The sequence below is a fragment of the Symsagittifera roscoffensis genome, chromosome 3, assembly GCF_963678635.1.
Source record: "Symsagittifera roscoffensis chromosome 3, txSymRosc1.1, whole genome shotgun sequence".
Lineage (NCBI taxonomy): Eukaryota > Metazoa > Xenacoelomorpha > Acoela > Convolutidae > Symsagittifera > Symsagittifera roscoffensis.
This window is the reverse complement of record NC_087064.1, coordinates 81140416-81284594: the sequence shown is the minus strand read 5'-3', so window position 1 is coordinate 81284594 and position 144179 is coordinate 81140416. Positions and strand designations below refer to the sequence as shown.

Below are 144179 nucleotides of genomic sequence, written 5' to 3'. Positions count from 1 at the left end.
TCCTGGTTGAAGACGTACTCGATGGACCAGAGTTATATTAGTCCTTGGATAGTCAGGTTAGATGGCTACCACATCATAGTTGAAATCTTTATAATAAGATATAACAAAACCTCTATAAAAATGTTTTCAACGGAGTCTCCAGGAAGGAGAAGAATAGAAGACGCTGCCCGAGTACCTTTCTTGGGTACCCTGCCAGAAAAAGAGTGGGAAGTTCACCACAGAGATCATGAGAACAAAACAGGCTGTGGTACGGACAGAGTTGCTTTCATGGAGGAAGTCTGGTCAGTAGTTCAGTACTACGGGACTCAGTCCATGTTGAAAACAGATATCAACAGACCGTTGATGTGAGAAATCACTGACAAATTGGACGAAGGTGAAGGGAGAGTGAGCGAATTGTTAATTGATTCGGCCACTGATGAAAGTAAAGCTAACTCTCCGATAAAAGCGACGCAACAAGAAAGCAACGAAGAAGTTATATACCTGTCCAGAACTCAAAAAAAAAACGATGCGATCAAAAATGGCGATTGACAAAATCAACGACATGAAGATGAAATTGGGCAACAAAGTGACGTTAGGAAAAACTGGGAAAACAAGAGTGGATTCCGAGCTTTCAGCAAAGGCTGTTAACTCAGCTAAACGAAAACGAATAGAAAATGTCATAGATATGGGGCAAGGCGATGACAGATTGGCTGGCACGTCCAGAACAAGGATCGACTTAACGATGGTGTAACCCATCCTCATGGCAGGATTGAGATCATCCAGCTATAAGACCAAGAGAAGTGACCCACTCTTAGAAGAGCTACGTTAGAAATGGAAATACTCAGTCAATGTGGTGGGAAGTTGTTGGAATTAATTGGGTGCCGAAATCCAAACTTTAAAACTTGAATTTTAAAAAAACGAAAAGCTACAAATTAAGATAAATTTTACCGAATTTTTTTAGTTGGGGCAATAAAAATTGTTGTTCGTACAACATACAATAGTGAATCGACAAGTTTTAAAATCCGTTTTTTCTAAGTTTGAACATTTTTTGAGTTATCATAAAAGAAGTTTTGCTTCATAACTTTGGAACTGGACCGATTCAGTTCATCTTGGTACCGTTAGAACAAAAAAAAGTAGGCTTAATTATAAGCTAATTGTTCTTCGAAGAAAGTAGGCATGGAAAGTTTTATAGATTGTTTTTAGCAAACCTAACGGTTTTTGAAGGTAGATCCTTCGTGTTTTCTAAAAAAAAATTGGAAAGCTCTTATAACCCTACCAGAAGCTAGTAACGGTCTGTCTAATAAAGCATTTTTACATTGTTCTCGACGACAAAGAAGGGCTAAGAAACCTAGAAAACGACAGTCAAGTCGGAAATAGGCTTGCTATATAACCCCTAACAGTTAAGGGAAATTGTTAAATAAGCAACTTAGCTATAATCCGGAGGGGTCTCGAGCCAGAACAAACCCTTCTTAGTTAGTTGGTTTTGCATCATAAGTTGTGAGACCCTATCCGAAAGGGTCTACGGTAAAAAAAAATAACAACTCGGAGAGGTCTATATTTTGCCAATCCGGAGGAGGCACAATTCGGAGCGGTCCTGTTTTTGTCAATCCGGAGGGGTCCCACTTCGGAGGGGTCTATATTTTGCCAATCCAGAGGGCTCCCAATTCGGAGGGTTCCTGTTTTTGCCAGGAAGATATAAGATATAAGGAAATAAGCAGACCAAGAAAGACAAGAAACCAGTGACTGCACTGGTAACTTGCCCTTAAATAAAAACTGAAAATAGCATAGTAAAGCCAAAACAATGAAAGCCCGGAGATTTGTGACTGTAGGTCTAACCGAAAACTGAATTGGACACTGATTTATTTGGATTAAAATCCAAATTATTTTTTTTGGAAGAGTGATTGCTTTGAGAGTTTTATTAGGTCTAGCTCGGGCAGTCCGAAGGCAGATAGGTAACATAGAGCTCGGTGGGTGCAATAGTCGCCCACTGTAGAGAAAAACTGCCTTTAAGTTTTGTCTGTTTTTGTGCAGCACTAAACAGGGAAAGTTGTTTCTTTAGAAACCAGTTCATCTAATAAAATGCGACGCACCAATTGCACTACACATACCTTTTTTGAAAGAAAAAATTTTTTAATCCTGAATAATTGTTTTCGATTGAATAGTGACTACACTATCTCCTAAATATTTTGACATCATCAGTCTATGCTAGGTTTTCATCCAATAACCAACAATCAATTCCTGTGCATAAATTTTTTTACTTGCTGTATTGTGATAACTTAATAAGTCCGACATCTCGACTGATTCTACAGTAAAAAAAATAACAACTCGGAGAGGTCTATAATTTGCCAATCCGGAGGGGCCACAATTCGGAGGGGTACTGTTTTTGTCAATCCGGAGGGTCCCACTTCGGAGGGGTCTATACGTTGCCAATCCGGAGGGCTCCCAATTCGGAGGGGTCCTGTTTTTGCCAGGAAGATATAAGATATAAGGAAATAAGCAGACCAAGAAAGACAGGATATAAGATATAAGGAAATAAGCAGACCAATCAAGTGGGACATTCTCGTAATGAGATGTCGGACAATGAGAACTGTCCGACATCTCGACTGAGAATCCAGCAGCAGCAGGTTCACCTACTGATAAAACCATAATGCGTGGGGTGACAGAGAAAGCGGCAACGTCATCCTCGTTTTCGGAAAAAGTCAAGAACATCTTGAAAAACTTCTTTCCATTTACTATGGGAGTGGCAACAGGTGATGAAGTAGACAACCAAGAAAAGGAAAAATAAAAGATAGAAATCGATGACTTTAAGTCTCAAGTGAGCCTGAACAGTTCAACCCATAAAAACGAGGCATCTAAAAACATGGAGAATGGCTATTCGGATCGGTTTAGTGCTGTCAGAACCATAAACAAGACTTTTGATGGTAAACAACAGTCAAGAGAGTTCATGACAATGATCAACTCGGATGTGCAATTCGAACCGACTAGGGTCATCGGGTCAGGGGCAACACCAGTGGAACTAGAGTGTCGGATAATGAAGAGACATCGAGACAGAGAGGTAAAACTCGAGTTTCGACCAGCACTAAATTGCCTGGAGCCCATAGGGTGACGCCACCACTAGTGACTCCATTGGTGGACAACGGGGTATCAATGGAAGAGGCCTTGACTATGGCATGGGTGAGCAGAGTGAACAGATTTCAATAATAATGAGTGAACTAGAAAGAACAGTTCATGTTGAGAGAGAAAGCCAGCGGGAAGAAATTAACCGCAACAGACAGGAAGTCAGTAAGAGCGAAAAACGTTTAAAAGAAAGGACGGATGAGCGCTTGACCAGGAACTTGTCGCGAATGACGAGGGAGGCTGAGGAAAGAGAGAAACGATTGAGAGATGACCTTGAACATCTACGAAGTCAGCAAGAGCAGACTCTTGGGACTCTCGATACAAGGATAGACACAATGATGAAAAGACGCACTCAGGCAAGCGTGGACAGGCTGGATGGTCTCCTGGGAAACAGGAGCGGATCTAGGAAAAAAGAACACACTCGAGGGAGGCTAGCAGAGAGCCGAATGTGAACTTCAACGAGTATCGAAACAGAGGAAAGACCTATGGTTCCACAAGAGGAAGGAATAACTCATCCAGCAATGCCTCCGGGAATAATAGGCTGAGGGGTCCAACGGATATCAGAGGAGGTTCTATTGGCAGCAGACCGATCCCGAACGAACGATCTATGCGAGACGCAAATTCCACCAGGAGTAGTGATTCCACAAACTGGAATCACTCGAATCAAGGAAGATCTCGGCCCAACGATTCGGACAGAAGGAAAATTCCAGAGCCTCAAACAACAGATATTGACAATCAAATGGGACATTCTCGTAATGCAACGTCAATGGCTACGGCGTTTGAACCCCTGAACAGGTCCTTGGAACTTTTCCTCACGAGGATGTCCAGGACCAGTGAGCGCAGCGAGAAGTCTAGAAGGGAACTTAAGAAACCAAGACGTTATAAGGATGAATCTGACAGCTGTATAGATACTTAGATAGAAGTTAATAAGCTGCACTTCGGGTAGAAGACTTGACAGAGGGACAAAAATGCCGTGCGCTCACCAGCAACTTGGAAGGGACATTCTGTATTGAATGATGGCCCAAAAGCAATCCCAGCTGGACGCAGCCGAGTAAATCTTCGAAGACCTGTTGAATAGCTTTGGCTAAGGAGTGCAAGGACACCAAGCGATGATGCGCTTCGGGAAACAAAGGCAACGTGAAGATGAAACCATAGACTAGTTTTTAGATGAATTAGAAAAGCTTAGGAGCCGTAGTCAACCAGAGAATTCAAAAAGCAGAATGAACTTGGCAGTGGACTCAAATCGCATAAATGGCCTGAATAACGATGAACTTAGGACAATGTTAGCAATGCACTATACACTTATTTCAACCAATGCACCTTTTCCGGAGGAACTGCGACTGAAATCCGAGGAATATCTGTTGCTGAAGCCTCCTATGAGAACAGGTTACTTTAAAACAAGTATGGCATTTTTAAAAAAGGACCTGCAAACCAGGGTAACAACTGGTGCAAACCTAGGGACGACATGGACAAGAGACGCTCTTGTGCAAACTGCAGTTCGACGGACCATCATGTATCAGCATGCCCAAACAACAAGCAGGGCATGAAGGCAATCAGTTTTAGCCTCGAAGATGACGATGCAGAAGCACGGAGGAAAGAAAAACCGCAAGAGCTGGCTTCAAAGTAAATGCAAGCCGTGCTAGAAAAAACGAGTGAACCAGAGCCTGAAACCGCAGCAAACGACTTTATGATCAAATATAAAGCAGCTGCAAGAGATGCCCTGAATAGAGTCCAACATGAAGTGTCAACGAGTGAGATAGAACAAAAAGTCAAACTCGAAGTCGAAAACGAGAAAATACAAGAGTAGCTCAACGCTTCTGAAGAATCTGAGGTAGAAAAAACGAAGGCACCGAGCAGTTTGAGCCTGAAGCTGAACGCAATCTCCGGACAGATATTCGGGATGGTGCCACAAGGAAGCAAGATTCAGCCAATAATCTCAGTGGCGGGAATCCAGGTAATCAGAAATCTAAGTGAACCTTTGGAGTTTACCCTGATGCATCTGGATATTTTTGCGGATTATTTGAGACAAGCAGAGCCACGCACTGAATCGAGAGCTGTGCGAGCTTTGCTAACAAGGGGTGGCACTCGAATAAGGAAATTTCACGGGCGTCACGTAAGTCTACAGACCATACCAAGTGATGTTAAACGTGGATGGGGCTAGTGTTTATACCAACACCTACGTCACAACAGACAATGACCAAAAAGGACAAATATATTTGGGTCAGGATGAAATGAAAATCCGTAGAATTGGTCATGAGCCATGATGGAACAAAATTCGGTATACATTGGATACGAAACGGATGTGACTGCACATCTGCTAGAAGCCGATGGAAACAAGATTGGAGATACAGGACTTCTAGACATAGGAGCAGGTATCAGTGTAATGCAGATAACGACATGGGAAGAATGGTCCTCACCAGGGAGGACCTGATGCCGACGAACTTAATAATGCCAGCCGCTAACCACAGAGCGATCCACGAGGCTGTGAGAACTCCGATAACAGTCCTCCACATGTGAGGACGCAACCTCTGGAAAAGTTTCCTGGTAGTGGAGAACCTGGATGATTCGGATCAGTTCATTTTGGCGGGCAACTTTGCCAGGAATTTCGACGTGATGATCGACCTTTATAATGGACTGATAAGGAATAGGAACACAGACAAAAAGTATGTTCAGCTACCAGTAAGTTTACAGCCCAGGCAGGCAGTAGTAGCGATTTTCTGGATGAGAAACTTAAACTCATTGAGTGATAGTGAGCAGGCTTGCTTGATACCCGAGCCAAAAAGTCAAAGTTCAGTGGTTTTAGGCCGGATCTTTTCCGTCACTCGAAATGGGCTGTGTGTGAGTGTATTGTTGTATACACTGGACACAACGGTTTCAATCCAGCGTGGACGGAAACTTCGCTACGCTTTACCAATGAGGCCGGACTATAAATATACGCCAAACCTAAGCATGCGCCGAGTAGAAGATTGTCCAACTTATGCAAATAAAGATCTAGTTTTTAAAAAATTAATGAATCGAAATCTTTAAGCGAACAATTTTCAATGAGATCCGAAACGGATGACGGCTTGTCGAGCTGCTCGAATTTTCCAGAAAAGCCCTAGTTATTTGATTTAGAGTCTGAAAAACCAGTTTTGCCAGAGATAGATCGATTAAGAGGTAAGATAGGTGAAGGAGAGTTTGAGTTGCTAAGGGCAGTTTTAAATCGGAACGCAGAATTTTTTTCAAAACATATAGAGGATATTGGTTGTTGTAATTTCTTCGAGCATGAAATTGAGCCAGAAGAAGGCGCCGTTCCTCACAGGGAGGGCGCAAGGCACCTGACACCTCATAAATGCTGCTCGAAAACGATACGATAGAACCCTCAAAGTCACCTTGAGCTTGTCGAGTTGTCATGGCTAAAAAGAAAGGGGGATAGCTAAGGTTCTGTAGCAACTTTTGCTACTTGAACTCGTTGACCTTAAAGGACGCCTACCCAATATGACGTATAGACTAGAGCCTCTCGAAACTTGGTGATATCAAGTTTTTCACTACACTGGACCTAAGTTCTGCCTTCTGGCAGGTTCTTCTGCGAAAGAAGGACAGAAAAAAAGACTGGATTTGCATGTAAATTGGGCTTGTACCAGTGGAAGACAATGCCTTTCGGCTTGTGCAATGCCACGGGAACCTTTCGAAGACTGATGGCTCAGGCTTCCACCAGCATAACGAACAAGTACGGGAATCTCGTGATGTGCTACGTGGATGACGTAGTGATAGCGACACCCACTTTGACAGATCACATTGACACACTCAATAAGGTCTTAGACTGCATGAAGACAGCTGGCTTGAAATGCAAACCGTCGAAAAGTGAGATCCTTAGAGACTCAACGAAGTACCTGAGAAGAATGGTAGACAGTCATGGCGTGAAGCCGGATCCGGATGCGGTGAAGGCCGTGTTCAAATGGAAGGCCCCAGGATAGACACGCAGCTTATGAGCTTCCTAACATTACCGAGATTTCAAAAAAAGATACGCAACTGATGCGCAACAAAGGGAAGAAGTTCGAATGGAATGAAAGAGCCCAGGAAGCTTTCGAGAAGATAAAGCGGACACTTTGCGAAGCGCCAGTGCTAGGCATGCCCACAAAGAAAGGCATGTACGTTCTCGACACTGATGCTTCAGTGATAGCCATTTCAGGAACACTGCATCAGGAGCAAGAATGGAATGGGACAACAGTTCTTCGTCCCATTGAATATGGCAGTAAGATGTTGAGCAATACTGAAATGAAATACGGTGCACCAAAAGCAGAAATTTTTTTATTTCGGTAATCACGTTCTTGGAGAAGTACCGCGCATACTTGAAGAGCGCTCCTTTTAAGTTGCGTGTGGATAACACAGTCCTATCCTGGTTGAAGAAGTACTCAATGGACCAGAGTTATATTGGTCCTTGGATAGTCAGGTTGGATGGCTACCACATGATATTTTAAACCTTTATAAAGAGACACGCCAAAACTTTTATCAAGCGACTTTTAACGGAGTGTCCGCGTAGGAGAAGAATTGAAGGCGCAGCCAGAGTACCTTTATTAGGTATCTTGCCACAAAAGAGTAGTAAAATCACCACAGAGATCATGAGAACAGTCAGGCTGTAGTATGGTCAGAGTTGCTTTTATGGAGGAAGTCTGGACAGTAGTGCAGTGCTAAGGGACCCAGTCCAGGTTGAAAACAGATCGCAACAGACCTCTGATGCGGGAAATTCTTGACAAATTGGGCGAATGTGAAGGAAGAATGAGCGATTCGTTATTTGATTTGGCCACCGATGAAAGTGAAGCAGACTCCCCAATCAAGGCGCCGCAACAAGAAAGCAACGAGGAAGTTGTATACCTGCTCGGAACTCGAAAATGAACGATGCGATTAGTGACGTTAAGAAAAACTGGGAGGACAAAAGTTGATTCCGAACTTTCAGCAAAGGCTATTAACTCAACTGAACGAAAGCGATTCGAAATTGTCATGGATATCAGGCAAGGCGATGGCAGATTGCCTGGCACGTCCAGAACAATGCCCAATGTAACGATAGTACCACCCATCCTCGTGGCGGGATTGAGATCATCCAGCTATAAGACCGAGAGAAGTGACCGCAATCTTACTGGAGCTACCTTAGAAATGGAAATACTCAGTCAATGTGGTGAAAGTACCCTTCTCATATTTGTTTTGTGCTGACGATGGAAGAGTCGAAACAAGAGAAAGTGCCCTTGATGACGAGTGTATGAGACCTTATGATCTGTGAACGAGCGGCAGTAGCGTGTGCGAAACGGAGAGACGCTCTCTGTTTCGTCCGGTTCAAGTTGGAACAAGCTTCGGTACTAGCGGTGAAAACTTGTGCAAAATTTCTGAGAGAAGGCAGTGATCTAGTGAATACCTTGCTCCTACAAGCGCTGTTGGACATTCATCAAAGCAAGCCAATGCGGGTAATTATAAAAAAACATGTAGAACTAGAACACCTTAAAAAGATCGATGAAAAACGGATTCTCAAAAAGGAGCTTAAGCTCACCAAAAAAACGATGGGGACACTCCCGATGTCCAGTGAATACTGTGTACCGATCAGAAAGAAGTCATACCACTATATGTCGGGAATTGTTGGAATGGCTTATAATCCTTTCATCGATGATGACATTGGTGATTGTTACTTCGATTACGAACAAGCTGTGATGCTGAGATTCTGGTCGTCAAGAATATAAACAATAAGAAGCATTGCCAGTCAGCAAGTCAAATTGGGGCTGTGTATTGGAAGAAAAGGCGAATGCACCTTCCATACCAAAATCTGAGATGAGTTACTGAGAACGAGCCTGATGGTGGTGTGGGAGTTAAAGAAACCATCATGGTGCCAGAGTCCAATTGCTGATTAAATTTTACGAGCGACAGTGGATGTGCAAAGAAAATTAAATAGAAATTGCAATTTTCGCGATCCTCAACATCATTCACAATTTAATGGCAGTAAGATGTTGAGCAATACTGAATTGAAATATGATGAACCAAAAGCAGAAATGTTTTCGGTAATCACGTTCTTTGAGAAGTACCGCGCATACTTTAAGAGCGCTCCTTTTAAATTGCGTGTGGATAACCGAGTCCTATCCTGGTTGAAGAAGTACTCGATGGACCAGAGTAATATTGGTCCTTGGATAGTCAGGTTGGATGGATGGCTACCACATGATATTTTAAACCTTTATAAAGAGACCCGCCAAAACTTTCATCAACAGACTTTTAACGGAGTGTCCGCGTAGGAGAAGAATTGAAGGCGCAGCCCGAGTACCTTTCTTAGGTATCCTGCCAGAAAAAGAGTATTAAGTTCACCACAGAGATCATGAGAACAGATTAGGCTGTAGTATGGACAGAGTTGCTACTATTGAGGAAGTCTGGACAGTAGTGCAGTGCTAAGGGATCCAGTCCAGGTTGAAAACAGATCGCAACAGACCTCTGATGCGGGAAATTCTTGACAAATTGGACGAATATGAAGAGAGAATGAGCGATTCGTTATTTGATTCGGCCACTGTTGAAAGTGAAGCAGACTCTCCAATCAAGGTGACGCAACAAGAAAGCAACGAGGAAGTTGTATATCTGCTCGGAACTCGAAAAGGAACGGTGCAATTAGTGACGTTAAGAAAAACTGGGAGGAAAAAAGTGGATTCCGAAGTTTCAGCAAAGGCTGTTAACTCAACTGAACAAAAGCGAATCGAAATTGTCATGGATATGGGGCAAGACGATGATAGATTGCCTGGCACGTCCAGAACAATGACCAATGTAAAGATAGTACCACCCATCCTCGTGGCGGGATTGAGATCAGCCAGCTATAAGACCAAAAGGAGTGACCGCACTCTTACTGGAGCTACCTTAGAAATGGAAATACTCAGTCAATGTGGTGAAAGTGCCCTTCGGGATTTCAGACCATCATGCATGAATAAAGGAAAGGGTGGCGTCATAGGACAGCTGACCCCATTGGAATACAACCGATTGACAGTATCGGACACCTACCGATTGAGGAACCCGCCGGTGGATACATGGAAATGATGGAGTACAGGAATTCAGCTAGAGGACACCTGATCGCTCTAGAAAATAAATGTGCCATGGAATGTTAACTGGAAGAAAAGATACAGGGCACGACGATGAAGCAACAGGCTACTCCGAAGATACATGCTCTAATAGCGATACCGTACGTCAGAACTGAGCTGCAACCCAGATTTGTTTTGTGCTGACAATGGAAGAATCGAAACCAGAGAAAGTGCCCTTGATGACGAGTGTATCAGATCTTATGATCTGTGAAGGAGCGGCAGTAGCGTGTGCGAAACGGAGAGACGCTCTCTGTTTCGTCCAGCTCAAGTTGGAACAAACTTCGGTACCAGCGCTGAATACTTGTGGAAAAATTCTGAGAGAAGGCAGTGATCTAGCGAATACCTTGCTCTTACAAGCGCTGTTGGACATTCATCAAAGCAAGCCAATGCGGGCAATTATAAAAGCAGTGCCAGTCAACAAGTCAAATTGGGACTTGTATTGGAAAAAAAAGGCAAATGCACCTTCCATACCAAAATCTGAGATGAGTTACTGGGAACGAGCCTGATGGTGATTTGGGAGTTAAAGAAACCATCATGGTACTAGAGTCCAAATGCTGATTCAATTTTACGAGCGACGGAGGATGTGCAAAGAGAATTAAATAAAGATTGCAATTTTCGCGACCTCAACATCATCTACAATTTGATGACTGGCAACAGCCTCTAAGAGCAACCGAGAGAACGATGTGGAGTTGCCTGGCTGGGGACCAGAAGACTGGGTGAAACATGGTAGCTGTCTGGCGATAATCTGTGGACTAGAATGTCATATGTGCGGAGTTGCACAGACGATGGCGCCGATGTGCAAAAGCCGATACCCAGTACACTGCGTAGCAGTGTATGTAAAGATTAGTAGGACGATCGTAGATCAAGCCTCCACCCTGCCAAAATGTGTAAGATTCGCAAGAATGTCGGAGAAACCTTACGAGTTTTTCTGTAAGATGTTTGCCTCAGTTCCAGGAAAAACCAAGAATGAGTTAGAACCGATATTAGGAATGAAGCTCATGGGATATGCTAGTGGGAACTTCAGTGATTTTGGAACACACAAGCAGAGAGGATCATCATAGACGGGTTACGATGCAGTAGACGAGAATGATTAAGTCCACCGTGTGAGGATGGAAGTGGAACTGCTACTGGAAGCGTCGGGGAAACGAGATTGGAGAAGCATCATGTTGACACATGATGAGTTAACATGCCATTTTTTGCTATAAACAAGGTGGTATTCTGGGCGAAGTAATCTGGTTGTGATCTGGGATCTGAAGGGCCGCTCTCCATGGGTTTACCAGACTCGTCACAGCCCATAACAAGAGTTATAGTCGGAGTTATGATGGCGATTCGATGGCTGGAAGCTCATGTTAAGGAGAACAATCGACAAGAAGAACCGACCAAAAAAAACAGTTAGAGGAACTTGATAGTCTAAAAGATTTAGATTTTTTTGAGACAATGTGCAAAATCTTAAATTTTCCGATGGAAGTGAAGAAAATATGGGCCAAAAGACGACTGATGCCAGGGTTCAGAGCCAACATGACTGCATGATTGTACAAGTATGCGAAGCGCCAGTGCTAAGCATGCCCACAGAGAAAAGCATGTACGTTCTCGACACTGATGCTTCAGTGATAGCCATTTCAGGAATACTGAATCAGAAGCAAGAATGGAATGGGACAACAGTTCTCCGTCCCATTGATTATGGCAGTAAAGTGATGAGCAATACTGAAATGAAATACGGTGCACCAAAAGCAGAAATTTTTTCGGTAATCACGTTCTTGGAGAAGTACCGCGCATACTTCGAGAGCGCTCCTTTTAAGTTGCTAAAACTTTTATCAAGAGACTTTTAACGGAGTGTCCGCGTAGGAGAAGAATTGAAGGCGCAGCTCGAGTACTTTTCTTGGGTATCCTGCCAGAAAAAGAGTAATAAGTTCACCACAGAGATCATGAGAACATATCAGGCTGTGTTTATGGACAGAGTTGCCTTCATTGAGGAAGTCTGGACAGTAGTGCAGTGCTAAGGGACCCAGTCCAGGTTGAAAACAGATCTCAACAGACCTCTGATGCGGGAAATTTTTGACAAGTTGGACGAAAGTGAAGGGAGAATGAGCGATTCGTTAATTGATTCGGCCACTGATGAAAAGGAAGCAGACTCTCCAATCAAGGCGTTGCAACAAGAAAGCAACGAGGAAGTTGTATACCTACTCGGAACTCGAAATTAGTGACGTTAAGAAAAACTGAGAGGACAAAAGTGGATTCCGAACTTTCAGCAAAGGCTATTAACTCAACTGAACAAAAGCGAATCGAAATTGTCATGGATATGGGGCAACGCGATGACAGATTGCCTGCACGTCCAGAACAATGACCAATGTAACAACGGTGCCACCCATCCTCGTTGAGCGATTGAGATCAGCCAGCTATAAGACCAAAAGGAGTGACCGCACTCTTACTGGAGCTACCTTAGAAATGAAAATACTCAGTCAATGTGGTGAAAGTACCCTTCGGGACTTCAGACAATCATGCATGAATAAAGGAAAGGGTGGCGTCATAGGACAGCTGACCCTAGTGGAATAAAACCGATTGACAGTATCGGCCACCTACCGATTGACGAACCCGCCGGTGGATTCATTGAAATGATGGAGTACAGGAATTCAGCTAGAGGACACCTGATCGCTCTAGAAAACAAAGGTGCCATGGAATGTTAGTTGGAAGACAAGATACAGGGCACGACGATGAAGCAACAGGCGTATGGAAGGAACGTTGGTCTCCTCAGAAATGCACGCGGAAACGGTGGATTAAACTTTGAATTTGCCGTGGAGAGCAGTAGTACTACGTCACTTTGAGGAAAAAATGCGATTTACTCCGAAGATACATGCTCTAATAGCAATACCGTACGTCAGAACTGAGCTGCAACCCAGATTTGTTTTGTGCTGACGATGGAAGAATCGAAACAAGAGAAAGTGCCCTTGATGACGAGTGTATGACACCTTATGATCTGTGAACGAGCGGCAGTAGCGTGTGCGAAACGGAGAGACGCTCTCTGTTTCGTCCAGTTCAAGCTGGAACAAGCTTCGGTACTAGCGGTGAAAACTTGTGCAAAAATTCTGAGAGAAGGCAGTGATCTAGCGAATACCTTGCTCTTGCAAGCGCTGTTGGACATTCATCAAAGCAAGCCAATGCGGGTAATTATGAAAAAACATGTAGAACTAGAACACCTGAAAAAGATCGATGAAAAAAGGATTCTCAAAAAGGACCTTATGCTCACCTAAATGAAGTCGAAGTGCCGAAGTCCAGTGAATACTGTGTACCGATCAGAAAGAAGTCATACCACTATATGTCGGGAATTGTTGGAATGGCTTATAATCCTTTCATCGATGATGACATTGGTGATTGTTACTTCGATTACGAACAAGCTGTGATGCTGAGATTCTGGTCGTCAAGAATATAAATAATAAGAAGCATTGCCAGTCAGCAAGTCAAATTGGGGCTGTGTATTGGAAGAAAAGGCGAATGCACCTTCCATACCAAAATCTGAGATGAGTTACTGGGAACGAGCCTGATGGTGATTTGGGAGTTAAAGAAACCATCATGGTACTAGAGTCCAAATGCTGATTCAATTTTACGAGCGACGGAGGATGTGCAAAGAGAATTAAATAAAGATTGCAATTTTCGCGACCTCAACATCATCTACAATTTGATGACTGGCAACAGCCTCTAAGAGCAACCGAGAGAACGATGTGGAGTTGCCTGGCTGGGGACCAGAAGACTGGGTGAAACATGGTAGCTGTCTGGCGATAGTCTGTGGACTAGAATGTCATATGTGCGGAGTTGCACAGACGATGGCGCCGATGTGCAAAAGCCGATACCCAGTACACTGCGTAGCAGTGTATGTAAAGATTAGTAGGACGATCGTAGATCAAGCCTCCACCCTGCCAAAATGTGTAAGATTCGCAAGAATGTCGGAGAAACCTTACGAGTTTTTCTGTAAGATGTTTGCCTCAGTTCCAGGAAAAACCAAGAATGAGTTAGAACCGATATTAGGAATGAAGCTCATGGGATATGCTAGTGGGAACTTCAGTGATTTTGGAACACACAAGCAGAGAGGATCATCATAGACGGGTTACGATGCAGTAGACGAGAATGATTAAGTCCACCGTGTGAGGATGGAAGTGGAACTGCTACTGGAAGCGTCGGGGAAACGAGATTGGAGAAGCATCATGTTGACACATGATGAGTTAACATGCCATTGTTTGCTATAAACAAGGTGGTATTCTGGGCGAAGTAATCTGGTTGTGATCTGGGATCTGGAGGGCCGCTCTCCATGGGTTTACCAGACTCGTCACAGCCCATAACAAGAGTTATAGTCGGAGTAATGATGGCGATTCGATGGCTGGAAGCTCATGTTAAGGAGAACAATCGACAAGAAGAACCGACCAAAAAAAACAGTTAGAGGAACTTGATAGTCTAAAAGATTTAGATTTTTTTGAGACAATGTGCAAAATCTTAAATTTTCCGATGGAAGTGAAAAAAATATGGGCCAAAAGACGACTGATGCCAGGGTTCAGAGCCAACATGACTGCATGATTGTACAAGTATGCGAAGCGCCAGTGCTAAGCATGCCCACAGAGAAAAGCATGTACGTTCTCGACACTGATGCTTCAGTGATAGCCATTTCAGGAATACTGAATCAGAAGCAAGAATGGAATGGGACAACAGTTCTCCGTCCCATTGATTATGGCAGTAAAGTGATGAGCAATACTGAAATGAAATACGGTGCACCAAAAGCAGAAATTTTTTCGGTAATCACGTTCTTGGAGAAGTACCGCGCATACTTCGAGAGCGCTCCTTTTAAGTTGCTAAAACTTTTATCAAGAGACTTTTAACGGAGTGTCCGCGTAGGAGAAGAATTGAAGGCGCAGCTCGAGTACTTTTCTTGGGTATCCTGCCAGAAAAAGAGTAGTAAGTTCACCACAGAGATCATGAGAACATATCAGGCTGTGTTTATGGACAGAGTTGCCTTCATTGAGGAAGTCTGGACAGTAGTGCAGTGCTAAGGGACCCAGTCCAGGTTGAAAACAGATCTCAACAGACCTCTGATGCGGGAAATTTTTGACAAGTTGGACGAAAGTGAAGGGAGAATGAGCGATTCGTTAATTGATTCGGCCACTGATGAAAAGGAAGCAGACTCTCCAATCAAGGCGTTGCAACAAGAAAGCAACGAGGAAGTTGTATACCTACTCGGAACTCGAAATTAGTGACGTTAAGAAAAACTGAGAGGACAAAAGTGGATTCCGAACTTTCAGCAAAGGCTATTAACTAAACTGAACAAAAGCGAATCGAAATTGTCATGGATATGGGGCAACGCGATGACAGATTGCCTGCACGTCCAGAACAATGACCAATGTAACAACGGTGCCACCCATCCTCGTTGAGGGATTGAGATCAGCCAGCTATAAGACCAAAAGGAGTGACCGCACTCTTACTGGAGCTACCTTAGAAATGAAAATACTCAGTCAATGTGGTGAAAGTACCCTTCGGGACTTCAGACAATCATGCATGAATAAAGGAAAGGGTGGCGTCATAGGACAGCTGACCCTAGTGGAATAAAACCGATTGACAGTATCGGCCACCTACCGATTGACGAACCCGCCGGTGGATTCATTGAAATGATGGAGTACAGGAATTCAGCTAGAGGACACCTGATCGCTCTAGAAAACAAAGGTGCCATGGAATGTTAGTTGGAAGACAAGATACAGGGCACGACGATGAAGCAACAGGCGTATGGAAGGAACGTTGGTCTCCTCAGAAATGCACGCGGAAACGGTGGATTAAACTTTGAATTTGCCGTGGAGAGCAGTAGTACTACGTCACTTTGAGGAAAAAATGCGATTTACTCCGAAGATACATGCTCTAATAGCAATACCGTACGTCAGAACTGAGCTGCAACCCAGATTTGTTTTGTGCTGACGATGGAAGAATCGAAACAAGAGAAAGTGCCCTTGATGACGAGTGTATGACACCTTATGATCTGTGAACGAGCGGCAGTAGCGTGTGCGAAACGGAGAGACGCTCTCTGTTTCGTCCAGTTCAAGCTGGAACAAGCTTCGGTACTAGCGGTGAAAACTTGTGCAAAAATTCTGAGAGAAGGCAGTGATCTAGCGAATACCTTGCTCTTGCAAGCGCTGTTGGACATTCATCAAAGCAAGCCAATGCGGGTAATTATGAAAAAAACATGTAGAACTAGAACACCTGAAAAAGATCGATGAAAAAAGGATTCTCAAAAAGGACCTTATGCTCACCTAAAAAAACGATGGGGACACTGCCGAAGTCCAGTGAATACTGTGTACCGATCAGAAAGAAGTCATACCACTATATGTCGGGAATTGTTGGAATGGCTTATAATCCTTTCATCGATGATGACATTGGTGATTGTTACTTCGATTACGAACAAGCTGTGATGCTGAGATTCTGGTCGTCAAGAATATAAATAATAAGAAGCATTGCCAGTCAGCAAGTCAAATTGGGGCTGTGTATTGGAAGAAAAGGCGAATGCACCTTCCATGCCAAAATCTGAGATGAGTTATTGGGAACGAGCCTGATGGTGATTTGGGAGTTAAAGAAACCATCATGGTACTAGAGTCCAAATGCCGATTCAATTTTACGAGCGACGGAGGATGTGCAAAGAGAATTAAATAAAGATTGCAATTTTCGCGACCTCAACATCATCTACAATTTGATGACTGGCAACAGCCTCTAAGAGCAACCGAGAGAACGATGTGGAGTTGCCTGGCTGGGACCAGAAGACTGGGTGAAACATGGTAGCTGTCTGGCGATAGTCTGTGGACTAGAATGTCATATATGCGGAGTTGCACAGACGATGGCGCCGATGTGCAAAAGCCGATACCCAGTACACTGCGTAGCAGTGTATGTAAAGATTAGTAGGACGATCGTAGATCAAGCCTCCACCCTGCCAAAATGTGTAAGATTCGCAAGAATGTCGGAGAAACCTTACGAGTTTCTCTGTAAGATGTTTGCCTCAGTTCCAGGAAAAACCAAGAATGAGTTAGAACCGATATTAGGAATGAAGCTCATGGGATATGCTAGTGGGAACTTCAGTGATTTTGGAACACACAAGCAGAGAGGATCATCATAGACGGGTTACGATGCAGTAGACGAGAATGATTAAGTCCACCGTGTGAGGATGGAAGTGGAACTGCTACTGGAAGCGTCGGGGAAACGAGATTGGAGAAGCATCATGTTGACACATGATGAGTTAACATGCCATTGTTTGCTATAAACAAGGTGGTATTCTGGGCGAAGTAATCTGGTTGTGATCTGGGATCTGGAGGGCCGCTCTCCATGGGTTTACCAGACTCGTCACAGCCCATAACAAGAGTTATAGTCGGAGTTATGATGGCGATTCGATGGCTGGAAGCTCATGTTAAGGAGAACAATCGACAAGAAGAACCGACCAAAAAAAACAGTTAGAGGAACTTGATAGTCTAAAAGATTTAGATTTTTTTGAGACAATGTGCAAAATCTTAAATTTTCCGATGGAAGTGAAGAAAATATGGGCCAAAAGACGACTGATGCCAGGGTTCAGAGCCAACATGACTGCATGATTGTACAAGTATGCGAAGCGCCAGTGCTAAGCATGCCCACAGAGAAAAGCATGTACGTTCTCGACACTGATGCTTCAGTGATAGCCGTTTCAGGAATACTGAATCAGAAGCAAGAATGGAATGGGACAACAGTTCTCCGTCCCATTGATTATGGCAGTAAAGTGAGGAGCAAAACTGAAATGAAATACGGTGCACCAAAAGCAGAAAATTTTTCGGTAATCACGTTCTTGGAGAAGTACCGCGCATACTTCGAGAGCGCTCCTTTTAAGTTGCTAAAACTTTTATCAAGAGACTTTTAACGGAGTGTCCGCGTAGGAGAAGAATTGAAGGCGCAGCTCGAGTACTTTTCTTGGGTATCCTGCCAGAAAAAGAGTAGTAAGTTCACCACAGAGATCATGAGAACAGATCAGGCTGTGTTTATGGACAGAGTTGCCTTCATTGAGGAAGTCTGGACAGTAGTGCAGTGCTAAGGGACCCAGTCCAGGTTGAAAACAGATCTCAACAGACCTCTGATGCGGGAAATTCTTGACCAGTTGGACGAATGTGAAGGGAGAATTTGCTATTCGTTAATTGATTCGGCCACTGATGAAAGTGAAGCAGACTCTCCAATCAAGGCGTTGCAACAAGAAAGCAACGAGGAAGTTGTATACCTGCTTGGAACTTAAAAAGGAACGATGCTATTAGTGACGTTAAGAAAAACTGGGAGGACAAAAGTGGAATCCGAACTTTCAGCAAAAGTTGGCAAAAAAGTTAGCAAAAAGGCTGTTATCTCAACTGAAGGAAAGCGAATCGAGATTGTCATGGATGTGGAGAAAGGCGATGACAGATTGTCTGGCACGTCCAGAACAATGACCAATGTAACGATGGTACCACCCATCCTCGTGGCGGGATTGAGACCAAAAGGAGTGACCGCAATCTTACTGGAGCTACCTTAGAAATGGAAATACTCAGTCAATGTGGTGAAAGTACCCTTAGGGATATCAGACCATCATGCATGAATAAAGGGAAGGGTGGCGTCATAGGACAGCTGACCCCAGTGGAATAAAACCGATTGACAGTATCGGACACCTACCGATTGACGAACCCGCCGGTGGATACATGGAAATGATGGAGTACAGGAATTCAGCTAGAGGACACCTGATCGCTCTAGAAAATAAAGGTGCCATGGAATGTGAGCTGGAAGAAAAGATACAGGCCACGACGATGAAGCAACAGGCGTGTGGAAGGAACGTTGGTCTCCTCAGAAATGCACGCGGAAACGGTGGATCAAATTTTGAATTTGCCATGGAGAGCAGTAGTACTACGTCACTTTGAGGAAGAAATGAGATTTACTCCGAATATACATGCTCTAATAGCAGTACCGTACGTCAGAACTGAGCTTCAACTCCGATTTGTTTTGTGCTGACGATGGAAGAGTCGAAACAAGAGAAAGTGCCCTTGATGACGAGTGAATGAGACCTTATGATCTGTGAAGGAACGGCAGTAGCGTGTGCGAAACGGAGAGACGCTCTCTGTTTCGTCCAGTTCAAGTTGGAACAAACTTTGGTACCAGCGCTGAATACTTGTGGAAAAATTCTGAGAGAAGGCAGTGATCTAGCGAATACCTTGCTCTTACAAGCGCTGTTGGACATTCATCAAAGCAAGCCAATGCGGGCAATTATAAAAGCAGTGCCAGTCAACAAGTCAAATTGGGACTTGTATTGGAAAAAAAAGGCAAATGCACCTTCCATACCAAAATCTGAGATGAGTTACTGGGAACGAGCCTGATGGTGATTTGGGAGTTAAAGAAACCATCATGGTACTAGAGTCCAAATGCTGATTCAATTTTACGAGCGACGGAGGATGTGCAAAGAGAATTAAATAAAGATTGCAATTTTCGCGACCTCAACATCATCTACAATTTGATGACTGGCAACAGCCTCTAAGAGCAACCGAGAGAACGATGTGGAGTTGCCTGGCTGGGGACCAGAAGACTGGGTGAAACATGGTAGCTGTCTGGCGATAGTCTGTGGACTAGAATGTCATATGTGCGGAGTTGCACAGACGATGGCGCCGATGTGCAAAAGCCGATACCCAGTACACTGCGTAGCAGTGTATGTAAAGATTAGTAGGACGATCGTAGATCAAGCCTCCACCCTGCCAAAATGTGTAAGATTCGCAAGAATGTCGGAGAAACCTTACGAGTTTCTCTGTAAGATGTTTGCCTCAGTTCCAGGAAAAATCAAGAATGAGTTAGAACCGATATTAGGAATGAAGCTCATGGGATATGCTAGTGGGAACTTCAGTGATTTTGGAAGACACAAGCAGAGAGGATCATCATAGACGCGTTAGGATGCAGTAGACGAGAATGATTATGTCCACCGTGTGAGGATGGAAGTGGAACCGCTTTTGGAAGCGTCGGGGAAACGAGATTGGAGAAGCATCATGTTGACACATGATGAATTAACATGCCATTGTTTGCTATAAACAAGGTGGTATCCTGGGCGAAGTAATCTAATGGTGATCTGCGACTCTGGAGGACCGCTCTCCATGGGTTTACCAGACTCGTCACAGCCCATAACAAGAGTTATAGTCAGAGTTATGATGGCAATTCGATGGCTGGAAGCTCATGTTAAGGAGAACAATCGACAAGAAGAACCGACCAAAAAAAACAGTTAGAGGAAATTGATTGTCTAAAAGAGTTAGATTTTTTTGAGACAATGTGCAAAATCTTAAATTTTCCGATGGAAGTGAAGAAAATATGGGCCAAATGATCGAATGGACATAGGGTCAGAAGCTTTCGATCGAGCTTTTGTGACACATCAGAAAGCAGTAGCATCGCAGTGAAGAGAACGTCGAACCGAAAACGAATGATTGTGACGGGAGAGAAAGAGAAGTAAGTTGGAGGAAGGTCTGGAGAGAAATGTGACGTTGTGCTTCCGCAACAGCTTCTGCAGAAATCGGGAAACTAATGTAAACCCTCTACCTTGTTACAAACAAAAGGTAGAAGAGCAGAGGTGTCGGAGGGCTTTCTCCAAAAGCGTCAGAATGGCCACCGATGTCTTGCAAGACACTGGAAGCGAGAGTGCGGAGTCAATGTCACAGGAGGAAGAGAGAGAGAGGGTGAGCCGAATGACAAGATGCAAAAAGGAGAAAGATTAGAAGAATCTAGAAGTTTCACAACTTCTAAACGACAAAAACCAAAAAAAAAGAACGAACGAACAGTAACAAAGAAGGGGAAATTAAAACTCAGAATTGTTTTTTTTTGCGAGAAAAACTCAAATAAGAAACCAAGCAACTAGATATGAAATTGAAACTGAATGAAAGAAAAACTTTTAGTTTTTTTTTTAGTTTAAAATTTGTTGCTTTTATAAAATTCCATTTGTGTTTTTAGAGACACTTACTTTTTTTTCAGAGAGGCTTGAGTGAAAAGTATATAAAAAAACTCCAGCATGCTTGATTGTTTTTATTCAACTAAAATGACTGTTCACTTTGTGGTTACATGAAAGACTTGAGTTATCTCTTGAAGAGGGAGATTACTTTATTGTTCCTTCTAGCCAACTAGTTTCCTAATTTTGGTTTTCAGGACCAATAAAAACTAAATTTTCGAAGCAAGGAAGCATAGTAGGATAATTTTTGTTTATTGGTTGGCAGGACTGTCCTACGTCCCAACACTTTTTAAACCTAGGAGAAGAAGTTTTAAATCGAGATGATTGCACTAACGTCAGAAAAGATAGTTTATCATAAGTCATATCCTTAGAGAGCAGATTAATGAAAAATGTTCGAAAGCTATAGCGATGTAGTTTAATGCCATTTGTAGCATGTAGTGAGTCGATATGATGCGGACAAAAATTCTTTTTACTGCATTTTGTAAATTCATTTCGATAACACTATACCATTTTGATAAAATTCCCGAAGTTCAATGAGGACATTGACCAGGCTGTCCGAAGAGTAAGTGACATTCGACCAGAATGGCGTCCAAAATGCATGGCAGATTCAAAATTTTATCTGGAGGAGTTTAGAGGGAGAATTGGCTGTTTCAAAGACTTAACGGTCTTAAATGACAGAATTACCAAATTGTGAGAGGTCGGTTTTAACTGACATGTGAATTTTTTAAAATTCGTTTGTAAAGCACGTGACCATTTTTATTTTGGCAAACACAAAAAATGCGCGAAAATCAGAGGAACAATTTTGCTAGTCGGAATAAGAACGACAATTTTCGGGAAAAAAACTAACAGCAGATATAGAGATTTTCTGTCGAAGTAGAAGAGATTTCTGAATTGTAACGAATGTGCAGCTACAAAAAAAGGGTAGTTCCCGAAAGTTTGGAGGAATATTGGGAGGATTTTGCTACCCTTCCTAGTCAACAACAGGACAGCTCTTTGATCGGGTTCAAGAATCTCGAAGTGTCTCGGTAAAGGACTGAACACTGAAATTTAACAACTTTTAGCTTCCGGAAATGTCCTGAATTGAATAAAAAACATCAATATCGTTTTCAGTTAATGAGAAGCTAAGACTTGAGGGAAACGGTTGATCCATCTCCGATGGATATGATGATTTTTCTCTGCTGAACAAAAGAAAAAATTAATATAATGACAAGTAGTAGCACTGTTTTTAGGAATGATCTCGTGGTCTGGGGATACTGAGAGCCAGCCATGAACTCACTGTTCCTGCATGTAACTAAGTTAGTTAGCGCGATCTGGCCAAAAACTTGAACTAGTAACGAGTTTGTCGACCCGATGTTAATGGACCACACATTGAACTGGCTGTGGTAGAGACAGTTAAAAGCATGTGAAGCTGTGTTTAGAGGCTAGCCAGTCATTTTAGGACCTATCTTTATTTTTGTCGGTATGTACTTCCCGGCGAATGTTACAAATGTTGTATTCTTGAGAAGTTTTTTTTTGCGTTGTTCATCAATCCTCATGGCTAAATGTCCCGCTGTCTGACCGACATAGGTGCAGTTACCTCCACTACATGTAAGCTTATACGCCACTTTGAATCTCAGTTCATGTGCAAAGGAAATTTTAAGGGAGGGCAAGCATGTTTCGAACTTTCTTGTACTAAAAATATTTGTTCCCCGGACATTTGGCGCATATTTTCAGCTAAAAGTTGGGATCGATTCCTCGATATTGCACTGTCAAAAGGAGGGTGAGACTAGAAACAGTCTTCCAGTCATTATCATTTCTCTGCTTTGATGCCGTAACATAACTTTCGCCCGGAAGTACATACCAACGGAAAATAAAGCCAGGTTCTAAAACGTCTGGCTAGCGTTTAAACGCAGCTTCATATGCTTTCAACCATTTCTACTAAGTACAGTTCAATTTCTGGTGCATTAACATTGGGTCAATAAAATCATTACTATTTAAGGCTATCGGCCAAACCGCGCCAATTAACTTAGTTGTATGCAGAACTAAAAAGCTCATGGCTGGGCTTCAGTATCTCCAGACGAGAAGATCACTCTTAAAAACAGGGTTACGACTTAATTATCATATTACTTTTGTTTTTGATCAGTAGATAAAAATCATCATATCCATCGGCACATTACTATGAGGCCCCTGATAACGAGATCGTTCTTGGACGTCTGTCAGAACGTAAGGGAGACAATGCCACAAAATCGGAAAGGCAAAAGAATTATTGAACTGAAGTCTTGTAAAAAAATTTTTTTTTATAAAACCTGAGACAGACAATGGCTTGTGAATGCTTTGAGTTTTTAAGAGTTCCCCTCATCATTCAAGATTAAGTCCTGTTTTTCAAAAAATAGCGCTTTTGAGATTTTGAGAGGCAACTATGGGCCTAAGGAGTTTGGAATGCTAAGTTTCAGGAAGGAACGCAGAAGTTTCGTTGAAGTAAAGAGGCTACTGTAAGTTTTTGAGCATTGAATAGAACAAGAGGAAGGAGCGGTTTCCCATAAAAAGGGAATTAGACAAATGAAGCCTAATAAACTAGAGCCATGCCAAGCCCAGATTAGTTACTTGAGTACAGAATGAAGCCCTAAAAATCGCCTTGGGCCTGGTGGGTTATTAATAGAAAAAGAAAGGAAGGCAGCTGAGGTTTTGCTGTGATTTTCGGTACCTAAAAAATAGGACAAAAAGGATGCTTGTCCAATACCACAAAAAGATGATAGTTTATTGAAAATAAGAGATGCAGGCTTTTTACCACCTTAGATCTTGATTCTGCTTTTTGGCCAGTGCAATTACAAAAGCAGGACAGGGTTAAGACGGATTTGCGGGAATCTCATAATGTGTTACTTGAACGACTTGGTGATAGCAACAACGAGTTTATGAGATCATTTTGACAGGCTTGATGAAGTCTTCTAATGCATGGCGAGAGCAGGCTTGAAACGAAAACTCTCGAAGTGCAAGATTTTTAGAGCGTACAAAGTACCTGAGCAGGATGGTGGGCAAGCATGACGTGAGACCAGATCCAGATGCTCTCGAGGAAAGTTTCTAGCACTGTAACGCAGTTAATAAGCTTCACTGGATTCGCAAAGTACTAATACAAATAGCTCAGTCGAGGAAACTAGTTTCAATATTAGAATTGGTTTTCAATTTCTCAAACATTTTTCGAAACTGATTTCGGCATATTAGCGTATTTGGGACCGGTGTTAGATAACATAGCGCACGTTTTCCTCTGTTTAATCTCATTTTGATTTTTTTTCCAATTTCGTTGTTATCAAGATCTCGGAGTGTTATCTTATAGTCGCACGCTAGATTTTTATCATTTAAACACCGAACCTTTTTTTTGCATTCAAGCTTTTTCTACCGGCGTCTGTAGTTTTTTAGCAAACAGAGAGGAGTGTGACCTAAGAATGGATTTTTAGTAGAAAAACAATAATTTGGTTCACTGTTACCACAATACTAATCAGGTCTTTGAGAACATGGGATGCAAGATTTTGTCCCAATCGGGTTTTGAGTGCTTAGCTAATAATTTTTTATAGTTATCAGTGGTCAAAATAGGCGCTACTTTGTCATTACTAGCACCAGGTTTAATTTTTTCTCTCCTTTTTATAATCAAACTTGCTGCTCATTAGTTTTATCGTCTACTCAAGGTTTTTTGGGGCGGTCTTCAACATTTAGGAAGAGTTATAGGCTGTGAAACAGCATTTGATTACACAGCATTTGAACAGCATTCGATTTTACAGAGCTCATTATTGATCGTTTTTTGAGAAAAATTTTTTTTATAAATCGTTTTTCGAAAAAAAACAACAGACGACAGAAAAACCAGCCTTTCATGAATGTTTTTCGAAACGTAGATAACGTCACATTTGAGTAATTGCAAATTTGAGATGGCTGTGTCTACTCAATTATCTAGCTCTAAGTCATTATCAAATGCTGCATTTTTAGCTATTTAAAGAAATTCAAACCATGAAGGGCAAAACGTTTTAATAAATTAAGTTATTTGGCGTTCATACAAGTGAACATTGAAACTAATAGATCATAGAGAATCTTTGAAAAAAAAATTCTCCACAATTGTTTCGATAACAGTTCAGCAATAACACGGAAAAAGCACACATGGCCTACTCCGGATGATTGACTAACCCCAAAGAGGTACCCTCAAAGCCACTTTGTTTTTCAAATCGAGGTGAACTTACCCTCTAAATCAACCTAAGCCCCCTGCGAAAGCAGATGGAGGTTTAAATACCCTCCAATTGGGTACATCTTATTGCGAATGTTTCTACTCTGATTATCAATCATAAGGTGGTTTCGATTGAAATTTTTCAATTTTGCGCTGATAGGAAGTTGAGCATAGTTGACAAGAGTTATAGTCGGAGTTATGATGGCGATTTGATGGCTGGAAGCTCATGATAAGAAGAACAATCGACAAGAAGCACCGACCAAAGAACAGTTAGAGGAACTTGATTGTCTAAAAGACTTAGATCTTTTTGAGACAATGTGCAAAATCTTAAATATTCCGATGGAAGTGAAAAAAATATGGGCCAAAAGACGACTGATGCCAGGGTTCGGAGCCAACATGACTGCATGATTGTACGAGTATGCCAAAAACATACATATAACGAAGCAAAGCATAGTGTACAGTTCGTATCAGGTATACAAAGGGTCAGAAGCTTTCGAACGAGCTTTTGTGACACATCAGGAAGCAGTGACTACCACAGTGAAGAGAACGTCGAACCGAAAACGAATGATTGATTGTGACGGGAGAGAAAAAGAAGTAAGTTGAAGGAAGGTCTGGAGAGAAATGTGACGTTGTGCCTCTGCAACAGCTTCTGGAGAAATCGGGAAATTAATGCAGACCCTCTACCTTGTTACAAACAAAGGGTAGAAGTGCAGAGGTGTCGGAGGACTGCCTTCAAAAAATTAGAAGAATCTAGAAGTTTTACAACTTCTAAACGACGAAAAATAAAAAAAAAATGAACAATCAGTAACAAAGAAGGGGAAATTAAAACTCAGAATTGTTTTTTTTTGCGAGAAAGACTCAAATGAGAAACCAAGCAAATAGATATGAAATTGAAACTGAATGAAAGAAAAACTTTTTTGTCAATTTTGACTTTAAAATTTGTTGCTTTTATAAAATTGCATTGTGATTTTAATTTGTGTCTTTAGAGACATATAAATTTTTTTCAAAGAGGCTTGTGTGAAAAGTACATTAAAACATTCCAGCATGCTTGATTGTTTTATTCGACTAAAATGACTGTTCACTTTGTGGTTACATGAAAAACATGAGTTATCTCTTGAAGAGGGAGATTACTTTATTGTTCCTTCTTGCCAACTAATTCCTAATTTTAAAATTCAGGACCAATAACAACTAAATTTCCGAAGCGAGGAAGCATAGTAGGATAATTTTAGTTTGTTGGTTTGCAGGACTGTCCTGCGTCCCAACACTTTTTAAACATAGGAGAATAAGTTTGAAATCGAGATGGTTGCACCAAAAGTCAGAAAAGATAGTTTATCATAAGTCATATCCTTAGAGTGCAGATTATTGAAAAATGTTCAAAGGCTATAGCGATGTAGTATGATGCCATTTATAGCATGTAGTGAGTTGATTTGATGTTCTTGCATTTTGTAAATTTTGTTCGATGACACTGTACCATTTTGATGAAATTCTCGAAGTTCAATGAGGACATTGACCAGGCTGTCCGATTAGTATGTGACATTCGACCAGAATGGCGTCCAAAATGCATGGCAGGATCGAAATTTTATCTGGAGGATTTTAGAGAGATAATTGGCTGTTTCAGAGACGTAACGGTCTTATATGACTGAATTAACAAATTGGGAGTGGTCGGTTTTAACTGACATGTGAAATTTTAAAAATTCGTTTGTAAAGACACGTTACCATTTTTATTTTGGCGAACACAAAAAATGCGCGAAAATCAGTAGAATGATTTTCGCTAGTCGGAATAAGTACGACAATTTTCGGGAAGAAAACTAACAGCAGATTTAGATTTACTATAGAAGTAGGAGAGCGTTCTTAATTGTAACGAATGTGCAGCTACAAACGTTACAGAGTAATTCCTGAAAGTTTGGAGGGATAATGGGAGGATTTTGCTACCCTTTCTGGTCAGCAACAGGACAGCTCTTTGATCGGATTCAAGAATCCCGAAGTGTCTCGGTAAAGGACTGAATACTGAAATTTAACACTTTTTAGCTTCCGAAAAAGTCCTGAATTGATTTCAAAATTATCAATTTCATTTTCAGTTATTGAGGAGCTAGGACTTGAGGGAAACGATTGATCCATCTCAGATGTATATGATGATTTTTCTCTGCTGAAAAAAAAAAGTTTTAATATGATGATAAGTAGTAGCCCTAATTTTAGGAATGAACTCGTGGTCTGGGGATACTGAGAGCCAGCCATGAACTCACTATTCCTAAATGTAACTAAGTTAGTTTGCGCGATCTGGCCGATAACCTGAACTAGTAACGAGTTTGTCGACCCGATGTTAATGAACCACACATTGAACTGGCTGTGGTAGAGACGATTAAAAGCATGTGATGCTGTGTTTAGACGCTAGCCAGTCATTTTTGGACCTAGCTTTATTTTTTCTCGGTATGTACTTCCGGGCGAATGTTACAAATGTTATATTATTGAGGAGTTTTTTTTTGCGGTATTCATCAATCCTCCTGGCTAATTGTCCCGCTGTCTGACCGACAGAGGTGCAATTACCTCCACTACATGTAAGATTATACACCACTTTGAATCTCAGTTCATGTGCAACGGAAATTTTAAGGGAGGACAAGCATGTTTCGAACTTTCTTGTTGTAAATTTATTTGTTACCCGGACATTTGCCGCACCTTTTCAGCTAAAAGTTGGGATCGATTACTCGATATTGCATTGTCAAAAGGAGGGTGAGACTAGAAACAGTCTTCCAATCATTATCATTTCTCTGCTTTGATGCCGTAATATAGCATTCGCCCGGAAGTACATACCAACGGGAAAAAAAGCTAGATTATTAAACACAGCTTCATATTCTTTTAACCATCTCTACCAATGTCAGTTCAATTTCTGGTGCATTAACATTTGGTCAACAAAATCATTACAATTTAAGGCTATCGGCCAAACCGCGCAATTAACTTAGTTGTATGCAGAACTAAAAAGCTCATAGCTGGGTCTCAGTATCTTCAGACGACAAGATCACTCCTAAAAACAGGGTTACGACCTAAATATCATATTACCATTGTTTTTGTTCAATAGATAAAAATCATCACAGCTATCGGAACAACACTATGAGGCCCCTGATAACGAGATCGTTCTTGGACTTCCGTCAGAACGTAAGGGAGACAATGCCACCAAATCGGATAGGCAAAAGAATTATTGAACTGAAGTCTTGTAAAAAAAATTTTTTATAAAACCTGAGACAGATGATGGCTTGTGAAATGCTTTGAGTTTTTAAGAATTCCCCTCATCATTCAAGATAGAATCTATAAATCCTGTTTTTCAAAAAAGGGCGCTTTTGAGAGGCAAGCTATGGGCCTATGGAAATTGGAATGCTAAGGGAAGCTTCAGGAAGGAACGCCGAAGTTCATTGAAATAAAGGGGCTATATGCTACTGCAATTTTTTTGAGCATTGAATAGAACAAGAGGAAGGAGCGGTTTCCCATAAAGAGGGAACTAGGCGAATGAAGCCTAATAAACTAGAGCTATGCCAAGCCCAGATTAGTTACTTGAGTACAGAATGAAGCCTTCAAAATCGCCTTGGGCCTGGTGGGTTATCAAGAGAAAAGGAAAGGATGGCAGCTGAGGTTCTGCTGTGATTTTCGGTACCTAAAAAATAAGACAAAAAGGATGCTTGTCCAATACCACAAAAATATGATAGTTTATTGAAAATTAGAGATGCAGGCTTTTTACCACCTTAGATCTTGATTCTGCTTTTTGGCCAGTGCAATTACAAAAGCAGGACAGGGTTAAGGCGGATTTGCGGGGATCTCATAATATGTTACTTGAACGACTTGGTGATAGCAACAACGAGTTTATGAGATCACTTTGACAGGCTTGATGAAGTCTTCTAATGCATGGCGAGAGCAGGCTTGAAACGAAAACTCTCGAAGTGCAAGATTTTTAGAGCATACAAAGTAGCTGAGCAGGATGGTGGGCAAGCATGACGTGAGATCAGATCCAGATGCTCTCGAGGAAAGTTTCTAGCACTGTAACGCAGTTAATAAGCTTTACTGGATTCGCAAAGTACTACAGAGAATTTGTGAAATTAAACGCAGTTTATACAAAGCCTGTCCCATGCAACAACTGATGCGTAACAAAAGTAGGAAACATGAATGGAACAAAAAATCTAAGGCTTCAACCAAAATCATTTAAAAAAACAGAATTATGCGAGGCATCAATTCTGTGCACACCTACGGAAAAAAGCGTGTAATTCCTTCACACTGATGCGTCGTCGTCGCCATCTCAGGAATATTGCATCATGAAGAACAATCGATGGAGAGTAAGGGGAGATGAAAAGAAGTGAAAGATCCTGAGATTTCGAGATTTTCTTTGCAGTCTTAAGAATCAACAGAATTCAAAGAAAAGGCACAGATAGACGATCAGAAGATATGCTTGACAGACAGTGGTTACATCCAAGTCCTGGTGATGATTGATCAGTTTCGTACGTATGAAGCAGCTGTTTTGTGCAAATCAGCCAAATGAAATTGTGATCACCTAAAAACAGCTGGATTGCCCGACATTGATGTCCGATGACATTCCAGTTAGACAAGGGGACGACAATTGTCAGCCAGTTGAGTAAAGAGCCGAAGAGACGTTCGCAGGAAGCACAAGCTAAACCAACGGCATACCGCACACAGACAAAGTGCTCAGTCGAGGACATTAGTTTCAATATTTAAGTTGACTTTCATTTTCTCAAACATTTTTCGAAATTGATTTCGGCATATTAGCGCATTTGGGACCGGTGTTAGAAAACATAGCGCACGTTTTCCTCTGTTTAACCTCGTTTTGATGTTTTTTCCAATTTCGTTGTTATCAAGATCTCGGAGTGTTATCTTATAGTCGCATGCTAGATTTTTATCATCTAAACACCAAACCTTTTTTTTGCATTCAAGCTTTTTCTACCGGCATCTGTAGTTTTTTAGGAAACAGAGAGGAGTGTGACCTCAGAATGGAATTTTAGTAGAAAAACAATAATTTGGTTCACTGTAAGCACAATACTAATCAGGTCTTTGAGAACTTGGAATGGAAGATTTTGTCCCAATCGGGTTTCGAGTGCTGAGGTATCACTTTTTTTATATAGTTATCAGTGGTCAAAAACGGCGCTACCTTGTCATTACTAGCACCAGGTTTAATTATTTCTCTCCTTTTTAAAATCAAACTCGCTGCTGATTAGTTTTATCGTCTACTCAAGGTTTTTTGGGGCGGTCTTCAACATTAGGGAAGAGTATTAGGCTGTGAAACAGCATTCGATTACACAGCATTCGAACAGCATTCGATTTTACCTAGCTCATTATTGATCGTTTTTTGAGAAAGTTTTTTTTATATCGTTTTTCGAAAATAATGACAGACGACAGAAAAAAAATGACAGACGACAGAAAAATTCATGAAAATTTTTTGAAACGTAGATAACGTCACATTTGAGTACTTGCAAATTTGAGATGATGAGTCTACTCAATTATCTAGCTCTAAGTCATTATCAAATGCTGCATTTTTAGCTATTTAAAGAAATTCAAACCATGTAAGGCAAAACGTTTTAATAAATTAAAACATTTGGCGTTCTTACTTGTGAACATTGAAACCACAATTGTTTTGATAACAGTTCAACAATAACAGGGAAAAAGCACACATGGCCTACTCCGGATGATTGACTAACCCCAAAGAGGTACCCTCAAAGCACTTTGTTTTTTTTTAAATCGAGGTGAACTTACCCTCCAAATCAACCTAAGCCCCCTGCGAAAGCAGACGGAGGTTTAAATACCCTCCAATTGGGTACGACTTTTTGCGAAAGATTCTACTCAGATTATCAATCATAAGGTGGTTTCGATTGAAATTTTTCAATTTTGCGCTGATAATACCACAGGTAACCATAATAGGAAGTTGAGCCAGGATAAAAAAAATTGCCACAATCACCAATTTGAAGAAGTTTTAAAGTAGTGTTCACGAATAGTGGCGTCATCACAGGGAGCGTAGTCACCGATGGGAGTGTTGAGAAAGAATGTTCCGAAATTTCTAGTTTTTGATTTCTCTCTGTTGCCAACAGCTTTCAAGTCATTTCAATAAGCTCGCCTACTCTGGTTCAAAGATTGAAAACCTAAGGTTGATTAGATATTTTTCTTAACTTTATCGTTTTTCAGTTTTCGAACGAATGACTCAATCTACGGATGTTTGCGAGGTTTCGCCGTTTTCCCGCACAAATTTATTTTTGTTTAACTAATAAGCCAACCAGCACATTAATTTGAGAAATATCGTTATCAAAATGGCTCCGTCTAATTTTTTCGCCCTAAGCTTGTCGGTCAAAAGGTGCTCGGTCAGATCAAAAATTTATTTTCACAATGCATGTGGCGTCCTCAAGCTCGAAGTCGGTATTTTGCTTAAGGTATTTTGCCTACTGTATTTTGCCTACTGCTGAGGCTAAAAAAATAGAAAAAGTTAAAAGGGAATTAAAACAAACAACCAGGCAAAGTTTAACAAAAAATTTCCACAAATAATAAAAAATGTGCGGGCAAAAATAAAGATTTTTTGCATGATGGTTTTGTTTGGAAAGAAAAAGCACAATGAGCATCCAACCTGACAAAGTTTTTGGAAAATTTTTACTGCTCATATATGTTTTCGTTGAGCAAGTTCTTGCGACCAGAATTGCCTATAGGAGAGCCTAAGATAACAATTTCATCCTTTGAATTGATTTTTATTATTTACACATTTTTAGAAACAAACTTTAGTCTTTGCTTACTTGGGAACGGCGTTAGAAAGAAAGTGCGTAATTTTTTCAATTTAGTCTCAAGCCAAAGTATTGTTCTAATTTCAGTGTGTTTTCTAGATCTCAAGTGTTATCTTATAGTAGTCAGATAGGTTTCCAGCATCTGAAAACCAAACGTTTAGTTTGAATTCAAGCTTTTTACTGGCGTCGGTATAGTTGCAGCTTGTTGGGTTCCGTTCTGTAACACAATGAAAGAGTTTCGGTAAAAAAACACTCGACTCACTGTAAGTGCAATAAGTTTGTTTGTACAGTTCTGAAAAATTCGGAAACAATTCGGACAGTTCTGGACAAATCTGGACAGTTTCCAACATGGTTTCGCTTTTTAAGCGATTTAAATGAGATCGAAAACTCCAACTTCAAGAAAATTTAGCACATCAGTTTGTCATTTGCTTCTATCATTTTCCAAATTTTTGTACAGCATTTTCAGCTCTTGGTTTACTAATAGACTCTGGTTGAGAATTAGCCAAAAATTTTAGTTGCTCGGAGTTGGCCTTGTCTCCCAAGCATTTAGACGCATTACGTCTGTCTGTGTTGCCGATGGTAATTGGTCGCAATCCTCGAGAGGAAAAAATATTCTCCAAAGAAAAAATGTCTTAAAGCTTTGGTTATATTACCTATCCAAATTGGATTTCGGAGCTTAGATTGTTGTTACAAGAAATTGAGCAGCGCCTTCCCGTTTGATTTTTAATCAAGTCATCAGAAACTTGGGAAAAGAATTTGTATCAATCGGCCTCCGATTCAAATGGAGAAAAACAAAATTTTTTTGTATACTTTAATTTGAAAGAATTTTGGTCATCATAAGCTCCAAGCCCATTTCTGTTCTTTACTTTTATCAAGCTTGCTGCTTAACCATTATATATTCTACTCGAAATCTTTCGGAGAGGTCTTCTTCAATTGGGAAAAAGTATGAGCAAAAAATAAAATTCACTTTTTTGTAATGGATCTCATAGCTGGTCTTCTGCTTCAATAATTTTTTAAAAACTTTTTAACAAGGTTTCAAAAAAATGAAAAATGTCGGAAAAAACTAACCATTAACGAATATGGAAGATTTCTCTCTAATATGTAAAAATTTTCGAAAGCATTAGGTTTTTCAAGTAATATTTTTACACAATTAGTTTGCTACCAGTTACAACAAAAACCGCATTTAATTCAACATAAAAGTCCTTACTCTTTTAAAGCACTCTTTGTCTGTGTTTTCCTTGTTGAACTTTCTCATCTTGAAGGCCCAGAAAAAGAGTCTGAGCAAGTCCCCAAGCCCTCCGCAAGACTCCTCAGGTACGGTCAGAGAGATTTTGCTAGACCAGTCTTAAAATTCTTTTGAAAAGCGCTCAACAAACAGCACACTTATCAAACATATCACAAAAGTTTAACTTAGCAGTTAACTTCAAGTACAAAACAAAATTTATGAGTTGAAAAAAAAACAAAAAATAGACTTTCCGAAAGTGGCAAATACGATAAACAAAGACAAAACACAGCTAAAAAACAAAAAAACTACATATTTCTTTTAAAGTCAAAAAAAATTTTTGAAAAAGTTTCCACCAGATTTCCTCCAAATCAATTCCTCCAATTCGACCAAGTTTTTAAGCCCGTAGTTCTAGCTTTGCTGATTTCCGGACGGAATTCTGATGTGGCAGAAAACTACGACAGACAAGCTCCAGATTTGATTAGAGGACACCATGTCAGTTTCCATTGTAATTTGCTTTTGTTAGTCAGTTTTTCCAATTAAACATTAGTCGAGTTTTTTTAATCAAGTTTTTCAATAAAACTTTTTGGGAGATCAAGTGGGTGTCGTAAAGTTAAATAGTTACTATTAAAAACCTTTTTTAAAAACAATCATGTAATCCATTTTATGTTTTAGGCCTGAGTTCTTCCACTTTTGTTTAAAATGTGATTTAGTTTGGCCAATCGATCGATCCTACCAAAAATTTTTAAAAGTTATTTATTTCCGAAAGGAAAAAAACTTCGGAGTGAACTAAACCGTACTTTGATCGATTTCACTGAGAAGACCGCGGAGGAAAAAGCAAAAAACTTGAGAAAGTTTTCAAGTAGAATTCTTTTGAATGCGAATTTTTCATGTGAAAACTTCATGATTATTGTGACCCAAGTCTCAAAAACATTTTTTGAGTTTTTGGTAACTTGATTGAATCTTAAAGACGTTTCAAATCAATCATCAGTAGTTAAGGCTTGTAGGTAGTTGCAGCAGAGTGTTCCTCCGACCACAATCTGTCTCGTGGAATAGTCGTTAAATGCCCGCCCTCTCAGGCCCGTCAGCAGTGTCCCTAATGAACCTGAAGCACTTAAGTCGATTAATTTCCTGCTGGGATACCAGCATTCTGTGAGCTTACTGTTAGTTGTAACAGAAAACCATTTCGACAAAAAACGTCAAGCGCTATCACCGCGCACGCCAATACTTGAGCCAAAAGGCTGCGTGGAGATGAACCATCTCTGAACAAGCGCGACATATGGTGCACCCACTCAGCAAGAGAGCAAATCCAGATATTTGCTTCAAATTATCGAGGAAAGTAGTCCGCGTAGGTTTTATCCCCTAGCACGAGTTATAAGCCAGAACTACAGCAAAACTCAATCACTCCGAGTATTTTTCCATTTCCAATGCAATTGAAAAAAAGCTGGAGCTAAAAACTTTTTGAAAAAAGTTCAGCCATACAAACATCGTTTGCCGAGGCGCTGATGCAATTGCACGCGGGCTTAAAATTAATGTACAAAAACATTTTTGGCGAGGGTTCGAGGCAATTTCGGCCCAAAATGTTTTATTATTTGACTACAATAATGAGTTCATAAATGTAAAAAGATCAAAATTGACCATGTCTGACTTCAAAACAACAAACGTTTTGGCTAGAAATTTCTATTTTTGCTGTCAATCAATGGAGAAAAAATTACATTAGTTTGGAAAGTAAATGACATCTGTACGAAATGGTTTTGAAATTTGTTCTCAAGTTTCCAACCATTGCGAAAGTAGTATTATCGTTAAAAGCTTTTTTAACCGCAAAATTTAAACTTTGTTAATTTACAATTAGATCAGTTTTTCTTCAGAATCGATTTGATCTGCTCTGCCCTGCGCCAACCAGACCAAAGCAGATGTAGATAAAATTTCCATTACTAATAAAAATTATGGATATCTTTTTTGGATATCTTTTTTGCGTGCATTCAATTTGGAATCAATTCAATCTTCCAGTATCAGAAAAAAATGCAGAATAATTTTAGTATCGACGCAATAGTTATGTGGCAGTAGAGAGCTTGTCCCTTCCTCCAAATTTAAGTTTTGCAAATTTCACGAAAACATGGTGCAAAAGGAAACAATTTCAGTTTCAATTTTTAGAGAAACTAATAGAATAATTGTGCTTGGTGTGGTTTTTAGATCAAACAAAATTTTACCTAGCAGTGTTTAAAGTCTTTTTAGAATAAAAGAAACTGGGACTTGAGCCAAAAATTAAAGGATATTTCACTTGTGGCCGTTTTTGTTTTAAAATGGATTTTTGAGGATTGCCAGTTAGATATCATTGAATCGCTCGATAAAAAGCAAGCTTGTTTCTTAAAATATTGACATAAACACACAATTTAGCCAACAAAATGTTAGAAAAGATTCAAGGAACTTGAGAAAAAATACTGGCATTTTTTGAAAACACTTCAGTTTTTTGAATTTCTAAGAAATAAATAGAATCTCTCAACGCTCTCTGAATTCTCAATTATAATGTAAGATTGGCAGTTTTTTCATTAAAATAACCAATTTGAGAAAACTGGATCAAAAGATAAAATTTTTAATTCGCTTTGAAAACTGATAAACAACTTCCATTTTTGAAATTAGAAGTCAATCAGTTTTCGTGACTTTTACTTTTTTGCTGTTCGATAGTGAAGTTTGCCTTTTTTTCAACAAAAAATGGTCTGAACTTAAAAACAAATCAAATATTGAACGGCGAAAAAGTAAACTTAAGTCTGATCAATTTTCAATACTTTTATTGAAAAACAAAACGAAGAAAAAATCATCGCGACCTATAGAAGAGTCTGAACTACGTTCATCGACTCTTAACAATAACCATTTTGATTATTTTGAAAGGAATTACAAATTTCCATCAGCGCCAAACCATGGTGGCTCGTGTTTATGGCTTTTAACTAAAAGCAAAAGACTGTTCTACTCGATCCTCACATCTTTAAAAACGACTGAAGAGGTTCCTCAGACCATAATCTTTACCGTGGAACAGTCATTGGATACCTGCGCTCTCATGCCCGTCAGCAGTTAAGCCCTAAAGAACTTGAAGCACTTAAGTCGAATTAAATCCTAATGGGACTGCATTATGTGAGCTTAACGAATGCAACAGTAAACCACTTCGATAACAACCGCAAGCGCTTTCACCACGCACACCAAAAATTGCGCCAAAAGACTGCATGAAGATGAAACATTTCTGAACAAGCGCCTCATATGGCACACCCACTGAGCAAGAAATCGAAACCAGAGATCTTGTTCAAATTGCCGAAAAACTTACCCTCCTGGGTAATATCCCCTGCACGTGTTATAAGCCTTAACAAGGGCAAACCCGCAATCGTTCCGATATTGATTCCGCTTCAAAAGCAATTGAAAAAAAAACTGGAGCTAAAAAAGCTAACAAATTCAGCCAAACAAACGCGTTGGCCGAAACGCTAATGCAACTGCGCATACAAAATAATCTTTGGCGCGGGTTCGAGGCCCAAAATGTTTTACTGTTTGAGTATAATATTAAGTTCATAAGATGTAAAACCAATCAAAATCGACCTTTTCTGACCTCAAAAAGACAGATTTTTAGCTAAAATTTTTTGTGTTTGCTGTCACACAAAAAATTTTAGCTAAAAATCTGTCTTTTTGAGGTCAGAAAAGGTCGATTTTGATTGGTTTTACATCTTATGAACTTAATATTATACTCAAACAGTAAAACATTTTGGGCCGAAGGGGCCTCGAACCCGCGCTAAAGATTATTTTGTATGCAGAAAAAATTACCTTAGTTTGGAATGTAACTTATTTCTGTATGAAACGGTATTCAATTTTGTTCTCATGTTTCCAAGAACTCCGCAAGACATATTATCGTTTATAGCTAATATTTACCGCTAAATTTACGATTAATGAAGTTACGATTAGATCACTTTTTCATTCCGACTCGATCCGATCTACTCTGCCCAACGCCAATCATTCCCGAGCAGGTGTAGGTATCATTTCCAATACTTAGAAAAATGTTTTATTTGGATATCTATTTTGCCTGCATTCAGTTTGAAATTTATTAGGGGCAGACTAATATCAGTATCCGTGCGATAGTTATATAAAAATATGGCAATAGAGAGAGTGTCTTTTACTCCAAACTTAAGCTTTTGCAAACTTGAAAACTCAATATTCACCGAAACATTCGGAAACGGGGCGAGTGGAAACAATTTTAGTTTCCTTTTACAAAGAAAAGGATAGAATATTTGTGCCCGGCGTGGTTTTCATTTCAAACATACTGTTAACACAGAGACGAAGCTGCACTTTGCAAACACAACCGAGTAAAAAGCAAAAAATAGCATTAAACAGGCAAAACAGTGAAATGGCAAACAAAGCAAATTGAAGATTAAATAATCACTTTGAAAAATTTTTTGTTGAGATTAGGACTACCACGTTCCTATATCTGCTGCACGACCGCTTGTAATTTTACTAATACTAGCCACCAATAAAGCAGCTACAGTTTCTATCAAATTTTCAATATCATGCAGAAGAAAATAGATAAAAAGAAATAAAACTGTTTGGATGTTCCGGATTTGAATATCTGACCTGCTGACTAGGAGTCTAATGTCCTCACTTCTGCGCCACGGGCACTGGGAAGTAAACAAGTGATCCAGCTAATGCTGGAACTACATGTTTTATTTTTAATCAAATATTGTACTGATACGTAAATGCATAATTCTCTGCTTAAGTAGGGGATTATTCGCTTATCCAAAGGAGGAAGCTACTACTCGCTATTTCAATTGAAGTCTTTATCTCAGATTTGGCTGTTTAGTTTTCCAGAAAACAAATTGAAAATTATCCAACAATTGATCAAAAAATCGAAAATTTGACTTTTCCTAACTCACTACTAAAGCATGGGAACAGCCTCTGCTTTCTGAACTCTGATTTTTTAGATTGAACTCTAAATATCAGATTTAGCAAGTCGTTTTCAAGAAAAGAGACATTTTAAAAAAATTAAAAATCTTAAAAAGAATTTTTCCGAAGTCCATATCAGCTTTTCTACAAAAAACGAGTAAACAGATTATGCAGTGAATATCTAAGTACTATGTTGATTTTAATAATCTACCAACCTCAGAATCAGCAGGTTTGTTTATCGAAAAAAAAATATAATTTTCCAAAGAACGGGCAAAACTTGAGCATTTTCTAAGGCGATATAATTTTTTTCAAAACGCTTTGCATAGCCGCATGCGCAAGTGAAACTTGCATTGCTGACTTTTTATCGTTTAAAAGCTTTATCTCAGATTTGACAGGGTAATTTTCCATTCCAGAAAGCTCAAAAAAGTTTCATATTTTAATGGGCTTGTTTGAGGCCTTAACTTTTTTCTACCTATTTTAAAAATGGGCTTGTTTGAGGCCTTAACTTTTTTCTACCTATTTTAGGTAAAACGTAAAGTAAAATGAAACGAGATTAGCAAAATATGCAGAAAAAAAGGAGCAGCCGGTTTTTCTATTTGCACCGGTTTTTTTTTGAAAATCAGTACAGTAGTTTTTGAAAAAAAAACTTAAATTTCTGCGACAAAAAAAAACGAAAAACAAATCTCATGCGTTTTAAGAATACAAGTTCTTTTTCAAACTTGACCTAACACTAGCCAAAAATAAAGCAGCAACATATGCCATTGAATCGCTGGTGCTTAAATAAGATTAAATTGAAATATATCAAACGTGCCAACAAATGGGCACTTTTATTTGCGACTTCGGTTCGGAAAAAAATCTTCTTAACAATACACTACACTTCGCTTGCGTAACTAGCAGTTACTGAAAATTTTTATGGTGAAAGAAACTGGTACTTGAACCTATGAATAGAAAGATATTTCAATGAGGTTTTAAGGATCGCCAATTACAGATAATTGAATTGCTTGAATAAAGCAAGCTTTGTGATCAAAATATTGACATAAAAAATACAAATTAGCCAACTGACAGTTCAATGAACTTAAGAAAACAAAAACAATACTAGGGTTGTTTGAAAGTATAATTCAAAGCTCATTGAAATTCTCACTCATAATTCATGACTGACATTTTTGTTTTTTGATAAAATTAACCCAATTTGAGAAAACTGGATCAATAGGTTAATGGTTATTTCGCTTCAAAATCTAATAATTGACTTTCATTTTTGAAATTATTAGTTAATCACAATTTTCGTGACCTCTAAAATTTCGCTGTTCGATAGTCGAGTTTATCTTCCTTTTCCAAAAAATGAACTGGACTTGAAAATAAATCAAGCGTTAAACCACGAAAAAGTAAACTTGAACCTCAACAAAATGAAAGACCGTCTTGTAAAGAAAAACAAAAAAAATCTGGCGACCTATAGAAAAGTCTGAACTACATTCATCGACTTAAAATTAAATTTTTGTTTTTCAAATTGCACACCAGCAATTTTTTTTTAAAATTATATACCAACTTTGAGTCTTATGTTATGCGGCCCAAAATTACCAAAACGCTGAATGCGCTAATATGTTTTGCAATTAAGCTTCAAATTTCCTTTGCATGGGTTAAATTCATCCAATCAGAATCAAGCATTATGTGCCATTTTTTTTAAAACAGCAAAACAATGAATTTTGGGCAGTTTAACAGAAAAGAACCCCATTTTTTTAAAAATGTTATCACTTTCTTCAGAAACTAAATGAGATATAGGGCATTCAAAACTGATCTTCGCCAGTTTTGTTAAATTTGTACTATTTCATGCTGTATGCAAATCTCTGTCAGTAACTTGTTTCTCGTTTTTCAAATTTTGCCGAGAAAACCTGCAGCAAGCACAAATTTCCTTTACTAGGCTGGAAAGTGGGAACACTTAATATTTCAACATTTTCTTAGTAAAAACATGTTCGAAAAGACATCTAGCTGAAATAAATTGTACAAAAAGGCTCAAATCAGATGCAAATCAAAAGCATTCAATCTGTTTCATCTTTCTATGAAAAATTACTACTTGAAATTTGCAGTGCTCATATGAAGTGACGAGGGTATAGCTGAGAACATACATTAAAAACTTGAATTTTTAAAGCTAAGCTGACAGAAAAATACAAAAATCGAATCAAATTTATTTCTCCAACTTAAACTTATCTACATTCTGATTTGTGTTCACAATTCTCTGTTTTTGTTTGCAAAATCAGATTTTATCTACGCTCTAAGATTTTGTTTGCAATTGAGAAACAACCCATTTTTTTTTCGCATTCAAATTTTCGGAGATGGACACTGGAAAAATTATGTAAAAACAAAGTTTCAGCAAGTTTAAATATTTTCATTTTGGGCAAAGAGAAAATAAGCTCTGCTTCAACTTGTAGCACCGAAGCACGCTAAGAGTTTATCGGAGAGTTCGTGATTCATTCCAGCGTCGTTTCTGTCAGGGGTTCAGAGAAACAAAACACATGCACAGGGGTCAGCGATAGCACCAAATTGGATGAAGATTGCGAATACCCTTACACGTCATTTAACCTTTCCGCAGGAGGTCAGAGGTCAAAAATTATTTGAAACTGACACCTGGAGTAATCTGATTGGTTGGATGCCGTGATTTGGCCTAATATCACGTTCTTGTTAAGAGAGAACTTAACCATTGTATCGTTGATTCTCTCATGACATAAGCGACAATTAACAGAGTCAAGGACGTCAAAAACATTGCTGCTCTTTGTCTGAAACAAACGCAACTTGACTCCATTATAAGGCAATAACATAGCCACCAGACGGCAAGAAAAATAAAAACGACTGAATATTTTTGAATATATGGCCTTAAACCTGAGAAAACTGGATCAATACTTAATTCTTCATTTCGCTCTTTTTTGCTTAATGGAGAGCATAGCTTGCTTACGTTTTAGCAGGAAAGTAACTTGAAAATTAATCAAAGTGAGCGCTACAGTGGAATTTCAAATAAATCATTCACTTACAAATTGCAATTTTTCAACTTGAAATCCATAGATCGTGAAGAAGGAGGAAATCAATGAATAAGAACAACTTACGGCGTGGATATGGAGTCGGATAGTATTTTGAGGATGTTTCCGAACACGAACACGAACGAGATGAGGAAGACGAGGAGACTCTGCAGGATGCGGTTGGCCAGAGTGACCACGTCGGCGTCCTTCAAGTCCTCGATGAAGTTGCCGCCTCTGCTTCCCCCGCCACTGTAGTGACTCTTTTCTATGTCCACCAGCTGCAGCAAAAGAACTTGAGGTGTAATTAGCAAATGGCCAAATTGACAGAATCACAAGAAATTATAACTACTGAGAACAATTTAATCATGTTGGATCCGAGAACACAACAACTGAATGATAATGAAGATGAACAAAATCTTAGTTATAACAAAAATTCATATAAACTCTACCAAAGTCAATGAAAACAAAATAAACAGAAAAAAATACTGACTTGTTTTATGAAAAAATCTCAATTTTTAAAACTCCAAGAAAAAAATAGATGGCCTTAAAACTCTTATTTCTAGAAAAATTTATGATTGAAACTTTTTGGATACAACGACCCGATTTGAAAAAAAACTGGATCAATAGGAGCAAAAAGTAATTTTGAGCCTGAACAAATTTTAAGACTTTTCCTGAAAAAAAAATAATCGCGAACTATATAAGAGTATGAACTACGTTCATAGACTCTTAATAGAGAAAAAAGGAATCATTTACTATAATTTTACAGAGTAATATAATTGAGGGCAAATAAAACAAGACTGCTCGTATCAGGGCGAAGCCCTGAAAGTTCCGACTGCCTTTTAAGGTCTATGGAGCATTAATAAGATGAAACATTTCAAAGTAATAAAAAAAATTTAAAAAATTTTTTGAAAAGAATTGAGATTTTATGTAAAAACATCCCCCCACACGTCATATTAAGTACAAATTGATAGATTTTGCGCCTATTAACAAATCAATTATGGCATATAAGCTTCCTTGAACCAATTTGGAACGATTTCTAAGACGGATTAAATATCGCTTACGCGTTAATAGCGCGAAATTTATCGCGCGTTAATTGTCCCAAATTGGCCAAAATGGCAATCTTTAAACCCTCATAACTTTACGAAAAATGATCACAGGTGAAATATCTTTTCAAATTTGAGCTCAAGACAACAATAACTTTCGAATGATATAAAAAAATTCCGTCAAAAATGGCTAGTTAAAAAGTCGAAATTTGTCTGAAGAAAAAAAAAAACCCACCCCGAGCACAAATATTCCGTTACTTTCGTATCGAAAGTCGGAACAACAAGAGAAGAGTGAACGGAACTGACCCTGGCCTCGACGGCAGTGAGTCTGTCGTTGTATGCCTGTTCTATTTCGATGATGCCGTGTGCACTCCTCTGGTCTATGGTGCGAATGTCCTCCGAGAGGGCTGCTATCTGCTGTTCCACCATCTCATTTCTCTCTCGCAGGTCGTAGTCCAGTTCCTACAGCACCGAATGAGAAAAAAAATCAGACGAAATTAATTCAAAAACACTGTATCAAAAAAATTTCAAAATTCATAATATATCAAGTTTCGTTGAAATTATTAGCCATGCTGACTAGGACCAAGATCTAAAGACATATTTCACTCGGCTCATTAGTAAACACTTTGGTCTGTGCTCAATTTTAAGTTAAAAACGAATTCCGCGATGCATTCAATACTTTGATCGGTTTTTGTACCGTAAACCCTGTACGCCAAGACACAACTTTTGCACTTTCTAGTCGAGTGTCGCTTCAACGACATCCATTCATAATTACATTGAATAATTCATTAAAATAAGTGTGTTAAAGGGTGGACAGCCAGTGTAGAAGCCTACCGAGAACTTCTGGCTGAGGACAGTGTTGATGTTGGCCTCCACGTCTCCACTCCTCTGGCTGAACATCTCCTGCAAGTCCTGCACTCGCCTCACATAGTCACTCTTGAAGCTCTCCAGGTCCTAACACAACACAACACCACAATCATCCAACAGCCGACCACATTAGAACATAGCCCACAGACAGTTGGAAACAATTCACGAACGCAAGGAAATAGAAAAATACTGACTGTTTTTTGAAAAAATTTCAACTTTCGAATTTAAGTTGAAGTTTTATCTGGCCTTAAAACTCTTACTAAATAATTTTTACTGACAATTTTTTAATAAAAGTAAGCCAATTTGAGAAAACTGGATCAATAGATTTTACTCCGCTTGGTAATCTGAAAATTAAGATCCAATTTCGAAACTATAAATCGATCATGTTTATAAGTCTATTCGTCGACTTAAAACTATACGTTGATTCGTTACCTTAACACTTTTGCTGTTCAATAGTTAAGCTTGCTTTTTTTCAAGAAAGAAAATGAACTGAAACTGAAAAGAAACCGCGAAAAAATAATAACTGAGCGTAAGTTGTTCACGCTCATTTATGATTTTTTTTCGCGGTTTCTTTTCAAGTTCAGTTCATTATTTTTCTTGAAAATAAAGCAAATTAAGACTTTTTCTGAAAAAAAATTACCAAGACTTATAAAAGAGTATTCACTACGTCCATGACTCTTAAGAACGGGTCGCCCGTATATTTGGTAACAAATCTTTTTCTTCGAGAAAAATTTTCAGCACATTGGAATTTTTAAATTTGCTGATACTAACTTCGTTTGCATTTAAGTTACGTTTTCTGGATACTCGTTGCTTGAGGGCAAGAAAACACATAAACGCTTCTAGGTCTTAATTTCGAAATAAAAAGCAGTTCACACAATGATCTGGGCAGTTCATATTCTATACATTCCCTAGTAAATTAATTGTCAGTGTAAGAAAATTGTTTCGTTTTCCTTTTCCTCGTCTAGCTGAAGTATCACAACTATGGTATCACATATTTGTATCGCTCTATTTCGAACCTGTAGCCACTTCTGTCTGAGCTGCGTGGCGTTGTTCTGCATCTCTTCCTGCAGCAGTTTGATGTCGTAGTCCGAGGCATAGTTGCCCTCCGTCGGGTGCTCCATGTCTTCACGACTCGCATTCATCTGTTTGTTCACGTGGTCTGAAATCATCAACAACCTCTACTCACACTTGCTCTTTAGTTAGAAGAAGGCCGCGTGGATTAGTCAAAACATTATCATTACTTGTGCTCATGTCACGTACGCCCCCATAGCATAAGTACACACAAACATTCGGCTCTTTTCCAGTCCCCCCACCCCTTTGATATTTTCTGAAATTCAATATATGAAAGTCTATTTAAAAGGACTTTTCATGTTAAGAACTGTGTTAAAACGTATGAACGTGAACAACGGGGGGGGGGGTGGTAAACAGGAAAAGAGCCAAACATTCAAACATGAAGACCTTAATCATTGTCCATAAGAATCATTTTTCTCATAATTTTATAGACATCATTTTACTAATATCTTCTGTGCCACAGACAAATCAAACTCCTGAAAAATCCGCAATTTTTTCAATTTTGGACACTTTTTGCAAGGTATTGATACAACGCTAAGCACACTTCCTTTAAATCTGTATTTATTGACGCCGAAGACTGCGAAGAAAAACTTTCTGATCGTTCAGAATTTTCTTTGTACCGTGAAAGGTCGATTTCCTGTGGGGGGGGGGGGGGGATTCTTTTGACTTCAATCGTTCAGTTTATCGCTCTATTGGCCCTAGCATAAATTATCCGGGCTCTTTTCCAGTTCCCCCCCCCTTTCAAATTCAATATTGAAAAGCTTATTTAACGTTGTTGTAATGCAATGAAATTTGGCGTGGTGAACAAATCGACAACTGTGAACAGATTTGTTCTTCATACTTTACAGCGTAACATTACACATTTAGCCGTAATAACACGTAAAACAAACATAAAACTCGGTATTTTGAAAGGGGGGAACTGGAAAAGAGCCATTATCCCATTCTCAGATAACTTAGAGACTCGATATGCTTGATTTCAAGCACAATAAAAAAGTTGGATATTTTTGCAGTTCGTGGCATTGGATATTTGCCGTTTTTACAGCGGTTTGCCTTCAAAGTGCGGCTGAATATAAATATTGGGATGTCGCAGTGAGTTGATATGTTTTCTAGAATTGACAATCAAAATGGGGGGGGGGGGGAAGGGGTTGAGGGGGAGGTGAAATAGACAAAAGTCGGCCAAAGAGACTAACCTAAGTTTCCGTGTTGATCATGCGATCCCGTGCTTCTCGTGTCGTCTGAAATAAACAGCAGTAGTAAGCATTTATTGAGCCAAATAAGCGAAGCATAAATAAACAAACAATCAATCAGTGATCAAAATTAGCAAAATGATGAAATTTAACCTCTTTTATCCGACATTTCAGATGCGAATTTTGCTCTTTTCATTGAATATTTCTTTGTTACTACGAAAATCAAACTGAACTTGGTTTGAGTGAAAAAAAAGAGGGAATATGAAATTAAAAGGAGCCAAAAGTATTTAATCTAATTTTGATTTGAAAGCTTGTCTGAATTACACACATGCTTATACCATATCCATTTAAATTTTAATGAAATGCTTGAAAAATGCTCTGAAGTGAAACTAAAACCAGGAAACGGATGTTTTTTTTCTTTAGAGTGAAACCATTTGGCTAAGTTGCAAAATAACGGAGATGAATTGAAGCTGCACAAAGTTAGGGACATTGGTGAAAAGAGAAAAAGTATTTGCAGTTCATTATAAATTGAATGAGCGAAGTCTAAATCAGAGTACGCTAAAAGCGAGAAGGCAGGAAGAGCAAATTCCTCCTCAAACACTACAAAAAGGAAACCAAATTATGCAGAGAGGGGAATCAAATTTTAAAATCCGGTGAATTTGAGCAACCATAATCTTTTTGCCCTGTATTGCCGTCTAATTTTTTATTTAACAATGAGCAAAAAAGTTAAAAAGCCTATTATGCAACCATTAATTTTGAATACATCCGCGCAGCGCGCGTAAAATAATAATAAACCGAGTCGAAAAACCGTTGAAAAAGAACCTAAATCAATTCTGTTTTCCTTTTAGATATCCTATGTTTCTTCCTTTTTCTCGGCTGCCTTTAGCCCAAATCCAACTAATTTTTGGTTGCATAATTCAAAACCTTCTTTAATTTTATCAGATAAAACAGGTAGTTGGACGAAAAATTAGTCCAATTAATTAATTCAGGTACCTTGATGAAGACCATGTCTGGATCTATCATTGCCGGTTGTTCCGAATAGAGCCCCAGGGTACATGGGCGATCTCGAGTCCACTCGGTGACCCCCAGAAGCCGGGTCTACCAAGGCCGGGTGAGACAGGGAATTCGCTCTTTTCCTCCTAAACCGTTTCATTATTACCAGTCAGGTTCAGATAATAAATAACCAGCCAAATCACACATGTAAGCAGACGACATCATCTAGTTTAAAGTCGAAAAGATGTGATTTATAGCATAGATCTGCAGATAGGTCTGCAAACCAACGTCAAAAGTCAAAATGACGCAATAAATGTCATTTTTAAAAATAATTAAACTGAGAACGATGGATGAATTTGACAGCTTCAAAGGACATAAAAACAAAATGGAATTTCGATTCCTTAAGCAATTAAACGTATTTAGTACGGTACGGGAACACAAGATGGAATTTGCGGGGAATAGGATTAATACCTCTCAAAAGCCAACACTAAAAAAGCTACCAACAATTTGATTCCTTGATCTGAAAGTGCTCAGCTATCGATTTTTTCTTCCTCTACCCATCCCTCATTTGCATTTAGATTAGGGCAAATGGGCCTGGCTTCTGAATTCATGTAAATTAGATCAAAATAAGGGCAAATTGATGACAGCTGGTTTGGAGCAAAGAGAAGAAGCTATGGGTCATTACAGGCTGCTCAAGGTCAAAACAACCGATGAGAAATATGATTTCGTTCAAGGCAGAGAAATAAATTAAGGAACATTTCGTGAAAGCAAAGTCTGACATTCTCCACTCTTATCTCTTAGTATTTCAAGATTAAAAGAAGACCGCTCGTATCAAGGCGAAACCCTGAATCTGTCGACTGCGGCAGTTATTTTAAACGATGCAAGTTGAAAAATGGACCTTTTCAAAATTACTTCATTTTGCTGTAAAATCTTCCCCCACACGCAATGTCAAGGACAAAGTCATGTACACCTCATCTAGTAACAAATTATTTGGAACAAGTAAATTGCCTCAATCAGGGCAATAATTCAATTTGGAATGATTTATTTCGCCGCACACTCTAACAGTAAACTGTTTACAAGGATAGCCGGTTACTTAACAAGTGGAATATAATTTTCCGACCATTGTCTTAAAAATAACAGAAATTTTTTTTCAAATTGGAATCGTTTTTTTTCGGCGTGGTATGATGAAATGCGCTGAAGGAAAAACTAGAGATTAGGCATATTCGACAGCCATAGTAAAATTAGCCAATTGAAAAACAATTATTTTAGAAAACTGATTAGGAAAACGAGTTTTTTTGAATTTTTTATACCAAAATGCCGCGAAAATACTCAAAAAAAATCAACGTTACTTGAGTAAACCTAAGTTTCTACGTTTTAAAACAGGATAATGTGAGCTTATAATGCAATTAAATAAGGCATTGTAAACCTGCTCGCTCGCTATAGTCGCTCGAATTTAGACGAAAAACCATATTTTCAAACCAATTTTTCTCGACAAGAAAGATTTTCAAAAAAACTAAATGTCTTTCCAATCACGGCTGTAAGGGCTTTAATATGATAAATGACTCAAATCTCTCCGATGATTTTTTTTGTTTAGCTGATTTTGCGTGGAACAAAAAACTAAAACAGACCTGAACACAAAGTTCCTCGCCATTTTTCAAACGGTCGGAACAAAAACACGCATTAATTACATTGAATTAGCAATTTTCAAACCCCCGATAGCTCTACAAAAAGGGTCCGAAATAATATGAATTTTTGATTTTGAGCTCAAAGCATCAATATGTGTCTCTTTTCCAGTGCCCCTATGATGTTTTTTTTCTGAAAAACAAATTGTTTTCGAACACAGAGGCGAAGCGAGCTTCGCACCACTTGCGATACAAAACGAACATAAAAAAAGTCGAAAAAAAACTAGGTGAACAAAAAATTTTCGTATGTTTCGATGAAAAATAATAGGGGCCAGCTAAACACTAGGGGCCAGCTAAAGCTTTGACACTTTTTAATGATGCGGTATGAAATGGGTAATTTAACAAAAAAAATTAAATAGTTTATCTACTAAATTAACTGAGAAGATTCAAAAACTTCACTTTCGATATCCGTAAGCTTTTCCTGCTAAAACTTCGCCGAGTTCACTTCAGCAGAGAATATTTCCAAAACCATATTCACCACTTAACCTGAAAACTGGCAGAGTAGTTTTGGTGAAAAGGCAGATGTTTCCAAAAAACAGCCAACATTTCAAAAGTTTTTTAAAAGCAATTACTTATTCTGAAAGAAAACTAGTGCAGCTATTTAGAAAGGTATGCTTTCTATAACCTGTTAATTCAATTCAACCCTTGATGTCACAAATCTGACTTCAAGGACCACAAATCTGACTCCACGAAGACAAAAAAATGTGACTTTTCCGAGAATCAATACCTTTTTTGTAAACACTTCTGAGCGTAGCTGTTTACGCAGAAAAGATTCACATTGCTTGTAATTTTGATTGAACCTAGAAACACAGATTTATGAGAATAGTTCTTAAGAAAAGTCAATTAATTTTTAAAAAAAAGGTATAAAAAAAAACAAAAAATGATTTTTTTTTTCGAGAATCTTAGCTTTTTACAACAAAGAAATTGGGCATGGCCAATTATGAAAAAAGATTCTAGCACCCTGTAATTTCGACTGCATCCAAAAACTCAGAATTGGAAGGGCAGTTCTTGAAAAAAATCAAGTACTAAAAACGATTAAAAAAATGACTTTTCCGAGGGCCATAAGTTGTGTTGTCAAAAAAATTTGGGCGTAGTCGCATTTGCAAAGGAGCTTCCCACAACCCATTTTATAGATTGCACCCAAAATCTAAGACATGGGTGGATTGTTTAAAAAAACAGTCAAAAATGAATTTTCCGAGGATGATAACTTTTTGTGTAAGAAGTTTGTGAGTAGCCGCTAATGCAGGGAGCTTCCCACTACCTGTTATATCAATAATCTCAGATTTAGGAGGGTACATTTTGAGAAAACAGATTTTTCGAAGGCTTTGGACAGAGGGCTAAAGTAAAAAAGACTAGGGGAGCATGCAGGCACAAAAGGAACAAGGAGATCTTTCCATTGATATCGCTTTTTTGAACATCGGTAGAAAGAGTTGAGAACAAAATTATTTTTTTGCAGGAAAAAACTTCCAAAACGTCAAAAAAGATTAAATATAAAACCCAATAAAAACAGCAAAATATATGAAGTGAAGACTAGAATAATTGAAAAATGCATAAGTAACTCAAAACACTAAAAACAATTACATTGAAAGTTGCATGCATAAAAATAAATTCTACGATGTGTCAACTAAGCTGACAAAACATAAGCAGACAATCTATAAGCCGACATTTTTTGGAAAGGAACATTTCTGGTTTGAAAAAAGAAACAGTTCCTGGTCAAATTCGAACCCACGACCTCTGCCGTCCCAGTCGTATTCTCCACCTCCATGCTAACTGTCGGAGTCGTTTAGAAGTTTGAATTCATTATGAACCATGATACAAGTGGTTCTGTTAAAAAGTTGTTAACCCGAAAACAAAGTCTATATTCCAGTTTGATAACACTTGCTAATAGCAAACGTAAATAACATTTGATGTTCTTATCGGTGATAAAACGTGTAAGCGTGAGTAAGTGAACAGATTGTTGCAATAGTTCGTACAAGCATTTTTCCGTATAAACAATTTTTGTAACTTTACGAGAGGGGTGAGAAACTGGAAAATCTTAAGCGGCGAAAAATCCGGCTCAGAAATCATTCTAACTTGAGTTGATGAAGGCTAATGGGTCCTATCGAAACATTTCTAGATGCAAAATCAAATGCTACTATTATACTTTACTTTCAAACCTCATAGTTTAAGAAAAATGAGCAAAGGTAAAACATCATTTCAATTTTGAGCTCAGAGCATCAATTTTTCTTAGATTGCATCGATATTATCGAAAAATCTATTTAAAGTCTTAAATTTGCATAGAGAAAAACCACCCGAGCACAACTAATCTGTCTTTTTCTTTGAATTTTGGAACACTTATTTGATAGCAGGACCACTTGCGTCAAGATATGGTCAAAATTTACTTCATAGTAATTGATACAAACAAACCAACTTACAATTTGGGCATGTGTTTCTGCACTAGGAGGTTGTCGGGGTCCAAACTGACCAACTTGTCTGCATATCCCTCCAATACCAGGGTCAACTCCTTCACCTTGTCCTCGTACTTGGTAAGAATGACAGAGGCCGATCCAGGGTCCCGTCTATACACTGTTACCTTCAGCTCCAGATCTATTACAGATAAACGAACAAGTCATTTCTTTTGTTGCGACTATTTCGCGATATTGGAGGTAACAATGGGTTAGGTTTTCCGCAATTTCAATCTTAAAGTTCGATCGTAGAAGGTATAAGCTTGTTCAGTAGCGGATTTAGGGGCATAGCAACCATCAAAAAGACTTGAAACACAAGAAAATGTGGCAGCTAAACTAAAGACGACAACACAGATAGGCCGACTGTAATTAGACAAACCAAAGGACGACACTTTTTGAATTTGAAAAATTTCGATTCGCAAAAAAGGAGGAGGAGAGATCCTGCCTAGATTCGAACCTACGACTTTGCCGTCCTAGGCATAGTCGTTATTGCTAGGACAAATCCTTCCCTCTCCCACCCTCGGGAATTCGACCTCCTGACCACGCAAAGAATATCCCCTATAGAACTATATTATGACATCCTTTCTTGCTGACTAACCCCAAAACTTTTCTGAAGGCGCCAATATATACTAATTTAAAGGAACAGCGTCAAAACCTTTCAAAAAGTAGCTAAAAACGTGTTTATTGCCTGTTTTTTGTGGAGCAGAAAAAATGGCAAATAGGATGGTTTCTATTGTGATTTAGGAGAGCTTGGAAAATCAATTTGGACCTAAAAAAAGGTCGACAAAATTTTCGGATGTTTTTCAGAATAAATTACCGCAGAATAGCTGATAAATACTTGATCACCCCGATTTGATTTCATCTTCTGAAAAACCATAGAAAGAACAACAAAGGTCATACAAGAGATTCTGGGATGATTGATGTCTTTGATAACCCAACCAAAGCAAAAGCTGTTTTGACTGGTTGCGGGCAAAAAAACCAATCAAATTTAATCGGCATCTTGAAAAAAAACCACGGTTTCTGCTATTGTGGCAGCAATTTGTAACTTGGTTTAGTTAGAACTCAAGCCGACCTTCTTTCTTCTTCTGGACCTGGTTGACCTCTTTGAGTGTCTTCAGGAACAGTTTCTCAATCGCGGACACCTGCTTGTCCTTCTCCGACACCACTGACCCCCCTGCTGACTTTGTCACATTGAGAGCCCTGTGAGAGGAGGATGAGGTGTCGCCTCTTGCACTCGAGGCAAGGCCGCTCTCATAGACGCCTACACTTGAAGTAATCTAAAAAGAAAAAAAGCTATGACAGCATAAAAATTACCTCATGGCAGCTTAACGGTTTTCGACTTTTTGTTTTTTTTTGTGTTTTCGAGAGGTTTTACAAGTTTATTTAGAGGCACGCATTTCAGGAATGGACGCGTCTCTATCCAGGGGCTGATCATGTAATTCTGACAACTGGTACTAGAGGGTTCGGATTTTCATTTTTAAAAAAAGAAAACCCATATATTTTTACGGGCTCCAAAAAAGTCAAACGAGAACCTAATTGTTCCGACCGTTGAAAATGGGAGACACCTTGTAATCGGATGTGGTTTGGTTTTTTCTTTACCATGCAAAAGCAGAAACCACAAATAATCATCGGAATGGGTCAGGTAATATATCAGATAAAAGCCTTTTCAGTTGTAGTTCAATTTTAGTTCAATTTCGGTTTTAGTTCAGTTTTAGTTCAGTTTTAGTTCAGTTTTAGTTCAATTTCGAGCGTCTAAACCGATCGAGTAACATTGGTTCAATGAAAATTTAACTTTTATTTAGACTTTTAAGCGAAGAAGGATTTTTGTTTTCATTTTTGAAAACAAAAATTTGTAATTAGAGAACTATAAAACGCCTAAAAGTTTGATGCATAATTTACATCACTAAAAACGACATTAATGTGAAGAATAAAAGATCAAACTTCATGTAATTTTTTAATGAATGTGGTCATAATAATCTGTGTTACTTGTATAGCAACCGGCTATCCTTGTTATTCCGATTATTTGAAAAATGCTGAGAACTTTGTATACGAGTGTGTTTTATTTTTTTATTCGAGTGCTTTCTTTTTTATTGTTTTCCACAGAATCAGGTGCCACAAAAAATCAACGGTATGGGTCAAGTTCTATATCGTATTCAAGCCCTTTCAGTCGTGATTCGAACGACACAAAAGTGTTTGTCAAATTTTTTGAAAATTCGCCAACCCCCCCCCCCCCTCCCTCGAGAAAATCCTCGATCCGCCCCTGAATTGGTCTATTCGACTGTGACTGTATTCTATGAATATGACATTTTGTTTCGTTCAGATCGTTTAATACACCACACAGAAAAAAAACGACACTAATTTGAAAAACAATGTTGCATTTTTGTTAAGACTATGGTCGGAGATTCTGTGAATTTGCCATAAACAACTTCACAGTAACCGGTTATCCTTGTTTATAATATAGATTTTTATGCTTCGGGTCGCCAGAAGGCGAATTCCTGGAGGGTGATGGAAGGAGGGGGAGGGAAGGATTAAATCGCTATAATCTTCAACGTATATACCTCAGATCACGTATAAAGTTGTTTCAAGAAACAAAGCGTAAATAGCTGATTCAAGAACAAATGTCATCAAAACCACAGAAAACAAGAAACATTCAAAAATACTTGACACACACAAGATCCATTAAAAGTCCAAAATGCCTCACTTGTTGAATTGAATCTGATTCACTGGCAAACCATAGACTTGAACTCAAAATGGAACCACGTCGCTGCTTCTTGAGTAAACTCCAGTGCCTTTTGATCGAATTTGCCATACCAACTAATAAATTTTATCAAGTGATCCAAATTTACCGAGGTTCCACTCATCAATTTAACACTTCCTTAAATTTTGTGATAAATTCCGTTTTCCTCAACAACTTCACGGAATACTCACAAAATGATGAAGCTTCGCTGCTATGTTGTAAAACTTGTTGTAAAACTTAGAAATAGACTAGAAATACTTGAAACAATTGTTCAAGGTTACGAAGAAAGAAACAAACCGCAACTGAATTCCATCATCAAACAAATGTGGCTAGGCGGTTGTTCATAATTATAAGAAAATATGCTTCATTCAAAATATCTCGAAAGGAGAAACATGGGTATGAACGAACTATTTTACCAAGAATGAACAATTGTACTAGAAAATTAAACTAAAACAAAACATTAAATGCTATCTTTGTCAAAGGATGCCTGAACAAAAACATAACAAATTTCAAATTTGAGTGCAAGGAATGGAAATCAAATTGCCAGGCAACGTTAACATACAGGTGCCCTTCAACGTACAGATATATGACTAATCACCCAATCACAGCATTTACTTACTTTCTAAAAAAGAAAGAACAAAACTTAAGCTTCATTGTATTTACACAAGGATAGTTTCAAAACGATTCCACCTGAAACATCGAAAACATACTTGAGTAGCAACGGTAACCCCCCTGGGGGTGGGGTGGGGGTGGGGACATTTTGGAACTGAATTTTTTTAAAAATTGATATTCAATTGAACTAAGAGAAGTCTTCCGTTTGTCCATTGACAGTTAAATCAATCTTACCAATGGGGTATCTGATAGAGCCAATGATGTTCTCCTCCCTGCGATAGACGTTCCCCCTCCCTCCCCATTAGCAGCCCCACTCTTCGCATTTGTTGCATTCGGTCTTCTCTTCCCCCTTTCACTACTCAATTCATCACCACTGCCTATCGTTATTTGAGGTGTGTGAGATGACGTAATAACTGGGGTAGTCTGTTGTGGTTGGTTTTGGTCATTGTATCCCAGAGAACTGCTTGATAAAGAAGGACGCAGATTCCTGTTTGAAATAAAAAAAAATCACTTTATATTAGGAAATTGAATTATCGAAACACGAATCATAAAAATTCGACTATGTGCAGTTAATGTTCTAATGTGAAAGTTATCGTGAAAATTGGGGTCACACAAAAACTGCTCAAGAGAAAAGTGCAAATAGCTTTTATCAATCAGTTAAAAGTTTATCAATTGATGAGACGGCTGATTTTATTAGTGTGATCAGTTATTGCGAGGAAACCTCTATTATAATTTTAATATCTGGATTCGATCAGTTGCATCTCTGATTCGATCAATCGATCAGATTTTCGAAATTTTAGCCAAGTATAGAAGTAAACATTTTGCTTAAAGTCAGGGGTAAACTATTTGCTTAAAGCCAATAGAGATACTGATATACTACTAAAACCTCAATAACTTCCACTGCTTGTTTATACGAAAACTAAACTTTACTTTTCGGTAAAATTTTAATCTCAAACTTCAACTAACAAAATCAATTTAAACCTAACTCATTTTTGAATATGTACACTAACCACTCAGCCACGGACGCTTAATAACTCACAAACACAAGCCACAAATAAAACGGAGAACAGATTCTATGAAATTTCCAATGCTACAGATCGTGATTATAGCAAAAGTGTCACCAATTAAGTGAACACTTTCAATGAACAATTTTCGAGTTAGGTTGGAAAAAAGCAGCTTCGTACTAATACACTACGCTCGCAATCTTGCTAGTGTAAATAACAGGTTAATAGATGAGGAAAATAAGGTTTTGTAATTGAAGTTGCGTGTGCTGGAAATTTGGCAAAATAAATATACTTTTATATTTTTTGAAACTCTTCTTTTTTTAATTAAGATTTATTTTAGATTCCTTTACTGACAATCAGAAAATTATGACTTTGCTCGGATACAACCAGTGTTGTTCACTTTGCTCTGACTGAACAATAGGTCTTCGTGATATACAAAAAGAGGTAAAGTTGCACTTCGCAAAGGCAAAAAAAAACAGCAGTTTTTATTTTTGGAACTGACGACTAGAAAACTAGAATAGTCGGCATCAAAATCATGGGTAACGATTTTGATTGAGCGTTGGATTATTTGCAAATACTGTTACAAGGATAGCCAGTGGCTGTGCAAGTAGCACAACCTTCCGACCATATAAACAAACCACAAAAAAAAAAAGTTTTTTTTTTCAAACTAGCGTCGTTTAATCAAGTGTAATAAAAGAAAGCGTAGAACGTTATTGAAGAAGATATCAGCTACAACTGTTCTATTCGAAAAATTCAACAAACAAATTTTATGGTTATTTGCATAATATTTTTTAAAAAATTTTTGAATTGCTAAGGAAGCCTTAAATGACACTTTCAAAACTAGTTTTCCCGTAGTAAATTTCTCACTACTTTAATGAAAAATTGTGGTCTATTTTCGAGCAAGTAAAGCGAACGAGGACGTAACATACTCGCTCATAACTAGACTCAAAAATTTCAAACTATAGCTATTTCAAACTATAGCTCAAAACTATAATTCAAACATTTCAAACTGGTTTTTATCAATACTGGGACATCTTTCTGAAAAATATGGTCGCGTGATATACGACTGCCGTTAAACACACGACTGTCTGAAAATTAATATAGTTTGATACACATTTCAAACTATAGATCAAAATTATTTAAAATCAAGCCGGTTTTATCAATACTGGGACAAACTTATGAAAGTTAATGTCATATGATATATCACTCGAACAACTCCGATGACTATGCGTTTTTCCTGATTTCGCGGGAAATTTATTCTTTTGTAAAAAAACTGAAGAACGCCGGTAGACAAAGTTTCTCTTTGCTCTCAGTGCTCGGAATAAAGAATGTTTTTGCGTCATCTTATTTCCGGCTAATTTTGTCTTCGTGCGAGCTAAAACATACTGACAAAAAATTTACGATCTTTGCCTGGAACTATGGTTCCGATGATTCCAAAAAGGCACTTGATAAAACGAACCAACAAAGCGCCCAAATCATTTTCAAAAATTGGACAATCAAGAACTATTTCCGAGAAAAGTTCTTCTTCTATAAACATAGTCATAGACAAGTGGAAAAGAGACAATAAAATTTCAACGTTCGAGTTGCTAAGTAAAAAAATGTGGCCTATACGCTCTTCGAATTTCAAGTCTAATTTATGATTGACATTTTTTTTGATAAAACTAACTCAGTTCGAGAAAACTTAATAAGTAAAGTTTAACTTAACGAGATCAATAAGTAAAGTTTTGATTCCACTGGGAAATCTAAAACGTAAGATCCACTTTCGAAGCTAGAAGTCGCTCACTTTTTCGCCCTATTTCCAAATTCGTATTTGGAGAGCGCAATTTGCTGAACTAATAGCAAATGAATTTGCATATATTTGTCAGTTTTTCCATAAATGCATGAACAATTATGAATGCACATCAGTAGCTATATGAGCATATAAGAGCATTTTAGGACTTTTTCCTTAAAAAAACAAACAAAAAAATCACCAAGACGTAGTATATAAGAGTCTTTACTACGTTCAGTTACCCTTAAAAACTAAAACCCACCCAAATACAAAATACAGAATCGACGGAACAATAAAAGTGAACAAAGAACTTGAACACAAAATGAGGACACAGACCTAGGTCGGAAAAAGTGAAACCGTAATATAACTAAAGCGTTTGCTTGTGACTAGTTAGAAAAACTACATTTTTGAAGGTTTATTTTGATCAATTTACAGAGTTCGAATGATTTTTAAGTCTTTTATCAGAATACCACCACCGTCTTTCTAAATTTCTAGTAATCGAATCTAGTAAGTCTGACATTCATCTATGGTACCTGATTTTGTGAGAAAAAAAATACACGTAAATCCAAAGTGTTTTCTGTCAAAATTGAAGGTTGGAACTAAGCTTGGAAATCTAGTGAGTAGTTATAATGTAAGCTACAGTGACAGTCACACCTAGTAAAATAAAACACCTGGTTTAAATCTAAGCAATCTTGAGATAGCTTTAACATTGAGTTTATATCTATTTCAGAACTTATTCAGATGATTTGCATTAGTATGCTTTCCACACACAGTAAGAAAGATGAGTGAAAATTAAAGATGATTGCAAATTGACACGCACCTATTGGCAGCACTGAGAGGGGATCTGAAATCATTATCCAGAACTGAGAAACTCAAAAATCTAACGAACTGAGAGATTTTTTTTACCTGTACGGTTCAATCAGCCTATCATTATAAATTGAAAATAAGGATAGCTGTTTCAGTGCAAACTCCACTAAATGTTGTGACCACATTTAATTTGAAAAAAATTTAAATTTTTTTTTTCGAATTTTTGAGAAACTCTTTCTGGTGTTTGAGACATGTTTCTTTGAATCAGAATCACGACTGAAAGGGCTCCCTTTGGGGAGGATCAAGCTTAGGTGAAACTCGTTGAAGCAGTACGCGAAATTCATCAAAACGTTCGATGGCAAAAAATTTAACATCTGGGTACATTGTAGACTCAACAGTGACAATCCTTGATAAAAATAGTTGTCTAAGTTTTCTGTCAGTTTATCAAAATTTAATCTATACATAAAAAAGTATAGAGCAGTTCAATGCTTGTCACGGCAAGCTACAAAACAAGCTTCATTAATGAAACTAAGCGCTATATCTAATTACCATCATAATATGTGGAAACGCAACGGTAGATTTGCTACTGATTTTCCGCTAAACTACTGCTTTCAGACAACTTATAGCGATCAACATTCCATTATCCAAAAACAATCTATCGACTAGATAAAGAACCAGTATATGAGCTATTCAGCTCACCACGTTCGTTGTTCGCCTGGTTAAGATTTACATAACCAAATTTTTGGTTTTTTTTCTGGGCTGAGAAATTTTGCGTTGCTCAGAGGCAACGAGAACGGATTTTAATGGCCCTCCGATTTGTCGACTGTGCGTTGGAGTCATTTCACCAACACGCTCATTAAAATGAAAAATCCCACAGCTCTGCTGCGCTTAGCCTGACTACTGTACTTACAGAAATGCCTTTTTGATCTGCTTGGGCAGCTTCTTCGATTTGGCCACAGCCTTCCCACCCGCCTGCATTATACGCCGCCTGTCCCCCCTTCCCGCAGCGGTTGAACTGCGCTGCAGGGACCCACTTCGCCCATAGTCAGAGTGACTCTCAAGCCACTCCGAATCCTCTTCTGATTCGCCCACTGATGCATCTGAAAAACGCTAACTTTGAGCTGCCTTCGAGCTGGGAAATTAAGAAACGAAATTCTATCCATTTAATCAAAATCTTAAATTTTGAAGTGATTACCGTAAATAAAGGTTTCAATTATTGAAAAAAGTTTCCTTAACGATAAAACATGTTTTTTTTCTTTTTCAAACCTTTAATTGTAGTCAACTCTCAGTCGGAACCATAAGTGACAAAGATCATCCCAAAGTCATCACAGATCTTGAATTTGGCTGTTTTACTAGACAGCGAAATTGATAGAAAAAGGCTCCAGTAATTGTTGCGTGATTAAAATTTCATGTGATGACTTTGACTGTGCGTCGCTAACTCTAACATTAATGCTTATACGTTATACCCATATCTCTCTTTTACTTAACTCATTTAAAAATCAACAGACAGTATCTTCAACTATCCGATAAAGAGTCAATTCCAGGGGTAATGACTATATTCTCCCACCTGACTGTTCGTCGGAGTCCTCCCCCTCCGAGATCCCATCATCGTCTTCGCCCTCCTTATCGTTTCCACTCCACAAATCCCCCACAATCTCATTTCCTCCTTTGTCCCCTCCCCCTGCCCCTGCACCTGAACCCCCGTCCACCTTCTTCCGCCTCTTTTGGTCTCCCTTTTTGGCGGGTGGGGGTTGGGTGCTGTTGGTTCTAGTGAGTGAGTTGGTCTTGGATGAATTGGCACTCGATTTGTCTCCACCTCCGGAGTTGGAAAAGAGTTGTTTGATTTTTCCTGAAAACAGAGAAGATTCTAAGCACAACTATTTTTTTTACGATACTTACGCGGTAAATTCTTTTTGATCTTTCAAATTGAACTTTGACTTTGGTAAGCTACAAACAGTTTTAGCCCCATTCATGCTCATACTTTCAACAGGCAACAAAAGGCTCTGAAAACATGAAATTCCAAAAAAAAAGTTCGAATCTTTACGTATTTGATATTTTCGAAGCAGTGGATATTTATCATCGAAAAGAAGTGAAACAAAGCTTTTGTTTAAGCTTTTACCATTCAGCTTTTGTGCTGCAGTTCTCAAACGCTGTGCGAGTCCATATTTGTAATGCTTGCTCTTTTACAAATGGCAAGCTGCTTGTCTCAAATTGAGCGCCAGGGAAATTACAAGCTGACTTCTATCTTGCTTGACAGAGATTGCATGTTTGACCACTGGGTCAACTTATATTTCATTGAGCAAGTTTTAATTTATCAGCTTAGAGATGTCAAATTCAGTCAACTTAAATAGCAGATCAAATATTAAGCATCAAATGTTGCGATTCAGATGATGCTCAAATAAGGTATAAATGAAGATGATAAACACACATCAATAGGGTCAAGAAAATGAAATGAACTATTCTTGGTCATTTGATTTATTTAAATGTTAGATGCCCTGTAAATGGAATCAAACCCTAGAAAGATTTGTACTTTGTTGGTTCATTATTTCTGCAGGGACACAATGAAAAACTACAATAGTATCTGAGAGGGACCGTATTCTGTATATATTATGATAACCAGGGGCGGATTTAGGATTTTCTCGAGGGGGGGGGGGGCGGATTTTCAAAAAAATTTCGAAAATTTAGTCGGTTTTTTTTAGGTCGATCAAATGGTTTTCAGAGCTCTTCCAAATCAGTAAAAACACCCTGTTTTGGCCAAACTGTTTGCGCCGCAGGCAAAATTTTGAAAAAACAGGCCAAAAAAAGCGTTTTAAGGCTTTTTTTGAAAATTTAGACCAAAAATCGCGTGTTTTGACGCGCGCTCCCCTTCAAAATTAGTATTAATTGGCGCCGAAGGGTCCGTCAGCCAAAAATGGATATCTCTAAATAGTACATAGGGAACCCTTTGGGTCGGCAGGTGGTCGAATCCCTGAGGGGGGGGGGGCGGACACACCCCCCTAAATGCGCCCCTGATGATAACTCTTCACGTTGGACAACGGTATTAAACGATTGAGCGAAACTTAGCGAAAAGGCGTCGTCGGATTTCAGCTATTCATACACCGCACACAAACAGGGCTGACACTGAGAAATAGACGAAAAATATTAGCACGCTCAAATACATTGAAGATCATCGACTTAGCCAAGTAAAAACACACTCGTGAGTTTACCTCCAAATGTCTTTTTATACAACATCTCTGGCGTTCTGCTGGTGGGTATAAGATTGCCGAAGCTTCCTGCCTTTCTACCGTCAACGAAATCACCATGAGTCACTTTGTGTCCTGAGAGACTTAGGCTGTTTGAACTGGTGTTGCTCCTCAGCCCCTTTGTCGGGGGTTCCAGTTCCTGTTTTGTGGAATGAGAGGCAGGATGAGAGTGTGATGGAAAAAGTACACTTGGGGGAGGGACGCAGCCGGAATTATCGACACTCTTGTCGCTTTTGATTTTAGAGGGACGAGAATTCATCAAAGTATTTTGATAAAGGACTTGGAACTAATTTGGAGTAAGGACAATTTCATCGCTCTCAATTTTAGAGATGATCACAGTTTAAAATGAAAGAGATGACGTATTTATTAAGCTTATATTGAATCGCAGTAATTTGGACAATAAATTGGAAACGATTTTTTGTGCAAGCATTTTTGCTGATATTATATACTCGTCGTCGCTGCAAACAGCAATAACTTCTAATACACTTGCAATATCCGACAAGTCAAGAGATTTAGACGTTTGCTTTTTGACAAATGGCAAAGTGAAACTAGTTGGAATTGCACCGCTGGTTCAAATCACAATCCAATGATGGAAAGCGTCCAGTTATGGAAACATACCAAAAAAATCTGTTATAAATAAACAAGCAGTCACAAAAATCTTGACATATATAAATGAAGGACGGAATTCATAAATGAGGGAAATCAATGAGCCAATATCCAAAAAATCCAGACAAAAAGATAATTTGAAAAAAAAAACGTAATTTTTATAGAGCTTAAGCCAATTTTTGTGCACCTAGAGACGCCATAAAAGGAAATTAAAGGTTATAAAAACAATGAAAAGTAGGAGTAGAACAAAATATGACCAGCTTCAGGGGAGTTAAGAAGTTGATATTATGAACACTTGGTCTTTTTTATTATTTGACCAGCGAACTCAGTCTGCAAAATGAATTTTTAAGTGCAAGTTATGAAACAAGTGAAGCTCAATTATAATTGACTATCGATAGAATCTGATATGAAAATCAACTACAATTTGAAATCAATAATGCGTCGTCCGTCACTCAAGTATTATTAATCCTGAAACATGATCGCCAAATTTTGGAACTTTTTTTATAAACTCAGTGCAAAAATTTTGGGAATGTTGTTTCAGTTTCTGGTTAATATACTGAAAAACACAGACTGGCTAAATGTAACCAACTTCTAAGACCGACAGTTCAGATAACTCAAATAAAATAAACAGCATAGGCCAACTTCATGGGTAAATTAACATGAACAGTTTTACTGAAAATAAGTTATGGAGTTTTGCCTTCGCAGTCTCATTGAAATGCGGACAAAATTGATTCGTCCTATCTGAATCGTTCTAGAAGAAGCGTGAATGAATTCTGGTATAAGATCAGGTTTTCCCAATATTTACAGTCTGTAAATTCCAAGAATTTATCCTAAGGACTTAAAGAAAAGAGAAGCCCGAAGTAAAATATTTCACCAAAATAGTGAATGCAATATAGCGGCGGATTATAAGCCAAGGTGCACTTACTTATAGCCTAATTTGTAGGAACAGAACACAGAAAAAAGGGGATAAAATCAGCAATAAATACTTCAAATACTGGCGCGTTCGTAATCAATCAATAGCAAGCTGGGGATTTATTTATGATTTTTAAAACTGTGTAGTATCAGCATGGCATAAACACTAAACCCTTTTACTGTATCAAAATCACGTGACTTCTCAGAGGAACAAAAAAATGATGCACCAAGGTATTTCATATGATATGGAAAATCAGATTACCAATAGGAAATATTGAGTTAAAAATCATCGGAGTTTGAATATCAAATAACAGTTAACCAGGTGAAAAAGTATGAGTTTTTACTTCAACATAAAAACCGGCGCTGGGCTAATATATCTGTTTGAAAATAAGGGCAAGGATTGTGAGTTGTTTTCAATCCCACAAGGCGTGCATCGTATTTATTCATTGGTCTAACCTCCTTGCTTCTATTACTATGTACATAGACCCTCCGTTACGTGGCTTTAACGATATTATACGTCACGCACTTCTGCGCACAGTAACAATTCCTTTTACTGCTCAAAGGAATTTGATGGCAATTTGTGACATTTTTAAGGGAATTTTCTATGCCCGTGAATTTACGTAACTAACTACACGTACATAAAATAGGAGAGCAGATTTCAACCAAACAAGATCGCAGTAAAATATGTTGGTTATATTTCTCATCAGCCAAATTAACTTTTCGCCGGATGCTTTTTTTACCTTAAATATTGGTAATTAATAACTAGCTAGTTCAACGATATAGTCAATATCATAATTTGAAACAGAATACCGCCAATTTTCTAAATAATTTTGTATCGACTTTCTAAATTCTCTTATTTTGACCAGCCAGGTAGTTACTTATAGTAACTGTAGAAAAAGTACCAAAAATTTTGGTCTGTTAAATTGGCTGTCTACAAGGTTCCGGAAATTTCCAACACTCAAATCGCCCTTCTTTCCATTGACTTGTGGAAATAATTGGCAAACTCATAGTGAAGATTAGGCCCTAAAGCCAAACTCAATTTGCCCGAAATCCCCTTCTCGCGTTCTCTTATCTACTTTGGGCCCGAGCCTTGGTCAAAATCAATTACTGGAGCAGGAAGAGAATTTGATTAAAGGGATTAATTTATTCCCAATGCTTGATGTAGAGAATATGTGCTTTTAATCAGAGGAACACGATCTGTCATGGTCATGTAAGATAGAAAACAATGCTTTCAGTCATTCATGGGTAGCCGACTGCATGTTTGAGACAATGGAAGAGTGCCCGTTTTTTAAAAAATAATGATAAAATTTCAAAAAAAAATGCATAAGAAATTTTTTTTGGAGTTTATTTTTTAAAAATTCATCCCTTCATCAGCTATGTTAACAGCAAAGTGGATCGGAAGTAGTAAAGTTTTAAATGGACCAAAAATATCAAATAGCAGCAGGCTCTAAAAAGTAATTATAACTGTATTTACTTTTCTCTTAAATATCGAAAACATTTTTAAAAAAGACGGCACAAGTCGACTCGATTCTAGTTGCAAAACGATTGACAAGCCTATTTTCGACAAAAAAAAAAACGTTTTCAAAATGATTTCAAATGACAATGAGGTCAATTTTTGGTGCAACGTACCTTTGCTTTTACTGCCAATTCTAAAAACAGTTCAAAGCAACACGATTATACCAACTTCCAGATTCGATCCGATCAAATATATACTTTCAATAAGTAAAAACGTACTCCGTCAACCCCATTTTGGTAAACTCCAAAGTTGTGGGAGGTGACACTTCCTTCTTGGCAGAGGAAACTTTCCTGGGACTGGTGAAATTAGTGAAAAGAATAGAGGGAACGTCATCTGAAGACATCTTGAGCAATTCCCAGGGGCGAAAGCAACATTCACTATAAAACTTCTTCCACGGCTTAGTAAGTCGAGCGGATATGAACTCTAACCAAACTTCTAACAATAGCTTCTGCTGATTCAAAAAGTTTACAGATCTTAAAACTCTGTTTTACGAATTGAATTCAGTAATGATATTGAGGGGTTTACCGATCAAACCAGGGAAGCTTTGTATAATTGTTATTCCTAACAAATAATGGCTTATTTTTCAGATCGTTTTATAAACCAGACGAAATTTTGCATAACGAATAGGATTACTGTTTTGTATGAAATTGCCCATCAAATTGAGTTACTCGCCACAATACACGCAGTTTGACGAATCAGTTAAGCGAAAGGGTCAAAACAGTGATCAAGGTGATAAAGTTTGTTTGATCACAGAGCACAGAGAATAGCTATTTGAACTTAGGCTTCAAATTACATTTCAACTCTTATTAAGAAAATTGAAATGCAGATATTTTGTTTTAAAAAGAATTAATATAAAATAAGAAAATAATTGTCACAATAAGAGATTACTCAAATTTCAGACTCTTTGAAGCAATACTCAACATCAAAAACTAACCAAATTAGCAGATAATTTCAAAAATTTGGGTCGAATACTAGAAATAGCCTCAAACGGACAACAAATTGAGTTATCAGTCCGATCACGCAATTAAACTTGAGAAGTACTCGAGTTTTAGGTCAAAGTGCGCAAAATTATAAAAATCTAATTTCAACCCAATTTTGACACTTGGACCCAATTCAAGTTCAGATCCAATGGGTAAAATAAATAACCCTCCACTTAAGTGTTTTGTATATAGAAGAAAAACAGAATGAAGTTTGATACAATAGGCGAGAAGGTTGGAGAAAGGAATCTCGTCGATCAACTTGGTCAAATTAGTATCTTTGGCAAAATATTTGGACCAGTCAAGATAAACTGACATTAATGATCAATACAGACGATATGCTACTGTACATGGTAGCAAATCCTAGACGTCAATAGTCCATTTATAGCTCAAGAAGAACAAATCTAGAATTAGGACAGCATCAAAAATCATTTCATGCAAACGAATAGTTAAACTTGAAGAAACTTGAGGATGTTTGCGTTTGCAAAAGTTGCACAAAACCGTTTTGTGGGTAAAACCAACATGGCGCCTCAAATTTTCCCAAAATCAAATAGACCTAACTTTCTTTACAGTTATCAAAATTATTGTCTGACTACCTTCTTCAAAGACCAGGGAAGTCTGCAGACTATACATTATACAAAACCAAAAAAAATTTTCTGGTTTTTCATATTCGTGTCGTTTTTTTAGTGCAGCGTGATTAGAGGAACTAGATGAAAGCTTAGATGATTATTTAAAATTAGGCATAATCGACTAGCTCAGTATGCCAAGACCACGTTTCACGTAATCAAATAAAAACCAAAAAATCCAGCAAAGACTTAATTGTTTCTTTGAACTCCTTTTGGAATTCAAACGAAACATATTAAAGACGGTTGATGATACTCATCATGAGCCCGGTGTAAGTTGAAACGAAATCAGTCCCTGACCCATGTTTTTGCAGCACTCCAATTTACCGAATAAAGGTTCTAAATATAAGCTCCACATGGAACACCATTAGGCTTGCATAAATTAAATTGCAACAACATATGAAGAGATAAACAGAAAGCCGTAAAAATAAACTTGAAAAATGCCGAAAAATTAGGTATAAGAAAAAGAACAAAATAGCCTTCATCAAACATACCCAAGGCAGTAACGGAATGAGAAAATAAACATAAGAAAAAAAACTGACGAAGCGGTAACAACGTCGAAAACACCTCAGCGGAAACCCTTTAAACCGGAAACAAAAACAAGTTAAAAAAGACACGCACGCCTAAAAAAACTTTTTTCATTCATCAAATGACGCAATTTAAGACCACCAGACCAATAAAAATAGGTCGAAACCTATTGAAACGATAGACGCAAACAAAAACAAAAACTTCGATCATAGGTTTGGACCATATTCATTGAAAAACCGAACACATTTTTTTAGTTGTTTTCTTTAAATTAGGAATACGTGGAGTGATTTTGGAACTATACAACCGCGTAGAAACTTAGTGAATAGGACATAGTCGACAACATTTGTCTTACAAAAAAGATGACAAACAAAAATTAAAAAAAAAAAGAAACACCCGAATACAAAGTTTCTCCTCATTTTCAAGGGTCCGAGCAAAAACTGGAATTTTACAAAAACGAAACGTTTGAAGTACAAACAACATTTAAAAATATATATCGACAGAGAGGCGAAGCTACGCTTCGCAAACACTAGCTAGAACACGACAAAATCAGCTTTATAAAGTGAAATAAGAAAAGATAGAAGCCTCGAATGGGTAAAACTTTGCTACGTATGGGCTTCGAACCTGCGACCTCAAGAATTTGAGCCTAACGCCCTCCCATTGCGTCCGCGAATGCTTAAAATTTGGCAAACACTAGTCATAAATAATGCAGCTACATATGCTAACAAAATGCCAATGCGAAAGTGGCGCCAAAAACAAATAGACACAATTTTGCGAGTAGTAGTTTGGAATATAAAAAATTGAAGGCATCCACACTTATTACGCATGTAATAAAAATTGGAAAAGAACAAACTATATTATGAACAAATTATAAATTTCCAAAAATTGCGAGATATATTGAGTTAGAAAACTTCTGAAATCGAGTTCTTATTATTGTTGTGTTGTTTGAATATTTTTTTTCACCTCATGTGATGAATTTAAATGTATCAACTATGTTAACTTATTACTATTCAAATGTCAAAGCACACGCCATCAAGAAGCCGTAAAAATGCGCCAAAAGTGGCACCAATATTTCCTACTTATGTTAGAAAAAAAAGTCGTATTATAACACTAACGCTCAGTTAAGTTCGCTAAGGGAAACAGGACAAATTTCGCTAAGGCTAAGTTCACTAAGGCTAACTTCGCTAAGGCTAACATAGTTCGCTAAGGCTAAGTTCGCTAAGGCTAACAGGTTCAAAATATCTCTGCTGCATTCTTTCAACACAGAGGCGAAGCTGCGCTTCCCTAACACTTGCAAGAACGCGACCAAAAAGCAGCTCTATCAAGTGAAATATAAAAAAGTAAAAAATAAGCCTCTAAATAGCAAAAACTCAGCTACGTGTAGGATTCGAAGCTGGGACCTACAGCAATTAAGAGATTTTGAGTCTTATGCACTAGCCACGCAAGCTTAACAACCTACAAACACTAGTCACGAATAAAACAGCTACATATGCTAATAACTACATCAAATACAAATAGACTCACAATTGCATGTAATAATTTGGAATATAACAAACTGAATGCATCTAAACTAACTTTGCATGTAACAAATCGCACGGCATAAAGCCACATTATGTATAAATTAAGCATTTCATAAAATTGCTAGATATATTCAGTTAGAAATATTCTAAAATTGAGTTTTCATTATTGTTATGTAGTTTGAAACAAATCACTTTTTTCGGTTCATTTGACGAATTAAAAATGCATCAAAAATGTTAATGTATCAGTATTCGAAGGTCAAAGTACATGCTATCAAAAAGCTGTGACGGTGTCCCAAAAGTAGCACCGATAATTACGACTCAGAAGGTTCTTACTAATACACTCGCATCGCAAGCGTAAACAAAAGAATTTAGAAAATGAGTACTGCGAAGTTATTTATGTGAAAAAGCCTAGTACCCGATTGCAAAATCCCTGCCTATCGAGATTTATTTAATTCAATAAATTTAATGAGACTTAAAAAGAAAACTAATCAGCAACAATCATTATCTAAAAACACCAGGTCAGTCATTCGAAGAAATTGAAACAAAAACAAAAAGCATGCCATAGTTTCCTACACATTGTATAATGAAACAAAAAACTTTGGGCACTATTGCTAATTATTTTAAAATGCACCTTACGGACAAATTTTAAAATCAGACCATGTGAAAAGTTTCTTACCTGAATTAACCGAGTAAAAAATCACCACGCTTAAGCTAAATAGTAAATTTAAGCAGTAAAACTATCATGTAAAATGCTGAATTTGATTGAATAAAAAACATTAAAAATGAAAAAAAAAATTATAGAAATAAAGCCAACATCGCACCAGAAAAAAAACATTAGGGTGCATAGGAAAAGGCAGACTGAGTGCCTTCTGATATCTAACCATCATATACTTTAATGAAAAATACGAGATAGCTAGGTACTTAAGCTGAAAACTGACCGATTTAAAAATTCTAATGTATCATCAAAATGAGTAATCCCATTATAATGGTTCATAGTGCAAACAAAACTAACTAAAAAAATGTATCTAAAAAATTATTTATATAAAATTGCAATTGACAGTGCATAATAAAACTTAATCGAAATTTTCATTTAATTTCCGAAAAATTGTGATCTCCGAAAAATTGTGAACTTAGTTTTTTTCAATTAAGAAAGCCACAATGGTTGAGTTAACCGGATGAGTTTCAAAGAATTATCTTGTAGAAACAAAACATCCAGAGTTATTCGACACCATGCTCAATATGGGGGGCTAGGAAATTAGACGACCGTAAAGAAACGGAATTTACGAACAACTAGTATTTACTCAGCCAAAAGCAAAAGTTAATTTAAGTCTGAAAACAAAATTCACGCAATTTGCACGCAAGTTATTGTCTAAATTCCGTTATTTTCTGATCGTCTAATTTCCTGTCGTCTAAGTTCCTAAACCCCCTCAATATCAATCTTTATTGATGGAACTCGAGCACCAAATATGAAAATTTCAATACGATAAACTTGATTCCTCCGAAAGTTGAAATATATGCAGTCAAAAGAAAAAAACAAGCTAAATTGCACCCTATTTACTTCTTACTTTCCAATGAGCTGGAGTAGACAAATTTCCATTTTTTCTCATGTATTTCCGATATTATCAATAGTTTTCACAAAGATAAAATAATAAATTTCGAAGTAAATTTCAGATACAAGCAAATCAAAGCTGGTTACAAACACCTCATAACGAAAAGTATTGATCCGCATTCTAAAAGAAAACAATTTAGAAAATACAATTTGTAAAATAGCCAACAGTGGTTGGAAAATTGTACAAGAACAAACGAAAAAAAAATTATTCAAAATTTTAAGAACATAATATTTTGATTTTTTTTGATAAAATTAACTCAATTGAAGAACACTGGATCGATGTCAGAAAAAAATTTATTCCGCTATGAAGTCTAAAAATTAAAATCCACTATCGATTTAGAAATCGTTTACGTTTTTTCGCGCCATATCCGAATTCATAATTGGAGTGCTATTTACCTAAATATAAAATTAAGAAACAGTTTATTTTGAATTGAACTCAAAAAGTGTATATAAAGTAAACTTAATGCATAGGTATATTCCTAAAGTCATTAATTTGTACGAATAAATTTCTGTAATTATTAGAGCATTTTAAGACTTTTTCCAGAAAAAAAATCATCAAAACCTATATAAGAAAACATCACTTCGTTGTTTTACACTTAAACACAGGTCAGTAACTCTATGTTGGTGTTGTTGTTGTTGTAGCTACATCGATCTCTGCTTCGAGCTTCTGATTGAATTAGAGAGATTGATTATATTTGATAGAGATAGAGAGAGAAATTTCGTTCCTGTCTGGCCATGTTGGTTTGGTCTCGTTAACTATGTTGGTCTGATTGAAATATATGTCTTAATATATTACCTTTCATTTTTGCAGGCATCGGAGTCGGTACTGAAAATCTTCTCAACCCATTGATATTTACGTGTGGAATATCATATGGTGAAAGGCTCTCAGACCGGAACTTTTCAAAAGTAATTCCCCCGCTTCCAGTTTGATTAGTCATTTCCAGGTGGGACTCCCATGAGTTATTTTCTGAATCATTGCGACCTTCGCGGTCCGAATCGGCGTCAGGCGACGTAATTTTAATGTCGCAAACTGGAAACGTGTTATTCGGCTGCAGTCGACTCATCTTCGAGTTGCAAGAAAACTTTCAATAAAACAACGTTTTAAATTATTAAGGAGCAAATCAAATTCTCCGCCGATGATTCAGATGGTATAACTTAACGCTTAAAGCTGAAGTGTAATATTGCAATTGTTGAATTTTAAACACTGAATGCGATGGATTTGGCTTATTTTTTTGGTAAGTTTAAGGCGAATTCCTGTTTTAAAATAGATGTAAAAGCACGCACTGAGTGTTAAATTACTTTTTTAATACTCAATACTCGGCTTCAAAAACAGCGCAGACAATAAAAACTGGGAACATTGAACAAAAAAAATCCACTGAATAGGGGGAAAATAATGATGGAATTATACTTCCAGCTCTACAAAGCCAGAAAACGATTTGACAGCTAGCGTCAAATGTGCTGAATTATTTTAAGATTTGACAGGATTCTTTAAGCAATTGAATCAAAGATGAAAGTAAAATCAATAATTTAGTCTCATTATTAGAAAATAATGGCAAAACAAAACCCAACAAGGCAGGCGAGAAAAACATCAGGGCTTTCAAACTGATGAAGTGTGAACAAAAGGAATAAAATTAAGATACAGCCCGGTGTGAACAAACCAAAATCGAGGGGTGGTAAACATTTCAAGGTACTGTTCATGCTGTTAAACAGGAAATTAGCAAGCTCAAGGTAGTAGGTATTCTTACCTATTTGAAAATAAATTTGTCGGAAACATACAAAGCACTAAAAACAAGTGAAAACTAGTACGTTTTGCGTCAAAATAGTGTTATTTTTTAGTAGCAGGAAACAAAGATGGACGTGATTGAATAAAATGTCCCGATTTGATTCAGCTAATATTTAAATTTTCTATTGTCACAGATTGAAAAGTTTATACAGAAGCTCCGGGGGAAACATAATTAAGCACGATGCCATTAGCGATTTATAAGTATCGATGACGCATGCCATATAGTCGACGCTGTTTTAAGACCTTTGTTTTTAATACCCACACGTTAACTACCTACAATCTTTCTAAATAAAACATTCGCGTCGCAATGGGACGGAACCAGTTTTTTGCCAGGGAAGGGGGTGCAAAACAATACGGAATAATTTCCAAAATTTTCAATGTTTTGGAGGTTGTCCCCGCCAAACTGTGCTGACCTGGATCACTTAAAAGACAAAAATGTCCTGATGTAAAAAAAATCTACACTGCATGTCACTTCATAGAAAACGTGCTGTAAATTTTGAGAAATTCGTTGATGGTTTTGATTAAAAAAACAAATTGGTTTCTAATAGCTTTAATAGGAAGCAACTAGAATGAATAATCGTCCAAATGTTTAAAATTGCAAGATGTGAAAACATAAGTTGGCGTATTTTCTAATTCAATTTGCTTGATTGATTTCATAACAAAAAATTGAAAGAAAAATAATAATACCATCAAAATAAACAGTAGCAAGGCTGAAAACATGAGCCTCAGTGCCTTTCAATAGAGCCGAAAGTACTCAAAATAAGTATTCGATTGAAACGTTTACATTAAGAAGAACAGCATCAAGTAGCAAAAATTGAGGTTGACAGCAAGAACTTAGAAATTACATTATATGTATTTTTCGAAATATTATGGTAATTTTCGCAAAAACCACGAACGATGAGACTCAGAAGTACAATGAGTTTTTCAGGTATTTTAAAAGAAAAAATTACAAGCCCTATGAAATAACATATGTAGAAGGAAATTTTGTAATGCACCAAAACAAATCAGGTAATCGTATAGAAATAAATAACCCAAGCATTTGCAGTTTCAAAAATAAAATAGGTCGATTTTGAGACAAAAACCCTTCAAGCTATGAAAGATAACTTCGAAAACCTGGCATCAAATTTTGAGGCTAATTGAACCGGGTTGAAGAAATTCAATAGCCAAGCAAATAAAGAAATATCCATGCAAATTCTGGTACATTTTTGGGGAAAAGTGGTAATTGAATCCTCCACTTTCTTTCGTAGATAAACAGTTTCGAGCGGACTAATTGGTATTGAGTGCGGGCTCTTATTTCCAATTTCCTCCTATGACGCAAGCAAATTAGACTTGAAATATTTTCAGTGATAAAAAATTATCCCACAATTTTTAGATGAATCCATTCTCAATAAATCGACGCTAGCCAACAATTAAGATGTTCATTCTATAAAAAACTAGAGTGAGCATTATACTCTTTGCATGAACATAATCTGCAAACCAAATCAAATTTCAAGAAACGAATTGACTCCAAGAAAAAAATCGCTCAAAGCTGATGAAGTGAAAACTTTTCAAATTTATAGCTCTGTAATAAGTTGTATAAACGAAGTGCATGTAATAGTTGTCATTTACTTCATGTTAAAAAGCTATTGAGCAAGCAGATAGAGCTCAAAATATGAACCAACAGATAGAAGCAACAAACACAGTACAAAATAGCTTCTCAGCAGCGCCTCCAACTAAATGCATAAATTTCATACAAAAGTCAATATCGGAATAATCTTTCTTTAGCATACTATAGAAATGCATAAAATATCAACGAAAAAGTTAGTTCACACTTAAAATTTCGAAAAGTAGTCAAAATTATTCAAACAGACTTAAATTTCAGAGGCAAAGGGCAGCTTGGTACAACTTGAGATGCAGACAGACGCATAGGCAGAAATACAGCTCTCGAATCCAGGGGGTGGCAGGGGGTGGTTGAATAACCACAGCAATAAAAAACAGCAAACAATTGAATGAAAGTGTCGATGCAATGCAAGTAAAAGGAAGTAGCGTTGTCATGAAAAAAAGGCTGGCCTTGTTCAATAATTTCCTCCTAGGAAGATAACATTGTTCAATTCCATCTGCCTTTCATTAATTTCAAATTACTACTGATGACATCAAACTAAAAAAGCTTTATTAAGGTATATCACTTTGTACATCGTTTATCCACACGATCTGATTTTGCGTGCAAAAACACCTGAATCAAACATTACTTCTTTTGTATTGAAACGAAAACATTATGAGACAAAAAGGTCAAAGCATCTTAAAAGAGTAAAACGAATTCAGCCCAAACGATTATCTTCATCTAACTGTTCACGGCGCATTTTTGGGCTATGCGCTTCATCTTGATGACATAACTCTTTTCAAATTCCTCAGATATTGTTTTCTGGTAATGGAGGCATCGAGCGTTGTCTTGGAGGCATAGAGCGTTGTCTCGGAGGCATAGAGCGTTTCCGATAACTTGAGTTGCACAAAAGCGGGAAAAAATCGTTCGGCAGTTTCACGTTATCATCTGCCTAAAGCGTTCAGACTGAATAACACACCATCATGTTTAATTGTGCTCTCAAGACTGCTAGAAATATGGGCTGATGAATTTCTCGGCATCAATGGTTTTATATGTGTCATATGACTTCATTCCATATCATGAGTTGACTTGATCAACTAGAGCTACAATCTCGACGTTACATTTGAAACAAGTGCGAACTAAACCTGTTGTGGACAGTAAACGGCCACTCAAAACCCAACCAACGGATTGACGGAGGCAGCTTGCCAAAACACACAATTTTTAACAAAAAAACATGCGAAAAGTCAAAAAACGGCCTGTGAAAAAAAAGACTGAGTGTAAAACAAATTATCAAAAATATTGACCATCGCCTTTCTGGGAGTTCAGCAAAGCTCAAGAAAATTGAAATGGCAAAACAACCCGAAAAAAGAAGATACTGTATTTGTTATCTCTAATTGAAACTACTACTGATAGCTTAAGACAAACATTTCCAATCAAAAATAATAAGAACGAAATGACTTCATTCCAGAAACGGCATAAATCGCATCATTAGTCGATAGAAATGTATGGAAAACTTTTGCAAATTGGCACACTCAGCCGCATTTTGCGATACACAATAAATCACATACATACCAAAAAACAGCCAGACGAGGTTCATTTTTCTATATTTTTTGTTGGTTTTAGTTATATATACCATTTGGATCGGAGCAAAAACATTGCTTTTTGGGGTGCTCGAACCTGCGCCGAACCGGTCTGCTCAATTATTAGACCACCCCCCAACAGGTCGTTATGTCGTTCAAATTACTCGCTTCTAGATTCTCGCTTACCTGCGTGGCAACATCCTCCGCCCTCAACAAAATCAGGACGGGCGCGAGTTTTGTCACCGGGCAGGTAAAATCACCATTCAAAAATTTTAGTGAGGCGTTAAGCGTTCTAATGCAGGCTAAATGATGAGAACCTCGGGAGTTAGTGGGCTCTACTGTCCACACGAAATGGCCTGTCTTAAGTTCACGCTCAGGAGAAGACTTGGCTCGCTTATTCCGACATGGCACATACTCTTGCCGACATGGCAACGTCTTGTCGAGTACTTCTAGCGATTTTTTAGGGATTTCAAGCATGGAATGGAACGCACGCGGGTAGGTCCTTGCCAGACGCTCCCTTGAGCCACCATGATGTGGCGCACTAGGTGGATTGTATTTCCACTTCATACCTTTGGGTACTAAGCGGCTGGGAGCCTGCTGATTCAAAATTTCAATGAACGCCAGCAATTCCTTGTCGGTGGCCACGAAATTTATGCCAATATCCGACCGGATGACAGATGGAAATCCTGGGCGGGCATTTAACCTCTCAATGCCCATCACGCACGTACTGCCATCCATAGAACGCACGGTTTCGCTTTGAACCACTCGTCCGCCATGCAAGTAAAGAGAAAGCCCCACCACTTCTCTGAGCTCCTACAGACAGATACGTGAAATGAGCCAAAATAAAAGACTCCGCAGCAACAAAAGGCAAGCTTTCGATACATTAGACGTTCTAGAGGGAGTTCCTACATCATGGAGTTGACATTAAGCTTTGTGCATTTCGACAGTTTCAAGATGGCGAATCGAGATTGAACAACAACGCGCATATAAATCAACGATTGATGATGTACCTGTGTACCGTGTACTTGTGTCTGCGGGATTATCACCAATTGCTACGTAGTGCCACTCATCAAGGGTTGTTGATTCTAAGATCTTGTCAACTCTGTTGACTACGAAGACCGGTTTCTTATCATCGGCGTGGAGCCACTGTAAAACAATTGCACTGTAAGACCACGTGAATGTATGGAATATTTGAATACTCAATGTTTCTTGAAGGTCTCCTCTAAGACGAGTAGCCAAAAATGCAGCTTGCAGCTTTCAAATCGGGATTAACAAGTATTTTTTCAACATTTTCGATTTCATAGTTATTCGGATTTAGTTCTTGAAATCTTAAGAATTTTGCTGATAAACTTGGTCAACTTGAACCCTCCTTTACCAAGCATCTCTACCAAGTCTCTCTACCTAAGTTAACGGCTTGTTCAGCATTCGAAAACGAGTCCAACTAGTCATATATGTAAAATTGATCGCAAACAGCTGCTGCGGCTTCAGGGTAATCGGACTACTTAATCTAAGCTGTCTGCTGTAGTGCAAAATAAATACACATTGGCGAGTCAAGTGCCCCAAATTTATGACGGAAGTATTCATACATCATCACATCTGCAGATGAGTCTTCCCGCCACAGAAAACGCAAAGATGATTGATCTTTGGGAAAGACTCCGACTCCGAGAGACATTTCCTCGATGTCGACTGATATAGCATAATTATGTTGACGGACAGCAAATCTGAACCAACAAGAACCAACTTCTTGAGCGAAAACCAATGAAACTTGGAAGCTCCGTTTAACACTCTTCGGTCCTTTTAGGGTTCATTTAAGTTGATGAATACCACTCAGGGTCACGCCGCGTTTTTGGGTTATGCGGTTCATCTTAAATGACATAACCCTTTTCCAAATCATCAGATACTGTTTTCTGATAATGGAGGCGTGGAGCGTTGTCTTCACGTAAGCGCTTTTTCGGTGAATTTAGTAGCACAAAAGCGTAAAAATAATCGATCGGCAGTTTTAGGTTACCAACTGCCTAAAACGTTCAGGCTGAATATCAGACACCATCACGTTTGATTGTGCTTTCAAAAAATCCTGGGGCTCTTTCATTGACTGATGATTTGGCATCAACTGTTTTGGACGTATCATATGACTCTATTCCATATCATGACTTGACTTGATCGATTAGAGCTGCATTCTCGATGTTACATTCAAAACAAGTGGAGACTAAGACAGTTGTGGACAGTAAACAGCCACTCAAAATCCAACCAAATGGTTAACGTGTTCAGAACTCAAGGAAAATGAAATGGCAAAACTCCGAGAGAAAAAAACGAGAGACCGCCGCCAACAGAAACTTAGTGCGCATGTCATTAACTTATAGTTTTTTATGATCATAATCCTATATATCAGGATACTATCATGCTTGACAAGTGTTGTTATTACTTGCTATTATCTTTTTTGCGAAATTTTAAATTAAGTTATTAGATCTTTTTATTTTCAATTGTGATAGCAGACCCACTGCAGCTAAAGCTGCTTCTGAAAAGTGAAAGCATTTATCTTTAATGGAAGAAATTCTAGAACAAATGTTTGTAGCATCAATAGATGGCTGGCTGGATGAATTGATCGATGGATCGCTGGATGGATGGATGGATGAAAGAAGAAAATGGATAAATGGATAGTTCGATGGCTACAAGGATAGATGGCTGTGTCGATGGTTAGATTGATGGATGGGTAGATGGATGGACCGATAGTTTGCTGGAGGGAGGGCAGAGAGAAATGGTAGCATCAGCAAATTTAGATGGCTGAATGGATGGATGAACAGCTGGTTGGATGGATGAATGGCTGAATGAACGTATCGATAGATGGCTAGATTGATGGCTGATGGATACATAGACGATTGTCTGGTTGGATACCTGAATCGATGGATGGCTAAATATATATAAATATCGATACATTCATGTAAATAAAAATATACGGATGACTGGTTGAATTATTGGATGATGGGTGGCTAAATGATTACATGGCTGGATGAAATCCTCGTTGGATGGACAGATGACCGAGAGCTTGATGCACGGAGGATTTCACTGGTGGGAGCAGAAAAGGATGGAAAGCTGGCTGAATCGATAGATGACTGGAGGTATGGATGGCTTAATCGAAGGCAGAGTGGATTGATGTACGATGGATGGCCAGATGGATTCAGGACTTGAAGTGCTAGTTGAAATGGAAGGATGATGGAGGGCTACGTAGATAGATAAATGGATGATTGGATAGAGATCTTATTCGATGAACGACTGAATAGATGAACAGATGGCTGAATGGAGGGTTTAATGGATGGATAATTGGATAGATGATTGAATGAACAACTAGCTAAATGGATGGGTGGTTTAGTGGATGGCTTGATGAATTGCTGGCTGGATGGATGGCCGGATAAGGGATGGGTTGGTAGATTGATGGGTTCATGGATGACTGGGTGAATGAATGGTTGGCAGAACATAGGATGGTTTGATAGATGGATCGTTGAATAAGAGGATGGATAGTTAGATGGATGGCTTGATGGATATACGGTAAGATGGCTTGATGAATAAATGGATGAGTAGATGGCTTAATGAATAGATGGCTTGATGAACGAATGTCTTCATGGATAGATGGGTTGATGAACCGATCGATAGATGATGAATGGCTAGATAAAAGGATGACTTGATGAATGGATGGATAGATGATTGGTTGGATGGATGGCCGGAAGAATGTATGTATGGATGTTATGAAGGATAGTTTGATGGAATGCTGGTTGGACGGATAGTGGATGGCAGGATAGATAGATGGCTAAATGGATAATGGCTGATTGGAAGGCTATATGGATGGTTGGAAGAACTGATGAAAGGCTGGATGGTGTTATAGATGACTGGCTAGGTGGTCTGATGGATGGATAGATGAGTGGATTGATGCATGGTTCGATGGAGGGATGGGTGGGTGGCTGGACGAATGGATGGCTGGATACCTGATTAAATGGATGGACGAAGGGTGGCTAGATGGATACCTGGTTAGATGGATGAGCAGCTTCCAGATTGGCTGGAAGAATAGATGGCTGAAGGGATGGATCAATGAATGGAAAGAAGGCTCGCTGGACTGATCGACGATGAATGGAATGACGGATTACTGGTCTGGATAAATGGATGGCTGAATGGACAGACGGCTGATTGAATGGTTGGAAGAACGGATGAATGGACGATGGTTTAATGGATGGCTGAATAGGTGGCTGGAGACATGGATGGATGGCTTGGTGGATGTATGGGTAGACGGCTTGAGAGATGTTTGGGTAGATGGCTTGATGAATTAATGGATGAGTGAAAAATGGTACCTTCTTAGCTAGAACATGTGAACAAAAGCAGCATTTTTTGATACACGGTAAATCACATTTAGGAGGCAAAAACCTCCCAGACTAGGTCGTTTTCTGTTTTATCATAAGTTTTAGTTAAATATATATTTAAGTTCGCGGCACAATAATTTTTTGGGGGCTCGAACCTACGCCGAACCAGTCTGCTCAATTCCTAGACCACTCGGCCAATTGGTCTCAATTTCGATCAATTTAATGATTTTTATATTCTCACTTATTTGCGTGGCAAGATCCTCCAGCCCCCAAGGAAGCGAGAATGGGCGCGAGTTTTACTGCCGGACGGATCATGTCCTCGTTCAAAGTTTTTACAAAGGCGGATCGGGTAACTCTGTCTTTTCCGAACTTAAGCGTTCTAATGCTGTCTAAAGGATAAAAACCTCGTGGGTTAGTGGACTCTATCCTTATTCGTTGAACCAACCTCATGATTCATATGCATAAACATCGGATCTTTAAAACTGACCGATTAGATAGCTCGGATAGAGCTTTGTAATTATCTAGAGCCAGAGTTTTAACTTGGAAATGAGCCGAAACTCTGAGAAAACCCAGAGGAAGTAGTCTAGCTTGCACGCTTATCGAACAAAATCGCCTTGATTGCCGCAAGTAACAAATTCTGTATTGAAACAAGAGTGCTCAAAGATAGGTGATTTGGTATATCACCTTTCAACAGCGGGCAATATCCTATTAAATATTTGTATCAGAGCACAGACGCGGAGCGTATCCTAAAAAAGAGGGAGGTGAAAAAAAATTACTTGAAACCATGGGTAAAAAACTTTATCTACAAAAAATTTATACAATTGTCTCAAATGAAGGTCATAAACAGTGTTAATTAAGCATTGATAATTGTTTACTAAGCGGCAATCAATCTGATAAAACTTGGGTCGACCTCGTAGAGCCAAAAACAAAATTGTTGTCACATGCAATTTTGAACAAAGTATTGTATTTCCAAGATGATACACATCCTTTTTGGAACACCAAACGTAATAGAAAATATTTTACCTGCCAAAACTCACTAAAAGAGTTGGCTTAAGCGATTAAACTAAAGATGAACCCATGAAATCGAGAAAAAAAATCCACAAAAAGCAGAATGGATGAAAAGGCAATTTAGAGAAAAAACTTTCAAGCAACTAATATGGTTTAAACCAGAAAATAAGATTATGAAGTTGTTCGATGAAAAACCATGAAAAACAGCACCAAACTTTATAGTTTGCGTTTGAAAACAAAACGTTTGCGTTTGAGCCGATAAAAATAAGGATGAAATCCTGGGATTCGAAAAAATGCAACATTTTTTCAAAAACTTTAATTAAAGAAGTTGATAACTACCTCAAATGAACCTGGATACTTTATTTGAATTTTCAAAAATGAACACGTCAGCCAGCAAGTCAGCCTGCTCCCAGTTTGTAAGAAAAATGTTTACAGGAAAAAAGTCTACTTCTTGGTTACAAGACACTTGAGCCGGATTAATTAGATGCTCACCCTGCACGTTGATAGAAATTGGAAATGATTAATATCCAGTTTGTTTGAGCAAAATTGATTAATGTTAAATGAAAAAAGTCTGGTTAAGACTTAAGTTTAAGAAAAAAGAAAAACTCCACCTGATTGTTACTCACGCGAAGGAGCCGAAAAAGTCCTTCTAAGCGATTTCTGTCTATTGAATGAAGCGGGGCTGACCAAAGGTCCCACAAGAAAATTGTCATCATCATCATCATCATTATCCGAGTTCTCCTCGGACCGAGTCGGGTTCTCCACACTTCCGTTCATCTCAGTTCTTATTGGTGGAGAAAAACTGCAGTCCAAATTGTTCACGTAATCGGAGCCCGACTGCAGTTCATACACAGAGTCGTTATCCGTGTTGATAATTAACCGCGGCGGATCGGATAGAGAACTGTTGAGTTTACTGTGCAAGTGGGAATTGGAACCACCCGGGCAGGGATAACTACCCGTATTGTTGTTTAAAGTGGCAAAACCACTGGTACTATTTTTGCAACTGATAGTAAAATTCAAGCTCTCATCATTGCAAATGGAAGAGGGAATGTGGCTGGAGAAAGATGAATTATCAATTGAATCTGACGGAATATCGGCACATGCATTAACCCAGGTGGCTGGAAAAACACTGTCTTGTTGATTCTGGGTCAGTTTAACCAAGTTTTTATTTGATTCTTCAGCCGATGCGCTTTGAGGCTGGAAATTAGAAATTGGATTATTGGTTGCATCAATAACTACAATATGTGAACCAAAGCTCCTCTGTTCAGGCTGTGTTGAGATTTTGGGCCTATTGATAACTTCTGCTTTTGACGACCTGTCAAAGTTTACCATGTTGCTTTTACAATGTTGCTCGTGTCCAAAATTGAAAAAATACTTTTTTATGATAACTTGAAACCAGGAAAGTCAAGGTTGACTAGGTAGTCCTTCAATTTTTATAATGGACGGAGCTCTGAAAAACGAATTGAATTTTTAACGGTAACTTGAATTCCACACAAAATCAGTTAATTATGCAGTCCTTAAAATTAAGAGAATCAAAAGACGACAAAAAAATTGAATACTGGATCTGTAAATAATTGAAGAGTTAGTTGCATAAAATTATGCTGAGTCGAATATTTGCAAAAAATCGATTTTTGCGATACCGGATAAGCCAGTCGCGTGAAGATTAGCCAAACTCAGGTGTCTAAAATACCAATAAATTTAAGCATACGATAAAAAAAGCGTGAAACAATAAACTAAAAGGACACAAACAACAAACAATACCGAAAAGATTAAAATCAATACGACATCGACTTCAGTATAATGAAATATATTTAAAATTCAGTGAAGCTTAAGCGGTAGTTTTGAAGACAAGGTACATGTAAGAATTTGAAATTACCAACTGAAAAGAATCGTCCAAATTAAAACAGGGCGTCTGAGTCTAGTTCCAGATTATTTTGGTATTAACTTATATCCGTTTTTACAGCTCTGGTTAAGAATTTAATGGAAGCCGAGATTCAAACTCGAAGCCGCAACAATTGCTTCCTTCAAAACACAGGGAAGGAGCTAATTCTGACACCAATGGCTCAGAAATCTAATTGAGTAAGTTTACCATCACCTTTTTTTTTCTAAAACAATTTTGCAGATAATTTAATCCATCACTTCAACTTTGATAAAATTTTAATAATTGCTTTTTAAATTAAACTACTTCAAAATTTAAGACAACTAAATACAATAAAGAACAGGAAACGTGTGTATGAGCAATAAATTTCACATCAATGATTCGAAAACGTTCGGTATACTTTTAAAAGCATTTTCAAATGGAGATAATAAGCAGCGATTAAGTGTCAATTCTGTTGTCTAACAATAAGCGATAAGGACCCGACTTAAAAACTTTAATATAGCGAAGCTTAGTAGGATGCTACAAATCATTAAGGGCCATAAATTTGTCGTTTAAAACCAATTAAAAGTAATTGTCATTTAAAACTGAAGTGAACGGGGGTAAAATTGCATGTTAAAGGATTAAACAGAAGAAAAAGTTATAGACGGCCACATATAGATGTCATGGATCTTAGCTGGCTAAATAATTATGACAAAAATTAAATTTCAGCATAATACGGAGGGTTTGAAAATGGCGACTTCTAAACTTTTATTTTCAATCACTCAATAGACGCAGTAAGCAGGTCAATTTAATTTGTCTCAAAATATATCAAAAGTCAAAGTACAGTTTTGAATCTAAGGAATCGATTTTGAATGAAAACAAAAAAAGTACGGAAGAATTTTTAAAACTAATTGAAAAAATATCAACCCTTGTAAAATTTAATCAAAACGAGCTCTTATTAGCCTGACATACCAACAGATACAGGAAGTGTCTCATTTGATTGATTTAATTCTAACTTCAATTACTAAGCCTTATTGTCACGTCAATGCTGACAATCATGTAAATGGAAACATCTTCAGAGTAATACGAAAATATTAACAATGCCCAAAAAGCTGAAGTTGATCAATTCTGTAAAAAAAAGCACAAGGAAAATGCACAAAAAAAATGAAATTACTATTTTTTTGAAATGAAAACAAAAAATCTTTATATGGTAATAAACTGAAGCACAAAATCGAAATTATTCCATAAGATTAAATAAGAAGTATTACTTTGTTCCAACTTGAACCAAAAAAAACCCCTCAAAATGAGATCACCGAAACCAACAACAAGGCGAAAAAGAATTCGAAGCTTTAACATTTAATAACTTAATCAGCACTGAAAGAACATCAGAAGCCACCGCTACCCTCCCTGTAAAAAGACAACAAGGCTCATCCATCTTAACAAACGACGCTAAATGGCACACTGAGACGAAGCTGCATTACGCAAGCAAGCAACAAAACGGTAAAAGGAGCTTGAAAAATGCGAGAATTGCAGAATCACGTCAGGAAAACAAATACGCTTTGAAAAAAAAATAACAAGACCGCTCGTATCAGGGCAAAGCTCTGGGTGTTCAGACTGCCTTTTAAGGTATATGAGCTAGTGTGTGCTTTGAAAGATTGATGAAATTTTCAAAAAATGAAACAATAAAAACTTTTTTTTTTTGAAAATGATCTTTCATACGCTATGTAGAGTTTAAAGTAATATATTTCGCATATAGCGAAACATTAAATAGACTAAATAGCATGCCTCCATTCAATTTCGAACGATTTCTAAGACGGATTAACTCTACGCTAACGCGTTAATAGAACGAATATACCGCCCGTTAATTGTCCCAAATTGGCCACCTTTAAACCCGTATAAATTTACAAAAAACAATCACAGGTGAAATATCTTCTTAAATTTGAGCTCAGGACAACAAAAACTTTTAGATGATATAAGAAACCTCAGTCAAAAGTTGCTAGTTGAAAAGTCGAAATTTGTCTAAAAAAACACCTCGAACACAAATATTCCGTCACTTTCTTCGAACAATTAGCCAAGTACAAGATTCGAACCAATTCAAGTACATGTGTGAACTTGTACAATTTTTTATTCATTCTTTTTTGAGATGATGCCAAAATTGCTAGTTTAGTTTATACACTGAGGCGAAGCTGAGCTTCGCACCACTTGCGATCCATAATAAGGCGCCAAAAATCAGAAGATGATGTAACAAACTGAAATGTTGAATGAAATTTGTTGCTGAAATAATAAGCTGAAGAATCAAAAAAAGTCAAAAAAATCAAGATGTTACAGAAGTCAAATACCTGAAACAAAAAAAGAATTGAGCTTACCTCCAACCACCTATTTCTGATAATCAATAAATGAAAATGAAAAGAAACATTTCTGTCAAAAAATGAGATACGAAAATTCCTAAATGTACTCACAAACTGCTCATTAAATCTTTCAACCAAATAACCTGCATAACCAACAGGAACTATCAGGGGATCAAAATGCCCCATCCACTATTTGCTATAGTAAAATATCAAAACTAAAAAAATGGAAAACGAAATTTCAACAAAATGAATGCAAAAAATCTTGTAGAAAATTTGAAAAAATTCCGAGAGTCTATGAAAATAAATGCAATATCGAATTAATACGCAACGGTAAGAGAGCTGGATCTCTACAATTTAAAAAGAAAAACATTCGGAGGCAAAACAGAGCCGCACACGACTTGCTATAAAACACAAACATGATAAACAAAACACGTCAAAAAATCATGAAAAAACTGAGCCTAGCAAATTTTTGCGTGTCTTGATATAAATTCTCTTTAGTCAAACCAGGGGCTGAGCTTAAGCTGGAGGCACGAGTCTGATATTTTCCAGAAAATGTTTTACTAAAGCGGGATGAAATGCGTGAGCTTCAGAAACCCCAAAATTAGACACTACATAAAATCTTGTTTCTACCAAATTAAGTGATTAGTTGCTCAAGTAGAAGAGATATCTATCATCCGTTTCTACAATTGAACTCAATATTAAAATTTGGCAGGGCAGTAGGTTTTTCTCAAAACATAATCCTTCGATCAAATCCATGAACGCGAAGACAAATATGCCCGGAAGATTCCCTAACTTGTTTTTTTTATTGAACCTTTATCTGAGAAATGGCAGGGCTACATTTTCCGAGGCCCATGAATTATTATATAGGAAATTTGGTGCAGCTGCTTTTGATCAGAAGCTTTCGCCATCCCGTTAGTTCGATTGGACCCAATATCTCAGATTTGGCAGCGTAGTTTTCGATTAAAAAAAATCAGAAAAGGTTCTAATATCACAAATTGGACTTGTCCGAGAACCATAAGTTTTTATCTGGTCGTAATCACAAAATCAAGGGAGCCTCCCATAACCTGTTCTTTCGATTGAATTCAAAAATTGGCTTTGGCAGAGTAGTTTTTGAATTAAAAAAATATGCAAAAATTAGGGTCAATTATTCCCCCCACAGGCTTCAGAAGGCTGTAGAAATTGGGGCATGGTGAAAAGAGACTAGTGGTATATGCAGTCACACATGAAAGTAGGCGGTTATTTTATTGGTACTACTTTCTTGAAAATCGGGTAAGTAGTTATCGAGAAAAGCCAAGTGTTGAGATGTAAATAAAACTAAGGATAATAAAATTTAGCTAGCGTGTAACGCACCTCCGGTGCTTGAAACAGATTAGTGAACGTAAAAATTGCTTATAATTGAATTATATGAATTAAAAACGAAATCAATGCTACCGTAATAAAAGATTGGGGAATCCAAAAACGCTTTTGATTTCAAAAGTTGATAGGTAGAAACAATTTGAAATTGAAGGTTTTTCTGAAGTAAAATGGTCAATCTCAAAAACTAATAGGTTTCAGATCTTCGTATTTTTAAATCATAAATGAAATCCCAAAATGAGCGACAGCATACAACTGCCCTTTCCATATTAAAAAAATTGCAACAGTTTCATTTGCGAAATCATCTATTCCAAAAACGGGATTATTAAACAACACTTTTTTAGCAATGTAATTATAATTTTAAAAAAAAATTGAAGTTTCAGATCATAGCCAAGTGACCGTTGGAAAAATTGAAGAACGCAAGAAAACTGACTTGTTTTCTGAAAAAACTTCACCTTTTTAAATTTAAAACCCATTTGCCAAAAATCCAAAAATTTAAATTTAAATCCAAGTTCAAAAATTTTTGTGTCAATTACATTTTGCTGCTCAATACAATTTGCCTGCCTTTCAACACAAGAAACGACGTGAACTTAGAAAAATTAAAAGTCAAAACGAGGAAAACAAAATTGAACAAATTTTTACACTTTCTCCTGAAAAAAAAATCACCAAGACGTATATAAGAGTACTCGCTACGTTCCTTAATATTACAAAACGCCAATTTCGAAAGTTTAAAAGCCTGACAAAAAACATTAGGTCGGAAGGCCACATCTGCATCCGCTGGTAATAACCCTGGCATCACCCCATCAAAAGGTCAACAATTGCAATTTTTGAGAAGTATTTTCTTGAAATTCAACACTTTTGAAAACTTTCTAAAAAGATTAAAAAGATCAAACATAGGCGCTACGCGCAATACACCGAAGGCATAGAAACTGAAGCAAAAACCAAACAACTTGAACAACTAATAATTGAAGAATAACAGTTCTAGAACAAAAAATCGTACTAATACATGTATACACCAAAATTTTGCTATATCGAGAAAGAGCCTGAAATAACAGTTCTAGAACTAAAAATCGTACTAACACATGTATAGGTTAAATTTTTGATATATCAACGAAGATCATAAAATAACACTTCTAGAACTAAAAATCGTACTAACACATGTATACACCAAAATTTTACTATATTGACAAAGAGCCTGAAATAACAGTTCGTGAGCTAAAAATCGTACGAACACATGTATACACCAAAACTTTGCTATATTGGCAAAGATCATGAAATAACAGTTCGAGAGCTAAAAATCGTACTAACACATGTATACGTCAAATTTTTGCTATATTGACAAAGATCATGGAATAACAGTTCTAGAGCTAAAAATCGTACTAACACATGTATACACCAAAATTTTGCTATATTGACAAAGATCATGGAATAACAGTTCGAGAACTAAAAATGGTACTAACACATGTATACAATAAAATTTTGATATATTGGCAAAGATCATGAAATAACAGTTCGAGAGCTAAAAATCGTACTAACACATGTATACGTCAAATTTTTGCTATATTGACAAAGATCATGGAATAACAGTTCTAGAGCTAAAAATCGTACTAACACATGTATACACCAAAATTTTGCTATATTGGCAAAGATCATGAAATAACAGTTCGAGAGCTAAAAATCGTACTAACACATGTATACGTCAAATTTTTGCTATATTGACAAAGATCATGGAATAACAGTTCTAGAGCTAAAAATCGTACTAACACATGTATACACCAAAATTTTGCTATATTGACAAAGATCATGGAATAACAGTTCGAGAGCTAAAAATCGTAATAACACATGTATACACTAAAATTTTGATAAATGAAATAAATACACATACATAAATAATAAAAGCAAAACTAAATGAAAGAAAGAATAATTAAATAAATATAGAAATAAATATCAACAAATAAACAAAACACACCTGATAAATAAATAAGCAATAAAAAAATAAATCAATACATAAATAAATAAATAAATACATAAATGAATACATAAATAAATAAATATATAAATAAATAAAAGCAAAAGTGAAATGTACAAATAATTAAATAGACATGAAAAAATATATATGAACAAATAACCAAACAAACAGACCCATAATATGAATAAATGAAAATAAATACACATACATAAATAATAAAAGCAAAACTAAATGAAAGAAAGAATAATTAAATAAATATAGAAATAAATATCAACAAATAAACAAAACACACCTGATAAATAAATAAGCAATAAAAAAATAAATCAATACATAAATAAATAAATAAAAACATAAATAAATACATAAATAAATAAATAAATAAATAAATAAATAAAAGCAAAAGTGAAATGTACAAATAATTAAATAGACATGAAAAAATATATATGAACAAATAACCAAACAAACAGACCCATAATATAAATAAATGAAAATAAATAAATTAAATAAATACGCACGCAGAAATAATAAAAGCAAAACTAAATGAAAGAAAGAATAATTAATTAAATAAACAAAACACGTGATAAAAATAAACAAAAATAAATATGTACATACATAAGTTATAAATAAATATAAGCAAACTAAACATAATTAAATAAATAGAAGAACAGATAATTAAATAAATAAAGATGAACAAATAAAGAAACAAACATACGCAATCACGTGACATAGCGCGATATAGTCCAGCCCACATGATAATTGATAACTGTGGACGTTATTTGTCGACACTTGACAACAGACAACATTAAAAAAAAAAACCCGTTACACGATACCATAACACCTTGACTAAAGTCTTCGGTGTAAATATATGAGAAAAGCATTGAGCAGTTATCTTTGGAGTACAGAAAAACACCCTTAGAGTAAACTTAGAGCACCACGCCACAGTGTTAGGTAGTTCAAACTTAGTGAAGTTTTAGATCTATTTTTTTGAAAACTTTTGAAAAAGCATAAAAGCGGAATATCTCAGAAAATAAGATGACTCCAGCAAAAGACATTGGGGACATCTGCGACCTCTGAGAGTACCACTCCGCTATAGGTTGGGAGTTCCTAACTTTGAAACATTTTGAATACTCTTGAAAAACGTCAAATGGCGAAAACCCAAAGCAAGATTTGCACCGCCTGAGAGTACTCTGACAGCACTTAACAATAGCTTTGAAAATTTTCATAAAAATCATGAACGTCGTATCTCGTAAGCTAAAAAGATTTGGGTATTCGTATTCGGAGCCCCAACTCGCAAATCCTGGGGTAGCCCTCAGAGCATACCAGTATTGGGTTGCTAAAAGTAAACTCGGTGAAAAAACACTGGATTCAAGCGGAAGAACTCTGAAATTTTTTCAAGCATAGCAATATACGATATAGCTTGAAGTTGAAAAAATTCTTTCGTTAACATCCAAAATAATTTGTTGAAAAACATAAACATGAGGAGATAGTGAAGCCTGCATTGAAATATATAATGGATGGACTTCTCTACGCAATGCAAAATATGATATCGCTTAAGCGTGAAAAAATTCTTTCGTTAAATATGCAAATGACTTGATATCCAGTACTTGGGATGCGAAGGCAAATATGTTAACTCTAGACCAGGTGAGAAGAAACCAGGAAGTAGTTAAGGTTCAGTCAAAAAGCAAGCTGAAAATTTAAACGAAAAATTGTTTACCGGAAAAAAGTCTTGTGACCGATTACAAGACACTAGCTCTCTCAAGTACAAAGCAGGTAAAACATATATATTAAAAAACTTTAGCCGAAAAAAAAACTACATTTGTAGAACCGTGCAAAAATTGCCGCCAAACTGCTCTATAGACAAAACAGTTCAGGAAATTAATCAACTTTTTTGAAATTTTGAAACAAAAACATTAAGCCATCTACTTAAATTGATTTTAAATAAAATTGCTCAAATCTAAACGATGCCGAACAAAAATCAGAAACCATGCATTTGAAAAAACTGAAAATTTCAAGCACTAAAATGTCGAACAGAAAATTTGAAAAAACTTTAAATTATAACTGAAAAATTTGGCGCCTATTAAAACCAGGAAACCATGAATGAAATTTACCCTCATGAAAATGAAGAAAAAAAAGTAGTAGAAAAATAAATCTAAAAATACAAAAATTAAAAACCCAGCAAGTAAGCCGACGAAAATTGGGACGAAATCAACAAAGCCGGCAAAAAATCAACTTACATCTTAAAATGTTTTCAGCAGTAAAACAAGTATAACTTCAGTAGTTTTAAGCCAAATGTACTACAGCTGTTACACTTGCAACTTAGTTACACTTGGGTAGAAATGGAATTGCAGAAGGAGATGCCCAAACTTCAGTCATCCTGTGAAAAAAGTTATTTACGGGAAAAAAGTCTAGTAACCGAATGCAATACCCTAGCTTATCGCAAGGCTTATAAACATTTTAAACATCAGTTAGCTTAAGCTAATATTTCATGCAGTTTGAGAAAATTGATACGCGTTCTACAAATCTTGTTACAGGAAAACTTGCAAAGCAGTAGATTTAAAGTTTTTTTTACCGTTTTTCTCGTTTTGTCACAGTGCTTTGGTCATTTTTCATCAAAAAAAACTTCACAAGTGTTCCCAGTTAAATTAAATTGAAATACTAATCAATTTTTTTAGTTGTCCATAATTAATATTTTGATCTTTTTCCAAATTTTATCTTTCAATGCATTTTTTTCTGGTTGCTGCTTCATTTATTAGTCTTCACATATTGGCAGCTTTGTTACATTGTGATAGCAAGTCTTTCATAATGGGGCGCTAGAACTTTGTACCGGTTAACAACTTCGTCTAAATTTAATGCGCTGTCAAAAGGCGCGCTGAAATCCTCAATTTTTTTGAAATTTTTAATGTTAATATGTTGAGCAGCCTTTTTTTTATTCGAGAACATTTCTCGATCTTACAAACCGCGTTTTAATATAATCAGAAAAAAAATCTCAGTTTTTTTTGCCCATTTCATGGCTTTCGTTTTGATTTCTATCTGATCTTCTTGATTTCTGTCAGTTCAAAATCAAGCTTGATTTTCTGATTGATCAATTTTTTTATTGTTTTCTTTGCTCTAAAAATTTGTTAATTTGAGTCGACGCTGCAATTCGCAAACAATAAAAAAACATACTGAAAATCAACTTTAAAATGCAAGAGAAGAGGCTACAAAAAAGCATCGAGAAAAATTACCGCATACGGGATTTGAAACCCAGGCGGATTGAATTATTGCAGTACTCAGAAACTGAGCACTAATTTAAGAGAGTTCGGTTGAAAAGAACTCTGTTTTGAATAATGTATAAAAATCTTTTGCTGGTAAGATAAATTGCCCTATTCCAAGAGAGGTAGAACGGACCTCTATCACAATTCCCCCTTTTGTAAAGGGTGATTCGCTACTAGGAACAAAAATGGCATATGCTTAACTGATGAACTACTCATTATAGAGGCGGCAATTCGTTACTGAGTACCAAAGGGGGGAAGGAAATTTCACAGAGGCGAAGCGGAGCTTAGCATCGCTTGCGATACCACAAAACAGCATTGCAAGCTAGCAGACAGGAAAGCAAAGAAGAGCCACTTTTCGAAGAAACAACAACTAAAAAAAACTTCAAAAAATCGCCTTGAATGATGTTCTATTTGCGGAAAACTCGTCCAGAAACAGATTCGACGGCGTTTAAACAAAATTCAAAAACAATTTTTCAGCAAAAAACAATTGTTGTCATGAAAAATTTTGAATTATAAAATCTATTCTGAAACTTTTATTGTTTTCTGCGATCCATAGGAAAACACACAAGTTATGTCGCACTCGAACCACTCAAAATTAGATTAGGAAGCGCGGATGAAATACAAAGCGAAATCATTTGGGCTGAAATTTTTTAAGCATAAAAATTTAAAAAGAAATTTTACGAAGTCAAGGGTGGTAGAGTTGGATATTGCAGGAGTAAATGAAAACAAAAAAAAACTACTACAAAAAAACTGCATGCAACAAAAAATTCAATAACTTCAATAAAACAGTTCTGTCAAACTTAATCTTAAACTAATTTTGGCATTTAAGCCAACGAATAGTAACCCGAAAAAGAAGCAAAAAAAGTTAGCAGTTTTTCAAAGTTTGATTCCATTTTTCGGCCGTTGTGTATCCATAAATAAATACCCCGATTGAACAGAAACGGCGCTAGTAGAAACGAAGAAATAAGCCTTTAGACAATAATAACAAGCATGGTAAAATTGACCATTTCGTGAATAAAGGTAAAAAAGTCAGTCAAGCCAGAAAAACTACAAGGGTAAGGATAATATATTCAAATTGAATTATAAAAAATATGCCGTCAAAAATATTTCAGGTTTTATACATCGCTATTCCCCATAGCGGGAAAAAAAGCCTCTGCAAAAGCTCGCACATTAGAACTCTAATAAAATATTCAAAATAACTGAAAAAGATCTATAATTTTTGTAAAAATGCATGATTTTGCCGATTACATTATACCCGGATGCAAAAATCGAATGTGAAAATAAATGCCAATCAGTACAATTGATAAAACAAACCCCAACCAATTCTGAATAAGATAAGCGTTCCAAAAAGAAAACGAAATAAGAAGAAAAGCACACTAGGGAAGGCAAGAAGACTCTAATTAATGCTGCAATTTGAACAAATTTCTACGGCATATGGTATTTTTCCAGCCTTGTTGAAGCATAAAAAATTACTCTTCAGTCACGGCTTTTATTTTCAAGTACCATTATTTTGGTTCCAACTCTAAAACGAGGGAAAGAAAGACTGTTCCGTCGCAATTTCGAGATGAAGGAGACGCACTTTACTTACAGCAGAGATTTATTCAACATGCCTGACATTATAAAAATTACTTTAAAGCATTTAAATAAGATGCAACCATTACAGCTAAATATATTAAATATCATTGAAAAAAAAACGTATTTTTGGGGCGAAAGACATTTCTGTATTATTTTCGGATCTACTTAAGAATTGCCACCCTATTAATAAAAGCTGAAAATAGCACTAATTAATAGAGAGCTTTTTCCTTAAAACTCGAATTTTACAGCAATCTGATTGGTCGAAAATGCGTTATTTTAACCTACCTAACCATTACCCCCCTTTTTGAGAAAGGGGGGGGGGCAATGGTTAAGTAGATCCTTATTTGCGAAATTCACGAGGAGGAATACCGCTTTTTTTGAAGAGCACCGTTTATACGATGATGGAAATAAAATGATTAGAATGGGAAATATTTGAAAACGTTTACGTAAAACAACCATTCACAGACCTGGGCTGATGAACCAAACTGTGTTGTTCCACGTGTCATTATGGATAAACAACCATTGATGATTCGTTAGAACAAGCCAAAGCGGATAAAAGTGGACAACCGTGTCAGAAAAATTAAGTAAATTTCTAAAGCCCTATCTGAAATATTTTGGATCAAGCGAATGAACGGTCGAGCTCCTCCACAAAATTCAAGGAGAAATAATGATGCAATATCAAAAAATATTTCAAGTATCAAAAAAGACTAAAATCTCACAGGGATCTACTTAGCAATTACCCCCCCCCCCCCTCTTTGAAGAAGGGGGGGCAATTGTTAAGTAGATTAATATAACGCATTTTCGACCAATCAGATTGCAGCAAAATTAGAAGTCTCAATACAAAGCTCTAGCGCTAATTTACTGCTTTTATTAAAAGGGGTGGCAATTCTCAAGTAGGTACCAACGGGAGGGCAATTGTTAATAGATCCTCTTACAGATCAGTTGTTTTTTCATACTACATAATTTTCATGGAATTTATCGAACAGCTTATTCAGGATCTCCTGAGATAAATACAGATGCGTTCAGAAAATTTCGAAATGAAAGATAATAAATAAATAACCGCGGCAAGCGTAGCTTAATTATATTTTATTTAAAAAAATATTTGTTAATTAACTCACTTAAAAATATATCCCAGAAGAATACACATATCTGAAACAACAAAGGAGGAATATATAAAGTGGGAAGAAATCAAACTTGAACAATTAAGTTCGTCACTGATTTTTCACAACTCAATTGTATCGATAGTTGATGTACATAAAAAGGTTTACAACCTATGTTGAATACACAGGCCCTGGCTATGCACCTTGAACAACTTCCTAATAGTTTCAACTTTCAGTTCGACATTATTCAGACAGTGGGAGAAGATGTTTCTGGAGATTAAATTTTTGATTTGCTTTCCTAGAGTCGACCCCGAACATTTTTAGAGACCAGCCTATTATTTTTCGACTTAATTGTCGCAAATTGCGAGGCAACAAAAAACATCTCAAAGTGCGAACTTGATAGACCATTATATTTAATCGAAACAAGTACTAAATAGCCGTGGCTTAACAGGAAATTTTGGCATTCTTAACAATTCGGAATTTGGGGTAGCGTGTCGTTAAAATAAATTCCGCATAGAAACGGTAAGACTGTTCATGTCAGTCATCCAATTCTACTTGAATTAATTTTTATTGATAGCATTAAAAAACAGATTGCATGAGGCGTGAGTTTCCGCCATTCACAAGTCCCGGAATGCTGACGATCTTTACGAATGCAGACCTTTACGAATTAGTTTGTCAATCAATTTTAGTTCAAAAACATATGAAGCTTCTCAAGGCTAGAACGGTTAATTTGATCAATCCTAATACAGTGCTGATTTAAAGTAACCGGACAAAATAAACAAAACTCGAATTTTCAAACGCATTTTTCTGAATTTGGGTTAAAATTAGACGAAAAATGAAGAGAACAAAAGTTGCTTATGGTTTCATCAGAATTAATATTGTGCAATTTTTTTCTCCAAAATTCTCAACCAAAATTTTACCCCAAAAACGGGTCATTTTGGCTTTTTCAATTAATCAAAAATTACGCTGAAACTACTTTGTTAATTGATAAAAAATATATATCACAAGAAGCCTCTTACACAGCCCAACAAAGTTCTAGAAGAGTTAAATCTCCAAAAACCTGTATAAGAGAAAATATTTTTGCGTGATAGTCAAGAAATGTGATTTTACTATATAAAACCTAAAATCTTAACTTAAAAACAAACTTAAAACAATTTACTCAAATTTTTGGAGATTCAACTTTTCTGGAACTTTGTTGGGCTGTGTAAGAGGCTTCTTGTGATATATATTTCTCATCAATTAAAAAACTAGTTTCAGTGTAATTTTTGATTAATTGTAAAAAGCCAAAATGACCCATTTTTGGGGTAACATTTGGGTTGAGAATTTTGGAGAAAAAACTACACCATATTAATTCTGGTGAAAATCTAAGCAATTTTTGTTCCCGTCATTTTTTGTCTAATTTTAACCCAATTTGAGAAAAACGCGTTTGAGATTTCAAATTTTATTCGTTTTGTCCGGTTAATTTAAATCAGCACTGTAATATTTTGATTGAAACTGTGCATTTCGTTAGAAATTCGGATAGTTTAAAAAAAAGGCATAGCTCTTTTTGTTTATTCCGAAAAGCTTTTGATATTATTGATTAATTGCAAACAACTTGTTTAATTGGGAATTGAAGAATTATCCTGAAACTTGATGAGCCGTGGACATTGGCGTGTGCTAGATAAAATATCCAACTTTAAGCTCATCGGACTCAAAATCGACACAAATTACAAATACAACAAAAAGACATCGAGTTCAGGTTCTGTGGCACTTGTAGTGATAATATTGGTTAGACAAGTAGCTTTAATTATCTTTGCTTTCTAAAAGACAAGGAACTGAACGTTTGAGATCACGTCAACAAAGTTTGTAAAGTTTAATGGAAAAATGTACCTCACACGATGGGTTTTCGAAAAACTCTTTCTGATAGTTTGAATCATCTTACGTAATGCTAGTGATCTCATATGGTCTTTTTTTAGTATGATCGCGCATCAAAGAGTTATTCGAATCATTCTCTTCTCGCACAGTTTTACGAACCATTAGTACAAAAACTGTCGATACAGCTATTTGCCAATGCTTATTCTGTTATTTTGAATAAATGCTACAAAGTTGCACAAAATGTCAGAGAAGAAGCATGACTTCTTTTTGCAAATTTCAAATACGATTTTTTTCAGAGAATCGGAATTTCATTGAGATATTTTTGAAGTAAAAGTAATTTGTTGACACAGCGAAAGATTGATAAATTGTAACTTATGCCTGCGACAGAAAAAAATTAATGCAAAAAAAATGGATAGCCGTTTGCTGTGCAAGTAGCTCAGCATTTTTTGACAACATTCATTAAAAAAATTCTTTAAATTAGTCTCGTTTTTTTTTGTGGGTGATGTGATGAGAGCAATGCAAACGCGTAGAAAGTTTGCAAATTAGACATAACTGACATTTTTCATTTTTTGCCTTTGAAGCGACACAAAATGAGATAATTATGCAGATGGAAAAAAAAAGCCGAAACCATTTAGGTCGATAAAACTTTTAAGCGAAAACAGGCAAACCAAGGAAATTATACAAAGGATTATTCAAGTTAGAAATTACAGGAGAAAATGGCTGACAGCACAAAAAAAATTCCCGATGTGGCAGCCGACATACCATAAGCAGACCCAAGAAAGTCCGAAAATTCAATTTTTCCTGAAAACAATTCTAATTTCATACAAACTGAAACAAAACAAGGTCCGACCGGCACTCCAACCCCAGACCTTAGGGTACAAAGGCATCCGCGTTACCTCTAGGCCACGTGGAAAAAGGTCTCGAAGTTGCAAAAAGGCCTCGAAAAGGTTCACTAACAAAGCAACTTCACAATTTTGTGCAGATGTATAGAAAAAGTTGTATACGGGGGAAATAGTCTAGTTCCCGATTACAAGACACTTGCTCTCGAAATTGTTATAACAAAAAATAAACATATAACATAGCCAACTGACAGTTGGAAAAGAGAAATGAACGCAAGGAAACAGAAAAATACCGACTTGTTTTTTCAAAAATCTTCAACTTTTGAAATTCGACTTAAAAATTAGATGGCCTTAAGCTCTTTGAATTGGTAGAAATTTTTGATGGACACTATTTTGTTAAAATCAACCCAATTTGAGAAAATTGGATCAATAGGTTTGACTTTTATTTCGCTGGGAAATCTGATAATTATTTTCCATTTTCAAAATTAGAAGTCAATCATGTTTTTCGTGACCTTCACAATTTTGCTGTTCGATAGTGGAGTTTGCCTTCCTTTTAACAATAGAAATGCACTGATCTCAAAAAGAAATCACCAGTCAAACCGCGAAAAATCAAAATTGAGCGTGAACAAATTTTAAGACTTTTTACCGAGGTCGATCCTCGCACCACTTGCGATGCTGAAAATTGGAAACAAAAAGAAAAAAATTGAAATTTCTGTTTCGCAGAACTTTTAATCATGAAAAATAATTAAATGAAAAATATACAAGCAATTTCTTTAATCCATTTCCAACTAACTTGGCTGCACTGCATTAAATTTCCGATAAGACAAGATGAAGTTTTGTAAAACGCACAAAGAAGAAAAAAGAAAAAAAAAGTAGACACAACTCAAATCTTTATTAGAGAAAAAAATTACACAGAGGAGACTGAACTGAAAGAATAACAAAAAAAATTTAAATTGCAAATAAAAAACTTCCCAAAAAACCCTTAAGTCAAATTTTATATTGGTTCAAAAAAGTGTCCAGAAAAAGCTCAATAAAAAGATTCAAAAAAACTTAAGTCAGCCAAAATCTTAGAAATAAAACAAGTAATTTGGGGAAAAAGCGCAAACCAAGATACATTTAAAATCGAAAAACTCTTCCAGAAATTTTGAACGAATTGACTTTAAGAACTTCTCGATTTAAGAGCACTTTATACTTACTTTATCTCAGATACACCAAATGCAATTGCTGCCGACCCAAGCAAATTAAGAAGAGAGCGATAAAAACAAAATACATCTGATGTTGAGGGAAAAATTGATATCCAGAAATTATACAAAAAACTACGCGAAAAACTCACAAACACAAATACATGCACCAGAAATAATCAGATAAACACAGCCGGTTACACAACCCAAACTAAAAAAGTGTCGATTTTATTGTTCAACAACCTAAGACATAGCCAACAGACAGTTGGAAAAGAGTCAATGAACGCAATTTAAAACAAAAATGACTTCATTTAAAAAAATCTCAACTTTCGAATTTTATAGAAAAAATTAATGCCCCTGAAGCTTTTAAGCTTCTAATACAATTAATGATTGGCAATAATTCGATATAATTGACCCAATTTATAAAAACTGGATAAATAGGTTCATTTTTTATTTCACTGGGAAATCTGAAAATTAAATTACTCTTTGGAAACTAGACGTCGATCACGTCTTTTGTGATCTTTACACTTTTGCTGTTCGATAGTGGAGTTTACCTTCCTTTTAACAAAGGAAAAGAACTGAACTTAAAAAGAAATCGAAAGACAAACCGCGAAAAAGTGAATTTGAGCCTGAACAAATTTTAAGACTTTTCCTGAAAAAAAAAACGAAAAATCACCGCGACCTATATAGGGGTCTGAACTAGGTTCATTGACTCCAAAAACAATTGAAAAAAATCTGTGAGGTTGATTCATTTTTTTAAATTTCTAATTTTTGGTACGGGTTCAAACACTATCATTTAACATCAACCAATTAAAAAAGCACATCGGGAAAAATTAGCTGACAGAATTAAGGTCGAACGTCCTCCAGAAACCTAAAATCAAACGAACATTTTTGGAACCAAACGTTTACTTTACAAGAACTTAATTCGCGACCAATACACCGACCATGCTAATACCCTATCAGTGGATATTGAAAAGTTAGTATTAATGACTATTTGTCCGTTCTGTGAACAAAGTTCTTCACGGAAAAAAGTCCAGTACCCGGTTGCAATATCCCTGCTTATCGCAAGGGTAATTAACTTTAAAATTTCGGTTTCAGGTTTCGGCTCTAAGATTTGAGTTGTATATTGCGAGTTGTCCTTGAATGTGAGTTGTCGTTCAAAGCTAGCTGTCTTTTGTTGCGAGTTGTATATTGCGAGATTTCTTTTTTTGCGAGTTTTCGCATTACGATCTCTGATATATGAAGGAGATTTCGATTCATCTTTGTCCCATGAAGACCGTGAGTAGAATGGCTTCATTTACAAAGCCAACTCTTTTAAATTTAGTTCGAGTTTTCTTCATCATAGTCAGCACATCGAGTACCATATCCATTTCACATATTGGTTACATACAAAAGAAGACAACACCTAGTGCCACATTAAAATTTGTCTTTAATTCATATAACTTTCTCCATCCGAACATAAATTAGCGTTATTGTGCTCATCGCGTTATTGTGCTCATCCACTGCGAATTAGTAGAAGGAACTCTTCGTATGAGAGGAGTCCGTCCCCGTCCTTGTCTCCCACTTTGATCATCTCCGCCGCCTCCTCGTCCGTCATCTTCTCACCTAACATCGCCATCACCTTGAAACATACCAGGGAATTTTTCAAGGATTATACATTTACTCGCGGAACAACTCATTAAAAAACGCATCTTCTGTGACTTATTTGAATGGCTTCAAGTTTTTACGTGAAATTCAATTTTTGCCAGACAAACCCCGAGCCATTCAATCGAGCTGAAAAAAGTCATTTCACTCGAAGTAGACATTAATATTACGAAAGTTGTCTCCCTTTTTCAAAATGTGCAAACACGAAAAGATGCAACATTGCGTTAAATTCAATGATAACTAGCGTTTAACGCACCTCCGGTGCTTCGAAATTTTTCGACAACTCAAAAAAAATCGCATATATTGGAAACAACATCTGCAAACTTTTAGTATACTCTGACTTCACCCAATTACAGGGTTGGTAATTTCGAACTTTTTAATTTTTTTAAATTCCCATTTTAAAAGCGTCATCTCGCAAACTTAATGGGCCTCTGGAGAAATTTGGAGGCCAGATTTGCAACCACTGAGAGTCCCTGAGAGCACCCTACTATAGGGTTAGGAATTCAACATTTTTTGAATTTTTTTAAACCCAAGTTTCCCAAAAAAAAAATTGAAAAAAAAACTATTTATCTCGAAAACTGAAAGGATTTGAGCATTCATATTAAGAGGCAAGATTTGAGACGCCAGGGTGTACGCTGAAAATAAGATTGTATCTTCATCGAGTTGGTAATTTCAATAATTTTGAATTTCTTTGTAGATAAGTTCTTTCAGAAATTTTGAAAAAATAAAAAAAAACGTCACATTTAGGAAACTAAAAGCATTTGAGCAGTCGCGTTTAGAAGTCGCATGTGGCAGGATTTGCAACTCTTTAGAGTACCCTGACAACACCGAACTATAGCGTTGGGAATTTCAAATTTTGAAAAACAATTAATTTAAACTTTTTGAAAATCACAAAAAAAAATCACATCTCGAAAACTACAAAGAATTGAGCAGTCATATTTGGAGGCAAGATTCGCAATCCTTGAGAGTACTCTGAAAGGACCTAACTACAGGGTTGGGAATTTCAGATTTAAAAAAAAAGACAATAATAATTTAAGTTTTCTGAAAATTTTTGAAAAAATCACAAAAAACGTCATATCTCGAAAACTACAAAGAATTGAGCAGTCATACTTGGAGGCAAGATTCGCAATCTTTGAGTGTACTCCGACAGGACTTAACTACAGGGTTGGGAATTTCAGATTTTCAAAAAATAAAAACAAATGTAAGTTTTCTGAAAAATTTTGAAAAAATCACAAAAAACGTCATATCTCGAAAACTACAAAGAATTGAGCAGTCATATTCTGACAGGATCCAATTACAGGGTTGGGAATTTCAGATTCTGCGGGAAAAAATTAATATAAGTTTTCTGGATATTTTTTGAAAAAATCACAAAAAAGTCATATCTCGAAAACTACAAGGATTTGAGCAGTCATATTTGGAGGCAAGATTCGCAATCCTTGATAATACTCTGACAGTACCCAACTACAGGGTTGGGAATTTCAGAGTTTTAAAAAAAATCATAATTTAAGTTTTCTGAAAATTTTGAAAAAATCACAAAAAACGTCATATCTCTAAAACTACAAGGATTTGAGCAGTCATATTTGGAGGCAAGACTTGCAATCCTTGATAGTACTCTGACAGTACCCAGCTACAGGGTTGGGAACTTCAGAGTTTTTTAAACTATTTTGTTATTTGAAATTTCTGAAAATTTTTGAAAAAATCTCAAAAATTGTCTTATCTCGTTAACTAAAATGATTCGGGCATTGAAAATTGGAGGCCAAATTTGCAACCCCTAATTCGATATTGGGTTGCTTAATTTAAACTCGGTAAAATAACCACTAAAATCAAATTGGAAAGTCGAAAGAAAATTCTTAACCATTGCAATATACGATATAGCTTAAACATGCTAAAATAATTCGTTGAAAAAGCTTAAACATGGCGAGATAGTGAAGCCCGCATTTAAATATATAATAGATTATAGGTTCTAAAAAAATTCGCAAAATAAAAAAACTCTATGACCTGTCATTAGCTGCGGTTGAAACAGTCGTAGCTCGGTGGCGAAACAAAATAAAGGCGGAAACTTAAAAAAAATGGAATAGAGATTAATCTGACCTGTCTGAGTTCATCTGGTGATATGAAATTATCGCAGTCCTTGTCCAGCACTTTGAATGCTTCCAGAATCTTCTCCTCATTTTCCTCTACTTCAGTGATCTTCCTCGCCATCATTCCCAGGAACTCAGCGAAGTCAATCTCCCCGTTGCCATCCTCGTCCGCCTCAGCCACGATCTCTTCCAATTCTTCTTCCGACGGGTTCTGCCCGAGATTCCTGAAGACAACAGCACTCTATAACTGAAGTCGTCTTTAAACATTAAGACAAGTCGTTCCAAAGCTTATATTACACGTCGGTGTAAAAATGAACACAATCTTTTTGAGTTAACTAATTTATTCAAAAACCAACTACTATACATGTATTCATACAAGTTTACAGATCACTGGATCAAAATTGGGAGTAGATTATATTATAGCAAAATGATCTTGACCTATTATAATGTCAACGTATACATAATTGTAATGGACAACCATGCAGGATGTGCATAAAGAGTTGACTTTCGAAGTCCTTCTAAGATATATTTTAGTAAAAAGCTAAATGTGACATCTCCAATATGCAAATAGCTTTTTAGGGGTTGGTGATTATCTTCGTGTCACCCTCAAAACCTAATTGAGCGGATGAAAACTGAAAATAACTGCTTTAGCTTTACCTCAGAAGTGAACCCAACTCGTCCAAGTCGATGGTGCCGCCTCCGTCCTGATCGAACTCCATGAACGCCTCCTTGAACTCGGCGATGTTGTCGTCCGTGAACTTGCTGCGCCACGGGAAGTGGTCGATATTGTACGCGTCACTCATCTCGATTAGTGTCAAGTGCGAATAATCGAATTATAGTAATGAGGTAATATCGAACAAAGTAAAGTTTGAACAATTGAATTATTTTTGGAAGCGGTACTCAAAACTGTTTAAAAAAGTGCCAACTTAAATCTTATCTGCAGAAACATAAATCCAATTTAATTTGAAAAGAGATGACTTTGACTTTAAGCAAGGAGCGAATGAATTTGTTCCAATTATTTGACGATTATATTGCTGAACTGTAATACTTGGCATTTAAATTGGTAATTTGGCATATCATCATCAGCCAGAAAACATATGGCAAGATATCAAATTACAAATTAAACCTCTGGAAAAATCTTTGAACTAAATCCTCAAAAACAACGCACTGATTAACCAAGCAAACAAATATCAAAGAAAAAAAACTGATTTAAATTATCAAAAAAAAAACAAGAAACTATGTCCAAACAAATTCAATGCAACATTATGCAATTTTAACTCAAAAAATTATGAAAAAAATTTCAACTTCTACTCGATAATCTAAGCATTCATTGGAAGATGCATCATTAATACGGCTGCCCTGGCAACCAATCCTCCAAAACTCAACTTAACACCATACACTTTGGATTCAGGTCTGTCTTTTCTTCAAAGAAAGCTTCATCTGAAAGAAATCTCTCAGAGCGTCAAGTTTGGTATCATATAAACCCTTTTGGTCGTGACTAGGATTTTGAAAAAATATATATCAAAAAGTTCCTTGAGAAAAATTGGGACGATATTTTACTGAATTAGACGGAATTCGATGATCAGCTGTTGTAATTCAATTGTAACATTGCTTTAACTATAGTTACCGATATTTCTTGCAGTTTGTCCTAATTCACTGGCCATGTCTCGAAAAAAATAAGAGGACATTTTAGCCCAAAATTGCAATTATTTTTATTTAACTAATATTAGGTTTTAGACTTATCACTTAGTTCGGATCATTTTGTGCTACTTGCACAGCAGCCGACTGTCCTCGTTTGATTTACATTAAAGCTTTCCATGATTTAGCCATACGTGGAACAATAAAAAATAATAGCGAGTAATAACTTAATGGTCTTAAAAACGGGAATCAGTTTTATTGTAAATAAACCGAGAGTACTCGAAGTTTCATAATAAATCTTATCTGCTTACGTCTCAAATAATTTTCAATCATTCGTACCTGATTTCGATAGTTGCGACACGCTACTTGGTGAGAATTTAGCCGGCAGCAATGAGTCTCCGATAATAAACGCAATCCTACCAGGACCATCCGTCTCCGTAACTGAATCAGCGCCAGTGTTCTTTCCTGCAGCTGCACTCGAGAATGACGCAGCGCTACTTTCGGAATCATTTGTGAGTCTTCTGGACAAAACTTGTTCGGATGGTCTTTTTTCAGGTTTTCCGCGCATGATGCGGAGTTCCATCTGTCTTCCACTATCTGTGCTCATAACTCTTCTCTACTTATTCTAATGATATGAACCGTTTTCGGAATCATTAATGATAATTGATGCTTTTGGGTGACTGAACAAGCTGACAAGTGAAAGAAATAAATCGATCACTCAATCGAGTTGTTAATATGAGTTTATACACTGCCAGGTCAGCTCATTTTTTTCAAACAGTCCATTTTAACTGAAGTAACAGACAGGGTTTAAAAACTGTTAAGGGACAAACTCAATTGTTTTTAGAAGTTAGTGAATGCAATAACCAGGAGTTAGGAATTAGTAATGGATACAGGCAAACTTTTATTTTTTCAAGGAAATCTATCCATGAGTTGCAAATAAAAATCTAACGCAAAACGATGGTTTCTTAGCTGTAATCAGTTTATTTCAATTTCGGTATAATGAATTGTGCCCAAATAAAAAAGGAAGCGCTTTGCAAAAACTGCTCAAAACATTCAAAGAAGTGAAATTGCACTTTGCAAGAAGCTTAATTGGATATAAGTTTTAGCGTAACACATACAATTTGTACACGTTTAGTCAGTTACGTTGCAGTAAGTAGACAAACGCATACGCAGACAGGTCAGTAAGCAGAAAATTTCTCAAATCAAGGCAACTTTTACAAAAAAAAACATCGTATTAATTCCCGGACATTTCTAAACAACTTTGGTTCCCATCTCAGATACCAACTGAATTTGAACAATAATGGTTGGTAAAAAATGAATTTCAGCTAATCAGATTTGAATATTGTCAATTTTGTCTGCTTCTTGATCTGTCTGCTTCCGCATTTGTGTACTTCCTGGCCGCACACCTTTTTATGTTTCCAATAGTTTCGAAGAGTTCGGGAAATCATTTTGGTCGAACTAAGAGCAACAAAAAGACTACACATTTTTGTCCACCCCAGTTTTCAAAACCATGCCTAAAGTTTGGAAAACCCACATTGGCCAGTCACCTTTTATTATCGACTGAAAAAAAAATTGTTCTACGTTAACAATCAAAATTGTCGTTGTTCCGAACACGTCACGTAAGCGACGGGAAGGAGCTATGAAGTGGCAAAACTAATGTATATTTGTAAATGAACTTTCAATTCAATTCTCCTGCTATGTACACATTAGTTTAACTAATATATAGTCTCATTAAACTAACTCCGTCATTTACTAAAAAAAAACAATTAGAAAATTATTTATTTTTTGAATTTCTTTACTTGTCATTGAGGCCGGAACATTTGGAGTTACAACAGCCAAACTTCGTATATTACCTTAGAAAAAACTAATATATCGGTGATTTCTTTATAATACGCACGGGAGGAAAATGTAATGACTATTTCTAACAATGATTATCATCTATAAAATTTGGTAACAAATTCGTCGGTAATGTATAAAAAGTTACGAAATCACATTGACTCAAGTTTAGGTATGGCGTGATTACGGTTTTACCTCCGTAAATTAGTATGAAAGCTTTTGCAGTGAGAAAACTTAAATAACACAGAGACAAAGCGGAGTAGTAAAAAATTAGGAAAAATCGAAAATGTTGGAATTTATTTCAGTGAATAAGCTAGTTTGGCAAAAAACACGCCAAATCCGAAGTATGTGAATTGGAATAAAAAAATAACCAACGGTAACAAAGCCGAAAGTATCTGAGCAGAAACCCTTTAAACCCAAAAAACTTCATTAAGACAAACTAATAAAAGTTTTTACACAACACGCACACAAAATACTTTTTCGCTCATCAAACGCCGCAACAAGCATTGTCACATCATTTTTTAATTACTCCCAATTAATAACCAGATACCCTGATTGCGATTAGAAAATGGTGCACCATTCATAAATTGAATTCACAATTTGATTTAGACATTTTTTGATCGATTAAAGAACTTGCAACTTCTAGCCATAAAAAAACTGATATGGCCTTATCAATTGGCATTGCAATTTTAAAACCGCAAATCAATGGTTTGTTCAAGCGAGGCCAATGACTAAACTGCACGTGCCATCCTACAAAGCCCCTACCAAATCCATGTCGGAAAAAAATTGCAAGAAGTAAAAAAAAATAGGTTGACATTTGAAAAAATCCTTCGTTATTTTTTAAAAGTGGCTACGTGGGGTTAACTATTTACGCTGTGACCACGACTCCTAGTTGATCTAAAACCATTCAGCAAATCAACAAAATAACTGCAAGCGTTAGAACTGACGCCGGGGCCCAATTATAAACATCGAAGAATTCCCGGAACCACGAGGAATGAATTTACAATGAACAACTCCGTCATATCATTGAATGGAATTTTTGCATTTGCAGCGTTATCAGCTCCTGATCTCCTTGAGCAGTCTGATATTTGGCAATGCAGCATTTCTGTAGCACTGTTTGTTCTTAAACTACATTTACATAACTCACAAGCTTGAGTCATTTTGATACGCTATGTAAGTGTTTATGCCTTCGAAAAAACGTTCACATAACTTAGAAAACTTTCAGCTGCTAGTATTATCTGGGCTCCGCATTTGTTACGGAATTCGAAGCCGATCGCCTAAGTGTCTTTAAAAAAGAACAAGGATAGCCGGTTGCTCGGTTGCTGTGCAAATAGCACAGAATCTTCCGATCACATTCTTAATTTTTTTTTCAAATTAGTGTCCTTTCTTGTGCATCGTGTGATGATAAAATTATACAAACGCGTGAAAATTTAGTGAATAAGGCATGAAAGACTACAATCGTCCTCAAAAAATGAACAAAAAAATTTGTTTTCAATTTTTTGCACTAAAATGTTGAATATCTTTTTAAAGATTTTTTACCAGCGCTAAACGAAGCTTCCAAAGCTAGTTTTCGTTTTGTAAAATCAAGTTCTTTTAAGCCTAAATTGCTAATTTCATATATAACGAACATTACTCGATCGCTTTACTCACTCGAAAATAAACGAAAAATCAAAAATTGTATACCCTTTTTCTCGACACTGACATAATTTTTTTAGTGTTCGGAACAAAAACGTATTAGTTCCAGTTCTGTCATTTCTTCTAAGCAGTATTACATAACTCACATGAAATTGTATTTATATTAAGACAAATTTAGCCTCAATGTTACAAAACTAATTCACGTGTTTTATTATCGAACTCGATTAACTTACTAGAACACGCAAAAAATCGAAACTGTTATTAGCTAAAACAAACTTGTGTAACGTGAAAAAAATCCGAGAAGTTGAGCAACTTGCTTGTCACAAACGTTAAACCACAAGGACAACTGGAAAAATCCTACTGAGCAGAGTCTCAGACGAAGAACAACTTTCTTAAAAGCTTTAAGACAAATGAACCGAAAGTCAACAATCGATTTTGGCCAAAAAACAAAATTTAACAAAGAGTCGACGCTGCACTTCAAAAACACAAGCGACGAAACTACTAACAGAGATTTAAGAAACAGACAAAAATCTACAATCCAGAAAACGAACCTTAAAATATAAAAACTTCACCTCTACTGGATTCGAACCACAGATGTTCAGATAAGGAGTCTTATGTCCAAACCACTCAGACATATTCGCTTGAGACTTTCAAACAAAAGCAACCAATAAATCAATTAGACAGATAGACACATGTGTTTAAGTTATTATTCTATGCATGATGCATAAGTGCCCTCAAAAATGAGCAACAATTTATGCGAATCTGGTTCAAAAAATGACACATCGCTTGCAGCTTGCTTGTGTAACAGAATCGATGCTTGCTGATCAAATGGCACAGAAATTTCCGACCACAATTATAAAAAAAAACGTTTCTTTTCTTTCAAATTGTGTCATTTTTGTTGGTAGTGTGATGAAAAGATCTGAACAAAAGTTTAAGACTTAGCCATATTTAATAATTAAAAATAAAATTAAGCATATTGACAAAAAGTTTCACCGATAATGGAAAAAAATCAAAATAATTCATAATTTTTTTCAAACATTGCAGAAAATTTTGTTGGTTTAAAAAAAATAATTCCCAAGACAGTCTCGGAGTCGGAAAAAAATCGGAAATGTTGAAAAAACTAGATCTATCAAAATAAATAAGGCTAGTTTTGAAAGAAAAACATGCCAAGACAACAGAAGGTGACATTTATATCAGTAGAAAAACTACTACGCGGTAATACAGCAGAAAAGAAACCTTAGAAGCCGAAAAAAAATCAAAAAGACTTAAGACATAAAAAGTTATTAAGCCCCACTCAGCCTCAAAACACAAACACTAAAAACTACATTTGCTCGTCAAAGAAACAAAATGAGGTCACCAAGCCGATGAAAAGCTGAAACCTATAAGGCTGAAGCAAAACTTTTACGGCGGAAAAAAATGACTGATTAAAAGTTATTAAGTCCCCCTCATCCTCAAAACACACACCGAAACCTATCAAGCGGAACAAACTCTATTAAGATTTCTGCGGTCCAGTGGGAAGCATAAAAATTATTTCGTTCTTGAAACTCTTCAAAATTAGGTCAATAAGCCGACATCAGTTGGACAGAATAAAGTTTTAAAGCGAAAAAAATAAGCAAAACCAAGGTTATTAAAACTACAAATAGCAGAAAAATCATAATTTTAAAAGCAACAACAATGTAAATTGTGTACAGCAAAAAAAAAACAACGATGTACCAACTAAGCCGACAAAACATTAGCAGACAAATAAGCCGACAATTTTTTTTGAAACGGTCTGGTGGTAACGAACTTGGTCTGGTGGTAACGAATACGCTTTGGAGGGCAAAGCATTTCAACCCCAATACCTTTGCCCTCCAAAGAGTATTCGTTACCACCAGACCAAGTGTGCCGGAGACGCAAAGAAATATGAATTTATCATGAACTGAACCTTAATTTACCATTTCTAATTTTGACCATTCTGTGAACAAAGTAATTAAGGGAAAAAAGTCAAGTACTGGAATGCAATACCCTTGCTCATCGCAAGAGTTAAAACTCAATCTACTGGAGTAAAAAAGATGCTTGTGACTTGAACAAAGATTATCGTACTATTATAGGCCTACTCGCTAAATTTGCTAGAATTTTTACTAAAATCAAAAAATTTCAAAACAGTTCTTGAGGAAACTTTAAAAACTCTGAAAATATTCAATGTCGTTAGAATCAAAACTAAAGGTGCTTCAATATGATACATCCCTCGACCCAATCCGATGATTAATATTTTTGACACCTGATTTACGAGGGGAAAAAATTTGAAACACCAGATGAGAAAGTTCTTTCCCACTTAGTGATCGGACTGAAAATCAGCCATTATTTAGAGTTAGCGATATTTGTTATCTTTTAAAAAATTTATCCCTAAGAAAGGCCTGGTTGACACCAGCTCTTTCGAGTCGGATTCCAAAGAAATTCACGAAACAAACTAGACGAACAAAAAAAAACTCGGAAAAAAAAACATTTTAAGGTGTTGGAGACTATTGTCGCATAAAAATAGATGCTTGATTATTTTTGACACCTCACACAAAAAATTGAAATAACCATAGTGCCTCGAATCAAGAGCAAACAAAAAAAACTTCGCAGAAAACTACAAAACCAAATTCCAAATCGTACACTTCAATTTAAAGCTGGAAATCATTTTTGGTAAAACCTTCGAAAATTTCAACCCCGGGGAAAAATCTGAAGTAATCCGGGGAAAAACTGAAGTTTTTATTTTAGCACTTCGGGGAAAAACTTCGGGTAAAACACTCATTTCGATCCAGCTTCCCAAACTCATGTCAATCTTTAAACTTTCCTGCAAAAGAATCTGTTTTACAGTTATTCGTTTCTGATAGTCCCGAGAAGGCTATACGATCCGAGAACGCTCAAATCCTTAGATTAACAAATTGATTTTTCACTAATTATGGTCAAGTAAGGATAAGTAGTTTTAAAGGTCTTAAAAATAATTTAAGCTCGTGTTTGGTACATTTTCAAAATAAAGAGGAAACTTTTAAAATATTACTCCTCTTTGTTTTATGAAGTTTAAAATTACGTTCAGGATCACTGATAAAGTAAAGATAAATGTGTTACCATCGCGAAAATTGTCAAATTCATAGAGCAAGTGCGTTATTCTACAGTACGTAACTCGCGTGAGTCGAAAACTACTGGCGAGTGGTTGTACATGCTTTGTACAACAAACGCATTTTCTTTGCGAGAGCGGGGGTTTCATATTTATCAGGGGGTCCCCCAATTTCGGATACACAGGCGGACACAGAGATATTAGCATTGCATGCTAGCAGACAAAATGAAACGGAAGCCACCCAGTAAGAAACTTTTTCGCTAAAAACGTTTTTCTGTGGGAAATGTCACTAAAAATACAAATGCTTGTCTCAAAAGATGGTTATAATTTGAGGGAAAAAACGTTCAGCAACACAATCGCCGTCATTTAATATTCATTTGGAAACATTTATATAGCAGCAGCTAAGCCGAAAAAAAAATCACATTTAAAAAATCGGCTGACAGTTTTTCCTTTCGAACAAAGCAAAATAAGGTCACTACTTTAAAACCATAAATGCTGAAAAAATATTCATATATATTCTGAAAAAAAAACATACAAATTCAGAGGGCCCGAAGATTTCCAATCTAAACGAATTAATAAAAAAAAAATCAATTAAAATGAAATTGCATTCAGCACAAAAAGTCAGCTATGTGGCAACTAAAACGACAAAAGATGGACAGACAAAAAAGTCTATATTCCGATTTCATAACGCTTGCTAGTCCTAAGCTTCAAGAAATCTGATTAAGATCATGCCAAAATGTAATCAAAAAATCCATAAAAGTAAAATTGTCATAACATTTTAAAAATTTAATGCTGACGACAATTTTTCAGCATTGAAAATATTTTTTCTAGCTCCCAAAAATGTCTTTTTCACAGACAAAATGGCAGACAGAAATTGAGACGAAAGCCACTTAATTTTAAAAAAACGTTTTTGAAAATGTCCAGAAAAGCAAGACCTACTTAAATTTTTATATCTTTGCCTCAATTTGACTTAATTGAACTCAGTTTTTGAACAAAACTCGCCAAACAATACAATTAAGCAATTAAATTTGCATCGAAGCAAAGCTTAAGGAGCGGTAACAAAGCGGGCATTTTTTGAGCAGACACCCGTTGACCAAAAAAAATGTTTTCATTAAATATTGAAAATTTTTTGATAATGACATTACCCGCCTAAAACCCTTAAACATAAAAAAACTTGTTTCGCTTATCCAATGACGCAATGTGATGTCACTAAGCCGATAAGGTATAGACCGATTAACTTTTAAGCCGAGAAAACACAAAAATAAAAACGGAAACTATACCAAACCGAAGTTGTTAATATAGAATTCAACATTAAAAAAGAATTCAACGGGTAGTTTAAATGCCGAAATGCTAAAAAAAAATATGTTGGTTTAAAAAATGGAAGATTTGAGAAAAAATTATTCGGTTTTTTTTAGACGAGTTGTTCACAAAAAAGTCTACGTTCCCAATTGTTTTCACCTGCGAATCGCGAGCATTTTACTGAAAGTCCCTACAAAAAAATGTAACACAATTAAGTCTACCGATGGGGCTTTAGAAATGGCATTCAGAAAATAAGAAGAAAGCTGAACCTTCAAAAAGAGTCTGTTATACGGGAACTAAGCCGAAAAAAATGAACAGAGGAACAATAGTCAGACTAAACAGAAAATTTCTAGTTCCGGTCGGATTCGAACCACAAGCTTTTCTCGTCTCAAGCTCGCGTGTCACCTCTACGCCAGAAGACGCGCTGCATAGCATAGCCGATTCACTTCGATTCAGGATATTTTGAAGCAAGTTGAAACTTTCACGTGTGAAATCTTGTAATCTGTTCACGGAGAAAAAGTCTAGTATCCGGTTGAAACACTCTTACTTAATGCATGAGTAATAATAAAATCCATAATTATAATGGTAAAGAAAACTCCTATGGGATCCCTTAAGACATCGCCCTTTTAATTTGACATCTGAAAAACCTAATCTCTAGGTAGAAATCGGAAAACTGAAGCAGGAAAAACTCGTCCAAATAAATAAATTAAAACGGGATAATGATTAAACCCAGGGCAATAAAAATAATCTGAATCTACTCTGATAATTTAAGCATTTTTTATTCTTCGTCTTCGACATTTAAACGAGAGTATTTTATTTGCACTTTATCTCGCACCCCTTTCAGCTTTGCTTTAAAGTTTGAGGACACTTGCATATTCGACACCATGTTTCGTATCTTCTGCACTTCGTCTACTAAACTCGGCCTCGAGATGCTCGCTATAAATTCCCGCTCGCTCCACTTTTCAGACTGAAAATCTCCTTCTCTTTCCATATCTGTAAACTCGTCTGAGCTTGTAATATTTCGTTCGTTTCCACAAAGCGAACTTTTTCTTTCAACTTTCGAATTGTTAATCGATTTGGCCATATTTGTTATATCGCCCCCTTGTTCTGAGGCTGCTTTCATTATATGCAATGGCACTGCTTGATTTTCTGGTTTCCATAACTTTGAAAGGTATATTGCAGCAAATAGCACGAAAAGTAGTCCAGATAAGCAAGCAAGAGACCAAAATGCGTCCCTATTGTAATGAATTATTAAGACACTCACATCGTTTGAACTGTTACTTGACCCCGTAATGTGACTAACTCCAGTTGAACTTGACTCGTTTAAAAAATGACCATTTTCATCCAGCTGAGAAGTTAAATTGGGGTGTAATGTGGTGCTAAAGATAGAGATAGACTTTGAAGGAGTTTTATTTTGATTTGAATCGTTTCGGTCTTCTTTGAACTGTTCCTTAAATTGATCAACAAGATCTGCAACCATGTTTGAAGCTATGGCCCGGCACGTTTAAGCCCTGTTTGCGACCTTCGGGATTCTGAAATATATTTCATCTTCTTTTTCTGTAGCCATGTTTCAATCCCTGAAATCAAAAATGATAAGTTAATCGGAGCTAATACTTTCAATTCATGAATCCTGATTTTCATTATAACTTTTTGAACACTATATTACATGTTCGGCGAATGATGTGATTTATCATGATTTCTCATTTATCGAAAAATTACACGATATGGCTTTCGTCATCGCTAGAAGAAAGTATTTAATTTTTATTTCAAAATTTTCGAACAAGAAAGATAAATATAATTTGTAAATTACAATTATGGAAATCATCTAGTACAACTATAACGAACAATAGACAAAAAAACTAATTAAACAGTGCTTTGGGAGAGCTCGAAAAATCAATTTGGTCGACCTAAAAAAAAAAAGGTCGTCAAAATTTTGGAAAATTTTTTGAAAATCCGCCCCCCCCCTCGAGAAAATCCTAGATCCGCCCCTGTAAACAAATATGAAATTCAATTTCTAAATAACATCTATGTGCTATCGATAAATTTTTAAATAATAAATTGTGCCCTTTTCATTGTTACACTCTTAGCCATTTCAATGCAACTTAAAAGTTGATAATAGTATCTAAATTGTGTTTGCTTTGATGCTTCAAATAACGTTAATAGCTTATCTATAGATATGGGCCACTCATTGGTCTCATTCATCCAAATCTTCGTCAATCGACGTTAAAAAACTATTTGTTTGAAATATCCCTTCAAGTTTTTTCGCCAAGTTTTCTATCATCAGAATACTTTTATAATAGAAAAATCAAAAGAACTATGGCCTCAATTGTATGCTAGTCAAACCATAAGTGATAATTACTTTTTCCTGAAGCCGGGCAGAACAAAACCAGTTTTAGTATTTGTGTGGAACTTTGATATGAAATGAGTGAAGCAACTCAAAAGGTGGTCTCTATTATGAAGACACACTTCGAAATGCGATAGGGTATTGTTTGTACTCGAAGACGAAAACAGTTTACTCTTGTTGACCCAGCTCGATATGTCTGATGGGGACACTTGCCTCGCCCTCTTTTTCATCGCGTCCTTAAACTCGCCACTACTGTCACGTGACTGCTGTGATACTATGACGTCATCGTTTGCTCGTGGCGTTAGTGGCGAGGAGGATGAGTCATCACTGTAGTCCCAATCCATGCCCAGGAGCATCAGAGGGAATACATTTTTTGACTAAACAGCAGATAAGTTGAAGAAATTTATTTTTTTCCGAAATTTTTCACAAGATTTCTCGTCATTGATTTTTTGGTTTTTCTCAAATCTTTTTCTTTCGAAAGCTAACCAAAAACTGTATTGTAAATTTGTATGAAATTTCATTAATACATGAGCTTTCTTTTGCATTTCAATACTAGTATCCATTAAAAAATGCTACGATGTCTTCACGATCGTCACAAAAGCCATACAGCTACTCACGTCTTTCTTTCGATAAAATTCTGCGTACAGGCTTGTGGCCAGCTGGAATGAATTGTAGTTGTATAAACTGTACAGAATAATTACACCGTCTATATTTACAAAATCCGAATTACTGCTGCTACTGTTGTTCGTTCTCGCCATGAAATACTTCGGCAATTCAGCTGCGCCTCCTCGAATGCCCTCCGTGTCAATAAGACGAACATTGTCTTTGATATGTGCAGTGTTAGCTGATGAAGGAGATTTGATACTACTATTGTTGTTGTTGTTTGATTGGTTGTTGTAATTAAGGTTTGTAGTTTGGGTCGCGGGGTCAGGGGTCAACTCGAAGATCATTTCGTAGAAGTCTTCAGGACTGCGGCAGTGCTCAGAGCTCTATAACATTACGATTTTATTAGATGGCTTATGATAGCGTGAAGTTTGTGCAACCTTTAAATACCTTTGCAATCTGGCATGAATAAAAACTGTTAGCTTGTGATAAAAATTCTAAAACCATCAAGAAATCTTAAAACAATTCAGCTGGCCAGTATTAACATCCCGCAAAACTTAAATTGAAAAATATTACACCAATAAATAAAAAACAGGCAAAAATATGATTTCAAAATTTGTAAGATCGTATCTGCTACGAGCGCACTAGCCAAAGTACTCGAAAAACTGATGCAAGATCAGAATCATTTTTAACTACTTGAGTAAAAAATTTGGTGATCGATCCAATTAGGCGATCATCATGCACAGATGCACTAATCTGTATGGTTGAAAATATAAACGAGGATGGCCGGTTACTGTGCAAGTAGCACAGAATGTTCCGACCAGTCATAAACAAAAACGAAACTTGCATATTGTACAGACATAGTAAACAAAGAAATCAGACAATAGTTTTTGCAGAAAAAAATCAAAGTTTTGAACCTGTTTTTCTCGATACTGGGACAATTTTTTGAAAATTTTAAAGGTCGTTCGAATCACGACTAAGAGCGGTTCTATACGATATATCATTTGACTCATTCCGATGATTATTTGTGGTACTTGATTTTAAGTAGAAAACAAAAACAACTAAAACACACCCGAATACAAAAATCCTACCCATTTTCAATGGTCGGAACAAAACCCGTTTTCAATAAAAAAATTGCTCTATGATATGTTTTATTAATATATCTAAAGCTTTTGACAACAAAGGCCGTACGTAGGTATAGAAAAATACTGTTTATATGACTTGATAAATAACCATGATCATTGCTTAAAAAATTTCCCTGTAATAGAAAACACAGCCAACAGACAGTTAGAAAAGAGTAAATGAACGCAATTAAAAAAATACCGACTTGTTTTTAGAAAAAATCTCAACTTTTGAATTTCAACGAAAAAATAGATGCCCTTAAATCTTTTTGAATATGTAGAACAATTTATGATTGGAACTTTTTCTATAAAATTGACCCATTTGAGAAAACTGGATCAATAGGTAAAATTTTTATTTCGCTGGGAAACCTGAAAATTAAATTCCACTTTCGAAACGTGACCTTTACTTTCTCTCGTGACCTTTACACTTTTACTGTTCGATAGCGGAGTTTGCCTTGGTTCTAACAAGAGAACTGAACTGAACTTGAAAAGAAATCAAAAATCCAACCGCGAAAGAGATTTGAGCCTGAACAAATTTTAAGTTTTTCTAAAAAAAGTCACCGCGATTTATAGAAGTGTCTGAACTACGTTCATCAGCTCTTAAAAACCGTTAGTAATGCTTAATGATGTTAAATCGGACTGGTTGAAGGTTATAGAGTGTGTGTCGTAAGGCATTATTCTGGGCCCGCTACTTTCTCCATAATATGTCAGCAACATAAGGCAATACTAACTACCAAACTTTAATATATCCGAGTGTGTTGTTACGTGTTAAAACATGTAAGATGTGTCTGCCCGAAATCAACTTTCGGGTTTTCAAAGAATCGTTACAAAAACGATTCGTTACAGAACAAAAGAACAAATTCATCATATGGCTGCTGGTTATCAGATGTTCCTGAGTAATTCGAAATGAGCTGCCTCCCCATTAAATGAAACGCTTTCTCAAATCTCATGTTTTCAGTCAGTTTGAGTAATCAAGCATAATTTTTATTGGAATCAAAAGCAGTCTAATAAAAATTTAGTAAGACAAATGGATTGGGCAAATAAATGTGGTTTAATTCAAAAAAACCTGATAGCTTGATAAATGATAAAAACTGAAATTTAAATATGATATGATAACACTGAAATTGCAGATACAGAGGTAGAGGCTTTTTTATTCGCCCCCGGTCCTGCTCAGTGCAGGACCAACCATGGGTGAGGGGGATGTCATCCATTTCGCCGCAACGGGTCCCACCTTGAGGAGGCGGATGACACCGGGACCCCTCCAACCGTAACCGAAGTGAGATTCGAACGCATGGCCCTTCCTGCTATTCGCTGTCCCACTTAATTGTTAGGCCTCTAACAATTAAAAAATATTCCTTTTTACACACAGAGGCAAAGGAGCGCTTCGCAAAAAGAATTGGAAAAACGACAAAAAAACAGCTATAGAAAGGTTTAGAAAAAAAATTAAATTTTGGCCTCGTGCCGGAACCAAATCCTCGCCCTAAAGATCATATTATCTGCGCCATGGTCGTTTGACAATCTTCAAACCTAAACAACGAGCATAGCAGATACAAAAGATGCTATTTAATTGGAAATGATATGATAACAAAACTTTTGATATGTACCGGAGAAACGATCGACCTGGATATAAAGAGTCTCACGTCCTGGCATCTGCGCCACGGTCGAAGGACAAACTTCAAACACTATTCACCAATATAGTAAATAAAACAGATGCCTTTCAATTGTATATGCCGTATCAGCAAAACACCGGCATTTGAGCACCATATTTTTGAGATCGGTTGAAAAAAGCGAACTCCGGAAAATTATTTTTGCTCGTATACAAACAATAAAGCTGTTATAATATCCAACACAGCTGAGTTATATCTATAGAGCACAAAGTGTGACTTCTCGTAAGTGTGATTTCAGTACTTTTTCTGACTAAAGATATTTGTTCTTGCTAGTTATTTGCTTAGGCTCTTGATAGTATTTTGCTTTGGCTCAGGGCACCTCGAAATCTGATTTCAAAATGCGGTAGACCAAGACAGATTAAATTGCAGCAAATATACTTTTCACTAACTTTTGAGGAAAACTTTTTTCACAAACTTTTTCTTGGGACAAAAAAAAATAACACAGTTAGAAGTGTTGCTGACGTTAAATTATGCTTGTCACAACTTTAAGACCATAAACAATTTGAAGCCAGATCTGAAAAAATGTGAAACGTCAAACCTCTATAATATAGTTAATGCCAAATTGTTGGTAATATCTTTTCGGTAAACGAATCTGAACGAAGTTAATTAACCTAAAACTGTTCATTTCAACGTCAAATTTCAGTTTTTCACAAGTAAAAACATGTCCAAAAAATTGACCCAAAATGCTTTGACCAAATAAAATGGTAACTAATATTACCAACAATTTGGCATTAACTAATTAAATGAGCAAGAACAAATTCCAAGAATTGAATTGAAAACAAAAAAACACGCCATCATTTCAGTCCAAACTTTCAACCATAGCGAGAACAATTTTCAACTTTCGAACATTTTTCATTTTTTGAAGAAAAAAAACATATGTTAAAGCTCTTTAAATTTCCAATAGTTTATGACTAGCTTTTTTTCGTGAAATTATTTCATTTACAGAAAACTAGATTTTTATTCCGCTGGCCATTCAGAAAATTTCGTTTTTCGTGACCTGTTCACTTTTGCGGTTCGATTGTGGTGTTTGCTCAAAAAGTGAACTGAAAAAATCAAAATTCAAACGCGAACAATCAAATTTGAGCATGAATTAGTTTTTCAACTTTTTCCTGAAAAAACAAACAAAAAACTCCTGACGACCTATATAAGATTCTTCACTACGTTCACCGCCTCTCAATCAATTTTATTCATGACAAACATAGCATGCATTTTTCGTTCTTTTTTTTCTGTAAGGCAAAAAAAAGTTCAGGGGTTTTTAACTAAAATTTCTCTAATAACCAGGCGCTTCTCAATTAATAAATCAGATAAGAAGTTTTTTCTTTTTTGTCGGTACTAAATGAGGACTAAATCGGGATAAAAAAACTTTTTTTCTTTTCTAATCTTATCAAACATCTACTTACATTTTGCTTGTCTTCTGAAATTGAGCAATATAACAGTTCGTGAATCAGTGACGTTTTCCCCACGTTCTTCGCCCCTACGACCATGATCCGATGAGGCTTACCCATTTTCGCTTCTTATAGTCAGTACCGCATTTCCTGAAGCTATATAATATCCCCCATTAAATGCACGGAGAATTCCAAAGCAGTTTTGTTGTTTTCGCATTCAACTACCTTAAATTTACAGGCAAGATTTAAAGCCTAACTTTTGAGAAAATAAATTTAGAATACCACAGATGACCATTTAAACGCTTTAAAAGATTAGTTAGATTTTAAATGCCCAATCCTTTCACAGAACATCCTTTGAGGGATCTTTTTCTTTGAAAATTCAAAAATCACATATGAATGACTACAACTTAGGGTTACTCAAACCTTCACGAGACAAGAGCTAAGATCTATGAACTGAAAGGGCTAAAGCACGTGGCTTGGCCAGGGAAGGTTCAGAAAATCCAATTTCAAGTAAAAAATCATTTTTTCAAAGAAAAAATGTTGTTTTAGAAACAGAAAATCTGACTACGTATCCAAACTCGATTACAGCGACTGAACGATTAGTTTGATTTAAAATATTTCAAAAATTCTCTAAGAAAATGTTTCCCTTAAATGAGTTTAATGGCTTTAAAAGTCACTTAAATGGTCATCACTGAGCTTAAAAAACTACATTTCTGTCTTGTCTGAAAAGCAAATCAATTGAACTGTGAATAATACGAGATTGAAGAAACAAACAAAAAACTAAAGCATAAAAAGCGGCATCAAATTGAAATCTAAGTAGTCAAATTGGAATCTATTATTTTCACGTGAAAGCAAAAATATGCAAATCTATTCATGAAACAATAAAAAAAAATACCATTTAAATTAAAAACTCCAAATAGAGATTTCGGATTCCAAAAAGATTCTGAATCTTAGCATCCTTAAGTCAAGGTAAAATAAAACAAATTTCATTGAAACTCCCAGTATACGTATTTGGAATCAGCAATTCAGACTAATAAATAACGCCGTTCTATTAAATTGAATGTTTCGAAGTGATATAGAGAAGTATTAAAAGTAGAACACTGCAATTTTGATAGAATCGGGGGGTCAAATTAGTAACACACATTGCACATGAGTTGACGGAAAACGGCGCAATTCCATCGTTAAGAACTCATTAGTAGAACCATCTCGCAAAAAAGGCTTATAAACGCCATTAAATGAAATACTCAAGTAATTGAAGACCAACACGAAAAATTTAAGGATCAATTAAACAAGTTGTCCTGCAGCGGATCCAAGTGAAAAATAGCAGAAAAAAATAACCAAACCAACAAAGAAATAAACCTCTAGTTAAGTATATGCGCATCATGTATTAAAATGGGCTGGTTTAATTCAATAAAACTAGCTTCAAATTTGAGCCTAATTGATCCAAAAAATCACAGTTTACAAATCAAACCCTGAAATCAGACGATGTGCCATCAGCAACAACTAATTCGCTGTTGTTAATGTCGTTTTTGAGACTCAGTTCAGTTGTCCTTTTTGGACTTCTTCGCCGCTCGTGGTGGCATCTGTCGTTCCGGTTTTCCAGACGAGGAAGATGAGGTCGAGTTGGGTCTGGCAGCTGATTTTTTGCCCTTTTTGTGAGATGACTTGCTGAGTCTATAGGCACAGAATGCGGCCACAGCCATCAGAGGTGTGAGGACTAGGAGGAGGTTGAGGAGGAACTCCCAGGGCTCAGTGAAGGCGTATATTGACAGTCTAGTCATCTTCTCAACTGCCATGTACTGGTAGCTACCTGGCTCGTACCTGAAATGGTTTGTATTGAGGATTCGTAGGGAAAAAAGATAGCACCAAACAGTTTGAAAAGAGTCAATGAACGCATCTAAACAAAAAACATAGCCAACTGAAAGTTGGGAAAGAATAATGAACGCAAGGAACTGAAAAAAAATGAAACTTTTGAATTTCGGAGAAAAAACTAAATGACCTTAAAGCTCTTTGAATTTGTGGAACAATTTATCAATTTATGATGGACACTTTTTGTTAAATTTAACCCAATTTGAGAAAACTGGATCAATAGGTAAACCTTTTATTTCGCTGGAAAATCTGATAACTATTTTCCATTTTCGAAACTGAAGTCGATCACGTTTTTCGCGACTTTTACAACTTAGCTGTTCGATAGTGTCTGCCTTCCTTTTGACAATAGAATTGCACTGAACTTAAAAAGAAATCACAAGTCAAACCGCGAAAAAAAAAAGAACTTGACCGTGCACAAATTTTAGGACTTTTTCCTGAAAAAAAAAGAAAAAATTATCAAGACATATTTAAGAGTACTCACTGCGTTCATAACTATTATAGATAGATCATGAAGCATTTTTTTTCCACTGCGAAATCTGAAAATTGAAATCCAATTTCGAAACTAGAAGTCAATCACGTTTTTCGCGACTTTTATAACTTTGCTGTTCGATAGTGGATTTTGCCTTCCTTTTAACAATAGAAATGCACTGAACTTAAAAAGAAATCACAAGTCAAACCGCGAAAAAAAAGAACTTGACCGTGAACAAATTATAGGACTTTTTCCTGAAAAAAAAGAAAATATTACCAAGACATATTTAAGAGTACTCACTACGTTCATTACTCTTAAAAATACAGTGCTGATTTAAGTTAACCGGACAAAACGAGCTAAACTTGAAATTTAAAACGCGTTTTTCTCAAATTGGATTGAGTTTAGGTGAAAACTTATGAAGACAAAACTTGCTTAAAATTTTAGCAGAATTAATATGGTGTAATTTGTTTTGCAAAATTCGGGCCCAAAATTTAACACCAAAAATGGGTCATTTTGGCTTTTCTTAGTTATTCAAAAATTAAGCCAAAAATACCCAGTCGATCACAGACAAACTTATATCAAAGTGAGCCCCTTACATAGCCAAACAAACTTTAAGAAGGGTATAATCTCCAAAAAATTGTATAAGTTAATTTATTTTTGTTTGATAGACAAGAAAGGTCGTGTTTACTATATAAAATACCAACTTTTTATTTGAAAACATTTTTTAAACAATTTGCAATTTTTTTGGAGAAAATACCCTCCATAATGTTTGTTGGGCTACGTAAGGGGCTCACTTTGATATAAGTATGCCTGTGATCGACTGGGTATTTTCGGCGTAATTTTTGATTAACTAAGAAAAGCCAAAATGACCCATTTTTGGGGTAAAAGTTTGGGCCCGAATTTCGCAAAATAAATTGCACCATATTAATTCTGCTTAAAATTTAAGCAAATTTTGTCTTCAAAAATTTTCACTTTTAGCAATTTTCACCCAATTTGAGGAAAACGGGTTTTAAACTTCAAGTTTAACGCGTTTTGTCCGGTTAATTTAAATCAGCACTGTAGATCATGAAGCATTTTTTTCCGCTGCGAAATCTGAAAACTGAAATCCACTTTCAAAACTAGAAGTCAATCACGTTTTTGATGGCTTTTACACTTTAGCTGTTCGAAAGTGGAGTTTGCCTTCTTTTAAAAAAGGGAATGAATTGAACTTAAGCAATAAACAGTCAAATGGCAAAATGCGGAAAATCAAATTTGAGCCTAAAACAAATTTTAAGACTTTTCCTGAAAAAAATCATCACGACCTATTTAAAAGTCTTCAATAGATACATCGACACCTTCATCTACCATGACAGATTGTAGATGAAACGTCGTTTACATGAAAAAAAGTGTGTGCTCCAGTTTGGTAACGCCTGGTAATTGAAAACGTAAGCAAAAAAAATAACTTAAACAGCTTATATCATGTATACAACAACCAATTTGTACATTCTAGCCGATGTACAGATAGAACATTATCAATGCAATCAAGGAAACCGAAAATTACAATTGATTCTTGTTGCAATATTTTTTAAAACAGTCTTCGAGAAACAATTATAGCAGCCTAAAGCTCTGAGTTTCAAGAATCAATTAGTTTTGACACTTTTTTGATAAAATTAACCTTATTTTTGAAACCTGGATTAAAGGCAATTTCTTTAGCTCACTGGCAACAAAAAACTTGAAATTCCCTTCCTAGAAGTGAGTTTTAAAAATCAGAAGTCAAACAGCCAACATACAAAAATGATCAAGAAAAAATTAAAGATTTTCTATCCAAAAAAACGACTGAATAATTGAAAAATAGTTTCATTCACTGAATCTGAAAAATCTTACCCAGTGGTTGCGTTTTTCACTATTTCTTCTGTGACATCTGAGATGCTTTTGGCTACTGGAGGTGCTGCTGTGCTAGACATTGTAATGTGACTTCTTCTTCTTCTAAGGGAATTGTATTGTGGCCAACTATGTGTGACTGTGAGTGATTACACCAAAGGCGTTTTGACAAACTTGTCAGCAATCTATCTGAAATAATCAGTATTCAAATAACATACTGATTACATATAGTTTATATCATCTCACTCTGTTAGAATAAAATGAAATAAAAATTGTGAAATATTTATTTGGTTTTGCCATATAAATTAAGGTTATAAATAACAATTCTCCCGTAAAAATCAGTACTGCCTGAAAAAACTATCTTCACTTTCTCGGTTGCAATTTCAACTTCAGGTAACTCAAACGACTGAATCGTGTTCGCGTCAACAGGATGAATAGGTAGCTTCAGCTCTTCATTCAAAATGACAAAAGTCGAGTTGTCTTTCCCGCTGAACCCTCCTTGGAATCGTATTTCTAATTTCGATATTAGAACCGGCTGCGAAAAAGACAAACTAAAACACAATTTCTTATTTTTGGAGGATTTTTAGACACTTATTAGCAAATACGACTCGGCTGTATTCCCAATAATAACACGAGTTCAAAGTTGGAGTAAACAAGTGCGTTGATGATTCGATTACTTAATGTCAAATAAAAATAATGGGCAGCAATTTAATATCGCAAGTGTAAAAATATGCAATTTGGGAGATTTACACTATTAGGTTCGGTCATCTGTATATAAATTCCCGTATAAAATCGAATCCAACGATAGCCGGATCTAAGAATTTATTCGCCCCGGGGGGATTTTTTACTCCCGAAATAATATTCGGGTAATTTTATAATGTCAAAAACTGAAAGTTTGCAGCTCTTTAAAAATACACAATTACAAATCCCAGTTTTTCCCAAACTTCTTTGCCTTCGTAACTCAACGAAACTCTTAGTTTTGTTTAACAAGGATGCCTGAAAATTGGAAGATGTCAAGCAAAATGCAATTAAAAAGCAAGGCTCAAGTTCATATGTTTAAAAACGATACGCGCCAGCTCGTGTAGCTGCTAAAAGACCATCGGATGCCATGATTTCATTCGGAGTCATATCCAGTATCACAGCAGCTGATTCATGCCCATACAGAAACGGAGGCTAATATGCTGATGAGAATAATGAACTCATGCAGTCATGAATATCTTTTGATAATTTGTACCCAGGTCAATTTTGATTAAGTATTACAATTCAAATGCAAAACCAATTATTCAATATGGTTTGCATGTTTATGGATGCACATCGTTCATAAATCCTAACTCCATTCTGCTTTTGCAGAAAAAAAAACTTTCAGAACCATGTAGTTCAAGCGTAAGTTTGATAGCATTTCAATGAATTTCAGTATAATGGGATTTTATCGGTTCATGAACTGATCGTTTATGATTTGCTTAATTTTTGTCTCCAATCAGTCAGCAATTTGCTATCAAAAAATTAAAGAGTTTTCTTATAGAATGTAAATCCACTTATAATACCAGGAGATCTTCATTCCACATTAAAAAAACCTTTTTGTTCTAAGAAAACCAAGTCTGCATCAGTGCAGAACCGTGGGTCAGAGCTTCTTAAAATCTTGCGTGAAAATAGATTGCAGCCGGAGAATTTAGGGAATATATGCAAAAATCAAATTTCCATTTTTGTGCTAAAAATAAAAACTAACTTTATTTACTAATTTTTTTTTGTTTTTTGTTCTAATTATTTCTGTTTCAAGAGCAAATGGTTGATTGTAAGTTCGTATTGGTTATTTTTGTGTGCTATCCGGCCTCTGAATTTGATTTTTTTTCTCAAAAAATGATTATGGTTTTTCTTTTTGATTTTATTACACTTTTTCTGAGTGATTTCTTGCTTATTTTGATTTTTGTGCAGATTATGGCAACAAGACTGAAATTGTGATTGTCTTGTTGCTATTCGTTCTCTAAGATTGACTATTTGTTGGAATTTTTCATTAAAAAAAACTGAAATACGTAACTTATTTATGGTTTTTTATATTATATGTTTTACTTTTTGTAATATGTATCATTGATTCGTTAAATTGCCTGACTGCAATGATGTTCAAGGGTAGGCTCCAAATGGGCATCTTGTATGCCTTTCGCTTATCCTCTCCTGGATTTTTTTTCCTTTCATAAAATTAACGTAAAAATTAATTTTGTTGAAATAATGGAAGTTTTTGTGAATTGTATTGTTTGATGAACGATGTAATTTTATACTGGACAAAAAAACTCTTTCTTTCTTTAAGTTAAAAGAAAACTTTAATTAGTTTCATTTTAAAAAATTTAATGTTGATTATACAATTTAAACGCTTAAGCTTCCAATTCTGTCGCAATTACTGTGAAATTTTATAACGAATAATGCTTTATTAATTACCGGAAGTTATGCATTTTAAAATTATGGTAAGTCGATATGAGTCCAATATTAGGTCCAATAATACGAGTCACATGCGATACAAAACTGAATGACCATCACTACTTGCAGGTGAACCGACAAATCAGATTTTTTTTCTCAAAAAAAATTATAGCAATTCCAAAAAAAAAAACGAATTTCGGAACTGAATTACCGGCAAGCAGAGGCAAAGCAAGGCTTCGCACAACATACATTTCAACAGATACATAGCATGACAAACTGATCGACGGAAATAGAGACGAAAGCCGCAGAACTTTGAAAAAAGATTCAAAAAATATCTTCCAAAACTTTCCTACATATGTCTTTAATTCCTAACAAGAAAGTATGCGAGCAAACAAAACAAATGAATGTGAAGTAAGCATCGAAACAAAACTTGCAGTGGTTACAAAGCCGACAATTCTTGAGCAGATACACGTTTCACCAAGAGAAAAAATGATAACGCTTCACCAACAGAAAAATTTATAACTGAAAAAATTTACTATTTTTTCAAGTCATGATTCACTCTGGCGACAAAACAAACAACTAAAAATTGTGGCGATAAACCGAAGATAAAGCAAGAGAAAAAAGAAATTTGAACGTGAACAACTTTTTCCTGAAAAAATAGCAATACGACCAAAATAAGTGTCTTCACTACGTTCATTGAAACTTAAAAATCATGAGTTTTCTTAGTCAAGGGGCATATTGATGTTCAAAATTGATTGCTAACTGATCATGATAATTACCGCATCGGTCCAAATTATGCTAGTGGAAGAAATTGCTCAGTTGTTTGACGGTTTAAGCAACTTTCAAGAAAAAATGTTTTTTTTTTTTACACCAATAACTTCAAGCCAGCATATTTTCTATCCAATTCGATTCTCTGAAATGAATTCAATGCGTTGGTAGTTTCAATGATTCCCATATTCCTAGCTCTTGCACACTTGAAAACAGGCAACCACTGTATTATTGAATTATACAGAAGTATCTTGTTCGACATTTCCTTGATAAAGTCTTCGCGTTGGCTGATATAAGTGCGCTGATAAATTCCAATGAGACTATGATGAGAGCTCGGTAAAAAAATGGTTTAACGATTAGAACTAGGAGGATAACTATGCCAATAAATAGGATACTATAGTTATGCCTGCACTTTAAGTGATTTTTCTAGTTCAGTCATCTCGTCAGAAAGCTGGAAGATAGTAGTGAACTATCGGCCCAACCCACTCGCACATGATAGCCACTAAGTTTTCTGGCCTTCTTTCAGGCTTTACTTGTTCCCAGCTGCTGGATGAGACCAGGCAACATGGGTTTAAATACCAAAAACATAGCATGATCATATTACCTAACCCACTGTCTGTCCCCGGCATCTGAATTCCAACAAGTCTCGTTCAAACCGTCGAGGAGAAACTGCTTGCCGTAGCTACTCGTGTTCTTATTCTGAACACTGCTCACCCCTATTCGCTCCACAAGACTATTCAAGAGACCCAATTGAGGGGACTCTGTCATCCAGATTAGTAGCAGGATAAACGACTAACAAATATTGAATTCTCGAGCTACGACGACTCAAATGAACACAAAACATTTATCGTTTATCTTGGTTTTTTCCTACATATTATATGAAATGGACAATGGTTTAGCTTTTTCCTTTCATATTATATCGAAAGAACAATCGATACTGAGATCCTATCTAGGTTGAAGACCGCAATTCAGTATACGTATTTTTTTGGACATTTTTCTTCGATAAAAAAAGAAAAATGAGTAAATTCAAATATACAAGTAAAAACAATCTCATCGTTTCAGTCGATTCAACTTCTGTAAAAACAATTTAAAAAAAAATCGGCATTATTGACCACCAATTCACTCAATAAGTTTAAAAACAAAGTCTTTCGACATAAATTGATCAACTATTTAAATTGGTTCAGCTTCGAAAAACAAAAATTTAGGGTAGATATTTTACAGGTGACCGATTCTGACCCACATCAAAATAAGTTAAGCTACAGCAATAATCTTTAGAGAAAATAATAATATTAACACGTTAGTGCTAGAAACAGTCACTCATCCATTTAGAGACAAACACATACTACTTATTAAGGTTTAAAATTTAACTTCACTCCCAATTTGAGGACTACTTTTCATCGTCAGACGAAACTAATGCTTTGAAGGCATCTGTTAACTCGTTAGGGAACAGCAGATTCGTCTCTGTCAAAGTCGTTTTGAACACTTCTAACAGTTTGAGACATATGGTCTCGTAGCACCTAGTAGTTGGGTGCAGGAAATCTGACATGTCGCCTTCGTCTATTTGGCCATCTAAAAGAAAACACCAAGTTGGCTTGTTACTACTACACGTATGATTATCAGACCATAACAGCCTATTTACCTAACTCAACAACCGAAGAACCACGTAAGCAGAAATGAACTTGCAACCAAAAAAAAAACAAATTCACGGATCTTATTTTTCATCAACGAGTTCTTGAGTTAACAGTTAATGAGATTGACAGTGATTAATGCAATTTATTTCGAACTGAAAGATATGCACTCCGTAAGGCAACTTGGATTTTTTGGAATTGTCAATCTCTGACTTAAAAGGCTGACTTACTGACTATCCAATCAGTGCTCTCGTATTTATTTATTACTTACCTGATTGAATAAAGTCTAAGTCGTCTACGTCCATAAACACTGAGTTTGGAATTTCAGTCAACAATACACTGAGCTGCTTGTTGATTTCATCATTTTTCACCCTCAGTCGATTAGGCTTGGGTCCTCGGGGCAACAGTCCCATAAAAAGCAGTTTGGATCTTGGATACTTCTCCGACAAGGCTCTCATTACAGAAACTATCCCTGATACAATCTGAAACGAAAAATATACAAGAATGCTCGTATCAGGTCGAAGCCCTGAACGTTCCGACTGCCCTATAATGTGTTTAAAATAGTTTCGGAAAACATCAACTGAAAAACGCTTCTAAGCATTTTAAACAAATTTAAAAAATTCTGATTTTTTGTGAAAACTTCACTCCATATGCTATGCCAAGAACAAAGTGATGCTGTTCAAAAATTAGTAACATATTAATAACACCAAACAGCTTGCTTTAATTCAATTTAGAAAGATTTATGAGCGAATTAAATTAACCGATACGCGTTAATAGCACGGAATATCTTTTATCGTCCAGGAGCTCAGGACGTCACGCCCTTAAGATGGTATTTTAAAAATTGTGCTCAAAAATGGCTAGTTTAACTGTCAAATTGGTCTCTGGAGAAAAAAAACACCCCGAGCACAAATATTCCGTCACTTTCTTCGAAAGTCGGAACAACAAGAAAAGGACAAATACACTACTCTAAGAAAACTGTCAAACAACGTCATTTTGCTTACACGTAAGACCCTCTGTCAGGTTTATGGAAACAGTACAAACCTCTTCTACATTATAAGTATACATTTCCGTTCCAACGTGAACGACAAAAACTTTGGGCTTCATTTCGTCTCCAGTACCCATTGCTTCTCCAGTGGCTGACGTGGATCCCCAATTTTGTATTCTCCACAACAAATTCTGAGTTCCATCGCCTGGGATACTAAAGTTAACTGCGTGCATAGGAGCAAACACTTTGTTCCAGACAGAGTTTAGCCCCAAATGGTACAGTATCGTGTCTCCGACAAAAACAATTTCAGGGTCACTTCTGGTTACCCGCTTCATATGATTGGCATGCTGAGCCAACCATCTTCCGTCCCCGTGAATATCCTCTGGTTCACGTGGAACACATGTCGAAATGCTGTGATCACCGTTCATCTGAATTTCAAGTACTCATAGACATTCAACACTGAAAACGATATTTTAATCAGGAAATTGTTATCATTTATGGCTTTACTCATGCATTCTAAAATCTCGCTAAGCTTTAGGAGTTTCTAAAACAATGATCAGCAGATATCAATTCGATGTTAAAGATCAAACTAATTCATGATGACACCATCATACTTCTGCTGGAACCATTTCATGCCTTCCTCTCGCTTGACACGATGTTGCACGCCAATGACGTTCTTGCATCGTCTTCGCTTGGAGACACAATAACCGTTACGACCCAACACCACGTAGAAGTCCATACCATAGATTCCAATGGCTGGGTCGTACTTGATGCCCAAGTCGATGTGTTCCTGGATACCAAATCCAAAACTTCCGGCATCGGAGAAGTTCCCTTTTCTCAATTCGTACTCCTTCACCTTGAGTCCTCTCTCCAAAAGTTCATCTGCCTTTTCGCCGCGCACTGTGCAATGAACAGCAATCTTTTCGTTTCTGCGGATTCCGAATGATCGCACAGTGTATCTGGCCTTGGAAGATACCGGGGTCTGACCAGTCAACTGCTCCAACACTTTTGATGCTCTCGTTAGCCTGGGAAAAGAAACTTGCAATCAAAACGCTTTCATCGCTTTGTTATACTACAAACAACTTAGAACAAAGATTTGAATGATCAATTTTTTTTCTTTAACTTGGATGCGAAACAATCGTTATTACACGCAGAAAAAAATTAGGAAAATGATATCGTGGAAAAACAATTTCCTCATTGTTCCAGCTAATATGCTAGACTGACCTGTCACCGCTTTCGCCGACGCAGATATTCAAGCAGAGCTTCAGAATTTTAATGTCTCTGTTAACATTTGTCCGTTTGGAGTCTTTTAAAGGGGCAGCAGCGGTCTTTTTCGAAGGTGCCATTTTCTTCCTAAAATCAGATTATTTCGTGGGTCTAAGTGAAATATTGAAGACAAAGGCGAAGCTGCGCTTCGCAACACTTGCAAAACAAAACCAGAAAGCCGCTAAGTTTTTTATTGTATTTTTACTCTTCAAAAAAAAGCTAAATTACAAAAGAGGCCCTTCCGTTTAGTTACGGTAAGTGCACAAGCTGGATAGAGCCATACCAGCGTTATAAAAATGCATATATATCAGCAAACTGTATCATTTCTCTTCAAAAGCAACTTGGATCAACATTTTGAGCATCCATCCAGCACGCAAATAAAATTCGTAGTGTCTCCAAACAGCATGGCACGTTACGCTGATGAGTCGCCTCCAATCGATAATTCCATTCGACCTGCCGCTATTTGTCCCCCTCTCGAGTCTTGCCTGTGCGCTCGACCGCATCAATGTTCGGCTATCAAAATGAATCAGGCTAGTTTTGAAACAACAACGTGCCGGGACAAAAGAATGTGATATTCGAAACGAAAAAAAAAATAACCAAGCGGTAACAAAGCCGAATACCTTGGCAGAAATCCTACCTTGGCGAATACCTTGGCAGAAAAAAAATCATTGAGACTTGGAAAAAAGTGATCAAGTCCCGCTCCCCCTCACCGCACATACAAATTTTTCACTCTTCATTAACACAATATGAGGCCATTAAACCTATAAAATTGGGGCTCAAAACCTATCAAGTCGATAAAAAAGGAAAGAAACAACAAAACAGCCATGGAAAATGTAACATTCGCCTGGAAGTACATATCAACGAAAAACAAAGATAGGTTGTAAAACGACTGGCTAGCGTCTTAACACAGCTCTACATGCTTTGAACCGTCTCTACCAAAGCAAGTTATTTGTGTGGTCCTCTTAAAATCGGGTCGACAAAATCGTTACTGTTTCGGGCTTCGGTCAGAACCCTCAGATTAACTCAGTTACATGCAAAAATAGTGAGCTCATGGCTGGGTCTCAGTATCCCCAGACCACGAGGTAACTCCTAAAAACAGGGCTACTACTTATTTATTATATTAAGATTGTTTTTGTTCAGTAGACAAAATCATCATTCCCATCGGAGTTGGATCAACCCTTCCCCTCAACTCCTAGCTTCTCATTATCTGAAAACGAATTCAGATGTTATTAATTCAATTCAGGACATTCCAGGAAGCTAAAAGTTTGTTAAAACAGAGTCTGAGTTCTCTTCTCGAGAACCTTCCGGATTCTGTAATCCGGACGAAGAGCGGTCTTGTCGTCCTTCCGGAACGCTGGTAAAGTCGTCCCAATACCCTTCCTGTTTCTCGGTAAATCTTCATTAACAATTGTACAGGTACTATCGTTCTAACTCGGACTGGTCTTCCAACAATAAACTCAATTGCAATTTCATTTTGCATCGTACGATTGTCGTTCACTTAGTCTATTTCAACGAATACTGTTGTTCTGTTTTTTCCTTTTTTCAGTTGTGGCGAAATTTCAAGGTCGTGACGTGTCTTTATTTTAAAACGAATTTTTGAAATTTATTAATTCAGGCCAAACTGACCATTCCTGATTCGTTGAATCGTTAGATTAGTATAGATATTCTGCTAGAACTGTCAATTTTCCCAGTTTATGTAACATTCGTCTACTGCAGTCACACATGAGGCTTAAGAAAAATAGGCCCTATAACCACTGGCTCAAGGGTCAGGGACACTATCTCTTGTGTTTTCCCACCTCAAGAACGGTCGGAGCCAGTTCGGTTCGCTTATGACATGAGACTACGACCCGTTACAGCTTAAAGGCTACTACTAAAATATCCCCCCACTCTAGAATTAGAAACGTCCCCATACTTAGGTCTCTAGATACCCAAAATACATGAACGCCGTTAAAAACCGGGTTGGAACAATCCGTTAGGTTACTTTTTATTAGACAGTGTGACTTTGATCCATTTCAGATGGATCAACCTAAAACTCGCCTTACCTCAACATAACAATCACAAAACACACTCTAGAAATTAAATTTGTACTCACATAGCAGCACGCTCAAGAATTGGGAAAATAATCCAGTCAGTAACTAACTCAAGAAATAAATAACTAAGAGAAGTTTAATGTTTTATAGTTTGGACAGCAAGGATAAGTTCATGCTCTAGAATTTGAGTTCTCTTGGACCGTTGGGACACTCCAGTTGTCCGCCTTTCCGCTGAAGGTTCACTCTGGTCCAACTTTAGTAATCGCTCTCTCGGGGATACTCTGTCTTCTATTTCAAGTAGGACAGCTCTACTCTCGATTATATATAGATGGAAATTGCGAATAGCAATTTCCCACTCGTTTTTACTTTCTAACTTTCCCGCAATTGCTCTAAAATTGTTCTGATTTCTTTTTCTGATTTTCAGTTGTCGCGAGAAAATCGTGCATGACATGTTCCATTCGAATTTTTGAAAAATAAAATTTCTCTCCAAAATCAAGTATTTTCTGCTCTTCTCAAGGTCAAACTTCCAAATATGACCGACTGGCACATACTCCCCGGACTCGAGATCGATGTCCTCATCGCGCGCTGTCTTCTGCCAGTGAGTCCCAGAAAAACCGAGTGTTGCTCAAGATACAGTGCCAGTGGTCATTTACAGAAGTTTGCAGCAGATTTAAGATTATCTACACCCCAAAATTCACGACCATTTAAAATTTTCACACTATTGCTAAACAGCAATCAAAATCTGCATTTACCTGCACCTTTGAATTTTTCGCTTTTCAAGCCAATCATTTTAAAAATTCTTTTGTCCTATTCAATCAGGAAATTGTCATGCAGCATTTCGATTTATATAATAGATATAGTATATTAGTAACAATATTTACTTTGTTAAAATTTCTTTTTCGTGAATCCAAGTTTCACTCGGATTCACACTCAAGCCCCCCTTCCCTCTCAAGACTCAAGATCCATCCGATTTGCCCATTCACCTCGTGCTCTTCGCCTTGGATGTACTGCATCCTGAAGTGCTAGATGCGGCAAACTGTCTCAACAGTTCCTCTTCATCATCGGAACTAATCACAATCTCCTCCCAAGCCTTCAGTTGTTCATAAGATCGCATCCATTCTCTCTGCTCCTGCAATCTCTTTGCCTGGTTGGGTAGTGCCTTCACCCTAGCTTCTCGGTTCAAACAAAAGGAGTTGTGCAGGCTCAAGCTCACGTTCTTCGCCAGGTCTTCCTCTAGTATCGACTCCCTTGCTTTGGTATTGTCTCTAGACATCTTACCCACTCTCTTCCATCCCGTCGTGATCGCATTACGATGGGTTAGCAGGGGTCTCTTGAAAGCTTCCGGCCCAATCTCGGCCTGGAACTGTCGATACTCCTTTTGATGTTTTCTCATGTGATCTTTCGTTGCCCTGTACAACCAAGACGTCAGTGTCGCCCGAAACCATGGAAAGTACCTCAAGCGACTCCATACGTGCCTGACTTCCGTTGGTATGGCGAATACTTTGCACGCAGTCTCAAACAACTCAAGTCTCCTGCTGTAGTCTATCGCGTATATTGACTCAGCCGTTGGTGTCGTCGCCTCCCGATACTTCGTTATATTCTCTTCTATCCATCTCAGAGCTAACATCGTGCTCACTACTAAGAGCGTCACCTTCTGCCGGTGATCCGGCAGTCCGATCGACCGAATCTCTTCCACATCCCACACCAGGCAAAGGTTCTTGTGATCTGGATACCACACCGTTTGTGCCAAACAGTGGCATGGGCATTCCCCATGAGAGATCTCAATGCTCCTGAGATTACGCTCCCCTGAGGCTTCCAAGAGAGGCTCAAGCTCCATCATTTTCTCGTGCATCGTGTCATTGTCTTCCAGGTTTGGAGTACTTCCCACAGGTTTCCCGATCACGTTTTGTCTCTCGTGATCGCTTGTGTTTTCTCTTTCCAACTTCAGAAGATCTTCTCCCCAGATTTCGCTCAAGTCATCTCTCAATTCTTTTGGTACTGTCCCTTTGATTTTTCTCAACAACTTGTGCGAGTGATGCGATATCCGAGCCAACCTCACGCACTTGGGCACTGAGAAGGCCTTGTCCACCAGTATTCTCTGGCTGGACACTTCCACCATCGCCATGTGTAGCGGGTAGTGACTTCCGCACAAGTTGGCCATCATTGACCCTATCAGCGACTTCGCGTTCAATGGCAAGCCATAAGCTTCGCTCAAGGGAAATCCCATTTCCGCCTCAAGACCAACCTTCCAGCTCCGGATGTGTTTTTGAGTCACCTGCAACACCCCGGGCCATGATTCTACGCTCAACGCCGTCACTAAATGATGCTCAGACTCCAGTCTCTCCAGTGCCTGCAGATCACACATTCTCGAGAAGAATCCGAGAGCTGTCGCTATATTCACCGTGGTTCTCGCGTAACATTCCGCTATTATTTGCACTTCACTTTTCTCCCTTTCTGTGATGTCTTCGAACCAAGTGACCAGATCTTCTTTTTGAAACGACAGTATTCTGACGCATGACCGTCCATCGCAGATGTGCTCTCCGTTCCCACACGTCGAATCCAGACAGCTACCCGGCTCCAATTTCTTTGTTGACCCGGGGTCGCTCGTCCTTTCGCTTGGTTCTTGCATCTGGGGTGTGATTAGCTTATGTAGCACACTCAACTTCGCCAGATCTTCATCTTCCGTTGGGGCTAACCTCACTCGCTCGGTGGTTTCCTCGATTAGACTCGCATGGGGATGTGGACACCAGGAGGGTCTTAGTAGCTTCCATATCACTCCCAAGTTCGTGGTTAACAAGCCATTTCCACCGCCCATGTTCACTTCAACTCTCTTGTTTGAGCGCGGTATGCTTATCACCTCTGGTGTTTTCTCAAGAATCAGGCCCAGGCTCGGCCCCTCTTTCTCCACTGCGTCTATCTCCATTATCCTTTCTGTCCAAAACTTCAGTAGCTCCGCTACCTCATGGTTTCTGTGGGCTCCTCCAGCTTCCGAGTCTAAGAAGGGATTGTAGGCTATTCCCATCACTCCAGACACATATTGGTATTCCCCCTTCTCACTGAGTCTCGAGTATTGTTCTGACGAGGCCAGGTTACGGTGAACATCATGTTCTTCCTCGAACTTCTTATTAGAGAACCTCCGTACCTCGTCCAGCTTTCGATGGTTCTCCAAGGATACTCTGGAGCTATCTTCTTTCTCTATTCCTGTACTCTGATATACGTTCAAGATGATCGTTGAGACTCTTCTCTCCATGGTTTTACTTCCACTTGCTCTCTGGTGGCATGCCAGGATGGTGCTATCAGACATCATAGACATTGTCCATCTCAAGAAACATGTGGCATCTTTTCTTCTAGCCAGGCTCAAGCCTGAATTGTCCCTGGCCACGTGTTGCATCAGTGTCTGATACACCTCTAGCTTCTTGCTTCCCAACTTCAGCCTGTCATACGAGGTCAATGTCTCCAACTCTATTCCCACCAGACTCCAGGTGAACATTAATTGTCCCGCAGTTCTAACGAAGGGATTCGCCATTAGTGGCGGTGCTGATGAGGATGTTCTCATCGCCTCTTCAAAATGATCCTTCAACAAACTCTGCCAGGACCTCTTCAGATGACTCGCCATCTCTATCTTATTAACCTCGGCTTTCTGCTGGGTGGCCCAATTGCGTCGCCTGCGAGCTATTCCACTATCCAACTTCTTCAAGCAGTCCTCCATTTCCTTCAATGTTTCGAGGGCCACCCACCACGTCCGGGAAGTGTTCCTAGTCTTGTTCCTCTCCAATGGATCACTCGTCACTTGTTTGCTCATCTCCTGATGTGCCTTCGAGATCCATTCTTTGCCGATCTCCACTTCCCCTACCTGTCCGTTCGTTGAACCTCTCTTCACGTTTACCTTCTGAGGCTTGAAGTCTTCTTCTGACGTAGAACTGGTGGAAACCTCTATTTCCTTTTCTACTTCAAGTGGTTTCCTGAGTTCCGAGCTGTTCTTGTATGCCGCCGTCTTGCATCGGGCCAAAACGATGGGCGCCGTCTCCCTCAAGTTTCCCTCCGAAACAGCATCCACTGAAGGACTACCCCATCCTTCCACTTCTCTCTTCCTCTTGCGAGTCTTCACGTCTCTGCTCGAGGGTGTGGTGGCTATCATCATTGATTCTACCTCTCCATCCACTCCTTCCAACTCTTGCCTCCCCCCTGCTCGAGCCTTAAGGATATTAGTACTTTTAATCATATTACTAGTCCCAACCTTATCCCTTTTTATATCATCAACCATTTTATCCACAGTTTTTCGTTTCAGAGTAGAGCTGTCCTCACATTTCTCTTTTCTAGTCTTCGATCGTGCGTTCCTCAGCTCCACTAGCTTGTTCAGCAGCTCTTTTCTTGCTTTCTCGTCCAGGCCCGTTCCTATCAGGAGCGGTTCCCCGAATCTTACTACTGCGTCCCACAGTTCCTTTTTGAACTTGTCCAGCGTCGTCTCGCTGCCCACTTCTCGATTGAATTCCTCCAGGAACTCCTGCCAAGCGTCATCCTCGAGAGATCCCAAGAATATGTCCCTGTTCCCTTCGAACGTGTTCTTCCCCCTTTCCTCCGAGCTCAAGAGTAACATCCCCATATTGAAGGTCTCACCTGCCAATGGCAATTCTAGGTTCTTCCGCGGGGACGGGTTCAGAGGTGGTGTGGCAGTATCTGCCCAATTCTCTTCGCTCAAGTCTTTCAACAGCTCTTGAGTGGTGAGTTCCTCCCCTGATGGCCCTGGTTCAGGTGTATTCCCCACCTCCATGTCCTCTCCAGCTTCACTGAGAGTTTCATCCATACTTTCTTCCTCCGATTCATTTCTTCTTCTCTCAAGAATTCTTTTGAATCGATCCTCAACGGGTCCGCTCCTCTTGTCTCCAGGCGTGTCCACGGACAGTGGTGATGGTGTCGCAGGATCCAGCTTCTTGTATTCCGTCAGTGCTACGTGCAGTTGACCTGCTGCATCTAGCTCTGTTCCTTCCTGTCTTATTTCCACCTGTTCCAAGCCATAGGGCGCTTTATATTTTCTCGTGGCAAATTTCATGTCGTCCACCAGTGCGACGTGCCCCTCCATCACGATCATCCTGCCATCATCCCATATGGGCAACATGTTATCAAGTCCCTCCTTCTCAAGAGTTCTCAAGACTTTCCTCACCTCATACCCTGGGGGCTGCGAACCTCTACTCTTTTTCGCTTGCGTCGTCCACGAATTTACCTTCATCTCGCTGGTATGGAAATAGACCGCCGCCGTGTAGCCAATGAACAGGGGGTCCCAGCCATCAGTGAAATCCTTCTGCATTTCCTCCGCCCTCATCCTCGCCATTATGGAGGGAACTACCAAGGGACTATTCATACCTAAGGTCATCCTCCTGACTATTGGGAACTCAGGCATGGTTGCCGGGAGGATTTCTTTCTCCATTATGGTCTCTAGCTCCCTCTTCACCAGTGCGAAGCACTCCTTCCAGGCAGGAATTCTCAAGATTTCTCGTCCGTCCGCCGTCAATGGGTTCAAGTTCCAGAATTTGGGATACATTTCAATAGGGCCCTCTCGCTTGCCTCCCATTCTGCATTGCATTTGTCCCCTGAAATTGCACACCATCATCTCAGCATCTTTCACTTTTCCGAAGAGTACCGTGTTGCTCATACGCGCCCTGAGCACTTCCTGCTGACACCAATTCAGTGCTGCACCATCCAGTACGCTGATGAGACTCAAGTGCGTCACCGAGTGACGATACGTTATCACCAGGGGATCTGGAAACGCGTACGTTACTGCTGGACCATAGATGCAGGTCACCACCTCCTCCAGACCTCGGATTATCCCCATTGGGTCCGACCTCATTGCCAGACACAGGTCCGTCAACAGAGGCATCCCTCTGTTCGCCTTCTCCCATTCTTCTCTCGAGGTTGGGTTTTCATCTTCACCCGTCATGTATCGATTCTGCATCATGAGGTATTGCACCAGCAGTGTCTTCAACCCTGCGGCGCACTTGTAGGAGCTGGTTTCAATGCTCGTGTGGACTTTCCCCATAGACAGAGGTTCTCCATATTCCATTAACCGATGAAACGACACCAATTCCCCATGGGTCAAGAGCACTAGTGCCAGATACCCATCAACTCGAAGTGTCTCCACTCCCCGACTAAACATATATGCTGGACCCATATTGAACAAGTATCTGGGGTAGACCAAATACAGGGCCAAGAGCAGGCTGATGGGCATGCCCAGTATCTCTTGCACGAAGGCTCCGAAGATAGTCGCCGTGGTGCCGAACACTCCTGCCAAGAATTCTCTCTCCCAGCAAGGACTCAAGAACTTGAGAATCTCGTAATCTCTCCTAGTTTTCAATTCGCCGTTGGCGTGCTCTCTCCAAAATCCTCCAATCGTCACTTCATTGGCGGCCGAGACAAATCTAACCACCGTCATGTCTCTCCTTTCAGCTAGCTCCAGTTGCTTCTCTAGAAAACTCCAGATCTGTTTCACGAGGAGTGGTGCTTCCTCCCTCGTTTTATTCGTGGCGTTCTCCAGCCTTGGTGTCAGGAATGGCCACCAGCCATTCTCTTGGGTCAAGCGATATTTCATCGATTCTAACTGTTTCTCCGTCTCGACCACATTTCTTCTCTCGTTGCTGGGACCTCTAGTCCTGCTGGTGGAATTTGCGACTTTCACATCCATACTCCGGAACCACAGGCTGGCCGTCAACTGGTTTATCGCCGGGTGATCGTCCCCGATGACTGGGCTGAACTTGAGTTGTCTAGCAAAGTTCGATATCTCTAGCAAGAGTACCTCATCCAATACAATCAAGACATCGGCTAGTCCGTAAAAGCCCCTCAGCGCATGAGATATGTCAGCCCATGCCGCTGGTAATTCTGATCTGTAAAGTCTCAAGTTTACTGGCTCCAGCTCTCGATTGGGGGCTGCCATCAGAATCCGCCATTCACTCCCTTCCGCTATCAAGATTAAGACCGCATACACGAATTGTAGGGCGGGTGGCATGCTGGCGTATCCTGGGGATGTGGTAAACACCACCTTTGTCTTGGACCCAAATCTCGAGGCTACGTTCTCTTGTACCTCATTCATCGCCGCAAATAAAGCCTGAATAGCCTCCCATATCTTCTTTGATGTCGGAACCTCTTTGCCCTTCAGTTGCTCAAGAAGTCCCATCGCGTGCAGGTGGTCATTCATTCCTGCAAACAATAACAGCTCAGGTTCACAGGGCATCTCCGACTTTATTGCCACCACTAGGGTCAACATCTGGTTCAATTCGGCTCCTGGCAAAGAGTATACCAGAGTCTCCGGCCAGAACAACTTGGGAGACGTTCCTTCGAAGTCTGATCCCGCCACAATGATCACTCTTGCAGCAGCTGGATCTGCTCTATCATAAACTGCCAGAGTCTTGGCCAATTGGGTGCCACCACAGGGCTTCCCTTACCTGGGATCCTCTGCCAGCCTTGGACCTTCGTAAGCAGCGTCAGGCAACTCCATCCCCCCCGGGTTGAGCAGCTTGTCTACTACCTTCAATTGCGCCGGGGTTGCCAACTTGATCCTGGCGATGCCAGTTCGGTGCTTGGGAGGTTCTGCTATGAGTCCAGGACTCCCTAGCTGCTTAAGAGGCCTGTAGTTAATGGGTCCCATGATCGTTTTTGTGGGAATTCCAGTCAGGTCTGTAGTCTCCATTAACTTCGTTCTCGAGAAATGCGCCTCGTGTGCTTTCAACCAGTCTACGCAATGATGTCTATTCAAGTCCTCATGCGACACTCGTTCAATCCCCAGGGTTTCCGCCAACTCTCGCCTGCATTCCAAAGTCTCTAGATCCAGTTCCTTCACCTTCTCAGGATATCTCAAGCGGGTAGTCTCCCTAGACTTCTTTTCTCTCCTGCCATCTGCCACCACCACGGAGGACATCGCCGAGGTCGGAGGTGTTGATGACTCTACCTCCTCCGACTCCATTGGTGTGGCACTCTGCAATCGGGTCTGATTGCTCCTCGAGCTATCTCTAGTATCAACTCTCGCTCCCAATCGACCAGCCAAGGCCCTCGAGGCAAGGAATGGTGGGTTGGGAGGTGGCCCTAAAGTGAATTGGGCTGTCTCCAGCAGGTCCGCTTCTAGCGTGTTTATGTGAACCTGGAAGACATCGTTCAGCCACTCAGCTCCCCTTGGCCTATCGAAATGGATTCCATCTTTCGAGGTGTCTTCAGGGAATCCCTTGTTCTCCATGCGTTCTGCAACGTCTAACAGCCTGAGAGGAAGCACACTGTTTCGGTGTATTTCTCTGATCGCCTTGTTCAGGCTCCGCACCCTCTGGTTCATCTCTAGGGAGTGTTGATCAAACATCATGTTATAGGGGACCGTGCATATCGTCAACAGGATGGGATCCATTTGGATCCTCAGCTCCTCAAGAAGGCAATTTATCTTGTCGCTTAGCCTCGTCACTTTCCTTGCTTCTCCTCTCGACACGTCGTTGGTCCCAACCATCAAGGTGACTGTGTAAACTTTGGTCATTCCTAGCATGTCCAGTGTTGCCAACATCTGTGGCGTAGCAGCTCCAGCGAAACTCAAGACCCCCGTCTGCCAATGTGACCGGATCTGGGTCAACACCCGCACCAGGCTGTCCCCTATAATCAGGTGAACCGCACCCTCTGGCACACGAGGTGGCGCTAGATACTGCACCCAGGCTGCGTCGTGGAAGCAGTCCCTCCTGGCTTGCTGTTCCGCATTCCAGTCCAGCCGACTATGCTTGTGGTAGTTCCCCTCTGTGTCCTTCTTGTAGCTCGCGATCACGACGTTTCTGACCGGCTGTTCCCTCCAAGTCGGTGGAAGCTCTGGCCTTGTCGCTCTTTCACGACTCTGCTGCTGCAATTTCTCGCCCAGCTCCTTCAGGCGCGATGAGGCGCCACTCACCTGACTACCGCTCGAGGTCGAGGTTGGTGTGTATCCTGGTAACACCACATCCATCAGAGGACGTACAGGTTGGGTCTCTAGATTGCGCAAGGAGGGCGTCGCGTCATTCGGTATCCAGACCTCCAACCCTTCACTCATGTGTTCCCTGGCCTCGCGGTCAAGGTTGAACCGTCCTCTAGCCCTGGGAGCTTCATCCACCTCCATGCGCGACTCTGGCCTTGAGCTTGTCACCACTCGTTCGTTTGACCTGGCTCCCTTTTGTGCGTCCAGCTCGCGTTGTCGTTGTTCTATCCTTTCCAACTCCGACTTTAGTTGATCGCGATTCGCGGCGTTCTCCCGCACCTTTAGCTCCTGCTGATGTTCCGCCCTTAGCATCTCAAGTAATTTCAACGTCTGATCCCGCTCGTCGACTGCCTGGTCTCTCTCCAGCTGAAGCCTCTCCCTATCCAACTTCGCCTGATCCCGATCGAGGTTCGCTTTATTCCTTTCCTTCAGCGCCTTCTCAAGATCTTTCCTTAGGACTCCCAGCTCCGGATATGCCTCGGTCGTCTGTTGCGCTCGCGACATCGACGGCACCTTACTCGAGCTCTGGCCCGTGGATCTCGCTGTTGGCCTCGTCGGTAGCGGGAACTCTCCTGCGCCGTGTTCGGTGTTGTTACTCAGGCCAGGATTTCTTGCCAAGTCAAAGCCCCTTACTCCTCCATCCGCATTCCAAGACAACCATCTGGTCTGTGCTCGATTTGATATGCCCTCAGTGGTGTAGCCGACTATCAAGACAGCCTCCGTCGCAGACTCCCTGCACTCGCCCTGATCCTCCAACTGGAGGATCGCATTCAGCATCACCGCCATTCTCTCGTCGATCTGGGTGTGGTCCAGGTCCCTCAAGCGTCTGTACAGCTCGTCAAGAGTGGGCCTCTGCAGAGCCGTGGGCATAGAGTTCCAGAATCGGTCTGCCATTCTTTATAACTTCGGGATGTGTGTAGATAGATGTCAACCAGCTCAAGAATTACCTTACCAACTCAAGAATTACCTTACCAACTCAAGTATTACCCAATTCAAGAAATCTCTAGAAATCTTCTCTTGCAAGCACTTGCTGTAGATCCGGATTGTCGCGTGTTCAATCAAGATTCTCTTTTTCTGTTTCTCGCTTGAGTGTAGTTGGATATTCAACTTTGTTTTCAAACTTGATCTGAAAACATAGAGCTCATTAAAACTTAGTATGTCACGTTCCTATCCTAGAGACCCCCCTTCTACCCATATGATTAAAATCTTATCATTCACATGTCACTTAAAACAATTTGATTGGATCTCCCTTAAGAACATGCAGATTCATTTTATGTTTTAGCACCATCAATTCTTTCTTTTAAAATTCAATTGTCATGCCAATCACATCTTAAGATCCCTTTACCTGCGCCGCACCCCAGTACCTGACTCAAGACTCCTCCCTCACACCCGACCTGATACCTCCATGTACCCGACTCAGGCGATGCTCAAGTAGTACTTCTTGTGAAGATGCACCATTATCTCGGTTTCTGCAAAGACCACATGTAGGATAGCGTACAATTCCCTCGAGCTCAGTTTGCCCCTATTTGGGTCGTACACCGGCATCGAGACCTCCACTATTCCTCTTTCAATCATGAAGTCACGTAGTCTTGTCAGTGCCAATATCACGTGTTCGGGATCAATTGTGTTTCTGTCGTTGACTCTCGTTATTAGGAAGCAGAGGTATTTGCCCGGGACTTGTGCCACTGACGGTGGAAGCGCTGCTATGCCTCCCAGTCCTGGCCTCTGTCTGAACAGAAACTCTACGTTCTGGTACTCTCTTTTGAAGTCAGCCTCCAATCTTGATTTGAAACTCATATCCGCCGTGATGCAGATCGCGCTGGTCCTGTTTGACAGGATGAAGTCGCTATCTGTTATCATGATGTTCTCTGAGTATTCATTGGGTATTTCGAATTTCGTTTTGAAATTCCTTCCTATGGTAGGCTCTGGTTCTTCTTCCTCCAGTTCCAATCCGCTTGTTTCCCTCACTTCCTTGAGCTTCTTTATCATCAAATTTTCGGTGTGGGTAAGTCCTACCCCCACTCCCCGGACAAAAATATTTATCGACGTCCCCGTCGATGTAGTCGGGTCTGAATTGTCCTTAGGGATGTCCAGTGGCCTGTCTGTTGCTGTCCATCCGAAAAGAGGGTCCTCTGTCTTCATGTAATTTGCTGCGGATATATCGACTTGCTGAATGCTTTGTCCTTCGTGGCTCTCGTCCTTGACATCACGCATCCACTCTAGAATCCTCAAGTTCGTGTTCTCCCTCCTTTCTATTTCACTCTGCTCGAGATCCGTCTCCAATTCTGGCGTCGAGTAATCATCCTGCGGATAATGTCCACCATCGTCAATGACCTGCCATTCCTCTCCGGCTTCCAGTTCGCCTGCGCTTAGTAGTTCATCGCCCAACTTGTCTGGCTGTATCTTATCGATCAAGAAGTCATCCCCGTACCTATTGTACCTCATGCCTGTGCGTTTGCGATTGCCAGTCCTGGTTTCCGGTGGTGTTGGTCGATCCGGCTCCATCCACTTCGGTACCTCGTTTTGCTCGGGATCGTTCCAGTCTTCTTCTACAAATGAACCTGCATCCGACTCCACTTCTATCTTTTCGTTGTCGTCCAAACTCAAGTTCTCATTACCATCATTTTTCTCTCTAGTGCCTTTCTCATTCACTTCGCACGCTGGTTCCACCACCAGGTACTCAAGACCTTCCATGTCTTTTGGCAGGCACCAGTCCTCCGGAGACGGAATGTGAGGCTTCAGATTTTCGTAATGTGCTGCTCGCCCTGTACTCAAGCGATAGAACCTTCCTTGTTGATGTACTTCCGTAATCATGAACGGTCCTCTCCATTTCTTGAGTAGTTTCTTTGTTCCCTTGGGAGGTATGACATTTTGGAAAACCCACACGTATTGGCCCACTTCGTATGGCTTTGCTCTTAGTATCTTTTCGTCATATTTCTTGCGTTGCCTCATTTGCGCTTGCGCCGTGTTTCTCCGACATAGCTCGTTTAGCTCTTGTTGTCTTTTGATCGCTTCCTTCACGTATGCTTGAGGTGACGTCCTCTTCCCCTCGTACTCCGGGTAGAAGAATGTTAGAGGCATTGCCCTTTCCCTGCCTGTCAACATCATGAAAGGACTGATACCCGTCGTTGAGTGCTGAGTACTATTATAGGCTCCTACTACTTGTGGCAGGTATTTGTCCCAGTCCGTCATGTATCTCGAGCAGTACACCCTGAGCATGTTGACCAGTGTCCTGTTCTGTCTTTCTACCAACCCATTGGTCTGTGGATGATAGGTCGTCGAGTGTGCTTGAGCAATGTGTGATCTCTTCATCAATTCTTTTGTCAAGTCCCCCACAAAAGCCTTGCCGTTGTCTGACTGGAAAGTCATTGGACAACCATATCGCGATATCCAATGCGTTATCAGGTGATCACATGTCTCCTCTGCCGAGGCTGTCTGGCACGGAACCGCTTCCGCCAACTTGGTGAAGTGATCTATTATAACTAGTATTTGGTTATAACCCGACTCCGTCATGCAGATTTTCTGATGGTCTATCTGCACCACTTCATTGAATTCTGAACTCTCGACAGACTTGAGGGAAAACTTCATCTTCCTTGGGTCTTTTACTTGAAGGCATGCTAGGCAGGCATTCACCCATCTCTCGCAAGCTTTTCTCATTCCCGGCCAATCAAACCTGTGAAGTATCCTTTGTTGTACTTTATCTATCCCCTGGTGGCCCATCTGGTCGTGTGATCTGAAAAGCACCTCCGTTTGGTACAATTGTGGTAGTATGATGAGGTTGTGTTTGTGTAATATTTTTTCCTCATCTCTTCTCTTGCACGCTACCACCCCTTCAGCTGTGTGATAAAGTAAATCTCTCTTTTCCTTGTAGAACTGGCTCAAGATCTTGTAGCTGTCTTCCTCAAGTTCCCCCTTCTCCTTGACTCCCGAATGGATCCATTTGGAGAGGTTACTTGTCATTTTGTCATTCTTCTGGGCCCTTATTAGGTCAGACAGCCTGTATCTCGCCTTAACGTGCTCCTTTAGCGCCATGATCTGTCCATTCATTTCACCAGGGTTGTGGGTGTCATCACTCAGCTTCACACATATCATCCTTTTCACGATTTTCATGTCGTCTTCTGGTACCAGATTCGTTCTGACGTTCGAGTTGCACGATAGTTCCCTTAGTGGTTTTCTTGAAACTGCTATTTTCTCAAGCTCTTCACCACCTCGTACCTCTTGTGTTTCCAGATTGTACGTCCCTGAAGATGGATCCGTCTGTAATTCCCTGTCGTGCTGTCTTATCTTCTCTTCCGCCAGTATCATGCATAGACTGTCTTGGTCTTCGCTGCTCTCATCCGAGTCTTCATCCCATTCTTCACGCTCCCCGGACAATTTCCCTTCTCCGGTTTCGTCTTCTTCCATGAATCTGGACCACTCCCCGGACTCTTGATCTAGTCCCAGGTGTTCAACTTCTTCTCTGAATGTTACTTTCTTATCCCTGACTTTTGTCTGTTCCAGAATTTTGTCGGGGATTTTTTCAACTAGTGATCGCACAACTTCCTTGCTATCAGTGATGCTTCCTTTTGAGACGTCAGTATTGTTCACTGTTTCTTCTCTCCGAAGTATGGTTAGTTCCGGTGCCTCCTGACCTTTCCCTTGGATCACGGGCTTGTCATCTGATAGTTTCTCAAGCAACCTCATTAAGTTTTCATCTATTCGGACCGTTCCCTCCTCTACCTGGGTGAGATCATAACCTTTTGCCTTGAGTGTCTCCCTCACGATCTTGGACTTGAGCATTATTCCTATCGGAATCCCTCTATTTTTCTTCAAGATGGTCTTTTCAAGAGGCTCTTTCGGCAATTCGGGATGATCTTCTATCGGTTTGCCTGATTTGTCCAGCCATCTCGTGAGTGGAAGACTGTCGTACGTTTCTTTGTCCATAAAGGAGAAGCCGTCTTTGATCTCAGGTCTGTCCGCCTCTCTTTGTTCTTGCCTCTCGTAGAACTCCGTCTTCTTAC

At 37.8% G+C, this 144179-nt stretch overlaps 7 protein-coding genes across 13 annotated transcripts; all 7 read right to left on the bottom strand.

Moving 5' to 3' along the window:
* Positions 1 to 40189: 40189 nt before the first annotated feature.
* LOC134842224 (uncharacterized) lies at positions 40190 to 102765 on the bottom strand. 7 transcript variants are annotated; one of them, XM_063858464.1, is made up of 15 exons: positions 63933 to 64722; positions 63828 to 63847; positions 59006 to 59287; positions 58349 to 58538; positions 57452 to 57475; positions 54094 to 54346; positions 51583 to 51787; positions 50481 to 50652; positions 46385 to 46530; positions 45395 to 45439; positions 44150 to 44292; positions 43101 to 43220; positions 42573 to 42728; positions 41311 to 41501; positions 40191 to 40986 (listed from the first exon to the last, which is right to left on the bottom strand). In XM_063858464.1, exons 1-15 carry the CDS (start codon positions 64055 to 64057, stop codon positions 40881 to 40883), a joined length of 2178 nt encoding a protein of 725 aa, XP_063714534.1. In that variant the 5' UTR covers positions 64058 to 64722; the 3' UTR covers positions 40191 to 40880. The 7 variants fall into 7 exon arrangements, with proteins under 7 accessions (XP_063714533.1, XP_063714529.1, XP_063714532.1 ...); XM_063858465.1 differs by lacking the exons at positions 63828 to 63847; positions 63933 to 64722 and adding exons at positions 60645 to 60819; positions 69765 to 69865 and having other exon boundaries at positions 40192 to 40986; XM_063858463.1 differs by lacking the exons at positions 63828 to 63847; positions 63933 to 64722 and adding an exon at positions 102298 to 102765 and having other exon boundaries at positions 40190 to 40986.
* Positions 97875 to 101378, bottom strand: LOC134842225 (neo-calmodulin-like). Its single transcript, XM_063858466.1, has 3 exons — positions 100978 to 101378; positions 100331 to 100544; positions 97875 to 98216 (listed from the first exon to the last, which is right to left on the bottom strand). The coding sequence occupies exons 1-3, from the start codon at positions 101121 to 101123 to the stop codon at positions 98091 to 98093; spliced, it is 486 nt and encodes a 161-aa protein (XP_063714536.1). The 5' UTR covers positions 101124 to 101378; the 3' UTR covers positions 97875 to 98090.
* An 8865-nt stretch (positions 102766 to 111630) lies between the features above and the next one.
* On the bottom strand, positions 111631 to 117156 carry LOC134842647 (uncharacterized). The gene is made up of 3 exons (XM_063859084.1): positions 116946 to 117156; positions 112772 to 113143; positions 111631 to 112531 (listed from the first exon to the last, which is right to left on the bottom strand). The coding sequence occupies exons 1-3, from the start codon at positions 117048 to 117050 to the stop codon at positions 112166 to 112168; spliced, it is 843 nt and encodes a 280-aa protein (XP_063715154.1). The 5' UTR covers positions 117051 to 117156; the 3' UTR covers positions 111631 to 112165.
* Positions 117157 to 117664: 508 nt separating this feature from the next.
* On the bottom strand, positions 117665 to 121313 carry LOC134842646 (uncharacterized). The gene is made up of 2 exons (XM_063859082.1): positions 121132 to 121313; positions 117665 to 118751 (listed from the first exon to the last, which is right to left on the bottom strand). Exons 1-2 carry the CDS (start codon positions 121209 to 121211, stop codon positions 118472 to 118474), a joined length of 360 nt encoding a protein of 119 aa, XP_063715152.1. The 5' UTR covers positions 121212 to 121313; the 3' UTR covers positions 117665 to 118471.
* An 81-nt stretch (positions 121314 to 121394) lies between these two features.
* Positions 121395 to 125284, bottom strand: LOC134842347 (nuclear receptor 2C2-associated protein-like). The gene is made up of 2 exons (XM_063858635.1): positions 124910 to 125284; positions 121395 to 121679 (listed from the first exon to the last, which is right to left on the bottom strand). Exons 1-2 carry the CDS (start codon positions 125071 to 125073, stop codon positions 121412 to 121414), a joined length of 432 nt encoding a protein of 143 aa, XP_063714705.1. The 5' UTR covers positions 125074 to 125284; the 3' UTR covers positions 121395 to 121411.
* Positions 125285 to 125436: 152 nt separating this feature from the next.
* Positions 125437 to 127373, bottom strand: LOC134842346 (platelet-activating factor acetylhydrolase IB subunit alpha2-like). The gene is made up of 3 exons (XM_063858634.1): positions 126975 to 127373; positions 126205 to 126415; positions 125437 to 125874 (listed from the first exon to the last, which is right to left on the bottom strand). The coding sequence occupies exons 1-3, from the start codon at positions 127344 to 127346 to the stop codon at positions 125693 to 125695; spliced, it is 765 nt and encodes a 254-aa protein (XP_063714704.1). The 5' UTR covers positions 127347 to 127373; the 3' UTR covers positions 125437 to 125692.
* Positions 127374 to 127471: 98 nt separating this feature from the next.
* On the bottom strand, positions 127472 to 128306 carry LOC134841331 (large ribosomal subunit protein uL5-like). Its single transcript, XM_063857246.1, has 2 exons — positions 128143 to 128306; positions 127472 to 127943 (listed from the first exon to the last, which is right to left on the bottom strand). Exons 1-2 carry the CDS (start codon positions 128262 to 128264, stop codon positions 127508 to 127510), a joined length of 558 nt encoding a protein of 185 aa, XP_063713316.1. The 5' UTR covers positions 128265 to 128306; the 3' UTR covers positions 127472 to 127507.
* Positions 128307 to 144179: the final 15873 nt, after the last annotated feature.

Bases quoted from the DNA above. Each gene is read 5' to 3' on its own strand.
- LOC134842224 (XM_063858459.1), bottom strand. From the start codon at position 80,596: ATGGTAAACTTTGACAGGTCGTCAAAAGCAGAAGTTATCAATAGGCCC. The intron at 54,347-57,451 runs GTGCGTGTCAAT...TATTTCAAACAG, and splicing joins CCTCTCAGTGCTGCCAATAG to GAATCTGCGTCCTTCTTTAT. The intron at 44,293-45,394 runs GTTAGTCTCTTT...TGATGATTTCAG, and splicing joins TGATCAACACGGAAACTTAG to ACCACGTGAACAAACAGATG.
- LOC134842225 (XM_063858466.1), bottom strand. From the start codon at position 101,123: ATGAGTGACGCGTACAATATCGACCACTTCCCGTGGCGCAGCAAGTTC. The intron at 100,545-100,977 runs GTAAAGCTAAAG...TGTTGTCTTCAG, and splicing joins GAGTTGGGTTCACTTCTGAG to GAATCTCGGGCAGAACCCGT. The intron at 98,217-100,330 runs GTCAGATTAATC...GTATGTTTCAAG, and splicing joins CACCAGATGAACTCAGACAG to GTGATGGCGATGTTAGGTGA.
- LOC134842647 (XM_063859084.1), bottom strand. From the start codon at position 117,050: ATGGGTAAGCCTCATCGGATCATGGTCGTAGGGGCGAAGAACGTGGGG. The intron at 113,144-116,945 runs GTAAGTAGATGT...GTAATGTTATAG, and splicing joins TTTCAGAAGACAAGCAAAAT to AGCTCTGAGCACTGCCGCAG. The intron at 112,532-112,771 runs GTGAGTAGCTGT...TCTGCTGTTTAG, and splicing joins AATTTTATCGAAAGAAAGAC to TCAAAAAATGTATTCCCTCT.
- LOC134842646 (XM_063859082.1), bottom strand. From the start codon at position 121,211: ATGTCTAGCACAGCAGCACCTCCAGTAGCCAAAAGCATCTCAGATGTC. The intron at 118,752-121,131 runs GTAAGATTTTTC...AAACCATTTCAG, and splicing joins GTGAAAAACGCAACCACTGG to GTACGAGCCAGGTAGCTACC.
- LOC134842347 (XM_063858635.1), bottom strand. From the start codon at position 125,073: ATGACAGAGTCCCCTCAATTGGGTCTCTTGAATAGTCTTGTGGAGCGA. The intron at 121,680-124,909 runs GTAATATGATCA...ATTGTGTTTTAG, and splicing joins GGGGACAGACAGTGGGTTAG to TTTGTCTTTTTCGCAGCCGG.
- LOC134842346 (XM_063858634.1), bottom strand. From the start codon at position 127,346: ATGAACGGTGATCACAGCATTTCGACATGTGTTCCACGTGAACCAGAG. The intron at 126,416-126,974 runs GTTTGTACTGTT...TTTTCGTTTCAG, and splicing joins ATACTTATAATGTAGAAGAG to ATTGTATCAGGGATAGTTTC. The intron at 125,875-126,204 runs GTAAGTAATAAA...GTTTTCTTTTAG, and splicing joins CTTAGACTTTATTCAATCAG to ATGGCCAAATAGACGAAGGC.
- LOC134841331 (XM_063857246.1), bottom strand. From the start codon at position 128,264: ATGGCACCTTCGAAAAAGACCGCTGCTGCCCCTTTAAAAGACTCCAAA. The intron at 127,944-128,142 runs GTCAGTCTAGCA...TTCTTTTCCCAG, and splicing joins GTCGGCGAAAGCGGTGACAG to GCTAACGAGAGCATCAAAAG.